The sequence below is a fragment of the Megascapheus bottae genome, chromosome 6, assembly GCF_031878675.1.
Source record: "Megascapheus bottae isolate mThoBot1 chromosome 6, mThoBot2.hap1, whole genome shotgun sequence".
Lineage (NCBI taxonomy): Eukaryota > Metazoa > Chordata > Mammalia > Rodentia > Geomyidae > Megascapheus > Megascapheus bottae.
This window is the reverse complement of record NC_143514.1, coordinates 70,050,695-70,191,792: the sequence shown is the minus strand read 5'-3', so window position 1 is coordinate 70,191,792 and position 141,098 is coordinate 70,050,695. Positions and strand designations below refer to the sequence as shown.

The window sequence follows — 141,098 nt, the reverse complement described above, 5'->3', positions numbered from 1 at the left end:
ACCATGCCGAGCGATAGTATCTTGTCCCCAGGTAGATATCCCAGGAGGAAGGGAGGATCCAGGGTGGTTTAATATCCCCAGCCCATTCTTGGGTGGCATAAAGGAGATGATGTACCCTAAGCCTTAGCACAGGAGCCAGTCTGTGGTTAAGTATTCAATAACTGAGAACTATAATTATTAGTGTTATCAGCGGTTATTAAAGCTAATGAACTGGCTACAGCTAGAAAGGATTTATGCCCATAGTTTCAACTCAAGTCCAAATCACACTCCAATATAAAGATAAAAAGATCACAGAAAAAAAGATAAGCTAAGCACCAATAGCACACATTTGTAATCCCAGCTACTCGGGAGGCTAAGATCTGACAGTTGTGGTTCAAAGCTAGCCTGGGCTGGAAAGTCCAGGAGACTCTTCTCTTCAATAACCATCAGAAAACTAGAAGTAGTGCTATAGCTCAAAGGGGTAGAACAGTAGCCTTGAGAAACAAAAAACAAACAAACAAAAAAAAACCCCACAGAGACAGTGCACAGACCCTGAGTTTAAGCTCCGGAAAAGAAAAAAAAAGTTTAAAAAGGAAAGGTAGTGTTTGGTGCCAGCTAATTCATAAAACAAGCACTCTGGGCAGCTCTTAAGGTGACCTGTGGGGCAGTTTCTGCCAGTTTTTAACTGATGTGCTCAAGTACCCAGATGTGATGTCAGGACAACCTGTGAGGTAATGTGAGTCGCCTGTGCCCCCAGAACCTCAGTTTTCCCTTCTGTTAAGCAAAGGGCAAAGGTCCTCCTTGTGGGCTTGTCCAGGGTTAAATGAGTGCTAGAATCAGAATCCCTGGATCACTGATCAGTGAGTGGATAGATGGATAAGTAAGTGGACGGAGGGATGGACAGATGGATAAATGTGATTTTAGCAAGTCCATTGGGTAGGTCTAATGCTAGGGAACATGGAACTACTTTGGGGAAACATGGATTTGCAGTGTAAATGAGCATGTCCCAGATCTCTGCATCAGGAAGTGCTTTGTAAATAATAGCATTTGCTGTTGTTGAAAGCCTCAGATGCTCATTCACATCAGGGTACATCCACCTAAGTTCATTACAACTCTGCTGTAGCTCTAGTACCTGCTACCTGAATCCCTGAAATTGTCGTTATTTCCTTCTGGTCTTTCCATTGTCTAAATACTGCCCCCCTATCCCCGGCTGTGAGAGTGGTCCTGATTTGTACATGCAAACCCAAATCCCAATCTCTTTCCAAGATCCGCCTCACTCTTATCTTTCCCCCTGTATCCTGACCTCTCTCTCAGCTCCAGCTACACCAGCCTGGGATGGGAACCTGCTAATATCTCAGGGCTTTCACACCTGCCATTGCCTCTGTCTAGATCCAAGTGAGGCTTCCCTATTCTCATTGCACAGGCTTTAGCTCAAATGTCACTTCTTTCAATATGGCCTTCATGATTGCTCTTTCACACATAGCCCTTTACATAGTCACCTCCATGTTTGTGACACTAAAATGATCATTATTATGTGTTTCCTAGTGCAGTGATTTCTGGAAGGAGGAGATCTTGTTTGTTTTGTTTGTGTCTGTATTCTCGGGGCCTAAATATTGGAGGATATCAAAAATATTTTGTCAGTGAGTGAATGAGGTGGTATTCCTGTTGTTGTTAACATTAGGATGTCTACAGCAGGCTCAGAGAAAATGGTGTATTTCAAAACTGAACCATAGTTCACCCTTTCTCATGTTTTGTTTTGAGTGGCATATGCATGGGGTTAAAGGTGTTGTTGCTAAAGATAGAGTGTTTGCAGTGTCCATTTATTGTGTGCCCAGCTCTTGGTCCTATCCACAGCATGCCTTCAAAAGAAGCAATTGGGGGCCAGGAGTTTGGCCTGATGGGAGAGTGCTTGCCAAGCATGCAAGACTCTGGGTTTGATTCCTCCGTACTGCATACACTGAAGAAAAAAAAAGCCGGAAGTGATGCTATGGCTCAAGTGGTAGAGCACTGGACTTGAGGAAGGCCCAAGGGCAGTGCTCAGGCCCTGAGTTCAAGCACCAGGACTGGCAAAAAATAAACAATAAATAAACTTTAAAAAAAGAAGCAATTGCACACATACCACAGATGATGCACATGTATGTAGCTAAAATGTACACATGTTACACATGACCAAATGGACACACAACTATGACAGGATACATTTAAATGTTGAATTTCTTGCTTAAAATCAACATGTACTTTAAAATCAGAAGTAATATATAAATCAACTGCCTTTTTTGTGCTAGTACTGGCAACTTGAACTTAGATGTCTTACTCTCAGCTTTTTTTTTTTCACAGCTGGTGCTCTACCACTTGAGCAAGACCTATAGTTCAACATTTCTACTGATTAGTTGGAGATAGAGTCTCCTTTTTTTTTTTTGAGGGGGACTGGAGTTTGGCCTAGTGGTAGAGTGTTTGCCTAGCATGTACAAAGACCCAGGTTTGATCCCTTGGTACCACATACATAGAGAAAAGCCGGAAGCAGTGCTGTAGCTCAAGTGGTAGAACTCCAGTCTTGAAAAAGCCCAAGGACAGTGCTCAGGCCCTGAGTTCAAGCCCCAGAACTGACAAAAAAAAAGAGTTCCTTATTTTTTAAGGTTATTTAAAAACATAAAATTGTACATATTACTGGGATATCAGGTGATATAGGGTATAGGTGTACATTGTGTAATATTTGAATCAGATTAAACATACCTTTGTCTTCAGTCATTTATCATCTCTTTATGATGAAAGATCTCAAATCTTTTCGCCTATCTTTTTAAATTAATGATACTATACATCATCATTATCTATAGGCACCCTGCAGTGCAATAGTTCACCACAACTGCCTGCTCCTCTCTAACTATAAGCACATATTAATCAACTTTTTCCTGCCCCTCCTCCTTGAAACTATTTTTCTTTAAAAATAAAATCAAAGTTAAAGTGAACATTTTTAATAGGGCAATCAGCAGGACAAGGAGAATGCTCATTGTACCCACAGTCTGGATTTACTCCAATGTCCACCTCATCTCATCTCAAAATCCCTGACAGCAAAGGGAGTCTGGGAGGCCGCCCCCCACCCCACCCCAGTATGCTGGTCAGAGACTCAGTATTTCTGATGTTAGTTCCAGGAGGAGTAGGGCCTGGGAATCTGGAGATAAGGGGGATTGTGCAACGTGGTGAACAATGTCCTGGGCTTTGCCAGAGATACTAACACATTCTCCAGTGGCTCCTGGTCACACCCACATCTATAAAAACCAGGGTATCACATCAAATGCAACTCAGCAAAGATACTTTTACATGTAGCAAAACTAAAGTGCCTTGGGTACATTGCCTAACTCAAGGATGGAATCTTAGGCACTTACATAATATGAATGGCGTGCCAGGCTCTGTCCTTAGCACTTTGCAGGCATCAACTGCTTTTATCCGTTGAACCCTCTGAGATAGGCACTTCCAGCTGCTGTTGTCCTGAGCAAGCCCACTCTGCAGGTGCACAAACATTCAGCCCCCTTGCCTGAAGTCACACAGCTGGACAGTGGTAAGGCTGGGGCAAGCTGGCTCAGGCACCCCCTGTTCTTTATCATTAGGTGACATTGCCTCTGATTACTAGGGGCCTGGGGCGGCTGCACCTCCTCTCAACTTACATGGACTTTGCTTCCACAATACTGGAGGTATTTTGACTCTCAGCTTCTTAGATCAGTCAGGCCAGTCACCCCTTACAACTAATCCATGCAGTAGCCATGCATTTATTTCATTACCTACTCTCAGGGTAGTCCTAGGCATTTGATGCACTCACGGGCACATGCCCCATGTACACCTTCTGTGCTTAATTCATGTTAAGTACCCCTGGTATCAACACTATGCTTCTAGCATAACAATGTTGGTGAGGGGCCCTGGTCGGGCCTCCTCCTTGCTTTCCAGGACAGGTGGCTGAAGCTCTCCAAACCCCAGTTTCCCCATCTGAGAAAGGAATTAATGGAAGCACCTATGTGACAGTGTGCAGATGCTTTAATGTACAACCTGGCTTCAGGCCCTTCGCCCCTGTACTGCCCAGTGCACATAATGAAAGTCCACTTGGTCCTCAGTACCCCTCGCTCTAGGGCACGAGGTGAGTTGAAGATTACTAGACAGAGACCAAAGGACTCTGTTTGATACCAGAATGACACTTTTCCACACCAAATGACCAGCTGCTCCCTAGCAGAAAAGCCACCTTGCAATTCTAGGAATACACCCTAGTGATGCTGGGCTCTGCAACGCCTTTGGGAAGCTGAGGCCCACCCAGCAGCCTGGCAGAGCGTTCAGCCTGTCCTCGTCTGGGTCTCAGAGGATGCTCAGCTCTTGCTGGCTCTTTGATCGGATGTTTTGCCTGGATGGAGAGGGCTCCCTTGTGTGCTGGTCACTGTTGGGAGTGGCAAGTTATTCACCAAGAGCAATCATCCACTTCATAACGGAGACACGAACAGGCTGGACCACTCTGCTCATCTCCAGGGGCAGGTGCTACAGGGCCATTTTAGTCCAGCATAAAAATCTGCTCAAACTTCAAGAAGAGGTGGGGACTTAGAAATCCCTAGAGGTCCTCAAGGTCTGAAGTTTAGTCTTGGCAGCAGCCTTATCAAGTAGGAATTAATTACTGCTACTCTGTAGGAAACAGACTCAGAATAAATGGTGAAGTTTTAGTGAGGACCCCAAAATCAGCTGGAACTAGTCAGATGGTACTAGAAGAAGAGAATGTTGGGAATGAATGAAAGCATGTATGTGTGCTGGGCAAGAAAATGTGGATCTCAGGTATGACCCTGGGAGATAGGTGGTCACTGTGTTTCATAGTAGATGAGAAAGAGGGCCACAAGATGATTAATGTCTTATGATACATGAACTTTACCTTTCCTAAATGTTGATATTGATAACAATGGCTGTAAAGTAGCAGAATCAGAATCTGCTCCTCTGGGTTTTTAGCCTTGAAGCTGGGTTCTTTCCCTTCCATATTACTGTGCTTTGAGTGCTTAGAGTCTGGGGAATGACTTTGGGCTTTTTCTGAGGACAGTGGCTACTGACACTGCTGGGAGAGAGAGGGATGCTGAGGAAAGGGGGAGAAGGAAAAGGCCAGGGGAGATAGGCTCAATGGTGTTATTACTATGCATTGATTGAAGGAGTTTAAAGACCCACTTATTAAATATTCTTTAATTTGTTCAGAAAAAAATAATATACATTAAAAAAAACACCCTAATGAGCATGTATTTTTCAGACTGAATACCATCAATACCTCCATCCAGAAGAAGAACTTTTCCAGAAACCCCACCATCCTCTTGCCTTGCCCTGACCATGAGCCTAGCGTGTCCTCCATCAACTTGTTTTGTTTTTTGGTCAGTCATGAGGCGTGAACTCTGGGCCTGGACACTGTCGCTGAGCTCTTCAGCTCAAGGCTAGCACTCTACCATGTGAGCCCTCATGCCACTTCTGGTTTACTATTGGCTACTTGGAGATAAGAGTCTCATGGACTTTAGTGCCCGAGCTGACTTTGAACGGGGATCCTCAGATCTCAGCCTCTTGAGTAGCTAGGATTACAGGTGTGAGCCACAGGCGCCCAGCTGTTTTGTCCTTTTTGTCTTGCTCAGTGCAGTCATAGATCTTACATTCTTGAGTGCTTTGCTTCTTTCATCTAACATTATGTTTGTGAATCGCAGGTGTTCTCAATATTTTGGTAATGTTGGTAAAGTTTAAGGCACTGCATACCCTCAAGCTTGCCACCTAAATTCTAACAGTATATGCCATTTTACACATAGTTTTCCTTTACCATCCCTTTATCCATTCTTTACAGCATCTATTTTATTGCGCATTTCAAAGCACATTGCAGAATCAAAATATACTTCCTTTAGATTTAAGTGTGCATAGATATATATTTTGGTGTAAAATTTATAGATAAGGAGATCACAAATCTCCATATTTATTTGGTTTTCATAAATGCATACCTCTGTGTGACCACAGATCCTATTAGGTGGAGAACATTCTCATCAGTGCAGACATTCATATACCCCTTTCCACCTTCCACTGGCTGTGATATTTTTCCATGATAGGTTCATTTTGCCTGTCCAGAATGTTGATTTAGGGATCAAACAGTATGCATGCTTACATAAGTTTCCTCTTTCTCAACAATATTTCTGAGATTTGTTTGTGTTGATATTCATGTCAGTAATCTATTCCTCTTTTTGATGGATAGTATTCTTTTGTGGAAATAATTACATTTGTTTATCTTTTCTATTGAGCCTCAGTTTGGGACTATTATGAAAAAGATGTTCTTGATACTCTTATACAAGAATTTTTGTGAGCTAGGCTTTTATCTCTCTTGAGTAAATATTTAAGAGTATAATGACTGAGTCACAGGGCAGGCATACGTTTCATTTTATAAAATATGGGCACACCTTTCCCAAGTACTTGTACCATTTTATTACACCACTAATAATGTATCATTTTACCAACAACAGTTGCTCCATGGCCTGGTCAACATTTGGTGTCTTCAGTCTGTCTTCAAGTAATAGTGTCTCAATGTGGTTTTAATTCCTGTTTCTATGAAAAGGAATCTCTTGGGTTGTATACAAGTAGTACTAAGCAGAATACTTATTCTCTGTGGACAAAGCACAATCTGTTCCATTATACATGGCAACCCTGCTTATTAGTCTACCTCCCCACTGGGCACAATAAATAGAATTCAATCCTCACTGAGACATCTTTACTTCAAGGCAGCCTCTCAGAGATAATTACTGTTGGGATTGGGGCTGTGGTTCAGTGATAGAGTGCTTGCCTAGCAGGCATGACGCCCTGGGTTCAATTCCTTAGTACCACATATACAGAAAAACAGGAAATGGTGTTGTGGCTCAAGTGGTAGAGCACTAGGCTAAGAAAGCTCAAGGACAGTGTCCTGAGTTTAAGCTCTAGGACTGGTCAAAAAAAAAAAAGAAAGAAAAAAGATTAACTACTATTAACACTGCATACATTTTCTAGATAGCAGCCTATCTAGATTTTAAGAAAATCAGAATTAGCATTTATAGTTGCATATTATCTTTCCTATATCAAACTCTACATCTTGCTTTGTTACCCAGCCTGGCTTCAAACTTGTGATCCTTCTGCCTCAGCCTCCCAATATATGCTGCTAGACCCAACTTGAAACTTTTGAAGGATGTATAATGTCCCAGCAACATGTCTCACACATCTGGACTGTGTCAAAACTATGTCAGCTAGTAAGCAGTGGACTCAAGAGAAGTGTTCTAGAAACCAGCGTAGAGCCCCCTTGATCAGCACCTTAGGCCATTGACAAATTCTATTTAATTAGAGTTCCCTGATAATATGTATCTTTTCCACGTTTCCCTGAATATAAAAGTAGTGCATCCTATGAAAAAAACAGAACAGATGGAGAATAGTAAATGACTACGAAAGCTAGAAAGTGAGTAGAAGAGCTCTCCTTGCCTCCTGTCTTCCAAGGATAAAGGACTGTCTGGTGATGGCTCTGCTTCCAGACCGACCCTCTCCCCTTAATATCAATGATAGGAAGACAATGAACCAAGAAGAGACGGGGACTGTGGAGTCTGCCCACACCCAGCTCTAGTCCACACTCTGGGTGTTGTTGTGGCCTTGGGCTTTTGTTTCTGGAGGGGTTTTCCACTTGGCTCCAGCACTCAGCATACTCTGCCCTCAGTAGATGGGGAAGCATGTGCCTAAGTTGGGGAAAGGTCTTTACACAAGTCCCACTGTGCTGCTCCCCATGGTGGGGCTTGCCTGGGGCGCCTGAGGTTTGTACCAGGTAGACATTGACTCACTGGGGTAAATGGGGGGTCGTACAGATTACCTATGCAGATGGGTGGTTCACATCAGGTTACCTAATGCTCAGCAGGAGGGATGTGGTTACCTGGGGACAGGTGGGTGGGTGTCAGGGTCTCACTGCCTGGAGACCTCAGCCCTCATCCTCATGTCCCTGTCAGGAAGTAGGGGAGATGCCACCTAGGGCTTCACTGAAACAGACGCCACCTTCTCCAGTCCAGGAGGGCAAGCTGAGGTCTTTCATCGTGGGACAGGGAACAGCTCACTGGGCTTGGAAATAAACAAGAAACCAGTCTCAGGGAGTGACCCACACCTCCTTCCCCGGGGATTCTACACCTGCCTTCTGTCTCCTTACCTGCGGCCTGATCACATTGGTATCATCATTACCTGTTCAAGTTGTCCTTATTCAGATCCCGTGGAAAGCCAACCATCACAAACTCTACTCCCTGTCCTGCCTCTGAGGCTCCGGACGGCCTGCTCCAGGAGGAGGGAACTGGGCCACGTGCTTGGTTTATTTATTTACCTATCAGCACACATCTGGCCAGCGCTGCCCTGTGATTCATTTCAGGAGAGGTGTATCAGATGGGAGAGCATCCAAAGCAGAGCTAGGAAAAGGGTGTTCAGTCCCAGAATTGCCTGAGAAGCAGGAGTCTTCTCTTTCTGCTCTGTCCTTCATGAAGTTTCCTCCCCAGAAACCCAGGTAACCCGTACTCTTTGGTGACATTTTCTACAGGTCAACAAGACTGATCTTTTAGAGGGATGGGTGACTCAGAGTGAGGCCTCAGGGCACCCCTTGGGCTCAGGGTGCAAATTGGCATCACAGGCAGGTTCACTGACTTCCAGCCCTGGTTTCCTCATCAGCAAGATAAAGAACTTCCTTCTGGGGTGTATGAGGCAGCGGTCAGCGTGGACCAGGCTTCTGTGCCTCTGCACATGCTGTTCCCTCTTTCCGAGACACCATTCCACTCCACCCACAGCAACCCCCGCTCCTCAATCTGGTTGACACCTACAGTCCTTCCAGCATGGCTTAAATGCCATTTTTTTTCAGAGGACACTCCCAGCCTGGTTCAATGCCCAAATAAAAGCGCCCACAGCCCTTTGTACTTTTCCTCCCCAGCTTCCTCACAGCTGTAATTTCAAGAACTCTTCATGTCATGTCCCTGGGGCCAAACCAGGAGCTTCTGAGGGTGGGCTGGGTTTCTGCATGGCAGCTCACATGGGGCTGACACTTGGTGACAATGGTGTCCCTTCTAGGACCAGGCCGTGGCCTGTGGTTCTGAAACTTCACCGCCTGTGTGAAGCCCTGGGGACACAGTGCTGAAACCTTAGAGTTCAACCTCATGGCTCTGGGCTTTTGAACTCCTTTAGAACAACTTGGGTTCAGTCGGTTCCCTGATTCTGTGGTCAGATTAAGGGTGGACAGGCCCAGACAGGCCTGTTCTGAAGCACAGGGTGCTGGAGCAGAGAAACCTGGGCCTCACCCAGGCTGCCTGGACCTCCGTGCACAAGCAGGCTGGTACTCGCCTGGCAAAAGGTGGCAAGCTGCTCCCCACATGGGCACGCCTGGTCTCCATACTAGAGAGGGGGAACCAGGACTGGACAGGAGCCCAGCTTTCTTGATTTCTGGGCTAGGGAGGATGAAACCCTGGGAGGCCAGCCCAGTGGCCCAGGCCCTGGTAGTCCCTGTGCCACAGGGGATCACATTAAAAATCAGAGTTTTGCCAACAGCAGCAGTGGACTGAGCACTTTTTAATGGGAAACTTCCTGTATGCCAGGCACTGTGTTTAGTGCTGTGTGCACAGCCAGTGTTGACTGAAGGCCAACTATGTGCTTAGACCTGTGCTAGGCTCTTGAGATACAGAAGTGAACAAAGGGAAGCTTTGCTATTGGGCAGCTTATGGCTGGAGAGGGATGGGAGGAACGCATGATGTGCAGCGGGTCGGAAGGTGACAAGGGCCAGGATGGGGAGCAGGAGCTATGGAGCACTGGGTCTTATCTGAGAGGGCAGAACCGCAGTCTGTACTCCCTGATATGGAAGCCTAGGAATCTTCTCCAGGCACACAGACTGCCCTTGCCAGCCACAGCCCTCCAGGATCAGGATGTGTTCAGATTCCACCTGTGGCTTTCTGAGGAGCCACAAAAGAGGCAGCTCTGGAGTCATCTCAGAAAGGCCTGGCATTCCTGCTGGACATGTGCCTCCAAGTCAGACCTGTTTGGGCTGGACAGCCCAGCCCCAAAAAGTTCTTTGTGCTTCTCAAAGGGCCTCACAAGAGGGTTAAATGCCCTCACATTAGTGCTAATTTGGGGCTGACTTTTCCTATTCAGCCAGTAACAAAGCCACTGTTTGCACAAGGCCCGAGGAATGGGACCACACGCGCTGCCAGGGAGCAGGCTCTGTGCCCGCCGCCACCTGCCTGTCCTTGCAGGCACCTGTTTCTCTCATACAGAACTGGAACTGTCCTGATTGTGGTGCTAGAGGCTCAGGGCCCTTGGTTCAACGTGAAAGCCCTCTGGGGAAGAAGAGAAGCCACTGGTGGGACCCTGATTCAGTAAATCACCTCCATTGTTACGAGGCAGAAGCATGGGGGCTGGGGGCAGCTCAGGGGCAAACACCTGTCCCCCATGTGTGAAGCCTGGTGCTTAATCCTAGCACTGGAGGGAGAAGAAGGTTTGTAGTAATGCACAGTAGAGGTCAGATGTTGGTGGCGCCCACATGTAGTCCTAGCTACACAGGAGGCTGAGATTTGAGGATCTCGGTTTGAAGTCAGCAGGACAGACTGTGAGACTGTGTGTGGGTGTGCGTGAATGCACGCTCGCACGCACGCACACATGCACTGGTCCTGGGGCTTGAATTCAGGGCTCAGGCACTGTCCCTGAGCTGCTTTTGCTCAAGGCTGACACTCTACCACTTGAGCCACAGCACCACTTCTGGCTTTTTTCTATTTATGTGATGCGAAGGAATCGAACCCAGGGTTTTATGCATGCTAGGTGAGCACTCTACCACTAAGCCACAGCCCTATGAGACTGTTATTAGAAAACCAAAAGTGGCCTTGGGGCTCAAAGTGTTAGAACACTAGTATTAAGCTAGAAAGCTCAAGGACAGTACCCAGGCCCTAAATTCAAGCTCTATATCCAAGAAGGAAAGAAAGAAAGAAAGAAAAAGGAAGGAAGGAAGGAAGGAAGGAAGAAAGAAAGAAAGAAAGAAAGAAAGAAAGAAAGAAAGAAAGAAAGAAAGAGGGGAGGGAGGGAGGGAGGGAGGGGAGGAAGGAAGGAAGGAAGGAAGGAAGGAAGGAAGGAAGGAAGGAAGGAAGGAAGGAAAAACAGACAGAAAGAACCACCCACCATAACCATCAAGAGGCACATTCACATGGAGCAGAGGTTGGCAGAGGTCTGCAGGCACACAGCACAAAAGCAACAACAACCTACTACTAACTTTAAGGTAACTGCAAAATAAACACCTAGTAGGAGCCTATTGAGATTTAGTTGAGAACACCCCTGACTAGGAGCACAGGTTCTCCGAAATGATCAAACATGGATCTGAGTACGACCAAGACTGACTCCTGCACAGGCTTTCTCCACCGTGATCTCCCCAAAGCACGGATCCAAGCCACCACGTGCTGAGCTTCGAAACCAGGAGCCAAAATAAGCCTTTCCTCTCAAAGAAGAAGGAGAAAATGATTGTACTTGGGTCAAAGAAACTTTATGAATGAATGAATGAATATGTTTATTAAAAAAACAGTTTGCAAAAATCCATCACTGTGGCCAGGAGTTTGGCCTAGTGGTAGAGTGCTTGCCTAGCATGCACAAAGACCCGGGTTCGATTCCTAGGTACCACATACACAGAAAAAAGCCGGAAATAGTGCTGAGGCTCAAGTGGTAGAGCTCTAGCCTTGAGAAAGTCCAAGGACAGTGCTCAGGCCCTGAGCTCAAGCCCAGGACTGGAAAAAAAAATCCATCAGTGTTTATATTGTTTTGTTCTGTTTTTGCCAGTCCTGGCTTGAACTACCCCCGGTCCAATCTACCAGTGTTTTATGTTAAAGAGCCAGGATCTGAAGATGGGGATGGGAATGATGAAATGGAACTAGACTTTTGCATCTTCTGAATTGCTTAAAATAAGTATTTCTGCCTGCATGTGTGCATGTGTGTGTGTGTGTGTGTGTGTGTGTGTGTGTGTGCGTGTATTTAAAGTACATTGCTTTTTTTCTGTTATGAGAACAGGGCCCAGAAACTCTATTGAGCCATGCCCTGTCCTGAGAGTGTAACTTCTTATTAGAATTTCCATTTTATTGAAGACAGTGATTCTCTTTCTGATGTGGCTGCTGTCTTTCTGTGCAGTTGCTGTAAATCCTGAGACATTGCTCTTTGGAGAAAGGACAGCAGGCAAAGTGGCTAGCTAGTGGTCATCACCTGTTTGTCAACTGAGCAATCTCTATGTTTTGTTTGTGTTTTTTCTTTAATATAAATCATTGCTGCATGAACGCTAACTCTGCCAAATGTGATGCTGTCATGCGTGCGTGAATGAAACTTGCCTAACACATATCTTCTGGGTATGTCCATTGCTTAGGAACATTAGATAACATTTCACCGTCACACCTGGGAGTGCTACAGAAAGGCTTCTTGTTTGGTGAATGAGGGGAGGAGGGTGCTTTGCTTGACCTCGATGGGCTTTGAGTCTGGGGCACCAAGGCTTTGCTACTCTGCATGTGTTGGAGTTTGGGAAGAGCTGTTGGCACTGAAATCCAGGCTAGCATCATTTTCCTGCCCCCTGTTCCATCCAACCCCTAGCTCTTCAGACAACAATCTGAATATTGAAAATAGGAGACCATAAGATGACTTCATGGGGGGGCCAGGAGTTTGGCCTACTGGTAGAGTGCTTGCCTAGCATGCACAAAGGCCTGGGTTCGATTCCTTGGTACCACATACATAGAAAAAAAAGCCAGAAGTGATTCTGAGGCCCAAGTGGTAGAGCTCTAGCCTTGAGAAAGTCCAAGGGCAGTGCTCAGGCCCTGAGCTCAAGCCCAGGACTAGCAAAAAATAAAATCAAGCAAAGATGACTTCATGGCACCAGGCCAAATCAGGACCTTTTCCCCTTTGAAATAACAGATTTCTGTCACCTCTGGTGAGGCCCTAGCTCTCCAGTTCCCCTTGGGGCTTCCCACAGTCTCCTGGGAGGTGTTGCTAACAGTCAAGGGCCCGGGAGAGCAGCCACCCAAGGCAGGGCTGCACTTGCTGAGCCCAGCACAGAGCCTGGCACGGACCAGCAACCTACATATGGCTGAGTTGGAAAAAAAAATGGAGACCCAGAGTAGTAATATGACTGGGTCCCAACATGAACAGAAAGACAGGAATAGCATGAGTACTCAGGACACATTTGCAGAAGCAGGAAAGGAAAAGGAGGAAGAGGAGCCTGCAGACTCGGTGACAAAGGATTATCCAGCCATTCAGCAAACCCGCTCAGTTCTGTCCTCTGAGCAGCCTGACAACCCTTGCAAAGGGCACCCAGGAAAGGACTTGGCTGGTACATAATAAGTGCTTGTATAAAGGGTGTTTTTGGTTTGTTTGTTTTACCATGTGGCCCTGTTTTGCTCTGTGCGGTTTGAATGTATGTGCTAATTTGATCCTGACATCAAATCCTACAAGACCTGTTACAGATGTGCAAACTGCAGCTTGCCTCACTCCCCGTGCTCCACAGCCTTTTCAGCCCATCTCCTGCTTCCTTCCTGCACCAGGGCTGCACCTTGTCCAGCTCCTCCCTGCTTCCTGGCATACTGACACCATCCTGTCTCTGGGCCTTCCGTGCAGTATTCCTTCCACTCTCTGTCTACTGCAGTCCTCTCAGCTCTCCAAGTCCACTCTGGATGCTGCTTGCCCAGAAGGCCCTTCTAGCTGTGCTTATGTGGAATCACATGCATGCCAGACTGGTTTTCAGTAACCAGCTCTTGACACTTCCACCACCTACATCTTACCGTAAGGGTCCCCATTGCCCAGCTGCATCCTGGTCAGAAAGGCAGGGAGTGGCAGCTGGCTCAAGTCCCTGCCATGAGTAGACTGACAGCAAAGGCATGGCTCGAAGTGGTCTGCTTCAGGAATCCATGTTCTACCTGCGGATGAATCCTACTTTTCAGGACTCCTTAAGCCTCCCTCAAGCTACACCACTTTTCCTCTCACCTCTGTGCCTCTGCTGTGCTATTCCCTCCGCCTGGAATGACCTCCCCCTTCTTGGTTGCTCAGAATCTTCTTTCAACTTTGGGTCTAGGTCCATGTCCCTTTCCCCAGAAAGCCTTTCCCTCCTTTGCCACAGGGCAAGTTGCTTCTTCTGAGCCTTCAGCCTACACACCCCAGGGGGGATGCTGAGCTTACTGCTGTGCTGCAGGGGGGCTCACTTCTGTGTCTGTCCTCTTTCTGAGGCCAGGGCCAGGACCCTGTCATATTACTTCTGTGTCTACAGGACCAGACATGGTGCATTTGAAGCACATGAGGTGGTGGAACGCCCTTCAGAAGTCTGTGCATATCTCAAGATAAAACAGATATGGGGAAAGCAAGTTTTGGATTTTGTTTGCTTTTTATGAGATGATGGATCCCCGAGGTAGCACAGACTGGTATCAGACTTGAGATCCTCACAGCCCCCTCTCAGTGCCGAAACTGCAAGCATGTGCCACCACACCTGGCTTGGAAAGTGGTTCTTCGTAGATGGGAAGTAAGCAGGAGGTTGCCCTCATCTGTAGCTCCCACCCTGCCTGCCTCTCCTGAGACTCAGGCATACAGTGTGAAAACCTCTGACTCAGCTTGATGCTTACAATCAGGCTGGATGTAGCTCGAGAAATACTTTTAAAGTGATTTGAAAACAAATCGCCTTCGGGACCTGACACAAAAGAACAAATTCCTTAGAGTGGATTCAGATGCCTTTTCTGGAAGGCAGGATGACTGAGCTTTCTCTCTGCAGCCAATGGTTATGCCTGAGCCCTACGTTCACTGGCTGGGCAGGGGCCTCTCTTGAGATTTCATTTTTCTCAACTATAGAACAAGAAAAACTCTTGCAAAGGCATCATCATGTGCATTGGGTTGTCTCCTCTCTCTGTTTCACCAACTACTTTTTTTTTTTTTTTTTCATTTTTTCCAGTCCTATGGCTTACTCTTAGGGGCTGGTATTGCCTCTGAGATTCTTTTGTTCAAGGCTAGTACTCTTCCACTAGAGCCACAGCTCTACTTCCTGCTTTTTTGGTAGTTTGTTGGAGGTAAGAGTGTTACATACTTTCCTGTCTTGCCTGGCTTTGACAGTTGATCTTCCATCTCAGCCTCCTGAGTAGCTAGGATTACAGATATGAGCCACTGGCACCTGGCTGTGCATTAGAAGGCAGACTGTCTGCCAGAATAAGGAACAGGGTACAGCACAGGATCCAAGCCTCAGTTTGCCCTGTCTGCTAAGAGGGGATAATAACATCACTTGTCAGAAAAGTCACAGCACAGGGACCACCCATGCAGCCAAGCCCAGAATGCCCTGCTCTGTGCCCCTGCTACCTGCATTTCCTGCCCTATGGCCTTGGGCAGGCCACTTAACTTCTATCTCCCTTTCCCTGTCTGTAAAAAGCTTCTAGTAACAGTAGTCCCCAGGGAGGGCTGGGCAGATCAATCTACAGGAACCCTGGGCACAGAACAACACTCCGAGACACCCAGGAAGCTGCTTGACCATCCATGGGCTTCTAGAAGCCCGAGCCCAATGTGTGGTAAGAGCCCACTGAGAGGAGCTGTTGTTGCATATGAGTTTGGCTCAAATTCAGCATATTACACACAAGCACTGGTGTGGGGGGGGGCAGAAGTGGGAAGGAATCACCACATAAACCTGGGCTACAGTGTCTGGGGCTGTGATCTAACCGTGCAGCTTCCTGGGAAAGAGGTCCTGACATTTGTCCCTGTAGGGGCCCACCGCGTGATTCTGGGTGTGCTCTGTTGTTAGGAACTCAGGCAGTGTCCCCTCCCACTTATGTCTGCCCATCCCTGCCGAGATCTGACCTGACCTCAGACAGTAGCAAGATGCTATCAGTGCCCCAGGGCTGGGCTTGGCAGGAGGGGTTGTAATTACAGGTTTCAACGATTTGTGGAAATGACTAGTACCCGCTTTGTGCTTTATGCGGCTCCTTTAAGGCCCTGCTGAGCCCCTCCCCGACCCTTCCCACCTGGCTGTCCCCTGAAGCTGTCACTCCCAGGCTGTGTCAGCCTGCAGTGACGGATGGCACGCTGCCTGGGCTAAGCCCTTCTGTAAAGTATCTCATTTAATCCTCAGGAATGGTCTCATTTCCCCCCTTTGCAGATGGGACAAGTGAGGCCCAGGGAAGTACAGTGACTCACCCTCCCAGAAGTGGCCAGGACAGGCTCTGAGGCACTCCAGGATTCGTGACCACTCCAGCTGACCTCCAAAGGATGACAGGAGCTGAATGCAGTCACTCGGCTCCAGTGGGCTTGAGTTTGGCCTTGCTTTGACCCAGGACCCTAGGCAGTCATGTTACCTTGCAGACCTGGTTTCCTCCAGAGTTTACTATGACAGCTAGAAGAGAAAAGGATTTTTGTTATATTGTTGCTGTTGAAATTCTAACTTGTTGTTAGCCTCTATTGATGATTTATTGAGGGTTTATTTTGTAGACAGTGGCATTAGGCAGCCCCCAAGGACGCTGGATAACACATTTTCCGATTTCGCCCAGGTCCTGAGTCACAAAATAGTGGCCTGAGTCACAGGGCTTCCATTTTGCCTATGCCAGGCCAGCACTGTGTAAACCACAGTAAGCAACAGGATCTTTAATGGAGAGCCAAAGTGACTGAGGCCACTTCCATTTGCTGTGTGAGTGGCACCAGCCAGTAAGCCTCCCTGTTCCTTATTCTCTGATTGCATGTGCTCAACTTTTGCTGGGGGGCTCAGTACAACAGTAAGAGAGCCTCAAGGTGTGGAAATTCTGGGGAGTGTTGTCCTCATTCCCCTTCCTTTTACTGGTATTGTTTGGGAAAGGAGATGTACCATAGGAGGGGTGCCATTTGCTGGGCTGGGAGCACATCCCAAGACCCAGTGTGTGGTTGTGATCCTGTTCCCTCTGTGGCCCTAAGCAAGTATTGCTCTGAGTTGCGAGTGACTGTGTGACGGTCCCCTCCCTCACCTTACTCACCCCTGCCGCGCCTGGCATTGGGCAATCCTGGGGCCCAGTCAGCCATTAGCCCCAGAAGCGAGTCCTGGGTTCCTGCATGGGCCACCCCTGCCGCATGGGGCTTGGCGGGGTGGTTTATAAGCTTTTGTACTTTGGCTGTGACTTTGGGCCTCTTATTAAGGAGCAGGCCGGCTGTAGGATAGTTCCTCAACAAGGGCTTCCACCTGCCTTGGTGTTGGGCTTTAGGAATTTTACAGCCGGTCTGACGTTGGACCAGGGCCTGGCTTTCCTCACTGGGAGGGGAAGGCCAGGTGGAGAGGAGATGTTGGCTTTTGCTCACTCAAGCCTAGATGGGTCTTACCGTGGCTGAGCTCCTCTTCTGTCCCCACACAGCAACACGATGCTCACAACCAGGAGGAATAGAATAGGTTTTCCTTTCATTGCCAGTCCTAGGGCTTGAACTCAGGGCCTGGCCACTGTCCCTCAGCCTCTGTGCTCAAAGCTACTGCTCTACTACTTGAGCCACAACATTACTTCTGGCTTTTTCTGTATATGTGATACTGAGGGATCGAACCTAGAGCTTTGTGAATGTTGGGCAAGCACTCTAATGTTAGGCCACACTCCCAGCCCCAGAAGAGGTTTCTATCTACAGCTCTGACTGTATGGCTCAAGTGGTTAGAGCAAGCCAGGCTCTGAGTTCAAATCTCACTACCACCAAATTAAAATGAAAAAAAAAAATTAGGAGACCTGGAGATCAATCACCAAATAGAGCAAAATAGTCTCCCTTTCTCCTTCCCTCCCTCTCCCCTACTCCCCCCTTCTTCCTCTCTGCCTCCCCCACCCCACCCCTGCACTGAGAATGGAACCAAGAGCCCTGCCCAGGCAAGCTCTTCACCACTGAGCTGTACCTCTATCCCCAAAGTAGTTCTTTACTTTCAGAACAGACATTTTCTTCTGCCTCCAGGTGAGGTGTGTAAAGGAAGGACTGGCAAGGCTGGTCCTTATTGACAAAAACACGCTCCTTTCCGCTGTGTGGTGGCGTTTGGCATGGTGGCAGGCATGACAGGCAGGTTCAGTGCTGAGTCAGCTTGGCCACGGTCCTTTCATCTTGGGCTTCGGCTGTTTAACAGCCATGGTTTACGAGGGGAGCTGGGGGAGTGATCTCCTTCATAAGCCACCCTGAAGTTGCCATGCTTAATCCTGATCATCTCCCAGGAAGCTAGGGGCGAGATCATTTCTGATTATATTAGTAACTTTATCACGTTGATATGAGCATTAAAACCAATACCAACAGAGAAGTGACTGATACAGGATTTGGGGGGGGGGAAAGCAAGTTAATTCATCATTTCTTGTCTGTGACATCATCTTTGTGAAAAATAATTTACTTACTGACCATAAAACAGTTTGAATGGTAGAGGAATGTAGTCTTTAAATTTTAGTTATGTACTGCCTGTGGTTATTTTGAAAACTGTCTTCAGCTATCATATTTTGAAATAAAAGAAAAATCCATAAAAGTAATATCCCATAATATCCTTAGTGAATTCAACTCAAGATCAGAAATCAGATGTCAACGATGACATCTGCTCTTACTCCTCCCTGGTCACCAGGTCCTCCTCCTCTCAGCCCATGGAGAAGCCTGTGAAAAGAGCCACCATCACTGGTGTTAGCCTATGCAGCATTTGACATTGTAGGCCTGTCTTCTTCACACTGTAAGAGCTATCACAGAAGTACAAGAGAAAGGAGCCGCTGTCTTTCCACAGCCGTAAATTATTTACCTCCCCTTCACTTCCTCTCAGTTCCCAGGGAGTTTATACATACATACACACATACGTACGTACGTACGTACGTACATGCATATATAATGTATGATATATACGCATATATAACATACATATTATATGTGTATGTATATTCACTGTTTGAACCTCAGTTGAGGCGACAGGCTGCATCCTCTCTTCCTAGTCTTCCAGGCCTGCAGCTGCCCCTCAGCTGAAGCCAGGAACAAGCACAGCACAAGGTACACGGACTGAAGCCGCTGCTAAACCTCTGGCTTTCCACACATCCTGATGACTCCTTTTTACCACCTGAGTCCTGTCTGAAAAAGCCTTAGTGTCACCAGGCTTTGAAGAACGGGAGGTGTTTGTGGAAAGATCTAGATCAGCAGAGTGACAATCTGTCCCTTGAGAGGAAAATGCCATGGATGGCTGATGGAGCCTGGAAACTGACTTTTAACCTTTGAGCAAGGAGGCCTGGGTCCTCATCTGGAGTCTGGCTGCTGCTTGAACAGCAGGGACCTGCTGCACACGTCCCTGTGCCTGCCTCACTTGTCTGCCTGCTGCTGCCTGTCTCACCATATCCTGTAGTCTGGGGAGCCCCGAACTGCCTGCTCCCTGTGCCCTTCGGGGTGGGGAGTGAGACTATGTCCACCTCATGGAAAGCCTGTGTGAGAGGAGGGCTGGGTCTTGGAACAGACCTGCTCTTGGCTCCCTGATGACAGAAAAGAGCCTTCAGAGAATTATTCCAGCTCCTGTGGTACAAAGCTGTCAAGCCCGGCTCCTGGAGAGGACCAACAGGAAGGTAGCTGCAAGAGACAGACAGACTGAGCTTTTGTACTCTAAGCAGGGCATCTCTGCGCTCCAGCATTTCAGCATCCGAGCAGAAGCTACAGCCTCCAGAAGGGCAGGGATGGGCTGCTCCTGGGCCAAGGGTGTACCATCAGTATGTGAATGAATGCCATGTCCACTCTTGGCTCTTGTTGAGGGGAGCAGGGACTGGCGCCATCCAGAATGCCTAAGAGTTCTCCCTCCCCATTGTGGAAGGTTGACAATGGTACAGCCCTGCCACCTTGACCTCCCCACCCCCCATGAGGAGGGATATGTGGTACAGCCCAGCCACCTTCGCCCTTCTAGGGAGGGGCAACCTTGACCTTCTCCCCACCCCCATAAGGAGGGATATCCGCTTGGGTGAGGAGGGACCTGGCTTTGTGTGGAGATCTTTCCAATTTGCGCGCCAACTCCAACTAAGGTGATAGGTAAATTCGAACACTGGATTGTGACCCTATTGGCTACCTGTTTGTAGCCGGAGTTGGTAATGGTCCCTCTGTGTATGTGACTATCCCATTGGCCACCTGTGTGACCAGGTTCGATCGCATGGGTTTTGCCCTTAAAAACCCTGCGTGGGCGCTGCTCGGGTCACAGTGTCAGCTCCCGAGTCTGCACTGTGTCCCTGGCCGGTGAGTTCCCCATCTACTTCCCCAAGAAATTCACCTTTTTATAGGAGACTGTCTCTGTGTGGTGGACTCTGGTGGGACGTGGAATCCCCTCCTCCTGACCCCATAACAGCTCTCAGAACAGGAATCAACATTGCAAGGCTGGAGTTCAGAATAAGAACTGGGGACCTGGGGATCTGGGTCCACAAGGGGAACTGGCTCTCACAAGCTAGGGTGGCCGGGCGGGGGGGGGGGGGGGGGGGGGGGGGGGGGGGCAGGGCCGTGAGGAAGCTGTTGGTGGTGCAGAGCAAGGCCTGGAATGTACTAGGTGGTCAAGAAATGAATCTGTCACTGTGCAGCACACGGGAGGGGTGGGGCACGCTTCCGGGTGATGACCGTGTTCTGTATGTTGATCGTTGGTCAAACCCTACAGAATTGTACACCACAAAGAGCGAACTGTACTTCATATGTATTTAAACTACGGTTATATCAGAGATCCCTTCTGGGTTGTTTGTTGTTCTTTTGTTGTTGTTGGCCTGGGGGCTTGAACTCGGGACCTAGGTGCTGTCCCTGAGCTTTTTCATTCAAGGCTAGTGCTATAGTACCACTTCTGGTGATTAATTGGAGCATGGACTTTCCTCCTTGGGCTGGCTTTGAACTGCAGTCCTCAGATCTCAGCCTCCTGAGTAGCTAGGATTACAGGTGTGAGCCACTGGTGCCCGGCTCTTCTGGTTTGGACACTAGGTTTTCTTGCCTCCAGGCTACAATGATATAACTGATGTGGTTCTACACCATAGTGCATAGTTTTGTTCCCTCCACCCAAGGGAGTCCAGAGGGGTATCCATGGTCAGAGCTGGAGGTTGCCAGATTATAGCCGCTGGCCACAGGGGACTATTGCAATGAAGGAATTTAACTCAATAAAATCTTAAGGAGCTCACAATTAAATTTAGAAACAAAAACACTGTAAAATATTTTTGTTAAGTGCAATTTATATGATAGGACTATATTTTATTTTTAGTATTCCTCTCGAGCTATAATTGACATACATCAAATTCTCCATTCTCAAGTGTACCGCACAGTGGCATTAGTATGTGTACAAGATTTTTCACCTGTTGCCACTGCCTCCTACCAAAACACTTCATCAACCTCCAGAGATGCCACATTTGTTAGCATCACACCTGCTCTCTTGCCCCAGCCTTGCAGCCACCCATGCAGCTCCTGTTTCTGTGGACAAGGCTGTGGGGGTGAGCCTCTTTCACTTACCATTTGTTTACAGGTTCATCTTTGCGTGCTCTGCTACTTCTTGTGGCTGAATAATATCTCATCTCCCCTGTTTCTCTACTCAGCATGTGATGGACATTTGGCTTATTTCCATGGTTTGGTGTCTGTCCCTTGAAAATGAAGCATTCTAGTGAGATGTGTTGTAAGTTTAAGATACACAGCAGGTTTCAAAGGCTTGTATAGAAAAAGGTGATCCAATGCCTCATTCATACTCTGAAATCATATTTGTATATGTTGAATTAAATGAAATACCTCATTAGGTAAGACTGAAAACGTGCGGAGGAGGATAGGCTCCAGATTCATGTCCCTCTCTGTTCAGCTTATTTCCCAACCTCAATGTGGACCTTAAGTGAGGGGCCGGGCAGGGGCTGGGAGCAGCAGCCTTACTTAGAGTCATGCTGCCTGGGCACCTAGGGAGCTGCAGAAAGCACAGGTCCAGGCAGGAGCTGGGAGAAGACTTCCCCATGGGAGGGGACCCAGGACTGGAATTATCAGACAAAAGGAGTAATTGGAGTAGCTGATGACATCAAGGCTTTGTCCTGGTTCCTGGCCTGTGTTGGGCTGCAGAGTTGGCTCTTTTTGTTGAAGGGTTTTTAGGCTTCTAGGCAGTTTTTCCCTTCACCCAGGAGCAAGGGCAGGAGAGGCTTCCTTGCCTCTGGGCACTAGGGACTGGTCCCTGAGCTGCCAGAGCCAGAGGCTGGACCCGGTCCTTGTTCAGTCACCGAACTTGTGTGTGCTCCCTGGGCCCTGATGCTCTTGTAAGCCGGGTGAGGGAGCTGGATTAGGTAATCAGTGTTTACCAGCTTCAACATTCTTAGGGTTCAGAAAATCATCCTGAGTCAGGCAGATCAGCTCTTGCCTTTCTCCTTACTAATTCTGGGACTTTCTGCACCTTACTTCCCTACCTTTAAAATGGAGTAAATAATAAACAGGTACCTCCTGAGGTTACTGTAAGCTTTAGGATATCATCGCCCATGCTTGGTACTTCCCTGCATGCATCAGAGTTGTAACCTTTTGCAGTGAGTATATTTAGCCTCCAAGCAGCCCTCTGGGGCTGTCATGATAGCAGGGATTCTGAGCCTGAGCAGGCAGTTCATCCCCTTACCCACCAAGTGGTACCATCTCCAGCACAGACAGTGGCATGATGTGCTGCAGAGAGGGTCCTATTGCTATCTAGAGGAAGAGGAGGAAGAGGAGGAGGAGGAGGAGGAGGAGGAGGAGGACACATCCTGCTTGAGTGAGAGCTAACAACTGCTGAATCACTTTTAGATATTCTTTTCAACCCTGCAACTTATGTTCTCTTGGGGGGAAAAAAAGAGGGTAATGAACTTTTAAATATCATAGATGCTTTTATTCTCATTCTGCAATTGAGGAACTTGAGGTGTAGTTAGCCCACACAGACTTGACCAGGATTGAAGCCTAGCTCTGACAATCTGACCCTAGGCAATCACTTTCCTGCTAGCAGAGGAACAGGAGGGCAGAACAGCAGTGGGTGCTTCTCTTTGCATGGAAACTTATGATTGTTTAGACTTTTTTTTTTTTTACCAGTCCTGGGCTTGAGCTCAGGGCCTGAACACTGTCCTTGGACTTTCTCAAGGCTAGAGCTCTACCACTTGAGCCTCAGCACCACTTCTGGCTTTTTTTTCTATGTAGGTGGTACCAAGAAATCAAACCTGAGTCTTCATGCATGCTAGGCAAGCACTCTACCACTGGGCCAAACTCCTGGCCCTAGACTTTTTCTTAAGTTGATCTGAATTTGCATTTTTTCTTCTCCACAAGTATACAATAAAAATATTTTAAAAGTCACTTTATTTCAAATACCATTGTCTTTTGAGCCCAAGAGGCAAGATCTCTTGAAAGAGGGATTTTTTTCCCCTCCAAAGTCTGCCAAGATATTGCTTGATAGTGAGAGCAGGAGATTCCCCATGTCTGGTTCTCATCCTCCAGCCCCCTCTCAGATGGAAGCTCAGAGAGCAAGGCCCCAACTGGCAGGCTTGTGACTCCCACCTCTGAACCTGTACTTCTTCAGCAACGCAAAGGTGGGTACCTAGGTCTCCGTGGTCTGTTCCTCCAGTCAGAAGCCTCCTGAGTATCTATTTCAGAATGAGTTAGGCAATGAGAAAAAGCCTGCAGCAGGTGGCAGGGACTCTGTAAAAACAAAAGCAAGACTGTTCTCCCAAAGCAGGTAGGGACCCCCACCCCCACCCCCTCCCAAGGAATTAGCTTACAATTTTTTACTGGCAGTGCTGGCATGTTGCTGTGACAACCACTGGTAATAAAACTGGGGGTTGTTCAGGGGTGAGGAAGAGGATAAGTAATTGTAATCCTAGTGAAAACTGCAAGACAATAATGGTAACAAACGCTAATAAACAATTCAGACTAGTTATAGGCTCACACCTGTAATCCTAGCTACTCGTGAGGCTGAGATCTGAGGACTGAGGTTCAAAACCAGCTCAGGCACGGAAGTCTGTGAGACTCTTATATTCAATTAATCATCAGAAAACTGGAAGTGGCTCAAAGGCCACTGAAGAGCTCAGGGACAGCACCCAGGCTCTGAGTTCAAGCCCCATGGCCAGCACAAAACAAAAAACAGTGCGGACTTCCACAGATCAAGAGGAGTTTGTGCATGAGCTCATTGACCCTTTCCCAGAGCCTGTGAGTTAGGCTTTCTTCCAGGTGGGAGGGAGAACACCAGGTTGAGAGGTTGAACAACTTGCCCAAGGTATACAGCTGATTAATGGTGCAATTAGGATCACAAACCCAAGACTCTATCTTGCTAAGTACATCCTTGCTAAATGGGGAGCTCACCAGCCTCTACACCTATCAGATATCCCCCCCTCCCCAAGGATTTCCCATTTTCCTATGCTTTATTCATTTCTAAGAGGGTCAAGTGTGATGCTTTCCCTAAATGTTTGAGCCCCAGAGCCTTTCCTTCCTGGAGCATGGGGACACCATGCGTTTCTCGGGTACACTTATGGGAGTCCCCAGTAGGATCCGAGAGAATTCAGAAGTTCAAGTCCAGGAGGGAGGAACCTTCCAAGAAGGTTGGGTTGGAGCAGGGAAGAGCTTGGAGCTGTGAAGAGGGAGCTACTTCCTCCAGAATCACACAGAAGGGAGGAGTGGGGAGCGAGCAGGGGCCTGAGGAACCCTGAAGAAAGGGAAGTCCTGGTCATTGGCTCTTAGATGAATAGATGGATTGGGAAGCCCACTACCATCTCAACACTAGAGCTGGCCCCTTCCCCACGGTGGAAGCATGAAGGCCACTGTGCCCTGCCCCACTCATTGAGTGGCTAGGACAAGTCAGCTCCTCTCACTGGGCACTGGTTACCCCAGCTGTCAGAATACTAGAAGGTAGCCACATGGGACATCCAATACAGGGTCCCGGGGTGGGGGGGCCTGCCTATCTTTATCATCTGGGCTCCAGTCAGTTTGAGTAGCTGAGATTCTGTTGTGACAGGGAGACTGGCTTCTCCAGAGCCAGTCCCTATACTCTCCTGACCTCAGTCTTCCCATCTGAAAAATGACATCTTCATCCCAGCCTTTTCCTGGTGAAGCCAATCATTTACACATGCCAGGATCCTGGGTGCTAGTGGTGTAGTCCAGTCTGGGCACTGAGGGCATGGCGGAAACACCGCAGGTTTTTAGCAGGCTCCTGTGTCTCTAAAGGGCATTGTATCTGGAAAGGGACGTTTGTAGCATTAAAATGGTTAAGTGACTTTTTTTTTTTTTCCTGTAGGGGTAAAAACTGGTAGAACAAGTTGCTTTTTATTTTCTGTAAATCCCACCGTGTCATCCCCCTGGGGTCAAGTAGGATGAAGAATAACTCAGTGGGGCTCCACAGGGGAGACTGGTAAGGGGGGCCCTTGTTTTCTCAGGATGCCAACACCCCTCAACTATCATTTGTCACCTGCTGGGGTAGCTGCCTTGCTAGCAGGGTCAGTAAGGGGCAGGGGCGGTGTCTGAGGTCACTAAGCGAAAATGTCCTATTTCCCAGGTGAGGCTCTTTTAGGAGTAAGAACACATGCACTAGCCATAAACAAATCCATTCTGGTGAGGTGGAGCTGCCTCTTGCCTGAGGCACCATGGGCAGAGTCCCCTTTTCTGGATGTGTGGGGTTTGGCTGTTTTACTTAGGCCTGCCCCATTTGTATCAAGCCTGTGCTTTCTAGCCTTCATCTCCTCTGAGGCTGGGCTGTGGCTCTGGAAAGCTTCCTGGGGTCTTACTTGGTTGCTCAGAAACTGCTAGAAGCTATGGATTTTGAAGACAATGTATAACCGCTGGAGTTCATGAAATGTGTCCTTGGCAGATAAATATAGTTGGTAGCAATTATTTTTTCCTTTCTCTTCTTTCTCCCTCAGCTCCCTTCAGTGTCTTTTGTTTTCATTTTAAATTTTTTTATAGGGCCAAGAGTGTGGCCTAGTGGTAGAGTGCTTGCTTGCCTAGCATGCATGAAGCTCAGGGTTCGAGTCCTTGGTACCACATACACAGAAAAAGCCAGAAGTGGTGCTGTGGCTCAAGTGGTAGAGTGCTAGCTTTGAGAAAGTTCAAGGATAGTGCCCAGGGCCTGAGTTCAAAAATAATTTTATATATATATATTGTATATATATATATATATAGTATATATATTGGTAGCTCATGTCCATAATTCTAGCTACTCAAGTGGCTGAAATCTGAGGACTGAGGTTTGAAGCCAGCTGGGACAGAAAAGTCCGTGAAATTCTTATCTCCAATTAACCATCAAAATGTAAAAAGTAGGCCTGAAGCTCAAGTGGTAGAGTACTAGCCTTATGCCAAAAAGCTCTGGGACAGGGCCCAGGCCCTGAGTTCAAACTCCAGGATCAGTGCACACACACACACACACACACACACACAATAAGTTATATTTAAACAAATGGGTTTCAATTCAACCTGTCAGTTTATGAGCACAATGAATCTGGATCAAAGTCACCCTTTCTGTCATTCTCCCAGCCCCATCCAGCCCTCTTTTCTTTTTTTTAAGGACCTTCAGAGCCATAGATCTTAGCCAGCTACAAAGTACCTGGGTGACGTAAAATTTAAACTACTCTCGTCACATTTGAAGAAACGAGCTGAGAAGGGAAGTGATTTGCTGAAGGCCAACACCGCAGAGCTGGAAGTCAAACTCTAACCAGGTCCAGTGCCCAAGTCTTAGTCTATGCCCTGCCTCTATTGCAGGGCAGTATTGGAAACAGCTGTAGAGAACCTGCTGCCCACACATTTAACCCTGCAGTTATCCTACAAAGGAAATGTTATTCTCATTCCCAGTTTACAGCTAAAGAGACAGACCCAGAAAAATGAGTTAAGAAATTCAGGGTCACACTACCTAAAATCTGAGCCAGATTTTAAAGATAGGTCTGTCCCTAAGTCTACAGTATATATTCACTAACACTGATTGAAGACAGAAGAAGACAGTTAGAACCTTAATTTCTAACACCCCAAAATTGCCTGCCAGGCTTCAGGGAACCCCCAAGGACTGGTCCCAACCAGATGGGGCTATGTCTGAATTATCGCCTTAGACCAAGAGTGGCCAAATGACATATTGTGACCCTATACTAGATCACTAGCCAGATCAGAGGCCACTGATAATTTTGAAGTATGGCCAAACCACGGAAGTTGGGCAGGGCTAGAGAGTCAAGGCCCTGTCACCACCCACCAAGCCTCTTATCTTCTTAGAGGTGGGTAATACTGGCAGTGGGAGTATATGATAAATCAGGAAGGTTCAGATGACTGAGCTCATTGTGCAAGGGGAGAGGGCTGAGGCTGCAGGCTCTTCTCCACAGGGAGAGCTGTCCCAGCATGATTCAGATTTCTAAGTAACCTGGGCACAGGGCAGCAGTCTCGTTCATGTTGTCTGGGGCAGGGGAGCCTGTGACTAACTCTACCACCAGGGACATCTGGTGTGGGCTGAGTGCCTTGGAGGACAGACACAAAGAAGGAACAAGACAAGGACTCATTGTTCACTGGGGTGGCGAGAAATGCCCATCCCTTAGACAAAAACAGCAATGGACAGTTAGCAGAACGGTACTGAATGTTGGGTGCAAACACCTTACAAGGCAGAGTTAGGTCTGCTTTGCAGCTGAAGAAACTGAGGCTCATGGAGATCAAAGAACTTGCTCAAAGTCACGCAGCAGTAAATCGTAGATCCTGCATTTGAACCCTAGAATGTCACAACTAGCTGTGCTCTACCGTGTGTGTGTGTGTGTGTCTGTGTGTGTGTGTGTGTGTGTGTGTGCACATGCATGTTTGTGTGAGCCTGTGTTAGGTCAGGTGATCAGTTCACAGTAGAGATCTCTCCTACACAGGTTCTGTGACACATGGTGACAAAACGAATACCACACACAAAGGTAAAAGGAAGGCTTTCCAGAGCAGAGAAGCTTCTCAAAGGGGAGCTTGCTGTGGACAGGAGCACACTGCAGTAAGTACAGACACTTGACTCAGCAGGTCTCCCCACGGTTACTGAATGATGTGCACTAAGGTGACATTAGGTGATGGATGGGTTCCAGTCCAAGTGCATTTACTCTAGAGATATCTGACCTGCTCACGTCCATAGTCAGTTCCCACATCTATAAATAAGATGTGGGCAGCTGTAAGGAATGAGGGAAACAGGACAAGTCAAGTGCCCCAAAGCCTGAAATATAGTAAGTGCTGAGAACATGGGAGCTATCCCTATCATCTGAAGATGGGTTAAAATGCTTTCTTCCTGTAGTATGCCTGTTCCATGTGCCATAAATCTCTTTATCTTTCAAAAAAAATTATAAGGTCTAAGTGCCTAGAGTACTAAGCATGCACTCTGCCATTGAACTATGCCCCTACATCCTTATATTGTAGTTTTTGATGATTAAATAAATCTCCAACAAGAAAAAAAATTTAAATCTCCATATTCACCAAATGAAATTAAATAGTGCATCATGCATATAGATTTCAGAGCCCCAGGGAATGGAAAATGTGGGGAATGGAACCAAATGAATGAGCCTGGGCTAGAAGGAGCTGACACAGGCCTGAAACACACCTAGGCAGTGTTGCCTGTCCAGAGTCCAGGCTGGAAGGACAGCAGTAACAAGTAACAGGTGGTGACAATGATGATGACTGAGCAGTTGCCTCCCTGACAGAAAAGTCAAGGGACCCTTGTCTTTGTAGAGGTATGCTCTCTGGGCTAGTTCACAGACCAGAGAAGGACCGAAGGCCATAGTTTCTAAGCTGTCCCCTCCCCATTCCCCACTACCTCAAATTGAAGGCTTTATAAACCTTGTTGGCAAACCAGCCCTGGATTCAGAAAATCTTTCGCCTGAATGTTCAGGCCCAAGGTTGAGCACTTAACCTCTGACTACAGGACCTACATGACTTCTACTGTCCTGGGACCCCAGGTGAGGGTGGAGGGGTGGAGGGTGAGAAGCACTGTAGGACCCAATGGAGAGCACAGTAAAGCCCTCCCTCTCCAGCCAGAAAGATCAGATCACTGGGGCCTGGGGGCGGATGCTTGTAATCCTAGCTACTCAGGAGATCTGAGGATCATGGGTCAAAGCTAGTCTGGGCAGGAAAGCCCTCATGAGACTTTTATCTCCAGTTACCAGCCAGAAAACTAGAAGTGGTGCTGTGGTTCAACAGTGATAGAGTGGGGCTGGGAGTTTAGCCTAGTGGTAGAGTGCTTGCCTCGCATACACAAAGACCCAGGTTCGATTCCTTGGTACCACATACATAGAAAAAAAGTACCATAGAAATGGTACTGTGGCTCAAGTGGTACAGCTCTAGTCTTGAGAAAGCCCAAGGACAGTGCCCAGGCCCTGAGTTCAAGGCCCATGACTGGCAAAAAAAAAAAAAAAAAAAAAAAAGAGTGGTAGAGTGCTAGGCCTGAGTAAAAAGAGTTTAGGCACAGTGCCCAGGCCCTGAGTTTAAGCCCCATGACTGATGAAAGAAAGAGATAAAGAAAGAAGGGAGGGAGGAAGGAAGGAAAGAAGGATCAGATCTACATAAACACCTGTGTGTGGAAACTAATGTAAGAAACAGGGTTGGCTCTTGAGGGGTTAACTTTGTCCATGGGAACCTCTAAGTCCACTGCAGGCCCCACTATGTCTCACCCGGTTGACCCTTCCCATTTGCTCCTCCTAGTCAATCCCATACCTTGTTCGTTTTCCCCCTGCATGGTTCTTCCAGGAGCCCCTCTTCCAGGCCCTCCAGAGCCTGATGCCTGCAGAGGAGAAAGTGCATTCCATGTCTGTGCTGTTGCCATGAGAGGGGGCAATTTTTCTCTGCAATGAACTTTTGTTTACAAATGGGCAGTGTCTTGTTAAATGACCCTTTTAAGACCCAGGGTGGTGATAGATCCAACAGTATCAATAAAACATTTAGGTTAATAGGGCTAGAGGCACCAGTCCCTGGAAATGGTGGACCCCAGGATTTTTCTAGGGCCAAACCAGCTTGGTTCTGCCCTTCCTAGCAGGCCTTCTCTAGCATGGCACCCCCCCCCCTCTGGCTGCCTTCTGTTCTGGCTGATTCCAGAGGAGTGAACCTCTTGTCACAGAGAAAGATCTTTAACCATCACTCGGCTGATTCCTACCCAGCAAAGAGATGTTTTTCCTGACTTGCTTTTTGTAAATAACTGTAAAAATTTTTTCCTACTACAGACAATATCCACAGATAAGCAAAAAGAATAAAATAAAAAGTATACCTGCTGTCATTCTCTCTGGGTGGTCCCTGCATCTTGCCCATTCTTTCTCTAAATGGGAAGCATAGAAATGTTAACAATTATGCTGCAAATGCAGGTGGTGACTTCTGCAGCATCCTTCTTATTGGTTCCCAATTTACACCTGCACTTAGTATCTTCATCTACCTCCCAGGCCCCTGTGGAGCTGAGGGCACTTATATTAATTTTTATTTACCTGATTATTAACAGTGTTCTGGCACATGTCTTGTAGCAAACTCTGCACACAGAAATTATGTACTTAGACTAAGTTCCTGTGAGTGAAATCTCTAGGTAAAGGATGGGCTAAAACTGCAAGCTGAAGCTGGTCCTGGCTCACTTTTTTCCCAGCAAGGACAGCCTGCTTCCCTTTCTTCTTGCCAGTATGGGAGCAGCACTTTCTTTCATCCTTACCAGCTTGATAAATGAGAAATGTAACTGCTTGTTCTTAGGGTACTTGAGAGACTTTCACTTCCTTTTAGGGGAGATTTCACTCCTGAAAGGGGTGAGCTTAGCCCCCACAATACTCCTAATGTTCCAGGAACCATTCATAAAGAATGTAGGCAGTGTCGTTGGCAGAACTGTGATAAGACTTTCAACGTATAAAGTTTAAAAGGGCTCAGCAGCAGCCTGTGCCATATCTTGGTCCAGCAGCACAGCTTCCAGGTCCACCCAAGCCTTCCAAAGAAGGCCCCATCCTCCATCGCTCCACTTCAGTTCAGTGGTGGGAGAGAACACAGTTATAGTGAACAGGACAGCGGCAGGTGCATGCCACACCTGTGGATGGGTCCACACTGAGGTGTACGGTGATGCTCTCTCCCTAAAGCTGAGGTTCCAATTTAAAGTCTTTTCTGTAACCAGAGGTGGGAACATGCTTTGAGATCACATGGAGCCAATATCACCTTCTTGTCCTGTCCTTCCTGGGCGGGTGTGCCTAGACAAACACTGGGAAATGAGCTTTATATGCAGAACAGTTGCTTTAAAGGGAGGTTAGGGCTGTGCACTTACCTGTGTCGAGGCTGGGAGTGGGAAGGTGGCTGAGAACCCCTCTCTCATGCAGGTCTCACCTATGATACCTACGACATGTCTTTTATTGGGCACCTACTTTGGGTAGTGACTTTATATCCAGATCTCAGCTAACTTGGCCCTCAGGGATGACTGGGGAGATCACTGTCAGAAGTGAAATCACAGGGTCTTCCACTGTGCGGAGAAGGGTGACCATCTTGCAGTCTATACTCATAAAAGCATTTTGCCTTTATTGCAAAGTATGTATTGAGCATCTGATACATCGAGCCCTAGCATGGGATTATATGAGGTTTCCTTTTGTAGTTTCTGCCCTCCTAGTACATACAAACCCTACCTGCCTCCTACAGAACTATCAACTAAGCCATCAAGCTTCCTTCTTTCCTGCCCTCCCTCTGCCTGTCAATCCATCCTGGATTTGTTCCACATAAGAACTCAGTAAGTCAAAGGACTGTTTCCATGGCTTTGGAGATGGGCCAGCCTTAATTTGATTCCCTGTTGCTAAGTGGACACCCAGGTAATCTTAGATGTGACATCTAAAAATGTACAACTACAACCAGTTCCCAGTGGCTCACACCTGTAATCCCAACTACTTGGGAGGCTGAGATCCGAGGATCCAAGTTCAAAGCCAGCCCAGGCAGGAAAGTCCATGAGATTCTTGCCATCAATTAAGCACCAAAAAACCTGAACATAGAGCTCCAGCTCAGGTGGTAGAGTGCTAGCCTTGAACAAAAAGCTCGGGAACAGTGCACAGGCCCTGCTTTCAGACTCTCCCTCCCCCTCCCCCCCCCCCCCCCCCCCCCCCCCCGCACACATACACAGAGTAGAACTATGACATAATTATGGCAACTATCTTGTGAACTCTTAAGGGAGTTACATGCCATGCCATAGATCTGGGCACATCTGGGGGACACAGGTAAAGATAATAGAAATAGCTTGTTTCAGGCAATAAAACTGACTGGCCCAGTGTTTCACTTTCAGTAACTCGGACAGTACTGTCAGAATGCAGGCCATCTGGGTGAGGATCACACAGCCCCATCTCACAGGTGAGAATGCGCTCAATCATCTAAAGCAAGCACCAGTGGTAAGTGCTCAAAATGACAGTGGTGTTGTGCTAAGTTGAGATCAGATCTAACACTTGAACTCACTGCTTAGGGCCTGTAAGTCAGCCAGCCTTTCTTCCCTATGCCTGTCTTCCCCTTTCCAGGGAGCTCTAATCAAACACTCTGAGTCTTTCGTCTCTACCTTTGCCCCAGGAAGAAGGGACACATCATTTATGTAGTCAATATTGGCACTCGCTGTCCCCAATAGTGCTGGAGCTTAAACCCAGAGCCTTCTCAATGCTAGACAAGTGCTCTGTCACTAACTACATTCCTAGCCCAGTTTAACGATATTTAAGCCACAGCTTTGAGGCCGATTCCTAATTATGAAAGCAATGCAAAGGTAATGCAGAATTTTTAGAGGGGAGGAAGAAAGGGGAAATATAGTCTTGTTTCAGCATCCACAGAGAAGCTCTGTTGGGAATACGCTATTTCAGTATTTTTGCATAGACCAACTGATTTCCACTAGGAGTTTTAGTTAATCATGAAGTTTTGATGTGGAAGAGGAAGAGGAAGGGCTCTCAGCAGAGAGGGTATAGAAACCCCCTTCACAGGCACATAAAGCAGCTTCAGCCTTTCAAGCTCCCAGCTTCACCCTCTAACATGCAAAGGGGATGGCCCACTCTGAGACCAGATGCCTCACTTCCCAGAAGGAGGGAGAGGAGTAAAGGACTGTACCTTGTCTCTGGAGGAAGAACAGAGGACTCTGAAAAGGGAAAAACTAGGTGATTTGGATATGTAAATCCACCTGTCCAGTGATTCACGAATCTGGTGTCATAGGGAGAGAAACTGGGGCTCTGGGAGGAGACTTGCTCAGTCCCAGAGTAAGAGGTCAGTGGTAAGGCAGAACTTTAAGTCAGATTCTATAAGCCTAGAATGATGGGGCTCAAATCTCAATGCTTTCATTTATCAACTTGATTTGCAACAAATAATCCTCATTTCAACTTGATTTGTAAAATAAAATACCATCTTTCTCAGTGGGTTAAATGAGGATAAATGAAGACAAAATGTTTTCTAACAGTTCAACAGTGTGTGCTTCACTTGCTCATGTGACTTAATATAATAATGCTAGGAAGGACAGGTATTACTTTTATATCCATTTTAGAGATGAAAAAACTGAGACTCAGAGGTAAGTCACTTGCCCAACATCATAGACCTACTAGGTGCATGGGCTAGGATTTGGACCTACAAAGTGGATGGGCTAGAATTTAAACAGAGCCCCATCAAACTCAGAGCAACACTGTCTTCCAACACAAGTAACTCATGGCACAGGGCTTGCAAAATACAAACACTAATTACTGTTATTCCAACATATCAGATCACAAGTCATAGGCTGGTCTCTGTTTTAATCTCCTCAACAGAAAAACCAGAAGGAAAAAAAAAAAGAAAAGAGAAGAGATCTGGGCTGTCCAAGCAGGATAAAGAGGTGCCAGCTTTGCCTGGCCCTGGGCTATTCATGAGTTGGCAGCAAGGCCTGGTTACTGTCTCTTCACAACCTTGGCCTCTCTTGAGTTGTAGAGTCCAAGGACTGGACCAGCCTTGCCTTCTTACTGGGGGGCATGACTACTGACTGGGCAGGGACCTTGCATGCTGGCTCCCATTGTCTCTGTGTGCCCAATCCAGGCCACTGGTCCCTCCAGTTCACCTGGGTCCTTTGGGGTCCTTCCTGTGGACGGGGCCATAGAAACCCTCTCCCCTATGACAGGGGACTCTGCTGATCTATGGAGATGAGTTCAGGTGATTGAAGAGACAGCACCCACAGAGGGAGAGGACCCACTTTTAAAAGCCCAGCGAGCATGGACATGCCACCTAGAATCCCAGCCTCCTCTCCCAGCATGAATCACTCCAAAGCCATTGCGACACAGCTGATGAAACTCCACAGCCTTCCACGAGGTGGGGAGACAGGCACACAGAGAAGTGTGCCATCCTTTGTAGTGATCTCTGCAATTATATTTGGCACCAATAGCTTCCGTGCATGGCTGTTCTCATTAAAACCCCACTCTAGCTCCGCCACAGGCCACACTCCCCCTGACTAGTTTAACTCATCATGTGGAGCCTCAGTTTGTTCATCTATGAAATGGGGGTAACAAGAGTGTCTATCTCACTGGGTTGTTGTAAGATGAGGTAGCGCATGCAGAGGCTTAGCACAATACTTACTTGATGTGTGCAATACTTACATGGCACTGGGGGCTAGACATTGTGCGCAGTGACTGTCTACTTTTAACAATGGTGATTGCAGTGTGTGTCTCTGAGGCGGTGGCATTATTAGTACCTTATCATTTGCTGTTATTTGTTAGGGTTCCGGTGGGTGCCCTATCTAGGGTCTCCTGTGAAAAACCAATGGCTTGATTTCTCCAGCCTAGCACCCCTTCTCCACAGGCCTGACCCACCACAAGAGGGCTCCTCTGAATTTGGAGTTTACCCTGAAAACCTTCATCTACTTGGCAGGAGAAGCTGAAACCGCACCTGCCTTTTGCCGAGAGGGCAAAGCATGCGTCAAGATGAGGTTCCCAGGAAGACGGAGCAAAAACATAATTTGCCAAGGGTGGGGGGAGGGGATGGAAGAGCGAAAGAGGGAAAAGTGAGATCCCAAGATTTGTGGCTCAGAATCCATTTCAAAATGAATCCTGGAGGAAGTTCTTTAAAAAGCACTAGCATTCTTTTCTGTTTGTGGGTATTCTGGGTTTACCAACTTTGTTTTTTTTTTTTTTTTTTAGAGGATGACTTACAGCAGTCATTCCACAATTACTTTGTCTAACAACTCACTTGATTCTCCCAAGTTCCCTATGCAGAAAAGAGAAATGAGAAATGGCCAGCCAGGTGAGGCTGCAGAGGTAGTCAACCTCAACTTTTCCATTCTCTCTGTGCTCAGAGGCATGTGGTTTGCCCACATGCAGATCTGTATCACACCAAATAAAAGGCTACCCCTGCCCTACTCCCCCACCCCATCCATCTCTCCTCCGCCTCCCCAGACACACACACACACACACACACACACACACACACACACACACACACACACCGATCTCCAGACTAGTGACCCAGGATTGTCCTCTGTTTCCCTAGAACACAGCACAGCACCTTGCACATAACAGGTGCTCAGCCAGTGTCTGTTGAATTGAGGCCGCTGGCTTCAGCTCAAGTGATAGCTCAGACTCCAGGGAGACAACTGAAGATTGGGATCTGGGCTTTGACACTCACTAGCTTGTGCCCTTAGGCAAGTCACTAGCCTCACCTGCCTCCATTTCTTCCCTCAATCTGGAAAGGGTGTGCCTGGGGAAGAAGAGGAGGTGATGTGAAGTCCCCCCTGTGAGAAGCAAAAGAAATGACTTGAATAACTATAAAAATACTGCTCATAGATATTAAGGGGGAAAGTCCTGAGGAAAAGCAAGGGAATTGGTACACAGACCCACCTAGGAAGAAGATCTGCTTTCTCCATTGACATTTTCCAGAAGCCAAGGAAGGGGCAGAAGAATTTAGTCCGGTGGGGCTGGGGGGGAGGGGGCATTGTTTTGGGCATCCAGGATGTTAAATAGAAACAGGGGTAGAGACTTGAAGTCTCTGTCCCTGTATTTTTCCTCTAGTGATATTGCTTCTTTCCAACTTATTTTCTCCTCCCTCCTCTCTCATCCCCGCCCTCCACCCCCTCACCAGGGAAGGAATTGGTCAGCTCCACCCAGTCAGCCCCCCCGTGGCTCCGCCTCCATTGGCTGGCCAAGAGTTAACAGCTGCACCTGTTGAGGTATACCTGCAGTCGCCGGCACCTGTACCCGCAGCCAATCAGCGCCAGTGCTGCTGTGAACCCACTGTCAGCGAAATCTCAACACCCAAACCTCAACATAAATCAAACACTTCCCTGGGCAGGGAATGTCTGTGTCAGGCCAGAATTAGAGACCAGCGGTCAGTAGAGCCTCGGTGCCCATTGATTCCTTGGAGCCTGGGAGCAGGAAGATGTCGAATGAACTTGAGTGAGTAAACATCAGTGGATGCCTGGCGCTCCCTGAGCGTGGAGGCTGGATGGGGCTTCCAGGAGGGAGATTGAGTGGGGGGGGGGGGGGGAGAGCAGGGAGACCGGCGCCAGGATTCACAAGGCAATTTGTAAGGGTAAATGAATGGGCTGACAATCCTGCTTTGGCATGTGGAGGCAAGCCCGGGTCTCAAGGTAGAGCTGAGTGTTTCCCTGGGAAAATAGACTTCTCTTTCTCTCCTGAGCAGTTTCGAGCCACGTAGGAAAACACAGGAGTGAAACTGTGAAGGTTTTTGGCACCACTCTTGGATCCTCTAAAGGGGCTTTGGAAAACAGACAACCCCAGCCTCATAGAGGCTCTCTTATCTTCTTGCCAAAAGGAACTTCTTTGCGGTGGTTCTAGGATCTCTCTTAGCCAGTGTTGGGTTTCTTCAAAGGTACTTGTTTTGAACTGGAACAGTCCCAAGTGGGACGGTGACAGTGTGGTGGCTGAACATCTGCAGTAGCTTTGGTCATGAGCTTCCCTTGATTCAAGTTTAGGCTCTGTCTCTCCCAAGCTGTGTGATGTCGGACAAAACTCCTGTCACTTATTTGATGTCCATTTTCCCCATCTGGAAAATGGGAACAGATGTACTTTGTAAGAGTCTTGAGAGAGTTGGGCGTTCTAAAGGATATAAAATGCTTAGCATGGAGCCAAGGTCTGAAGATGCAGTCAGTAAAATGAGGTCAATTCTACTCAGCGGCAGTTCTAAGGCTGGGGAAGCTGAGGAGTGGTTTTCAATGAGGTCATCCCTGTTGCCTGACAGAAGACAGGTGCATTCCTGCCCACATCTGGGCTTCAGAGCCCTGACTGTCTGATGCAGACCTTCATTATGGAGTCCCAGCTTCCGGTCCAAACCTCAGATAAAGACCGTGGAATAAGGCTGCTTTAGACTAAACTCAGGAAGCTGAAAAGAAGCCAGACGTCTTCAATATTCACTCTCCTCTTCCTGCCACTCTTAGAGGTGAGTGGGCAGAGGCATGGACAATTTGTTTCTCAAGCTTTTCCTCACAGTTTGTGTCAAGAACTTAAAGACCTTCAGACAGAACAGTTGTTGGGCCCTGACTACAGACAGGATTCTATGATACTAGATAGTTCTTGAGTTTGTCTGGGTTGACCCACTACGTGGAAAGCATTAAAAAACTGGGATTAGCAGGTATCAAGTTTCTTTTAAATAAATTCCCTGGGGGTGACAACTGCACACTGACTAGAAGAAGGATAGGAATTTTGTGCTGATGTCAGTTCAAATTGCAACTCTGCTACTTATTCTCGGTGTGACTTTGGACAAATCATGTCACCTGAGTCTGTACCCTTGCCTATCAATTATGCCCAGCAGTGATATTTGCCTACCCCATGGAGTTGCCAGGGATTCCAACAGTTTACAATAACTGGTTGCTGTTCTGGTGGGGGACAAGGTACTGACACCATTGCAACTTCATAGAAAAATAAGCCATTGGGCATTTCTGAGTCCTCTTGCTTGTATTTTTCCATACTTTGAACTTACAAGGAAACTGAGGCAAGCTCCTATCCTCCCTAGATCCCTTGGTTAAAACCACACGGGCTTGCAAACAGAATCTACTTTTATTGCTCCCTGGAGGTTGTGTGTGTCCTGAACTTAGGTCCCTTGAACAGAGGGTTTTCAGTTTGCCTCCTCCTTAGCATTTAGGGTACAGTCGGGAGGGAAGCCTGTACCTGCCAATGAATTGCAGACAGATACTAAAGCCACCATTTGAGATTGCGATGGCTGAGTTTGGGGGCTCAGCTGCTTGTACTGGTAAATGGAGAAGGACATCAGTGCTTGGCTTGAATGTTTTGAGCTGCTGTCTTAGCCTTGATCTAGAAGCATTTCCTTTCAGTAAAAATCTCCAGAGGGCTGGTCCAAGCATATAACTAGAGATAAAGTGACCTGAACTGTTTTCAGCCCTGGGGACATCAAGGAAAGTCAGCCTTGTTTCTGACTCAATTCTGCTACTTTCCAGCTGCAAGATCCCTCAGTTTCCTCATCTGTGAAACCGAGCTACCAAACACCTACCTGGCAGGGGAGACAGCAAGTTTGGAACAGGAGGGTCGCAAAGGCCAGGCCTCGGATTACTAGTCCTCGGGTGGGAGGTGGGAGGCAGCACTTGGAAGGCCAGGTGCTGAGGAGCACAGAGGCCAGGTGGTGTAGTCAGAAACCAGCTTGAGGCAGTCGGTGGGTGGCAAGCACCCAGGCCTTTCATGTGGTCAGGCCCAGCGCCGGGTGCCTGCCTCTGCCAGCCAGCCAGCCCCAGGCCTAGGCCCGCCGCTGGGCAACCTCGCTGTGCCCCATGCCAGGGCCTGGCCGCAAGGGACCCTGGGACTGCGGCCTGGCTCTTGTGAAAGCAGCTTGAACCGGAGCGGTGCCCACTGCGCACTGCCTGTCCTGGGCCTCCCTTGAATGGGCTACGTGCTAGAGCCCCCAAAGAAACAATGACTCCCCTCCCTCCCAGGGCTGTCCTGCGCATCCTGAGGCTTTCCCACCCTGCAGAGGGCAGGCGGCTTTGCCTCATTGAGAGCCTGGCACTACTAGGACCACCCAATGGAGGTGGCGCCTAGAACCCTCCCTGCATCCTCTCCCACTGCAGCAGCCTGGCCCCCGCTGGGCCCCTAAGTCCCACCCCACCCCCCAAAACCCAGGAGAGAGGTAAGGAGGGGGCCCTGTCTCAGGCCCGGGGCTTTCATCTGCCTGCCCTCCAAGTCCCGGCTCCAGACTGCCTGGAGCACTGAAAGAGTTAACCAGCAACGCCCTGCTGTGGTTTTGTGGTCGAAACCATGATTGCCAGGAGCAAATTTTTGTCGTGCACAAGGTGTGTTATTAAAAGTCGGAATTAAGCTGCTGGTGAATGAAAAGTTAAAAGCCCTCATTAAGCACGGGCTGTAAAACAGGGAGGCCAGGAGACAACCTTAACCATAACGGCCTACTCTACTCGGCCCAGAGTGCGGATGAGGGAGGCCAAGCTTCCTGGCTCTGCAGCCCCCTGGGCCCTGGCTGCTCTTAGCAGCCCCCCTACCCTCTCGGAACCCTCTGGGATGAACACAGCTAGATCCTGGGGACTTTGTGTGGAGTCAAATAGAAAGTAGAACACATTTATGATTTCCCACCCCACTCAGATACTGTATCCAGCAGCCCTTTTAATCTCTCTGGATAACCCAAAGTGGGATTTTTGCTGGGGTTTACCTAACATCTCAAAGAGCAGGTCTGAGTCTTGACCACTGGCCACATCTCTGTGCTACCCTGATTCTTATGTACTTAGACACTAAGACAAGGAGTGGAAAGTGTAGGTTCCACATTTTATTATACTTGTATTTTAGAAAGCTTTTGGAAAGGGGAGAGAGGGAGTCTTTTTGTAAGAAGAGAATGATTAGTTCACCCAGAAGGGTATTTTCAAAGTGTGCTTCCTAAGTCACCGTCATCATCTGGGAACTTGGAAATGCAAATTTTCAGCCCTACCCTAAACCTACTGAGTCAGACACTTTGGGGGTGGGGCTCAGCATTTTGTGTTTTAACAGGCCCTCCAGGTGATTCTGGTGCCAGTTTACATTTTGGAACCACTGCCCTAGAAGACCAAGCAAAGAGGACCAGGAGACCCAAGGTCTGACTCAGGGTGTGTTTGCTGAGTCAGCAGTCTGGGAGCCCCAGCTACACGGTTTACACCTGTGTTTAAAGCCTAGCTATGGGCTGAATGACTTTATCACAGCTCTTTGTCAGTGACCCTGTGTCTTAAACAATGATAACAACAAAAACATCTCACAGGACAGGCACAAAGGAAAAGGTACAAGACTTGACTGTATTAACTAATTCACTTTGTTGTTGTTGTTGTTGTTGTTTGTTTGTTGGTTGTGGGGCTGGCATTCTAGGCCTGGACATTGTCCCCGAGCTTTTCAGCTCAAGGCTAGCACTCTACCACTTGAGCCACAGTGCCACTTCTGATTTTCTGGTGGTTAATTGGAGATAGGAGTCTTACAGATTTTAGTTTCCCAGACTGGCTTTGAACCATATCCTCAGATCTCAGCCTCCTGAGTAGCTAGGATTACAGGCGTGAGCCACCAGCGCCCGACATCCTCTGTCTTTTAAAGGGGTCAGAACAGCTGACCTAGCAAAAGTCTCCAGAGAAATAATCTCACTGATGTTTGGTGTTATTTCACTGGACCTTTCTAAAGAGTCAGTAATCTTTTACATCTTTCAAGTGGCAGTTACCTTTGCATCCCCATTGCTTAGCACATGTCCTGTTACAGAGTAACCCTCAGTGACCCATCATCAAATGAATCACTGAGCAAATCAGTGAATGAACCAATGAGGGAATGAATGAGCAGATGTGGCACTTGGTTTAGAGGTAGATTTTTTTCAAGTCATGGAGAGGGAAAGATAGAAGCATGTTAGAAGTCCCACACCAGAGTATTTTGCAAAGGATAGAATGTAAGTTTCTACAATAGTTGGAAAATGAACTGACACACAACAAAAGGTGTCTGCTGGAGGCTGGGAGTTTGGCCTAGTGGTAGAGTGCTTGCCTAGCGCGCACGAAGACCCGGGTTCGATTCCTCAGTGCCACATACATAGAAAAAAGCCGGAAGTGGTGCTGAGGCTCAAGTGGTAGAGCTCTAGCCTTGAGAAAGTCCAAGGACAGTGCTCAGGCCCTGAGCTCAAGCCCAGGACTTGCAAAAAAAAAAAAAAGGTGTCTGCTGGAGTCTGGCCATCCTCAACTTGCCCACCCATTTCCAGTGGGGAAGTTGTGGAGCCTGCCATCTTGGCTCAGCATGGCCCAGCAACACATCTGTGTTATCTGCTTGAATGCACTGTATCCTAATGCTTCACAAAGTTCCTGCAGAGATTAAATACAACAGTGACTAGGAATTACTGTGTTGGCATTTGGTCAGCCCTTAACAAGAGGTAGCAAATCTATCGTAATTACCCCGTGAGGTTAGCACTGTCTTTGGCCTACATTTTACAGGCAAGCCACTGAGGCATAGAGATACCAAGTTGTTTGCCTCAAGTCACACAGCTGGTAAGCAGCAGAGCTGGGCTGGAGCACAGAGCCTTGTCCTATGCCACACTGTCTACCCCTCCAAAGAACCTTCAGCCCAGGTGACAAGGTACAGACCTGTGTATCCAGAAAGCCCGATAGGTCACTGGCAGGCACAAGAGCCCTCAGCTGTCCCTCTTGTTTCAGGAAACACCTTGTGTGGGGCTGACTGAAAAAATGATTCTTCTATGAGCAGTTGTGGTGGGGCCACGCAGTGGATGATCGCTGCTGATGAGGCTGGTGGCTCATGGTGGGTTGAGCAAGTCGCTGACTGGGTGTATCTGGGTGTCAACACCCAGCTCAGGTAGCCCCGAAACTCTTCTTCCTTGTGCTGGAGGGAAGGGAGACCCAGCTGGCAAGATCCATCCTTGGGCCAGGCACTTGTACAGGTGGGGCTTGAGGTTACCTCATTTTGGTACTGGGTTTTCTTGCCCTTTTCTAGGTCTGTCCTTATCCATCTCAGGAGTCTAAGATACCTGTGCCATAGGGCAATGAACAAACAAAGCTCTGGATAGCAAGCCTGGGACTTTAGTCCTAATCTTGGTCTGGATGGCAAGTTGTATCTCCTCTCTGGGATTCCAGGTCTATTTCTGATACCTAACTAGCTATGAAATGATCCCAAAGGATCTTAAGGCAATAGTTTCCATTGAAACGTGAAGCAGCCCTTGGAGTGAGACACCTGCTAGGATGAAACTCTGCCTCTCCACTGCCAGTCCCCTCCATGCTGGTCCCCAGGGTGATGCATGCTGGAGTCAGGCTGAAGCTGACTGAACACCCAGCACCACACCCCTTCAGAGCTGTGGGCCCACAGGAAACTGCGAGGGGAAAGGCCCCACCCGACATCCCTTCCAGGACAGTGCCCATGTCCTTCATCAAGCCAGGCCTAGCAGCTAGACCCCAAGTTCTTCCTCTTTGTCTCTCAAACTTATTCCCTACTCTTCCCCCAAATGTAGGGAAGCTCCAAGAAAGCAACTCTGTGTGTGTGTGTGTGTGTGTGTGTGTGTGTGTGTGTGTGTGTGTGTGTATGTGTGTGTGTGTGTTGATACTGGATCTTGAATTCAGGGCCTGGGTGCTATCTCTTAGCTTTTTCCATCTAGGCTGGCACTCTACTACTTTAACCACAACTCCACTCCTATGGCTTTTCCAGTTAATTGGAGATGAGTCTTATGGACTTTCCTGTCTTGGCTGGCTTCAAAGTGTGGTCCATAGATCTCAGCCTCCTGAGTAGCTAGGATAAGTATAAACCACCGCACCCATCAGCTGTGTGGGGGATTTTGATACTAGAAGAGTGGATACCAGCTGGGTAGGGGGCTTTGGCAAGTCAGTATCTCTGTCTGTAGCTATTTTTTCTGTTATCAAATATGAATAGTCTTTCCTCCCTACCTTTCAGGGATGTTGCAGGATCTAGGTATGATAGGTGTGTGGCATATTATATGCTGAAAAATGTAACGCCATGCAAATGCAATGGATTATCAAATCTTGGACTTGAGTTGCCTCCTTAGTGGGCTGACCTTCCTTGAGCAAGGTGTCATATGCAAAGCATCTGGCTCGTATCTGACACACAGTAGGCGGACAGGCTCTGGGAGCTGTCCAACACTATAGACTTTTAATCTTCCCTTCCTCTGTCAAGTCCAGGGTACACCCCACCCATGTCTCTCCCACCTCTTCCTGTCCACCCATCTTCTCAACAAACATCTATCCTAGGACTTAGGCAACTCAGAGGTCCTCTAACTTTTCTTCCACAGCATTCTTCACCTATCTGATACTCCTTGTTTGTTTGGTTTTTTTTTTTTTGCCAGTCCTGGGCTTGAGCTCAGGGCCTAAGCACTGTCCTTGGACTTTCTCAAGGCTAGAGCTCTACCACTTGAGCCTCAGCACCACTTCCGACTTTTTTCTATGTATGTGGTACCGAGGAATCGAACCCGGGTCTTCATGCATGCTAGGCAAGCACTTTAACCACTAGGCCAAACTCCCGGCCCTCCTTGTTTGTTTTTGTGGTCATGTCTCTCCTCCTGTCCACTGAAGCATAGCTCCATGAAAGCCAGGGAAGTCTTGTCTTACCCTCCTGGGACAGTCTGGCTTATAGTAATTACCTGATAAATATTTGTTGAATGATGGATGGGTGCCATGAAAGATTTTTTTTTATTTGGCTTTTCTTTCCTTTTCTCTTTCCTACATTGGTGGTGAAAAAGTGACAGGCCAGATCTCTAGGTCACCTAATGGTGACCTATGTCTCTGTTGTCTGCTTCTGGGTTGCAGAGTAGAATAATAACATACTGTATATTGGGAGGCTCCATGAGAAAATGAATATGAAAGCCAAGTCAGGGGGTTATTATACTGTCTCTTTGTTTTTGATACAGAGCTGGGCTCACAGACAGAAGGCTTGGAGGGTGGGGGTAATTTAAGAACTCAGGCAGAGTCTATCCTTTACTCTCATTCTGAGGTTCTAGAATGTTGGTGGAGATGATGATGGTCATTATTTAGCAAGTGGTTATTTCTGACGGGCTCTAGGCTGAGCGCATTTCTTACTCTAATGTACTTAATTCTCTTAACGACCAAAGACGTGAACTCAGCTCTAAAGTAGCCACTCCTACTGACTGATTACCCATTATATCACTATGTTCTAATTTTCTTCACTTCTTATCATGAGCTAAAATTAACTCATTTACCTACTCATTTATAGTCTGTCTTCTCCAATTAGACTTTGAGTTCCATGGGAGCAAAACCTTATCTTGTTCTTGGCTGATCTCCCAGTATTCCTACCTGAGTAGCACAAAGGAGTCGCTCAACAGACCCATTTCACTGGCAGGGAAATGGCCTTATTCAAAGACATACAATTACCAAATTCACAGGCCGTGACATTGGTGTGACTTTCTCCTGTGGTGCATCAGCCCCCCACACTAGAGTTATGAGGTCAAAAAGGTTGCCCATGGCTAAACTATCTCCTCCCACTGCCCTTTCCCATCCCTCTTTCATCTCCTGATGGCTCAGGAGTTCTGTCTTGGACAACAGTGAAGATTGTGTAGGCCCTAGGGAAGATGACCTCATGAGACAGGAACACCTGGTTTCCCCTTCGATTTCTTTTCCAAACCCTTGTCACATCCAGGCTGGATTAGCTCCTCAGACTTACTCTCAGCCCTCATTCTGATTTTTTCAGAGAGGAAAAGTTCTTGGATTTCAAGATTTGATACACAATTGAAGGCTAACCTTGAAAGTCTTATCCGAGGCTTTCTGGAAGCTGAATGCTTCATCTTAGAACATGAGGTTGACAAGCAGTGCCAGCAGGTCAGGGGACCTGAGCTCTTGGCGCCTGGCCAGAAGTGGCCAGTCATCCTCTCGCCTCCCTTCTCAGTACCTGGTGTGGGTGGGAAATTCCTTTCTGCCTTACAACAGAGAATTGGTTCAGTGTATTCCAGAAGAAGGAAATTTCCAGAATAGGAAAGGTATCTAGACAGGAGTGTAGCACCGGAGAGCTATCTTGAAATCCAGCAGGTCCGAGTTTAAGCTGAGCCTTCATTATTTATGTGGCTGAGTGACCTTCGGCAGATGATATTGCTCCTTTGAACCTCAATTTCTCATTTTCTAAAAGCAGGTGCTCATTCCTGTTTCTCAGGGCTATTGTGTGTGGTAGAAGAGATGCCAGGTAAAAACAGCTGGTATAGTATCTGCCTCTGGTAAAATACAAAAGACATGGTAGCAGCTGTCCATTAAGGAATCAGGTTTTGGGGGTACTAGGAGAGCGTGTTGCAAACCCCGGCAGATCAAGGTAGTGTCCTGGGGTGAACAGTAAACATTCTAGCTGGAAGTGGAGCTGTGACTCAAAGTGGTAGAGCACTAGCCTTGAACAAAAAAAGCTCAAGATCAGCACCTAGGTCCTGAGTTCAAGCCCCACGACTGACAAAAGTAGAGAAAGTGGTAAACTCGGTAGAGAGTGAGGGAATGGGCTGACACTGTCCAAAAAGAAATGTGTGGGCTGAGAGCGTAACCTAGTGGTAGAGTGTTTGCCTAGCATGCATAAAGACCTGGGTTCAATTCCTTGGTACCACATATACAGAAAAGGCTAGAAGTGGCACTGTGGCTCAAGTGGCAGAGCACTAGCCTTGAGGGAAAAAAAAAGTGTCCAAGGACAGTCCCCAGACCTTGAGTCAAGCCTCAGGACTGGCAAAAAAAGAAAGAAAGAAAGAAAGAAAGAAAGAAAGAAAGAAAGAAAGAAAGAAAGAAATGTGTGCTCTGAGCTTGGGCAAAGAAATGTGCTCTTTACCTGACTTATATAATTGTAACTCCTTTTACATCACCTTTATAATAATCATTTTAGGGTATGACTTTACCATAAAATTAAGTTATAAAATTTAGTTTTCTAAAGGTCCCGATTAACTGATAGCCCACTAATAAGACAACTCATTCTACCAGACACCAGGTCTTCCCATGCCCATATCCTTAACATTTTGTAGTCCCTGTATCCAGTGCAGAGAAGTCCTAGCTGGCATGTGGGTACTCAGTACTCTTTGCCAGGCATAGCTCTAAACACCTTTTCCTTCTTTCCTTCTTCCCTCCCTCCCATCCTTTTTTTTTATTCCTCCCCCCACATTCTTGCTTCTCTTTTTTTGGGGTGTGTGTGTGTGTGTGTGTGTGTGTGTGTGTGTGTGCGCGCATTACAGCTTGAACTCTTGAACTTAAGGCCTTGCTCTTTTGATTTTTTTCCCACTCGATGCTGTGTTCTACCTCTTAAGCCACAGCCCTACTTCCAACTTTTTGCTTATTAGTTGAAGCTAAGGGTTTCTCAGATTTGTCTGCCCAGACTGGTTTCAAACCTCAGTCCACAAATCTCAGCCTCCTTAGTAGTTAAGATTATAGGCATGAGCTGCCAGCATCCAGTTTGAACATTCTTCAGGTGTTAACACACTCAGTCTTCATAGTCCTGCCTAATGGATACTTTTATTAGACTTACTTGTAAATGACAGAAATGCTGGGTCCTAGTGGGTCTCGTTGAATTATGGGGGTTTGGGGGACAGGTGGGGTCTGTCAAGCAAACACCTCTTGGTCTGAGTTCCATAGTTTAGGAGTTCCCTTCAACCCAGGGATGGGGGCAGCCACCCTGGGCTTGTTCAGTGAGTTCCTCTAACCCCAGGCCAGGGCAACTAGGAGGGGCCTCTCCTTACCACTTGTCTTGAGGCTCCTTGATTTATAGCAGCAGAAACTTGGGGTGTGCCTCACTCTCTGTGCCCCTAAAGCAGGCAGGTTTCTGTCATGTCTCCTTCCAGAATGACAACTCTTTGCCTCCCTTTCAGAGCTCACAGCCTACACCTGAGACCCAGGGGAAGGAGGGACAGCCGTTCTAGGTGATGCCTCTGGGAGAGTTGCCCTTCCCAGACCCCAGTGTCTGCCTAGGTCTGGCCTGGACACCATTTGCCACTGTGAGTCAGAAAATGGTGGTGAAGCCACTGGGCAGCAGGTGAAAGTCCTGTCCACCCACTGGTCTGTCACCTGAAACATGGCACTCAGGCATTGCCTTCTCTAATGGAGATGCCCTCCTTATGTCAGAACAGAGTGTGACTGAGTAAAAAATGTCTTGCTTGGTGCTGGGAGTTTGGCCTAGTGTAGAGTGCTTGCCTGGCATGCACGAAGACCCAGGCTCAATTCCTCAGTACCACATACATAGAAAACGCCAGAAATAGTGCTGTGGCTCAAGTGGTAGAGCTCTAGCCTTGAGAAAGCCCACGGACAGTGCTCAGGCCCTGAGTTCAAGCCCTAAGACTAGCAAAAAAAAAGTGTCTTGCTTTGATAATTGATAAAGCAAATTTAAATCTCAGTTGGGCAATGAATCAGCTGGATGATCTTGACATTTTCTTAGGCTCTTTACTGTCTCAGCACATGATTTTTACCTTCTCTTGGTCCACCAAGAGCAGAGCTAACAATTGTATATGCCGTGATAAATGGTACCCACAGTGTCCTTGTGTCCCTATCATCAGTGAGTCAGTCAGGCCCATATAGAAAGGGAGGTCATGGTGCTTACTTAGTCCGTATCCCATCCTCTCTCTGCCTCCTCCACACACTCTTGCTTTGCAATGAACACGACTAGAACTTCACTCAGGACTTAGCTGTGATGCCTGGAGTAGTCTCCAGATAACCATCAGTACTAGCAACAGCAACACCAGAGAAGCTACTAGAAATAGAAGTTCTCAGCTGCCTCAGACCAAGGGAACCAGAAACTTTAGGGTCCAATCGTCAGGTTAACAAACCCACTACAGCCTCACACAGCTCCCATCTGTAAACACTCTCAAAGGCTTCCCCAGTCCCCTGCAGGAGCCGGGCTACTCCCTTACGGGGACCTTGAGCTACTCTTCCTATCTTTCTGTGCTTTGGTTTGCTCAGTTGTCAAAGAGAAACAATCAATGTAGCTGCCGTAACAGGATGGCTGAGAATTCAGTGAGAGGACAATTCATGGAAAGTGATTAGTTCAGGAATTACAACATGGTCAACGTTGGAGAAAGATTAGATGCTAGTTTTCTCATTCTCTAGTCTCTGTTATATCCTTGCTCCATCTCCTCCCTCTCCCTCAGTTCTTTCTTTCTTTCTTTTTTTTTTAGCTTTAAATATTTATCTTAGTAATGGAGAAAGATCAAAGTGGACCATATAAGGATAAGTTTTAATCTTACAAATTTAATGAACACATTAATCCAAAGAGAAATAGAAGAATAAAGAAATACAGAATCAATGAATAAAAGCAGAAGTCAGTAATGTGACTAGAAAAATTCCCATAGATGTCACAGAACATGACATGAAGCTTCGTTTCCAGCATGCATAAAGTGTGGATTAGAACACGAGTGCACTTGCCCATGTACTTGCCCATGGGTGGCTGTCCTGCTGCAGCAATAGTAGAGCTGAGTGATTGTAACATAGACTATATGGCCTGAGAAGCCTTTATAAAATGCGTACTGTACAGCCTTTTAATATATATATATATTCTTTTAGTGAAAAAAAAGTGGCTTTCTCCCTTATTTCTGATCAAAATGATTCCCAGCACTGAGTATCCCCAGCTGAGACTCTCTCCCACACAGATTCCTTCTTGGCCCCTCCCCTTGGTCCCTGGTGTTTGTCTCTTAGCTTCCACCTTGCTTTGCCCGGGCTTTCTGGGCATCATGCCCAGCTTCTTCTAGCTTCATGTACTCCACAGCTTTTGCACTACTTCCTGCCAGGTTGGTCTGAGATGTCACTTCTCCAAACCAGATGGACTTGGTCCTGGTGTTGTCTGTCTGACACTGGCCAGTTTTCCCCAATTGTAGCCTTCAGGGCTACATGCTGGGTGGTCTGGAAGTTCAGTTCTTCACAGTGAGAGTCCATTGTCATTTCCCATCTTGTTGCACTAATTCCCCTTGAGTACACATCTCCAGTGGCCGCACTTCATTGACTTTGCCCCACGGGTGACTTCGCAGTCTTATGTTGTCGGTGAGGTCCAGATCCATGGTTTCTGCCTGGCAGCACTGGCACTGATCTTGCTTTACCCTTATGACTGCTCTGTGCCCCCACATAGCCTAATGGTGGCAGAAGAAGCAGCACTGGGAGCTCACTTCCTGGACTCCATTCAGAGACCTTCTTCTGGGACAGCTTACATGGGATCCTCCTTCTTCTCTTCAGTTTCAGGTCTGTGCGGTTGCTAAAGAATGACCCTGTCAACTTGCAGAAGTTTCCCTACACTAACGAGGATGAGGCCTGGAAGACGTACCTGGAAAACCCCTTGACAGCTGCCACCAAGGCCATGATGAGAGTCAATGGAGACGATGACAGCGTGGCGGCCCTGAGCTTCCTCTACGACTACTACATGGTATCCTCACCACCCCAGTTGGGCCCCTTCCAGTGAACGTGGGTCTCAGGCCTCACGCCTGAGAAGCTCACCACCACCATAGCCAGCCCCTCATCTCTGCAACTTCCCACATTCTACTCTCTCCTCTTCATTCCTTCCCTTTCTCCTTTAAGCCCTGCTTCCAGCCCCCCTATCATCTTTTCATAGAAGGACAGAAGGCTTTTTTTTGGGGGGGGGGTTATTCTGTGCCTCTTGCTGGCATTCCTGGCAGCCACCATCTTCCTCCTCATTGCCTCCATCCTTCAAAACTTGCTGTGTGCCCACCGATTTCTCCTTCTCCCCTTGAGAATGACCTTCTGGAGGCAGGAACACCCTGTGATTATTACTAAGTCACAGTAACCCACTCAGCCTGCCACTGGCACAGCAAGCTTTGCTTGAATAGATGTCTGACTTGTTGCTCTAGGCAACCCTCCCCATCAATCTGAATTGACTTGTTCGTCTGCTGGGGAGGGTGGGGGGTCTGAGGCCTTATCAGGCTACAAACCAGGTCTGTGACTCCGCACCATGTAGTACTAGTGGAGGCCAAGGTTGCGTCTTACTGAATACTAGGTCCTCCCTCATCCTTGCCAGAGGTATGTGATTCAGAGTCACTAATCAGGGTTGGAGTCTTGATTGTGACTTTTTTGGCCTTAGGGACAAGCAAATGTTTGAAGACAGGGTAATGTTATCACCACAGAGGCCCATTTCCATAGCCTGCTCTCCACTACTAGATTCTGTTTGGACAATCCTGGGGTTGCTATTCTTACTGTCCCTCCTCACCTTACAGACGAGGGAGCAAGGCACTCAAGAGCCAAGTAGCTGGCCCAAAGCCTCAAAGGCCTAGGAACTGACTTCTAAACACCAGGATAATGAAGCCTCCCTCTCCTCATCCCCGCCTCCATGTAATGATAGAGTTTGTAAATGCCTCAGTGGGCGTATGGGTTGGAGAGAGGACAGACATATGTAGTGCAAGGTCTAGCATATAGGAAGTACTTATTTTTTGAAGCATTATTTTTATTAATACATCTTCATAATCTCCTTGAGTAGGTATTATATTCCCTTACTTGACATTTGAAGAAACTGCATCTCAGATAGATGCACTCATTTGTCTAAAGTCACAGAAGCCTTTGAAACAGTAAAGCTAGGACATTAGCCTGGCTTGTCTCACCCCAAACCCCATGCTCCCTCACTGCTGAGCTTGCATACCTCTTCCCACCCTCCGACTTGGGGGCTCAGATTCTGTGGTGGCGAGAGCAACATGAGGGGCCTGTGAGCTTTCTCCCTGGGCCTGGCTATAGGCACAGATTAGTGGTGGAGGCTCTTCCCAGCCAGGGTGCAGCAGGACCGAAAGTAAATGCTTCCTTCTGTCCACTCAGGGCCCCAAGGAGAAGCGGATACTCTCCTCCAGCCCTGGTAACCGGACTGACCAAGGAAAGAGGTGAGGCATTGCCCCCCTCCCCCCACTCCACCTCATCACTGGCAGACTTAACCGTGGTGCCACCAGGGCTTAAGGAAGTGTTCTAGTTTCTTTTAAAACCAGAAGAAAAGTGTTGTTCTAAGCCAGCCTGATCAATCTATCTTTCTGCTGAGACACATGTATAACGTATTTTTGAAGGGCTACCGGAAGCAGAAGAACCTGGGCCTAGAAGGTCATAGTGAAACTGTGTTTGAACACACACACACACACACACACACACACACACACACACACACACACACACACACACACACACACACTCTCGTAGATACCTGTAGGCCATGTGGGTTTCCTTTACTGAAAACAAACTTCAAAGCCACGGTAGTGGAAAAGCCCTGAAGGCAGATTTTCTGTCCCAGCTCCAAGTCCCCCTCCTGTCCCTGGCAAAGAGACATCTAAGTTCCTGGACTTCTGCCTCTGCCTGGCATCGGTGCTTTAGGGCACCAGTGCACAGCTCAGGCTGTGCACATAGCCAGGTGGGCCTCTAGGAACCTTGTCCCTCTGCCCTCTGCCTTCTTCCTGGCCACCGGAGACTTCTCAGAGATGACCCCTGCTGACCCTTCTGAGCCTCTCTGTGCCTTCCGGACAAGCCAGATTACCAGGCACATTGCTGCTTCTCCTGGGGGCCCAGCGTGACCGTGCAGCTGGCTTAGGCCACTGCCAAGTACTGCTAGAATGGCCGATTGAGGCACACAGGAGCTTCCCTCAAAACTAGTTCTGTAAGTGTTGGTACCTCTTCTGATTACAAAAGCAACACTTATTCAGTTACTTTTTTAAAACCATCTGGACTAAGAACACCTAAAAGTAAGAATGCCCTGCAGTCCTAGGCCCATGTCCCCGAGCCCATCTCCCCCTATAGTTCAGAGTGGACCAGTGCAGACCATTCTTCAACATGCATGAACTGTACCCCAGGTAGTGCAGAGCCTCCATGCACGCCCGGGAGACTGGCTCATTACAGTTGCACTCCAGTGGACAGTTTTGACTCTGGCTAAGAAATAAGTGACTAAACTTTCAGCTTATTTGTTTAACTGAACAAGGCATTTCCCCTTCAGCCCCCAGCCTGTCTGGGATTCTACTTCCTGCACCCCCTCCCCTCACCCCTGGGACCTCCTGTGGCTGGGAGGGCCAAAGGCTTATGTGGGATTGAAAAGGGCTAGTGTATCAGTAATGATCACCTTCTGCCTAGCCCAAGACCCCACTTTCCCCCAAGGGAAGAGGCACCTCACCCGTCTCCCCTTCTTCCAGGCACTATCACGGCATGGAATATGAGATGGACCTCGCCCCCCTCGAAAGCCCCACGCACCTAATGAAGTTCCTCACAGAGAATGTGTCTGGAAACCCAGACTACCCAGACCTGCTCAAGAAGAATACGCTGATGAGCCTGGAGGGGGCGGGGCCCACCCCTGGCAGGCTGGCCCCCGTCCCCGCCGGCCCCAGCAAGCTGGAAGCCAGCTCTGTGGACAGCTACCTCTTGCCCACCAGTGATATGTATGACAGCAACTCGCTCAATTCCTTATTTGAGAGCATTCATGGGGTACCCCCCACACAGCGCTGGCAGCCAGACAGCACCTTCAAAGATGATGCTCAGGAGGTGAGGGCTTACCCAGGATAAATGCATGTGTGCACGGGACAGAAGATAGGGAGAAGGTCCGAGCTTTGCAGAGCTTTGGGAGAAAAGGTTCTTAGAGCTGAGGCAGGGCCGCCATGTACTGTTGTCCTGTTGTGTGCTATACGTTTTGTACAACCATCTACCTGTGCCTCCCTGGACTGAGGCCCCTGCAGCCTAAAAGAATAGTCATTCGGTCGGATGCTAGTAGCCCACACCTGTAATCCTAGCTACGCAGGAAGCTGAGGTGATTCAAAGCCAGTCCAGGCAAGAAAGCCTTTGAGACTCTTATCTCCAATTAAAAAAAAAAAAAAGCTAGACATAGAGCTGTGGCTCAAGTGGCAGAATGCTAGCTTTGGGCTAAAAAAGCTTAAGGACAGCACCAAGGCTCTGAGTTCAAGCAGCAAAATGTGCATGCACGCACACGCGCGCGCACACACACACACACACACACACACACACACACAGAGTCATTCATTCTCTGTGTGTATACATAGTACCGAGGAATTGAACCCAGGGCTTCCTGTGTGCAAGACGAGCACTCTGCCACTAAGCCACACGCCATGCAAGTCATTTATTCTCTCTGGATTGTATTTCTCTGCAGTTGCCACTCTTCCCAGATATCCTGAAAGCATCCCCAGAACCTCCATGTCCAGAGGACTATCCCAGCCTCAAGAGGTAACTGGACCCCTAGTCCCTTGGCCACCTGGGCGAGTAGGCATCAGGCTGCAGACAGTCTCCCAGCAGGCCCCAGGCCTCCCCAGACATGGCCAGTGGGTACAAGGTGGGAGCAAGGGCAGGTGGGTGGAAGGAGAGAAGGACTTGCACATTCCTTCACAGGCGGGGGCAGGAAGCTGAAGCTCCGTAGTCTTTTGTCTCCTGCAGCTTTGCACATCCCTGCACTTCTCCCTGACCTTCACCACTGAAAAGCCCCAAATATATAAACTAAGGCACTTAGAAGGTCATGCAGAAAGCGTGCGACAGAGACTGGGGCCTCCTGTCCCAGTGTCCTTCCCCCGGGCTCCTTCTCCACCCCCCACTTTCCCGACCTCAGCCTGGAACCTGTCTCACAGTCTCCTTTCCCACAGTGACTTTGAGTACAGCCTGGGTTCCCCGAAGGCCATCCACATCAAATCTGGCGAGTCACCCATGGCCTACCTCAACAAGGGCCAGTTCTACCCCGTCACCCTGCGCACACCGGCAGGCGGCAAAGGCCTTGCGCTGTCCTCCAACAAGGTCAAGGTACGTTGCCCTGGAGCAGCCTGGGGACAGGGGTGGGGTGAGATCACCTGTTGGTTGGGCCAGCCAGGGGCCCCAGGGACAGAGACAGCAGGACCAGGCCTCCAGACCAGGCCCTGGGGAGGGTGTGGGAATCAGAGTCCTCAGCTGGATGGTAACATGGCTTCCGGTTTGCAGAGCGTCGTCATGGTCGTATTTGACAATGAGAAGGTCCCAGTGGAGCAGCTACGCTTCTGGAAGCACTGGCACTCCCGACAGCCCACAGCCAAGCAGCGTGTCATCGACGTAGGTGAGCCCAGGGCCTGCCCAGCCACTTCCCCACCCCAGCCTGGCTCCAGGTCAGACCTCGCAGGTGCCGTGGTTGGTGTCGGCTGCCAAGGCAGCAGCTCTTTTCTACTGTGCTTGGGACTAGAACCCCAGGCTCTGTCAGCTGGGGAGAGGGGGTGGGTAGCCCTGTGTGGGCCTGCCCAAATCAGGTGGAAAGCCCAGTGTAGGTTCCAGCTCCATCTCCCTCTTCCTGGCCATGTAGCCTGTGTTGTATCCCTTTTGGAAGCTTGGTTTGGCCAGCCTTCACATAAAGCCCTGCCTCACTGACCACTCATCCCTCAGTGCTGCTTGCTGCTGGAGGCCATGCATGCTGGAGCACATGAGCAGACACACACAGTGTTTAGGAGCATGGATTCTGGAACCAGAGAGACCTGTGCTCCAGCCTTGCTCTGCCTTTTATTAGCTGTGCCATCTGGACAAGTAGCCACACCGCTCTGAGCTTGGTTTCTGATGTGTAAGCTCAATATCCTCAGAAAAGTCCTGAAGGGTAACTGAGGGCTTGCTGTGTCATCTGAGTTCAAGAAATGAGGCTTCTGACCCTGGAGTGGAACTAGGCCTTCAGATAAGTCTACTGTCCAGGCCAGACATCTTCCACTCTACAACTTAAGATACAAGGTTCCCTTTTTAATCCTGGGCCAGAGCGAGGTCCCCAGGGGAGAGGAGGCATACCTCATAAATGCCCCCTCTCTCCATGCCCTGAATCCCTTCCTTCCTGATCCTCCTGGCCTCCCGGTTCTTTCAGCTGACTGCAAAGAGAACTTCAACACTGTACAGCACATTGAGGAGGTGGCCTACAACGCGCTGTCCTTTGTGTGGAACATCACCGAGGAGGCCAAGGTCAGTGAGGACATTGGTGGGATGGGGAAGGACCACAGAGAAACCCCAGGCCCTAGAGAAAGGTTTACTAGCACCCAGGATTGTGGCCTTCACTGTGTGGAGGGCCCTGATGAGGAGGCAGTATCCAGAGTAGTGAGAACCTTGGCACCTGGGCTAGACAGCCAGGCTGAAGCCCAACTATGTGACTTGGTCCCTCTGAGCCTCCGAGTATATGGCTACATATACATATACATATAACATGTATATACACGTACACATACATATAACCACAGCACCAACGTACCAGGTGTGGTGGGGATCAGGTGAGGTAAGGAAATGGAAGGACACAGGCCTGGTGCATACATGGTGGCTGTGAGTATCCATCTAACCCTGCCCATGTACCAACGAGGAAGATGAAGGCTCTGGAGTCTTTGGGCAAGACACTGTTGTGCTTGCTGGGTTGGAACTTGGCGGGTCCTAGGCCCAGCAGGGTAGCCAGGGAGATAAGGCTGATGGCTTCCTTCAAGCCACCAGGATCTTTTTCCAGCCCAGCCCCAGTTCCAGGCTACCTGGTACCATGGTTTCTGCTTGGAGAGCAGATGTGGAAAGGGCACTCGTCTGGGAGTCAAGGGCTGGCTGGCCCTCCCACCACCACACACACCTGGACCAGCCTAGCCTCATTGGCAGGGCTAGGTCTGTGCATGTCAGAGGCCTCTGGGGCCTGGGCAAGCTGGGGGCTGAGAGATGGCCAGGCTGCTGAGAAACAGGGAGGGGAAGGAGCTCAGGAAACAAAGAGAGGCCCCAGGCCAGGTGGTTATTATTCAAACAGAGCCAGGGGCTGCAGGAGGGGCTGGGCAGGTTTCATGAGAAGGAAGAGCTGGTTTCGGTGGGATTTTCTCATAGCCTCAGCCACCCTCTACCTGGGTCTCTCAGGGGCAAGCCGGGTGGAAGCTGCTCTAGGGCTGAGCTGGCTGAGACAGGAATGTCCAGCATGTGCCTGGGGCTGCCTGGAAAAAGGGTCTGCCCAGGCCCACGCCCCAACCCAGCTGTGTAGTTCAGCACCCCTTCCAAGGGAGATGTCCCAAAATCAGTCTGAGATGGGGTCTCACCCTGAGCGCTGTGGAGGAGGAAGCAGGTATCTGGTCACCAGGCAGTCAGCCAGGGCTAGCCAGGAGGAGATTGGCCCTCAGCTCCCTCCAGGAGGCACAGCCTGTGGAACCAACCCATCTCTACTTGCTGTGCACAAGTCAGCACACTCTCACAGCCAGGCAAGGCTGTGAGATTAGGAAACTGAGGCAGGGATTTGCCCAAAACTATAGAACCCAGCTTCTCATACAGATGGGAGTGGCCTGAATCCACCAGTGTTTTCTCGATTCCCCAGGGGATGCCAGCACCGTGTTCTTACTCAGCGCCTCCATGGCAGTGGGATGGAGGTGATCTAATGATCCAGAGCTAGGGTGAGGGTGCAGAAGAGTAGAGGGACCCTCCACTGTAGCCGGCACTGGTTAGAACTGGTGGTTAGCTTGTCAGCTGAGGATGGCGGCCAGGGATCTTAGCCTTTGTGTCTCAGCCAGCAGGAAAATCAGTCACTAACTCAGTCTTCATTGCAAAGTTCTAGCTATGTTGTCTCTAAGGGACTTAGTACCCCTCCCAAGGTGGCCACCCACTGCAAGCCACGGGAGCAGACCGGCCAGGACTTGAGTGCTGCGTAACCTTGGGAAGCTGCCCCAGGCCTCTGGGCATCAGCTGCCCCGTCTGTGAAAGGATGTCTGTGATAAATGGCCCAGAAGGACCCAGGCAGGCCACTGACCCACTCCCCACTGTGTCTCCAGGTGTTCATCGGTGTCAACTGCCTGAGCACAGACTTCTCATCGCAGAAGGGAGTGAAGGGCGTGCCTCTCAACCTGCAGATTGACACCTATGACTGCGGCTCAGGGACAGAGCGCCTGGTGCACCGTGCCGTCTGCCAGATCAAAATCTTCTGCGATAAGGTGGGCAAGGAATGCCAGCCCCGCCCACCCACCCCCACCAGGGTCAGGGGAGGCCCACCTCAGCCCTTCATCCTCCTGGCCTCTCCAGTGCCTGTTCCCCGCTCCCTTCCTCTGAAGTCTGTGTCCCGTGCTTTCCCCTTGTCTGTCCACCTGGATCTCTGTGTTTCTGTCTCATCTCTTTCTGTGTACCTCCTTAGGACTCTCTCTTGCTCTGTGGCAGTGTGGCAGTCTCGCTCACTTCTATGAGCGTCTTGCTGACTGTCCCATTCTCTTCTCCTCGGCCTGCTCCTACCACTTCCAGTTCCCAGCTCCGAGCATCTTCCTTCTCTCTCTTGGCCTGTGCTGTTTCAGGCAGGCGGGCCACACTGGGTCTGGCTGCCCAGGTGTGTTGGTGCCTTCTGATTTCCTGGACTTCCTGCGGGAAAAATGTGGGCCCAAAAGCCTGGTCCCTGTCTAAGTAGCTGGCCTCTCCCTTGGTGATCCTTGGTGACATCCTCCCCTGACACTTGCAGGGTGCTGAGAGGAAGATGCGGGATGATGAGCGGAAGCAGTTCCGGCGGAAGGTCAAGTGCCCGGACTCCAGTAGCAATGGTCAGTGGACATAGCTGGGCTGGACCAGGGTGGGCGGGGCAGGAGGGATGTGGAGAAGACTGGAGAGGGCAGCTGGGGGCCCGAAGGAGGAATCCCAGGACATTGTGGCTTGCTTTTCCCACCAGGCATCAAAGGCTGCCTGCTGTCTGGCTTCAGAGGCAATGAGACCACCTACCTGCGGCCAGAGGCTGACCTGGAGACGCCACCCGTGCTTTTCATCCCCAACGTGCACTTCTCCAGCCTGCAGCGCCCTGGAGGGGTGAGGGCTGCATCTCTGGGGGGTGGGAGCTGGCTGGATGTTCCCAGGTCCTGTCACTCAGGAACTCAAAATCCCACTCCCTGTCCCAAACCCCAGGAGCTAAGAAACATCACTATGGTCCTGTACTTGAATGGCTTGGTCTATTGAAGAGCAGAAAGCTCAGAAGGAAATGAGCTCTGTAGCCACTAAGGTGTGCTTGGGGCAGGGAGCAGATCTTTTGATATCTGAGCCACATTGCGGGTAACTTTTCCCACAACTCTCTATGTGCTCTTTTTTTTTTTTTTTTTTTTTTGCCAGTCCTGGGCTTGAGCTCAGGGCTTGAGCACTGTCCTTGGACTTTCCCAAGGCTAGAGATCTACCACTTGAGCCTCAGCACCACTTCTGGCTTTTTTCTATGTATGTGGTACCAAGGAATCGAACCCGGGTCTTCGTGCATGCTAGGCAAGCACCTTAATCACTAGGCCAAACTCCCAGCCCTCTATGTGCTCTTTTATGCTCCAGGCCCTGGGGTCAGTGCTTCCTGTGAAGTCTGCAGGACAATAGTATTGTAGCTATGGATTCTAGGGCTGGAAATAGACACCCACACAAGAAAAGATAACAACAACAAAAAATCCTCCCTAAATGGCATACCTAGTATGTGGTGCCAGAGCTGGCATTTCAGTCCTCCCTGCAGCCTGGCATCAGGAACCACCCATGCCCTTGACCACGAGGGGCTCCCTCGTCAGGCCAGGGGAGCTGTTACTAAGCACTTGTGGGGTCAGGCACAGGCAGTGGTCCTTTGAAAGAGACTGTATTCATCTCCTTAGCCAGACACAGTCACAAGATCAAGGGCAGAGTCAAGGGCACCAAGCTTATCTCCCATTCACTTTCACAGTCTGGCCACTTCCTTCCTATGGTTCAGGGACAGCATATACAAGCATGGGCCTTGGTACCCAAGTCAGGTTTGGGACATAGTACATGGTGGAGCAGGTGATGGTGTAGCCCCTGGCATACTTGAAAAGCCCTTTCTCCAGGTACTGTCCTCTCTGCAGCCAAGGAAATAGCCTGTGACCTCTGTGGTACATGGGGCAGCGCTGGACCTTGTCTCTGGGTTCCACTTGCCAGCTTGAGGCACCACGTAGAAGGATGCCCACTTGGGTTTAGGGCCCTGCCAGGTGGATGGCTCCTCTGAGGATGAGGGAAGAATCTAGGGGCGTGAGCCCACCTTCTGCCACCGTGTGATCTCGGAAGCTCCTTGCCCTCTCTGGACTTGAGCTAACTTCCCAGGACGATGGCCAACAGAACATCAGCAAGTAGCTGATGCCAGGCCCTGCCTCAGCTCCGACCACTCACTGACCAGCTACTGATGGGCTCTGGTGTGTGGAACAGCCAGGTTCACTGTCCCTCATAACAGTGCTGTGGCCCCATGGCCTGGCCTGTGACAGCACCTCTGTCACCTAGAGATTCATCTGAGCAGAGTGGACCGGAAAAGTTTTGGCAAGCCCTCCCACAAAGCCTTCAGCACGAAGATGCTTCTCATTTCCCATGCGTGACAGGGAATATCTTTTCTTCCTTGTTGTAGGCCATCCCCTCGGCTGGACACATCAGCTCTGACAGGTAAGGAAACAGCTAACGGGCTCCCTCCCACTCTATCCCTCGACTCCCCACAAAGCCAGGGCCTGGGCCAGGGGAAGAGGCCAAGAGACTCTCCTCCACCCCCAAGCTGGATCCATCTCCTTTCTCACTGAAACTGCCTGGGTTTTTATGGGTTTGCTTTATGTGGAAAGTTGGCAAATCTTGGGCGAGACACTGCTTGTAAAACGGCAAAGACAAAGCCTCTGAGATGGAGGTGCAGATTGGTAGAGCACGGAGGGGGGCTGTGCTGGAGGACTTAGGGGAGTAGAGCCTGCCTTCCTCCCTCGTGAGCTTCCTGTGGGAGCATCCTAGCCAGCTGAGGTGGGCAGGCAGGGGAGGGCGGCCAGTGCAGGGTCTACCTGGGAAGATACCTAAGCTGCTGCTGGTGCTACACAAAGCGTATGTGCTACATAAGTGGTGCTGTCAACGGGGCCATGTCTCTTACTGCCACGCAATAGCCCCGGGTGAGGTGGGCAAGCAGGAGTCCTGTGCTGCATCTGAGGAGTGAATTGACTTGCCCATGGTCACAGAGCATAAAGAAGCCTAGGTGGGACTAGAACCCAAAGCTATGTTACTCCAAACCCCATATCCCTACTTGCATGGGTTCTTTGCAAAAGCACAGAGAGGCCAGAAGTGCAGCTGTCTTCAGGGCTGTGGTGCTTTCGCAGTGCTGAGCTCCACTGGATGTGAGGTTTGAATCCAGCCAGCTTCACTCCACACCTACTACCAGCAAAGTCCTGCTGTGGCCTCTGTTCCCCTTGGTCCTCACCAGCCACCTTCTGTCCCCACAGGCCCCTGAAGCGCACCTGCTCACCATTTGCTGAGGAGTTAGAACCTCTGCCTGCCAAGCAGGCCAAGGAAGCCGACCTTCAGAGAGGTAACCTCCTCTTCCCTGTGCACTCAGAACCACCCCCCCAGACTAGTCCGTGGGCCTCCCCTAATTGTCCAGAGGGGAGAAAGGGGGTGTTTTGCTCCTAGGAGTAGATATGGGACAGAACTAGGTGCTTGGAGATTTGATCTCACAGATGGAGGGCTTCTGTCAGCTATTTGGGGGGAGCTGGGCAAGATCTCTGGCTCTTTCTACCCCATCTTACATACCAATAAAGAGAGGCTCAATGATGGTAACAATCAAGTTTTTAAGGCCGCTGCTGGCAGGCAGCAGAGTGGGATCCAAACCCACCCAAGTCAGGACAGTTTAAGATTATTTGTGCTTCCCAGCAAGGCACCACCCCTTGGCAGAAACTGACTCTTCTACTCAAGTGATATCTCTAAAGATCCCCACACCTGGGAGACAGTCTCCAGGCTCCCCGTTCCCCTGCATGCCTAAACCCCCTTCCCCACCACTGGTTTTCAGTTCTGCTGTACGTGCGGAGGGAAACAGAGGAAGTATTTGATGCACTGATGTTGAAGACTCCGGACCTGAAGGGGCTGCGGAATGCGGTAAGGCTTTTAGAGGCCCTGGGCACACTGCCAGAACCCCCCTCCTCCTGGCAGTGCTCATTTTCTACGGGAGGGCTCTGAGAAGTGGCGGGGGGGGGGGGCCCTCTAGTTTCTGGTAACTGACCTGTCCCACCCGGCTGTGGGACCGGGGCCCTCCTGGAGGGGGTGCCTCCCAGCCAGAACCTGGACTCCACCCTCTGAGTCGCACACACCGTAAATCCTCTTTAATCTGATGGCTGCTGTCTGACAGGCCAGAGCTTTTGTTGGCTTTGCAAACCTGTTTCTGTTTTAATAGGAATGAAACCCAAAAAGGCCATGCTGGGTTGATTGGGTTTTGTTTTGTTTTGTTTTTCCTCCCTCAGGGGGCCTCATTCTTCCTGCACATTACTGCTGGCTGCTGTGGTGGCTGAGGGCAGTTTCCTAGGCCAGGAGCCTTTCCCAGCCCCCCAGCCTCCAGAGAGTAGGCAGAGCAGCCTAGCCCTGAGCAAAACCCCCAGCCCACTGGACCTCCACAGACAGTGAACAAACAAGGCCTCCACCAGGTGGCTGCACTTGAGGGTGGAACCCTGGAGATAGTTCCAAGCTCTGTGCCTAGGGAAAGAAAAATCAATGCCATAATTGTTCCATGGAAAGCACAGCATCTACAGGGCCTTCTGCCCAGCCTGTTGCACCTGCCAGCTCCTAGTACTCTCCAGTGAGCTGACCAGTGGGCCCTGTTCGAATTTCCCTGCTTCTGGGAGGAAACAGCCCCTGAGTTCTTGTGACTTTTGACAGAGCCAGGATTCCAGCCCAGGCTCTCTCCTTTCCATGCCATCCTCATTGTACATGCTGCCAGCCTGCTTGGCACCAACCCCAGGAAGTAGGTATCACAAAAGGAACATAAACTCACTGTCTTTGGACTGGGTAACACCTGAAGGGGTCAGTTCCCCATGCAAGGCCTTTTGGAGCCCACGCTACCACCAGGGACCAGAAGCTCATCACCTTCCGTGGAAGCCCATGTTTTGTTGTACAATTTGTTCAACATGTGTTCAGAAAGTTTCTGAGCTCTTCCTTAGGTTGACTTGAGACCTTGGTAGCTTTCAGCAGTATTTGCCATTGAAATAAGCAGTATAAGATGGTTTCTGGCCCAGAAGGGTCTTTGTCAAGAACACCAGGAACTGAACCCAAACCTCTTCCTAAAGTGTCCGCAGAAGTCAGCCTTCTCCTGGCCACTCTGGCCCAAGCTTGGCTGCAGCTTCTAGGTGGCCAACACTATGAAGCATCAGCATTTGGCAGGGCATTCACCATGGGGGCCTGGCTACATCCTTTCTGTGACGGTCCCGGGCCACGTCCACCCAGCCCCTTCCACTTCTCCCATGTTCATCCCATAACAGCACCCATCTTGCAATTGCAAAACCAGACTCAAAAAAGTAGAAACTTCCTCACAGTTCTGTAAGCCTCAGGGGATCTGGGAGCCAGCCAGGATCTGTCTGCTGTAGAGGAAGCTTAGGGAAAGATGGGGTGGCTCTGACTGCCTGAGCTAGAGCCCTTGATTTGCCTCTGAGCCATGGTTTCCTCATTGCAGAACAGACTCTGACTTTATGGGGCAGGATGGCCCACTGACCTGGCCCTCAGGCTTGGCATCCACCATGGCTTCCTCCAGCACATCATGCATTCCCACTGGCTATGGTTAAGACTTCCTGCACACAGTGAGGCAGGGAAAGAGCACCCCATTACTCTACTTTCAGTGTAATTCCATCGGCCACTCCCAAAGACTTTGGTACATGCTAGCCGCGAGCAGTCCTGGCATTCCACGTGGACCGAGCTAGTTTATTCTTTCAGCTGCCCTGGGAGATAAACCCTCTTACTGTCCACCACAAGGAGACTGCCAAGGTCATCCAGCCAGGGAACAGACTTTTCTACTATGTAGAAAAATCCCAAACTAAGCAAGCAGGGAGGCCATCGAGGTATGCCATAGCTACTAAGCTGTTTGCTAGCCGTATGGAAATCAAAATAGCCAAACTCATGGTCAGAAGAGGGGAAGGCCACTGCTTGTTATCTCCAGGAAGCAGGACTTGTGCACGACTGTCATTTTCTTCTTTACTTTTTCAGTGTCGATACAGCTTACATTTATTTTTATGCTTATTTTATAGTGAGAAGAGTCTCACTATGTAGCCCAGGCTGGCCTTGAACTTTCAATCCTCCTGCCTTGGCTTCATGATCACTGGGATTGTAGGCATGTACCCCAATAGATGGGAATAAACCCAGTGTGGACAACAGGCACTGAATCCCTGCTCCTCTCTTCCAGATCTCAGAGAAATACGGGCTCCCCGAAGAGAACATTTACAAAGTCTACAAGAAGTGCAAGCGGGGGTGAGTCCTGGCTTCAGCCTCCCACGGTTGGCTGAGGGCGCTGGAGAGCCAAGAGCATGCTCAGTCTCCTCAGAGAGGCGACTGCTATTGGGAAGGATGTGAGAGTGTGCCAGGTGGAAGATGGGTACTGGGAAAGATGGTTGCAGGGGAGAGGTGGGAGGGTCTTTGTATGTAACCTCCCCGGCTGTGGGGGAAGGGCAGGGCCACTGGATAGCCAACTCATTTGATTATCTTGATAGTGATTCAAATGAACACCATTCACTGGACCACTGTGTGTCTGTTGGATACTGGGTTAGGCACATCTCATTGAACCCTCACAGCCACAAAAAAGAACAGATGCCATTACACACTTTTTTGGCACAGGATAGGGAAAGTACTAGAATTTGGACTTAGGATCTTGCACTCTACCTCTTGAACCATGTCCCCCTCCATCTTTTTGCTTTTGTTATTTTCCGAATAGGGTCTTGCTTCTCGCCTAGGCTGACCTGGACCACAGTCCTGTTTGGAATTTCTGCATAGCTGGGATGAGAGGCACATAGCATTGTCCCCACCGTTTTATTGGTTGGAATAGAGTCTTGTCTTTGACCTGGCTTTCAAATGAGATCCTCCCAATTCCAGTCTCCCAAGTAGTTAGGATGACAGGTGTGAGCCACCACACCTAGATATTTCACATTTTTTAGACATAGGGAAACTGAGGCCCAGAAGTGATAAGCAGTGGTCAGGGCAAGAGCCATGCAGTAAAGTTGCAGTAACAGAAAAACCCAGCAAAGCTGCCATGGGTGAAGTCAGGAGCAGGAAGGGGTGGGGTTTTGTGCCCGGGAGCACGCTGAGGGGCACGGCCAGGGCTGCTCTGCAGGTCCCTCTGCCCACGGGCCAGACCTGGCAGGCCATCCCACACCAGCACCCTTTGCGGGCTGCCCAGGAGACCTCTTGGGTGTAGGGGACAGGGCTGCATGGTGACCACCCTCCAGGCTTCAGCCCCTAAAGCAGAGCCAGAGAGCTGACTGCCGAGGCCTCCCTGGCATATGGGTGCCCCTGCGGATCAATGTTTCTGTCATCGCCATCCCCAGCCTGGAGGACTCCAGATGAGAACCCTGGCAATTCACCCTCTCAGTTTCCTCCTACTGTGCCCTGAATGCCTCCTCCCCACTTTCTGGAGGTCAGGGCCGGCCAGCGTCCATGGACTGAGTTACTCTTCGTAGAACAGTTAGCAAAGTGGGGCCCACCCACCCAGTACCAGAGCCCAGCCCCCCTCCCACCTGGCCTCCCCTAAAGGGCTGGTGTGTTAGACAGGGAGGGAGATCTGAGAAAGGGACCCATTTTATTTGGGTTGAGTGAGAGACTAGAGGTATTTTGTATGTGTATGGGTTTTTTTTTTTCCGAGTTTCAGTTTCAGACAGGGTTCGTACACCTTCAGCGTAGAGTCTGTTTCCTGTCTCTGCTTGTCTAGGCAAGCCCAGCCCACTCCCCCCAGCACCCCACTCTCGGCCTCTGGCGCCAGCGCCACCGGCTCAGGCCTCACCTACAATCTCACTCCAGGCCAGACTGAGGGTCCCATTTGCATGTCTGACCATGGAGGCTGGATGCATAGATGCAGCCAGGAGCTTTCCTTGAGCCCCAGGGAGCTGTGGAAATGGTCATTTTAGGGACTTGGTCTGCAGAGTGCTCCCAGCAGTTCCATAATGCTGTCCCTCAAACAACATAATTACTCAAACCTTCTCATTGGCCCCTGGAGCAGGGTGGAATCATCTCTGTTTCTATGGGAACAAAGTGCAGCCCATAGTCTTCCAGGGTCCTCAGCTAGTGATTGACTGAAGGGATGCCATTGGCTGTCCACAGCCTCCTGTTCTCTCTTGCCACCTGCTCGTGCCTCTAACCACTAAAGCAATGTGCAAATAAAAACTGTAGCCAGGCTGGCCAGTGCCAGAGCCCATGGCATCACTCAGTGGTTTACAGAGGCATCACCCACCTCTGTGTCCCTATAGCTGTAGAAACATCAGTCCTAAGGTGGCTTGAATCCTTCTCCGGTTCCTGCTGGTGAGGGGAGGCCAGGCCTTCTGTCACCTCCTCGGGGTTCACATTGCAGTAAGAGGAAATTCTAACCAGTGGCTGGCTTTATGCTCACAACGCTCTCCTGAAAGTCCTTGGGACAGAGGGAGATACAATCGCTTGCTTTACAAGCACCATGGAGCACTTGAAAGATGAACAAATACACTGTTTGTGCTGGCAGCTGGCCAGAGGTGTAACTCCTTGGGACATAAATCAGCCAGAAGCTGGGCAGTGCGGAGCCTTCTTCTGTGGCAGCAGTTCCCAGACAGGTCATTGGAACCCAGCGCCTCCTGGGGCCTGGGTCTGGTTGGCCTCATAGCATATGAGGAGAAGAAACTTGGCCTTCAAACCACTTGCTTACAAGTCATTGCCAGTGCCTGGCACTCGTAAACAATGGTCAGTGCCACCACGGGAAACAACCCCACCCAGATGTGGACAAAGTGCCCACTGTCTACCAAACCCTTGTATCCTCTGGCTCGTCCCAGCCCCCAGCCCCCAGGCAGCGAGCCTTCTATGCAGGGCCCCAGCCAAGAGGACCCTGCAATAAAGCACAGTGGCCTGTGTTTTCTGCACTGAGCCTCTGGGATCCCAAGCTGGGACCTGCTCCTAGGATAGCTGCCAGAGACAGTAGGCTGCAGGCTGGCCACAGCTGCCTTCCCTCGGCCCCTCGTGAGAACACACATCTACCTGTCCCTCCCGCCCCTTCCCCAGCCCCGTATTTCACCTTCTTCTTATCTGCTGCTTCCTAATTTGTATTTCCAGGGCTTTCACCTTTTAATCTAGCAAGAGATAAAGATCTGCATTCAAACCCCAGATCTGTGGGTCTGTTGATAGTGTCTCTTTGCTTTGCCTCTTTGAACCTCAGGATTGTAAGGATTTGTTCCAGGTATTATGCTGGCTGGGGTCTCCCTGTGGCTTGTCCCTGCACATGAAAGACCCCAGAAAATACTGAGGGCTTTTAGGGGTGAGCACGAAAACTGAGAACAGAATGTGGATAGATAGGAGGCCATGGACCAACTGGGCTATCTTCTCAGAAGCTTCTCAGGAAGGGGCAGAAGTGCTTCTCCTCGGCCCCCTGCTGGTGATCTGTGATCAGGGCATCAGGGCGTAGCTCCTGAAGGGTGTCCTTGGCGTAAACCAGGGCCAGCCATAGATCATCTGCCTCTGTCCGATTGGCCAGGGCCTTGCCTACAGCATGGTGAGAGACACTAAGCCCCTCTCCAGCCTGCTGTGCCAGCCCCTGGGATCCCAGCCCATTGCCGAGCTTCTGGCTCAGCAGGGCCTCCTGGTGAAGCCATGCCTGCTGACGAGTGTGCACAGACCCAGGCCCCCTGACCTACCCGGGCTGCTCAGACATGTTTGTGGCCACAGGCATCGGCTGGCAGGCCGGGGTTTGAGGTAGCCTCAGACCACTGTCCCCCACAAGGGGAACTCTGAGCCTCAACCTTGCAGATTGGTGCTGAGGACCAGGAGGAGGTTGGGGAGGCACCGGCTACCTTGCCCCATCGCTGTCACCAGAGTGAGGGTACAACAGGGACTGTTGCACTCCAGCCATGGCGCCTCCTCTCTTGCAGGATCCTGGTGAACATGGACAACAACATCATCCAGCACTACAGCAACCACGTGGCCTTCCTGCTGGACATGGGTGAGCTGGACGGCAAGATCCAGATCACCCTGAAGGAGCTGTGAGGTCTGCGCCCAGCCTCACCACCGGAGTGGGCTCCCAGCCCCGCGCGACCTCCCCACGGGCCCCAGGGCTGCCACTTGACTGCCTTGCTCGAGTCACAAACCCACCCAGGTCAGATCCAGGAAGGGACTTTGGAGGTCCCCTGATGGGAACTCCATCCACTTCTCACCCCCCCCCACGCCCGGAGCCAGCATCTGGGTCAACACCGAGGCAGCCTACGGGTTCCCGGTCGCAATCCCCCACCGCCAGAGCCACGCTCCCCACAGCCACGCGGCACTGCGGGCCTCCTCCGTCTGTCAGCACACCCACGACTTCCCACGTGGGCAGGTCACTGGAAGACTTGGTTCTCAGCACAAAGGATTTGGTGAAGACCCACTCATGCGTGGAGATGTCTCTCCTGCCCACGGCCTCAGGGCAGGCGGGCTGTAAATAACAGAGCTGACTGGAACAAAGACACCACTGGGTGGTACTGCCTTGCCACTGCTACTGTATACATTTCCTATTTACAGTTTTCATGTATGTTATATATATATAAATATATTGTGTACATATACATATGCAACATTTTATATTTTTCATGGATATGTTTTTATCATTTCAAAGAATGTGTTTCACATTTCTTGGACTATTTTTTTAGTGGCTATTCAATCATGCATTTTGTATACTCCTAATACATGATGTACTTAGTAATAAAAAGCCTTCTGATGTGTCACTTCACATGCTGTGGGTGTCCTCCTCGCCCTACCCCCCTCCCCTCTTTCTCTTGCCCTACACAGGAAGGGTGGAGTCAACCCGACCGAAGTCCAGTAGTGGTCCCCTAAGGCTGACTGCCACAGACCTCAGTGTTGCTGACAAAGGCCTAGAAAGGCTCCAGAACAGCAAGATGAGGACTTCCAAGGTGGAGCCAGAGCAAAGCCCAGGGCTGAGATACATGTGACCTAGGCCTTTTGCCAGCTCTGACAGCCTTCCTCCAGGCAGCCTCCAGGCAGCCTCTTTCTCTGGAGCCAGCCGCCTACAGCTCCCAAGAGCCACAGAGCCTGACTCTTCCCACCTGTGTGGCAGTGGCATCATGCTGGTTTACTGGTGGGATACTAATGACTACTAAAAAGCCCTTTATTCCCCTGAAGGATGAACAAGTCAGGGCGCCCTTCCTTCCTTCCCTCCCTTCTTCCCCCTCCACTGCTACATATAGTGTGTTTTTCTGCCTATAAAATGTAGCGATCACCTCCTGAGCATCAGCTTTACCAGTGCGTGTCAGAGGCCCAAGATGGTGCCCCAGGCTTCCCCAGCTCAGGCCCAGAGCTCTGCTTTTCACACGCAGGGGCCATGCTAATCTACTCTATGGTTCCAATTTTAGTATGTGTACTGCCGAAGCGAGCATGGGATTTCTTGTCTGAACAAAACCTGTTTTGTTTTTAAGTTTGATCCAGACACCAGTGGCTCGTGTCTGTAATCCTAGCTACTCAGAAGGCTCAGATCTGAAGATTTTGGTTTCAAAGCCAGCCTGGACAGGAAATTCCCAGAGACTCTTACCAGAAATGAAGCTGTGGCTCAAATGGTAAGAGTGCTAGCCTTGAGCAAAACAAACAAACAAACAAAAGCCAACTCAGGAAGAGCACCCAAGACCCAAATTCCAGGCCTAGTACTGACACAGACCACTTTGAACTGTAGATGTCTACATCTCACATGGAGAGGTCCAGGCGGTCTGCAGCCCAGGCAGCCATGAGCCACAGTGTGGCTGGCTGCCCCAGTGGACGGCCACACACTCAGCGGCTATGTTTGCATTGTGCATCGCCCGCCCAGGCCCTGGCAGCGTTAGACCTCAGAGGCCCTGAATTCCAGCCTGGCTCTTCCCTTGGAGAAGCTGAGGTCCTGAGCAGACAAGTGGTTTCGTCTTTAGCTCCTGCTGGAGCAACATATAAAAAACACAGCTGAGAGAAGCATGAACTCATTTGAATATGTTATTTGCACCTTGCTCCTCCCTCCCACCCCAAAGGGAGAGCCAATCAGTGGCCAGTTCTGCCCAGGATGTAGCATCCCAGAGAAGGTATAGGAGAGACAGGGAAAATGCAGGCCTGACACTCATGTCCTCCAGGGTGTTGTGGGGCGCCAGGAGCTGGGAGGAGGGGAGCCATAGAAAAGAAATTTCAATTTACAAAAGAGACAACAGCAACACTAGAGGACGGGGTAAGGTGCAGTTAGTTCCACTTCTTGACTCCTTGATCACTTCTTCCTCTGCAAAGGGGGAAAGATCTGGAAGGCCAGAAGAGATCCATTAAAGTCTGTGCCCAACTTGGATACTGGAGCGGAAGATGGGGTGAGGGGTGGGGATCTCAGGACTGGTGGAGGAAGGGTGGGGTTTGGATTTTAGGCTCTGCAGGCATGGAACATGGTGGCCTCCTGGCCCTTTTGAACCAGCTCCCAGAACCAGCTTTGGCAGAGCCCTGCCATGTCTTCTATAGACTGCAGATCTGGGAGAGGAGGAGGGGATTCCATGGCATCAGGGTCTTCTGGAAGGCATAGACCAAGGCTGAGCTGGAGGCAAGGGTCCCAGGCAATACCCAGTGTCTCTGTCACAGTCGCCTCTGGAAACTTGCTGGCTCTTGGAAATCCAAGAATATGGGCATCAGGACAGATGGGCGGGGCACTTTTGGAGCTGCGACCAGGCCTCAGGCTTCTAGACAGGGACTCTGCCACTTGCTGTCTTTGTGATAGATGGGGGCTCTGCTCAGAGTCCCCACCTCTCAAGACTGCAAAGGGGGTTCCCCTAGAGCGCCTGGACAGCTGCGTGAAGAACTAACCAGAGGGCTGCATCCGTGGACAGGGTGGCGCAGGCTCCAGTGGGCTGGTCAGGATGACGATGACCACAATAGCTGGGGTTGGTGGGTGGGCGGTGGCCACACTTTCCTCCTGAAAGTCCTGGGGAGCAGGGGCCAGGGCCTGGGGGGGCTCCATCGCTACACAGCTGGGATCCATTTGTTGTCCTCATTGTAGAGGAAAGACTGCTTCCCTGGGAACTGAGGCTTGTAGGTGGCTGCAAAGAGAAAGAGAGGGGATGAAGGGGGCGGAAGATGAGTGGCCAGACACCATCTCAGGCTGGGCTGCCAGCCCCAAATCATACTTGTGGAGATGGGGCAGGACTGGCTCGTTACATGGCTCATAACTGGCCAAGGATGGATTTGAACTATGGCTTTCCATATTAGCTCTTTTTAACTTTCTTGATTAATTTGCAGAACTGTTTTCTATGCAATTTTATAACATGGAGTTAAGCCATATTCTTTTTTTCTTTTCTTTTCTTTTTCTTTTCTTTCTTTTGCCAGTCCTGGGGCTTATTGCTCAGGGCCTGAGTGCTGTACTTGGACTTTCGCAAGGCTAGAGCTCTACCACTAAAGCCACAGCACCATTTCTGGCTTTTTCTATGTATGTGGTGCCGAGGAATCGAACCCAGGTCTTCATGCTTGCTAGGCAAGCATTCTACCTCTAGGCCAAACTCTCAGCCCTCTTTTTTTTTCTTTTAAGTGCCAGTACTAAAGCTTGAACTTGGGGCCTTGAGCTTTCTCCCTAGCTTTTTCTACTCAAGGCTGCTGCTCTACCACGTGAGCTATACCTCCACTTGCAGCTTTTACTGGTTAACTAATTGGAGATGCGTCTCCCTGACTTTTCCTCCTGAACTGGCTTTGAACCATGATCTTCAGATCTCAGCCTCCTGGGTACCTAGGATGATAGCTGTGAGCCGTCAGCTCCTGGGGAAATTTATGTATTTTTTCAAATGTGAATTTATTGTGGTTTTTAATGTGCTGTACAGAAGGGTTTCACAAGTTGGTAATGAGTACAATTCTGGACAATGTTATCCCTTCCTTCTCTCAGTTTCTCCCCCGTCTCCTTCCCCACCCACAGTTACATAGTTCACGTTCCACACAGAGTCTACTGGATGCCATGACGTCATTTGTTCATCCATCCTCCCTCCATTTCTGTGTCGCCCTGTTTGCCACCCCCCCAAAAAAGACAAAACCTTAACACAAAAACAGACCACAAAAACCAAAACCAATTCCTGTCTCCATTTCCTGGATAAAGCCATATTCTTAAAGAAGCAAGGGGCTGGTTTAGCAGGGTTTGTTCTGATGTGGTTCATTCCAAAGTGGGGGAGGCCATGGAGATTGCAGATGGGGAGTCTCTAGGAAATGAGAACAAGCAAAGCTGGGGAACTTTGTCCGAGGTGACTTCGTGTCGGTGTGAGAATCCAAGGGCAGCCCGGATGGGTCTGTACCCCCTCGAGGCCATGAAGGCCTCTGCTTAGCAGGAAAGCCAGCAGGGCAGGAGGGGATCATGGCAGCAACCCTAGCTGTGCCTATATGCCCTGCCAGGTACCACATACAAAGACACCACTGCCAGAAGAGCCAGCCCCACAGGCCAGACAGCAAGCCCGCCCATCCCCAGGCTCCTCTCCCACCCAATGCACTCAGGTCAAACCCTGCAGTCCTTAAAGGAGGATTCCCTCAGGGTAGGAACCCAAAGGCTGAACTCCTCTGAGTATTTAAAATACTGCTTATCCAAACAAACTCTGGGAATGGAAAGTGGGGGACAGTTGGGTTGGAGGTGGTGGTAGGAGTGGGGTTTTTTTGTTTTGTTTTTTAAGGAGAGCAAGGGGGCACAGGAAAGAAAGGAGAAAGGGTGAACAAACGCAGTCATGGTACTCAGTTGACACTATGTGTAAAAGTAAATGAACCAGGCAGCCTGAGGGCAAAGATGGGAGGGGAAACTGAGGGAAAGCAAAGGAAGGGGTAACATTGTCTAAAAAGAATTGTACCCATTACTTGACTTATGAAATTGTAACCCCTTTGTAAATCACCTTTCTCTCTTGGTCGTGAGGCCTGAACTCTGAGCCTGGGCACTGTCTCTGAGTTCTTCAGCTCAAGGCTAGCACTCCACCACGTTGAGCCACAGCGCCACTTCTAGTTTTCTGGTGGTTAATTGAAGAGTTTCACGGACTCTTATGCTCAGGCTGGCCTTGAACCATGATCCTCAGATCTCAGCCTCCTGAGTAGCTAGGATTACAGGTGGTGAGACACCAGCACTCCATCTACAAGATCAAACCTAGACTGGCCTTCTGTCTCGTCTTCTCTGCATCCTTCTTATCTGGGAGTAGGAGGGGGTCTCATTCACCAGGCTGCCTCTGAGGACAGGCATTCGGTCTGTCAGCTCTCCCCCCTTGGACTAGAACAGTAACTTAATTTTACTTCTTTATTAATTGATGTGATACTGGGTATTGCACTCAGGACCTTGTGCCTTCAGGCAAGCATTCTACTACTGGAGCCATGGCTCCGTCTTTTTACTTTTAGTTTGTTTTTCCAATGAAAACTTGAACTAACTTTTCCCAGGTTGGACTCAAACCATAAACCTCGCTTCTGCCTCCCAGGTAGTTGGAATTACAGGCATAAACTACCACACCCAGCCACATTTTAAAGAATGAGAGTTTTCCTGGGGCAGGGAGTTTGGCTAGTGATAGAGTGCTTGCCTAGCATGCACGAGGTCCTGAGTTCGATTCCTCAGTACCACATATATAGAAAAAAAAAGCTGAAGTGGTGCTGTGGCTCAAGTGATAGAGGTCTAGCCTTGAGAAAAGTCCAAGGACAGTGCTGAGGCCCTGAGTTCAAGCCTCATGACTGGTAAAAAAAAAAAAAAAAAAAAAAAGAATGAGAGTTTTGGCCGGGAGTTTGGCCTAGTGGTTAAACTGCTTGCCTAGCATGCATGAAGACCCGGGTTCGATTCCTCGGTACCACATACATAGAAAAAAGCCAGAAGTGGTGCTGAGGCTCAAGTGGTAGAGCTCTAGCCTTGAGAAAGTCCAAGGACAGTGCTCAGGCCCTGAGCTCAAGCACAGGACTGGCAAAAAAAAAAAAAAAAAAGAATGAGAGTTTTCCTGAGAAACTAACAAAAGCTATGGTCTCCTTCCCTAGAAAATGATGTCTAACCACACCCAATTTGTAGACAAATCAGAATCTCTCTTACAGGTGTCCACGCCAGCCTCTCTTTGACTTTCTTGTACCTTCCTCAGCCTCTCTCGTGGATCCCTGGCCCTGCATCATCTTCAGGAGCCTGCTCACTGTACAAATCCAAAATCCTCTTATACTCAGAATGCAAACTGATGGCTTTCCTATGTGGACCCCACCCCAGCCTCTGTGGCAGACAGCCTCTAAGTCAGTGGGGTCTGGAGACCTAGGAATGACAAAAATTCCCAGAAGATTTAGACTGTGCAATCAGTTAAATGAATTCTCTGACCTGGGCCCGGCATGCCTGACTGAGACCGCAACTCTGTCCACCGCCTGGTGCTGGAAACAAACGATGCACTGGAGATATAGTGTTTGGCAGGGCCTTCGTAGTCCACAATATCATACTGACCAGGGCCTGGGAGAGGTGGCTTCGGGGGCAGAGGCAGAGGCTGCGCTGAGAAGTTCAGGATGGGATTCCGCCTTGGAAAAAGACAAAATAAGAAGACATCATTACTACCGCCTACTGGAAAAACTCTGAACAAGCCAAGGCTTGCTTGGGCTGAGAGGGCTGGTCATTCAAGGACCTGGACAAGGCCCTATTTCCACTGCTTGTGAACCCAGGACCACTGAGCCTCAGTTTTCTCACATGCACAGAGATGATCAAAGCAGTATCTGCTTGGTGGCTTGCTGTCAGGGTAAAATAAGGCAGTGTCCTTGAATGAAAGAGGGCACTGAAGACCAGGTCTGGTCCCCAGTGGGAACTCAGAGCTGTTGAGCTGATCAGAAAGTATTGATCACATCTATCAATTGATTGATTGGTAGTGCCTAGCTGGTGGTCTTGGTGATCAACTTGTAATGTCTGCAATGGCCAGAGAAGGGCAAGAGGCACCCACATGGGCAGGTGGGTTCCTATCCCACAAGCAGTGAATCTCTAGAGACCATTGCAGCATTAGTGATCGGAACCCTGCTAAAATATTTTAGCATGCATGGTCTCTGCGCGATATTAACCATATCAACACTGGAATCTGTACTCCTGTCTAAACCTTCTAATTAATTCATTCTGGGCCTCCATTTTCCTATTAACTGAGCGAGTAGGATAAGATGACCTTTAGGGTCTCTTTCAACTATGACAGTTTATTGGGTCTCGCTGCATGGTTCCCTGGGTCACCAGGCATCCTTGGGGCTCTCAGGGCATCCAGGCCTCTTTACCCCCACACACACACATGGAAGAAGAGTCACCTCACACCTGGAGCTTCTCTCGTCAAGATTTCTTACTGAAAGGAGATAGAAGCTTCTGGGTACACAGTGGCCCAGGGAGCACACCGCACTTGGAAGCACAAGAGACACCAGGGATTCCTCACTTGTCTGCTTTGGCCCATCATGGTCTCAAACCCAGAGAGCCAGGGGCCAAGTTATCTAGTGAAGCTCTCTATTTTGCTGGAGATGTTTGTGATCAGAGAGCAGTGGTGCATGCAGGGCACAGAGCACTCTGGTGGCAGGGGGCGCAGAACGCAAGTCTTGGAGGCCTAACATTTGGAGAAAGCCTCTTGGTCGAGGGACTGAGTCTCTGAGTCCCATAGACTGATGCTTAATCCCATCTGTGCCCCTGACTGGCTGTGAGGCCTGGACTGCCTCCGGGGCTCTGCACCTGGATCCCCATATCTGCAGCAAGGAGCTTTGTAAAGAAAAGGGGTCTGCAGCCTCTCCCACAGCATCAGCACACAGTAGGTGCTCAATAGATGATTGTTGCTGTAAGTCTGAAGCCCCAGCACATGCTGCCTCACTGAAGTGGAACAATCAAGACTCAGGAAACTGGGCTGGGCGCGTGGCCTAGTGGCAGAGTGCTTGCCTAGCATGCATGAAGACCAGATCCGATTCCTTGATACCATATACACAGAAAAAGCTGGAAGTGGTGCTGTGGCTCAAGTGGTAGAGTGCTAGCCTTGAGAAAGCCCAAGGACAGTGCTCAGGCCCTGAGCAAAATAAAATTTTAAAAAAGATTCAGGAAATTCACCCTGACGTGGGGGCACCCCACTACTGGGAAAGCCACAGAAGCCACCCTACCTCTTTGAGCGCAGGACTGCTGGTTTGGAGAGAACTCTCCCTCCTCCCCCCTCCCCCGCCCCCAGTCTCCAGGTAAGAACCAATTACAGAGCCATCAATAGCCTCTCTCCTCAGAGATCAACACTGCCTTCCTCCTGGTGTGGCTCTGGCTCTCCCTCCAAAGCACCCCAGAAATTTCATGGTTGTATGACTGGTTTCACAGACCAGGCTGGACCCATCATATTAAGTCACTGTCAGTCTGAGTCACTCCAAGAAGCCCCCATTTTGTTCTTGACGGGACTCCGGAGGCACCTGCTCTCCTCTAAGCATAGTCAGTCCACAAGCCTGGCCCCTACCAGCACTCTTGGCCAAAATACTCATCACTGAGCTCCATCACTGCACCAAGGGAAGCCCAACACCCTCTAGGGGTCCTGGGAGAACGTTGGCCATATGTATAGCTCCTACCAGGCATTCAGGAGTCCAGGCAGCTGTGCCTTCAGACAGAGCTGGGTCTGGATGTCCCTTCCCGGTTCTTGTGTTCCTGACTTCCCTAAGCCTCAGGTTCTTGTCTGTAAAGTGGTGGGCAATGGTGACTGCCCCCAGGTGGTGAGGGACAGCAACAGCTTGCCCCTCTCTTCACAGGGACTCTGTTGAGACTGTGCTGAAAGTAACACAGAAATTCCCCCTGGGCAGATGTGGGACTCTACCCTGAAAGGGGCATCTCACTGGAAGGGACACTGCAGGGACCCAGCAGGAGAACAGGAGCCCCCAGTAGGGGCTGCAACACCAGGAGACTGAGGCTGCGCCCCTCCACTACCTTCAGCCCTCCAGCCCTCCATGACTGTGATGCTCAACACCCCCCCTTCACCACAGAAAGCTCTGTGTGGCCTCTGTGCAGCCTAACTTGCCCACCCTGCCCCCATCATCACCTAGACACAGACCACAGCACACATCTGTGCCAGGAGCACCCCTTCACTCTTCACACCACTCCTGCAGGGCCCCTCAGTGGAGCGCAGAGTCTGGAGGCAGAGGGACCCAGGTTCTGATCCCAGCTCCAGCACCAAAGCAAGGCTGTACCCAGTGTGGTTGCTGCTGGCCAGATGACAGGAGGGACTGCCCCTGGGAGTGGAATGCTGTATCTGCTCCAGGGGTGGCAGATGACAGATGACTTTGCCTGAAATGTCACTTATGCTTGTAATTGACAATGGGGGGGGGGCCTGTGGTGTGTGACGATGTCATTGCCCGAGTTGGAGCAGGGCCAGGGGCTAGATCCCTGGGCTCCAGCTGTGACAGGACAGCTTGCCTGTGCAAAGCCAGTGGCTTAAACCTCCAGGAAGTGGATGATGGGCTGGGAGTCCTCTCTGGGCTGGGAGTGTAAGTCAGAGGGCTGTGCTGGGAGGGGCTGCCATCTGCAAAGCCCCAAGCAAGACTCGCCCTCTATCACTGAGTCACTGCAGCTGGTCCTGGAGACCAAAGGCCTCGAGAAGTGAAACGTTGTGACACCCACTCCGCTTCTAAAGACACCCTGGAAGCTGGCAAATCCTCTTAGCTCTGAGTCAGCACAGCAGCCAAAGCCCAGCCACGGGTCACAGAGTGGCTGCCCCTGGCATGGCGTCTGCCCTCCTGGAACCCTGGAGAAACCTCCTGAGTCCTCTGAGCAAGGGTGACAGGTGGCACAGCCTCCCTCTGATGCTGGACACCTGGGCACAGGCCCTTGCTGCCCTGCAGAAACATGAAGTCTAGACCCAAACATCCTCAATGCCACAGCCTCCAGCGCCAAATCTCCATCACTTTCTGCATCACTTGGCCTAAAGGGACAGATGCTTTTTGTCCCCTTGTAGTTCTCAGTTTCATCTTCTTGCTTTGTCAATAAAACGATGGGTTTCGCAGCTTCATCTTTTCCACGTATTTTGTTTTGTTTTCCTGAGGCAGGCATCTTGCTTCATAACTGTTTAACTCAAGACTCTCCTGCCTCCGCCTTCCGCTGGCTGCCATCTGTCCCGATGTGCTCTGCCATAAATGGCTCGGGCTCTGTTTTGAGATGTGGGTCCAGGCTGGCTGGGATTACTTCTCTGTGACAAACGCTGGGTTCCTGAGAGCAGCCTGAGTCCACACTGCTGGGGAACACAGCACTCCGCTGGGGAGCGCAGGGTGCCATCCATACGGCAGGAGAACCAGAGCTAGGAGACACTGGGCCTCACGGTGCCCACTCCTTCAGGCCTTGCCAGACCCTTTCATGTGTCAGTTCCCCCAGGGACTGAGAACAGTGCGCCAGGGCCCCCAGCCATATTACCAGGATCGCTCATTCCTGATGGCCCCACCAGGCCATGTCACTGCCCCCCTGGTCCCCAAGGCGTCTGTGTCCAAGACCTGGAGGCCTGTGTGAGCCAGCGTTGTTGCTTGCTTTCCTACCTGGTCCTGAGGTGGTTCCTGGGTGGACGTGGATGAGAAGGTTTAATGCCCCGCTGGCCTGAAGTTCCACAGTATCCAGTATGAACCCAGAGCGCCACAGTCAACACCACGGTAAACTCAAACCACTCCTCCAAGCTTGAGCAAAGGCCCAGAGCCATTTCTCTTGAGAAAACTGTACTAACTTAAGTGTTGTCTACCCTCTTACCCAATTTCATAATTTCCTTGAAGAAGTTTCCAGAGTCGGGGCTTGAGTCACCAACCCAATTCTATTTTTTTAATTAAAAGATTTTATCAACAATGATTTTTTTACATCATATTTCAAATGTCAAGTTTAACAAACAAGTGGAGTCTCTATATGCAATCACTGGCACATAAATTTAAGAACAAAATTAAGATTAAGCTGAGACACTGATCTATATATCAATGTCTATAGAACATATATATCCCATCACAGATGTATATGTCTATATAGTTATATTTACATCTCCAAGGTCATGTCAGTGACCTTGAGTACCAGAGTACTGAGTCATCGCTCTTGTACTATTTGGATCTAATATCCCCATATCAAGGAGACCATGTTCCTTTGATCTTGGCTTATCTCACACCACATGATTTGTTCTAGTCTCATCCACTTCCCAGGGAATGCCATTATTTTATCTTGCCTGGTGGCTATGTAGATTTCTATTGTATATATCTACCACATTTTTTGTACCCATTCATCTATAGTGGGGCATCTGGGTTATTTCTATCTCATGGCTATTGTGAATAGTGCAATAATGAACATGGCTATGCAAGTGTCTTTATCATATCCTGGGTTATGATGCTCAGGATAGATGCATAGGAGTGATATGGCTGGGTCGTAGGGAAGGTCTATTTTCAGTTTTTCCAGGAACCTCCAAACAGCCTTCCAGAGTGGTTATACTAGTTTACATTCCCACCAGCTGTGCAGTAGGATTCTTCTTTCTCCACAGCCCTGCCAGCATTTGTTGATGTCTGAGTTTAGAATCTTGGCCATTCTGATTGGAGTAAGGTGATATCTTAGGGTTGTTTTAATTTGCATTTCTTTTATGACCATGGATGATAAGCACTTTCTCATATGTTTCTTTGCCATTTTTACCTCTGCCTCTGATAAGTCTCTCTTTGGTTCCCTTGCCCATTTAGCGAGTGGTTTGTTGGGTTTGTGGGGATTAGCTTCTTGAGTTCCCCATAGATGCTGGATATTAAGCATTTGTCTGATGTATTATTGGTAAATATGTTTTCCCAGTTGGTTGTCTTTCTACTTTAGTAGCTATGTCTTTGTCTGTGCAGAAATTTTTACTTTTAGGTAGTCCCATTTGTCAAGTCTCTCTCCAATCTGTTGTGACCCCACCAGTCTAATTCTTAATGGAATAATGTCAGCTATACTAAGAATAATGACTAGAAGTCAAGAGGGGGGAGGGGAATTCCTCTGAGCATTATGTAATCCGAACACATAGTGAAACATCACAAAACCTCCAAAATGGATTTTTCTGTATTCTTTTTCTAAGCTGGATCTGCTGTCACTTGCACAGGAGCCGAGGCCCATAAACCCTGAAGTCCACCTCCATATGGCTCAGCGAGGGTGGAGCTCTGTTTGGGCTAGCGCTGGGAGTCCTGTTGGGATGCCCTGTATTCATGGCCGGTCCTCATCTTCAGTTCACTTCACTGGCAGAGCAGGAGAAAGTGCCAGGTAGAGGAGACCCAAGCTAGCCTGGGCACCCCTGACATTTGGAGGGAGCCTACTGGAGGCTGGGTGCCCAGCCCTAGCCCTGGGGCCTGGGAAGGGTCCACCTGTGGAAAACTCGGAAAGGAAATGCAGAAAGGCCTTCCTGCCAGCCATCAGCTAGGCCTGAGTCCCTCCTTCCCCAGATGCTCATCGGTCATGGGAGCTTCAAGGTGGCGGCAGTGGCCACTCATCAACAAGAAGAGGATGGAGCAGAAGGATGGTGAGCAAGGGGCCAGCCTGGACTTGCTGCTGCCACACAATGCTCCCAGGTTGCCAGGACTTTCCCCACTGTGGCCGTAGACCCTAACCCTTGACTGAACCCTCTGCACAGGCTCAGGTCCCAATCCTGCCAGTCAGCTGCCCACAGCAGCTCAGCCTGAGGAGGTACAGGGGGCGAGGACAATGGTTCAAGACTGGCTTAATGGGAACTAGTTCTAGACGTTCTGTGGCCATGTGAGGTTGTAGAACTGTATAAACCATATGTGTTTTTAATCTGTGAGATGAAAATAACATTAAGGACTAGAAACAGTGGCACAAATGTCTGTCTATACTGTGTGTGTGTGTGTGTGTGTGTGTGTGTGTGTGTGTGTGTGTGTGTGTGTGCCAATCCTGGGGCTTGAACTCAGGGCACTGACCCTTAGCTTTTTTGCTCAAGGCTGGCCCTCTACCACTTGAGCCACTGCTCCACTTTGTGCCTTTTGGGTGGTTAATTAGAGATCAAGAGTCTCATAGACTTTCTTTCTCAGGCTGCCTTTGAACCATGATGCTCAGACCTCAGTTTCATGAGTAGCTTTGATTACAGATGTGAGCCACCAGCCCCTGGCTTATCCCCAAAATTTTAAACACCTAAGTTAATATTAAATCACCATTTGGAACTATGGTGCACCTCACATCATTTTAATTCTAAAAGCAACCTTATGAGGAATGAGTCATTCATACTTTTACTTTACAGATAATGTGTAGGGGGCTTCGAAAGGTTTGCCCATGACCCACTATCACACGGCGTATAAACAGCAGGGCTGATAGAACTCTAGCCATTCACACACAGTGAGATCCAAGGACATCCTTAGGGGAGGAACATGAAGACTCAATTCCTACATGCCACTGATCATATAAAGTAATATTTATCAAAATGAATTCCAGGAAATGAGAACAAGAGGTCTGTTGTTTTTGTTTCTTTTTTATCCCATTTGGTAGTTTATCTGTCTTTGGGAGGGCAAAGGGAGGCACAGAAATGAAGGGACAGAGTAAACAAATGCAGCAGTAGTACTAACTAGATACTTGTTGAAAATGAGCTATACAACTTGTGGATGGGCCTGGAGGGAAAAACTAAGAGAAAGCTAGAGAAAGAGTGACATTGTCCAAAAAGAAATGTACTCACTACCTGACTTATGTAACTGTCATATCACCTTTATCATGTCCCTCCCCAGTCTGTCAGTGTGAAGCCCCTCCTCCTTTCCCGGCACTAATTGGCCAACCACCAGACAAACAAAGAAGAGGAGGAAGGGAAATCAGGACTCACGGAATCTGAGTTTTTTTCAGAACTTTGATGTGCTCATTTGGGCTATAATAGCCAGGTCCTGGGCCTGAGGAGACCGTCTTTAATCCACGATCCGTTTTTGATTTGAAACAAGACATTAAAATCTTTGGTGACTGCTTCACGAGGGACTCGTTAACATTGTAGTGCCCTAAACAGACAGAAACAAGAGCAGAGTGAGGAGCTCTTCCCAGTGTCTCCCCCGACTCCCCGACTCCCAGGGCAGCCATGGCTAGGAGTCTGAGGAGGCCCAAGGTGGGCAGAAGGCTAGATCGAGGGATGGTGGGACAGAAGGCCGGGGGAGACTCAGAGTCCCATTCTTATGAATTGCTTTGCATGTAAAATGACACAAATCAGACCAAGAATATGAAATGTTCCAGCCCAGGAAGTGCTTTTAATTGTACACCAAGTGCCAGCTGCTAGGGATTTCCCCTGGTCATGGCCATTCACCACATAAGAGTGCTCAATTTGAAACCACCTGATTTCTAGGAAGATAATACTCATTCCCTAATTTATGTAATTACCACACAGAAGAATACTATGCAGCCACCAAAAATGATGTTTTGGAAAGATTTTAACATGGTGACAATTTATGTTTAAATTTTTTTTTTTGTCAGTCATGAAACTTGAACTCTGGGCCTGGACCTTGTCCCTGAGCTCTTCACTCAAGGCTACTGCCCTACCCCTTGAGCCACAGTGCCACTTCTGGTTTTCTGGTGGTTAATTGGATTAGTCCCTGAGCTGGCTTTGAACCATGATCTTCAGATCTCAGCCTCCTGAGTAGCCAGGATTACAGGTGTGAGCCACTGCACCTGACTACATTTAAATTTTTAATAGCAGATGTCTACATCACTTACAATATTGGTCTATTACCTCTCATAAAATCAATACATTTCAAAAAACCTATTTTATATGTGCCAGAAAGAGTGTGGAGCTATGGGCCTAGATTAAACTCTAGCTGTGGGACCCTGGGCTCTGACCTGCTTCCTGTGAAGTGCTTTGCATGTAAAATGGGCACAAAATCATACCAAGAGCATGGGACGCTCCATGGGCAGGGTGGACCGGGGGATTGAGGCACCTTAAACCAACAACAACTACACAACTGTGGCACAGAGCAGGCTCCAGGAAGTCCCCTGGGGTTGGGGACCAAGCCCCTGTGGTGGCTGCAGGGTGCACAAATCTCAGGGCTCCTGGCAGGGCTTTTGGCCAGAACTAGACACTCCAGCTCTGCTTTCCGTGTGAGCAAATAAGGTGGGGCTATGGCCTGAGTGATGGGCGCTGAGCCTCTCAATTAGCCACTGTTTTTGTTTCTCAGTCTCAGATTGATCCTCTCTACTTTAATCTGGATTTGCTGAAATCTGAGGTGCAGTACAGCACTCTCCACACCCCTGTGACAGGCCAGGAGCAGCAGGGAAGCCAAGCCTTAGGTCCCTGAGGCTCTGGGGTAGGGCAGGGGTGAGGTGGACAGGTCTTCAGGGCCTCTCTAGGCCACCGAACAGGCTATGTGCTTCAGCGCTGGGGGCTGCATGGCCCAGGCGGCACACATCCTCTCCCCAGCCCAGATGCCCGCCAGCACTGTGGGCTCTGGCCCGAGGTCCCGGCCACAGTGCCATGCTGGCAGGTCATGGGCCGCATGGCAGCCCCCACCTCCCCATTGGAAAATCAGGGCGGAGGGCGTGGGCCTGAAGAGGGCAGGGTGGGGGACTGGGTGGGGATCCCCTGCGTGGGGAGACAGGGCTGGTCCCCATCCAAGGACCTGGTGATGTTGTCATCCCATCTATTGTACACACAGGCACACCACGCACACACATACAAGCACATGCACTCTCTTCAGTAGTAGGAGCGGGATGTAGAATTTGCACTCCAGACCTGCTAGGGGGGGTCTCCCCTTACCTGGCTGAGGTTCCCCTGGTGGGGGATCCTTCAACTGCTCCTCTTCCTCCTCCTCCTCTTCACCCACCTCCCCCTTCCTCTGACCCGGGTTGGCACCAGGCAGCTTACCTGGGGCAGGTGCTCGTCTAGCAACAGGGAAAAATTCTCTTGGTGTTTTTGACATAAACCCTGCTCGGGCAGAGACATTGTTTTTCTGCCTGCAGCAAGCGATGGAGGCCTACGGGGGGAGAGTGGAAGAGAAAACACGCAGGTAGACGTGGATGCGCTCTTGTGTGTGTCACCTACTTGGGTGAGCAGCAGATGAGGGCCAGAAAGGAAAACATGGAATTTTTACCTCTGCCCTCCCCCAGCGAAGGCCTAAGGACCCCCATGTGGCCAGAGGACAGCGCCCAGAAAAGAAACCAGAACCCCAGGCCTCCAGACTCCCTTCTGCTGAGGTCAGGCTGTGTGGCAGAAAGCCAGGATTTTAGCCTCTCTGGACCTGAGTTTTCTCATCTGTAAAAAGGAGTCCAGTGGTCACCGGGCTACAGAGCTCAGACAGGTGGGGGTTTCACAGGAAAGTGGGCTTTGCACATAGGTAAGGCTATGCATGGGAATTCTTCTCATTACATTTTCTTTTCTTTCGGTGTACTGAGGATTGAACTTAGGACCTCGTGCTTGCTAAGCTGGCACTCTATTTGAACCACACCTCCAACCCCCTTTTGCTCTTTGCTTTGGGTTATTATCAAGGTAAGGTCCTTGCTTTATGCCCATGGTCAGCCTGAGCTGTGATCCTCCTATTCGTGCTTCCCTGTGTCACCGGAAAGATGGGTGTGTGGCAATGAGTGGCTGGAATGCCAGGCGGGCACCACTGCATCTGGCATTGCTTGCAGTAGAGTCCTGGGAACTTTCATGTCCAAGCTGGCCTCAAACTATGATCCTCCGCTCTCTCCTGCCCAAGTAGCTAGGATTACAGGCTTGAACTATTGCACCTAGCCATTTTATTTTTCTGCTGTTTCTCTTCTTTTTAAGGCGTCAGTCCTTCCTGACCTCCCTGACCCCCACCCCACCCCTGGCCCCTCGGCTTCATGCCTCAACTGTTTAAACAGTCCTATCAACACGGCATCGGGCACACATACACACAGGAGAGCCACCACACTTAAGATCGGGATCAGAGTTACAAGCGCTTCCTCGTCTCCTTTCCTAGACTGGCCAGGAATGGAGAATTTTGGCCAATCCACACACCACACGTTTGAGAAAACATTCATCCCCTGTGCTCAGAACTCTAAAAATAGTAATGGGAAAAACAATTAAAAACCACCCTGGATCATTCTTCTGTGCCACATGAATCATAAATATTTCAAATGCCAGCCTGCAGGCGGTCTCCTGTCCTCATTAGATAACAGATGTAATAAAATGTGTGCTGAATCCCTGGGGAATATTTACTGAACAAGTGAAACTATTTGACAGAACCGGGAGGGCTTTTTTTTTTTTTCTGTGATACTCTTTGGTTAAAAAAAAAAAAGTTTCTTGAGAAATGCAGATGGTATTTTGATTCTGTATTGACAAAGGTGGAGGAATTTCGTTTTTCCCAGGGTCCTAGGAGACAGATGAGGCTGCACGCAGCGAGGGCAAATAAAGAGGCCGGATGGACAGGCTAATTACTAGACTGGAGCCAGGTCGCAGGTAATCATAACATGGGGGAGAGAGAGGGGGCTCAGGCAGAGCAGGGGCGGCACAGAGCCCAGAACAGCAGTGGCAGCGTGGCTAACAGGATTAGGGCCTTTCTTCTCCTCACTGGCTGACTCTTATGCTGGGGGCATAGGGTGTGGCCTGCAGACAAAACAGAGCCTGGGCTTTATTCTTCACCCCTGGGAAAGGGGGGCCGGACCGTGATTATGTGTACACTAAAGTCCCAGGGAGATCTGGGGGTTTTCCTTTTTTCATGGCTGGGGGTGGGGGGAAGGGGAAGGCATAGATAACAGCACACATGGGTGTGGGGCAGAGGATCCCCAAACTGGCTGGAGGGGTGGGCTGGCAGACTCTGAAAGAAGTCACACCTGGCTCTGGAAGCAAATCTATATTAGCAAATCTATGGAAGCAAATCTTCTGTTATCTACCCTGTGGGTTCATATTAAAATAATAATGAATTTTAAAAACCCCAAGCACTAAAATTGATTTACTGGCAGAAGTGCACAATTCTTTTTTTTTCTTTCTCTTTCTCTCCTTCCTTCCCTTCTTTCTTCCTTTCTCTTTCTTTCTTTTTCTCTCTCTTTCTCTCTTTCCTTCTTTCCTTCTGTACTGGGTTTAAACTCAGAGCCCCAAGCTTACTTAGTTTTGTTTGGCTGGTGCTCTACTACTTGAGCCATGCCTCCAGAATGGTTTTTTGCTGGTTAATTAGAGATGGGAGTCTCACTGATTTTTCTGCCCAGGTTAGCCTTGAACCATGATCCTCCTGATCTCAGCCTTCAGAGTTGGTAGGATTACGAGAGCCATACTCTAGCCATATCTTCTTCAGAGCTAAGCTCTTTGTTGTCCCAGGACCTGTACACATGCAAGTCCTTCAGCTCTTTCCTCAATCACTGAGTCTTAGCCTATGAGGCTTCTGTGCCCACCAAGGACGTGGCACCCCTACATAAGGCTTCTCAGGCTTTAGAAATTTTTCTCCTTCAGCACTGACCACTGTTTGTTCACTGGTTTTTGCCAAGTTCCCCACTGGGAAACCTAATCTGTATCACCAATGGTATTTCCCAGAAAGGAAAGCCAGGGGCCAGCAGATCAGTGTGACCACTGGAGCACAAACCGCACCCAGCAGCTGCTCTCCCCTGACAGCGGGAATCTGATGGCTTTGTGTGGGTGCTGAATACACTAGCACCTAACTCCAGAAAGCATATCACTATTGTCATAGTCACCGTCATCATCATTATACCTCATCACTATCACCATCATATCACCACCATCGCTATCGTTGTCTCCAGGCTCTTGTTGCCCGGGGGCGGCCTTGTGGACCCACCCTGCCAGTGTGTGTGACACAGACTGCCTGTGCCTATCAGCCCTGGAAACATTAAGAGGTGCGATGAGCATGAAACACATACTGGAATCTTCCTAAAATGTCTCATCAACATTGTCTTCATGCAATGACGAGATTTTAGATCTACTGAACCAAATATACAATGAACATTAATTTCATCCACTCCTTTTCATTTTATTGTTGTTGTTTTATTTTGAACTTTGAGCCTGGATCTCAGTCCTGGCTGGCCTCAGGTTCTAAACAATCCTCTGTCTCAAACTCCATGGTACCTGGATTACACAGATGTGCAACATGCCTGGCTCTCATTTCTGCTTTTAAATGTGACTCTTAGAAAAAAATTTAAATTACATAGCTGGCTCCAATTATGCTTCCACTGAAGCACTGGTCTGGCTGGCTCTTACATAGCTTTAAGCACATGATAGTTGATTTAGTCAATCAGAGAAAGTGAGCAGTCTTTGTTGTCAGAAATATTATAAAACAAAGGAAAATAGTTGGGTTCCAGTAGCTCCTGCCTGAATCCTAACTACACAGCAGGCTGAGACCTGAGTATCTAGATTCAAAGCCAGCCGGAACAGGAAATAAATCTGTGAGACTCTTATCTCCAATTAGCTGCCAAAAACCTTGAAGTAGAGCTGTGGCTGAAGTTGTACAGCACTAGCCATGAGTAAAAAGGCTCAGAGACAGCATCCAGACCCTGCGTTCAAGCCCAAGGACTGGCATAAAAATACAAAAAGAAGAAAAGAAATTTAAAACTGAGTTTTAAACATCCCCTCATCTTCAGCCAATTCACCTTTTATGTATTTCAGAGTTCTATGACATTTTTCCTATCTCATTATAAAAACCCTCTAGGTTGAGCCAGGAACATGGCCTAGTGGTAGAGTGCTTGCCTAGCATACACCAAGACCTGGGTTCAATTCCTCTGTACACAGAAAAAGCCAGAAGTGGTGCTGTGGCATAAGTGGCAGAGCACTAGTCTTTAAAAAGCCCAAGGACAGTACCCAGGCCTGAATTCAAGCCCCAGGACTGGGCAGGGTGGGGCGGGGAGGGGGGAAGCATCTAATTCATTTCATCTTTGTGGTCCTGAGGTAACGTGTCTTGCCCAAAGACAGCCCCACTAATCTCCAATAGAGTGGAATCCTGTGTCCAGGTACTGTGCCAAGTATCTAAACCCGGGCCAGCTTGTTTACTATTTACATCAATACAACGAGGTGCACATATATCCTCATTGTACAGATTAATAAACTAAGTCTTGAACATGTTAATATAGTGTAACAAGTGCCACGCAATTAAAGCATGAACCAAACCTTTGTGAAGCCATCACCCAGCCCTTCTCAGTGATTACAAAACCATCATAATTGTTTAAAAACAAAACAAAACAAACTTTTTCTGATGCAGAAAAATAGAACCCATAAGAACCTAAAAATGTTGGCACTGGGTGAATCATGCTAGTAAACCTAGCTACTTGGGAAGCTGAGATCTAAGGATCAAGGTTCAAAGCCAGCCTGGGCAGGAAAGGCAGAGAGCCTCATAGCTCCAATTAACTACCAGAGAAGTGGAAGTGGCGCTGTGACTCAAAGTGATAGAGTGCTAGCCTTGAAAAAAAGAACGCAGGGACTGCACCAAGGCCCTGGGTTCAAACCCTAGGAAGGATGCACACACATACAAACATACACACACACACACACACACACACACACACACACACACATATACACACAAAGCTAAAAAGGAGCTCTGTCTTCAGATAAGGTTCTCAGTAATATACCCATTGTTACAGATGAGAAAACTGTATCCGAGAGGGGCTGAGGCAGGAGAGATGGGCCTGAGTGCTGCTCAGAGCACTGAGCTTTCTGTTGCTCTCCTCTAGCTTCTTAAATTCCCTACAAGATTCTCTCTTGGCCTTAGGAATCCATTAAGTAGTCAGTAATTCTCACTGCCTGACCAGCCACATTCAGACGTTGTTTCCCTGCCCTCTATATATTCATTCATTCATTCATTCATTCATTCAGCTGGCATATCTTGTTCTTACATTGTAGTAGTTTGGTGCAGGAGTTTCGAATTTGAGCGCTTTCATGAAACATGGCAGTTGGAACATGCTAGAGTAGGAATTGCTGAAGTCTTTCTTCGACATAAACTCTGACGGAAGGGTGTAAGCATTTGCTGCAGGATACTTAGAAATCATAGTCTTCAGCCTGACACACTGAGAGGAGGAAAGCGAAGAGCACAGCGTTACTGCCAGAGAACGGCAGGGAACAGCCCCTGCTCCAGGTCTAAGGGAAGTGGAGCTCATCATTATGATAGATGGACCTCAGGCTTGCAGGCTTTGCAAGTTCAGGCCTGCTTTAACTTCTGTAAACTACCTCAAATTATTCTTCAGAAACAATTTTGCAATTAATGCATTTCCATCCAATTACACTTGGCCTGGAGGAGGGTGGGTAATTTATTTGAGGGAATTTTTTATTGTTGTTGTTGGTCATGAAGCTTAACTTGGGGCTTGTGCTCAGTCCCTGAGCTCTTTTTTTTGGGGGGGTGGAGGGCAGGGGGTATTGTTGTGGGGCTTAAACTCAGGGCCTGGGAGCTGTCCCTGAGCTTTTTTTTTGCTCAAGGCTAGTGCTCTACCACTTTGAGCCACAGCTCCACTTCTGGTTTTTGAGTGGCTAATTAGAGATAAGAGTCTCACAGGGATTGTCTTGCCCAGGCTGGCTTTGAACCACGATCCTCAGATCTTAGCCTCCTGAATAGCTAGGATTATAGGCATAAGACGACAACACCTAGCTCCTAAAGCTCTTTTGCTCAATGCTCTATCCCTTAAGCCACAGCTCTATTTCCAGTTTTCTGGTGGTTAATTGGAGATGACTCTCATAAGTTTTTCTGCCTGGGCTGGCTTTGAACCATGATCCTCAGCCCCCTAAGTAGCTGGAATTAAAGGCACCAAGGAATATTTTAGACTCTCACCCCCACCCTGAGGGAATCCTGCCACCTGTCTCTCAGAGCAACCTTCAGAACATCCGAAAGGCCTGGGACTGCCCAGCTCAGGGCCACCATCCACCCCCATCAGATGACCATTCCCATGAAACTGTACAATGATTACGATTTCAACACAACCGACATCATGCTAAACTAGGTTCAGGTATAAGACAAACAGAGTCAATGTTTGCCAGATGAATGGGACAAAAGCCATTGAAACTCAGGTGATAACATCACCTCACCCACAGAGAGCATGGCTGGCACCAGGGTCAGGGCGGGTGGGGGGGGACCTCACACACACACAAATTCCCATCGTGTTCTGGAGTTTTAAGCTTGACCCATTGCCTGGGTCAGGGGTTAGGAGCGGAGGGGAGGGGGATCAGAAGAGGACTTTTCGAGTCCCAACAAGGTCTCTTCTTAGGATGCAGATTTGTGCCCAGGGGTAGACTTAGCTCTGGTAGGGGCCTTGCCTTAGCTGTTTTTGGCCAGGTGTTTTTCAAGTGCTTTTGCTGCATTCGATTTTCATGGCCGTCCCATGAGGTAGATGTTATGGTTAACTCCCACTTTGCAGAGGAGGAAACTGAACTTTTAAAAAGTGGTACTGGCAACTTTCTCAGCCGGGCAGCTGCCTCCACCCTGTCATGGTAATGAGGTAGAGACACGGGTCTGGAGCAACAGAAACCTTTTCCATCATGAAACTTTGTGTGTGTGTGTGTGTATGCGTGTGTGTACATGTGCACACACCAGTACTACGGCTTGAGTTCACTTTTACACTCAAGGCTAGTATTCTACCACTTGAGGCATACCTCCATTTCTGTCTTTTTGGGTAGTAAATTAGAGCTTAGAGTCTCATGAACTTTCTGTCCTAGCTGGCTTCAAATCTAAATCCTCAGATCTCAACCTCCTGAGCAGCCAGGACCACAGGTGTGAGCCACAAGTGCCAAGTGCAATTTTTTTTTTTTGCCTTTAAAAATTTATTAATTTAGGGGCTAGGAGTTTGGCCTAGTGGTAGAGTGCTTGCCTAGCATGCACAAAGACCCAGGCTCGATTCCCCAGTACCACATAGATAGAAAAAAGCCGGAAGTGGTGCTGAGGCTCAAGTGGTAGAGCTCTGGCCTTGAGAAAGTCCAAGGACAGTGCCCGGGCCCTGAGCTCAAGCCCAGGACTGGCAAAAAGAAAAGAAAATTATTAATTTAGGGGGAAAATGTTTAACAAAATTCCCCAATCGCAGCAGTTACATAAGATATTGTAATAGGATTTGTTTCAGAGGACAGCTAAAGCCACTCTCACTCACCCACACGCCCCACCCCAGTTTACCTGCCAGCCCGGCCACACACACTGGCATTTACAAACCTCACATCCCCAGACCTACATCTGCCACGACAGACATGGAGGAAGCCCCCCAAGTCCCACCCACCTGCCCCCCTCAGCCTCCTCCTGAGGAGTCCTGTGAAAAATCCCAGAGGAAAGATCTGGGAGTTACATGAATGAGGTTCTTTCTATCCTCTGACCTTAGAGAGATGACAGGTCCTCTCAAGGGTCTGGGTGTAGCTGTACTGGTGGCCATGAGGAAGTTTCAGAGATTTATAGGTCCTACCCTGTACCCATGGCTCTCTGATCATCCTGATCTTTCTCTGGTGCTTTGATTCTCTGAAATGTAGGATCCAGAAGTGGAGAAGGTGCTAAATGTGAAAGTCACTAGGAAAGGTTAGTGAAGGGTATTTTCTTCTGGGTCAGAAAGGAAGTAGGCAAGATGTGGGGAACAGATCTTACCAACCGCTTCAGGCCTCTGGCCAACGATAGAAGAACTTCAGTGTCTAGAAACACACACCCAAAGTTCCAGAGCTATAGGGGGCAGAGGGTAGCTCAGGGGCTCCCTTCTTCTGAAGTTGGTTCTAATATTTTTGGCAGTACTAGAATCTAAACTCAGGGCTTCACACTCGCTAGGTTATTTTGGCAAGGGGTCTCACCTTTGCCAGTATACACCTGGACTGCCAAGCTCCTAGGCTTCCTGAATTGGAATGTCAGGCCTGTACCACCATGCCTAATTCCTTCTCTCAAACTTTTTTTGTCCTAGCTGACTTGGAATCACAATCCTCCGGATCTCAACTTCCTTCAAAGCTGGGATGACAGATACATACCACCACGCCCAGCTACCAGGTGAGAAGAGAGTCTGAAGAACTTTTTCCCAGGGTTGACCTGGAATCCACAACCCTCCCCATCTCAGTGTCCTGAGTAGCTAGGATTACAAGCCTGAGGCACTAGCACCCATCTGGTTCAGAATTTTTCTTTTCCTTTTCGTTTTTGTTTTTGCTAGTCCTGGGCTTGACTCGGGGTCTGGGCACTGTCCCTGAACTTCTTTTGCTCAAGGCAAGTACTCTACCACTTGAGCCACATCACCACTTCTGGCTTTTTCTATGTAGTTTATTGAAAAGTCCCGTGGACTTCCTGCCCAGGCTGGCTTCCAACCATAATCCTCAGGTCTCACTCTCCTGGGTAGCTAGGATGACAGGCATGGAGCTGAGTTTTTCCTTTTTTTTTAAAGACCTAAGAGGCCTGATTAGACTCCATCATGCTCAATCTCCCCCTGAGTACCTTTTGGAAATTTGGAAAGTAGCTGCAGGTAAAACGTGGCAGGGCAAGGACAAGGACAGTGCGCTCCCTCCATGTCATCAAGAAGAGGAGTAGTTCTGCCCATGGGCAAGGCTGACAGAGGCCAACACTTGGTGTGTTTATTGTGTTTTACAGTTTCACAGAGCGTTTGACTCACTGCAATTTGCCGGGTTCCTCCAGGGAGTCTCCTCTTTATGAGGCAACCAGGACAGGGGGACGTGCATAAGGTCACACCAAGACACCACTGCTGACTCAGGGTTGTGGCTTGAGTCTTTTCTCCTGGGCTACACATTGGGTAATGACATCTCTTTTCCCAATTGCTTCTGGGTGTTTTTCTCTAGTGAGGGGTGAGGGGCGAGGGCAGAAGGCCTGGTCCAGGCCTGTCTGTCCTGTGAGCTCGCTGTGGGCATGTGCAATCTCGGGTTAACTGCCAAGCCAATTTGACCTTGAACATCAACTCTGCCCAAGTCAGCTTCCAGTATGGAGGAGCTATATTCAGTGAATCTTAAATAGTTTCTTTGTGTAGTTATTTTATTTTATTATTATTATTTTGCCAGTCCTGGGCTTGAGCTCAGGGCCTGAGCACTGTCCTTGGACTTTCTCAAGGCTAGAGCTCTACCACTTGGGCCTCAGCACCACTTCTGGCTTTTTTCTATGTATGTGGTACCAAGGAATCGAACCTGGGTCTTCATGCATGCTAGGGAAGCACTCTACCATTAGGCCAAACTCCCGGCCCCTCTTTGTGCTGGTGGCTCATTCCTGTAATCCTAGCTAGTCAGGGGCTGAGATATGAAGATCACAGTTTGAAGCCAGCCTAAGCTGACAAATCCAAGAGATTCTTACCTCCACTTAACCAGACGTGGCTCAACTGGGAGCGTACCAGCCTTGAATGGAAATGCCAAGTGAAAGCTTAAGGTCCTGAGTTAAAGCCCCGGTACTGGAACAAATAAGTGCACATGTGTGTGTGCGTGTGTGCGTGTGTGTGTGTGTGTGTGTGTGTGTTTCTATGTCTCACTGTTAATAGTGAGAGTAAAGATACAGCTTTCCTGGGTTTTCACAGAAATGACTCTGTGTAATGTAATAACTCATAATAAATCTATTTGAAAGAATTATTATATTTAAAGAGACAAGGAAGTCCATATGCTTGCCACTGAGTCTGGCTTTGCCTTCTTCCTCTCTTTTTTTTCCTTTCTTAGTTTGGCTTTTCCCCCTGATATGCAATTTGTCAATATTCAAGTAAAGGACTACCAGGCTGAGGATATGGTTTAGAGATACAGTTTTTGTCTAGCATACTGGAGGCCCTGGGTTCTTACACTGAACACACACACATACATGAACACACATTGCACACGCATGCAACACACCTACACCAGAGCCATGGTCACCTCTTCCTGTGGTTATCTGATTACTAGCACCACCCTCAATGAAGATAAAACCCCACAAGGAGCAAAGATCACGACTACAATTCAAATGCAATGCCTACTTTTCATCTCCATCTTCTCAATCACTTGTGCAATTCAATTAGATTAGTATAAAAATCATTTTGGAGCTGGGTATCAGTGGCTCACATCTGTAATCCTAGCTACTCAGGAGGCTGAGATCTCAGGATCACCATTTAAAGCCAACCTTGGCAGGAAAATCCATGAAACTCTTATCTCCAATTAACCACCCAAACAAAGAAAACAAACAACAATAAAAAAAAGAAAGTGAAGCAGTGACTCAAGTGTTAAGAGCACTAGCCTTGAGCAAAAAAGCTCAGGGACAATGCCCAGACCCTGAGTTCAAGTCCCAGGACTGGAAAAACAAATCAGTTGGGGACAACGTGTAGGAGAAGACCATCTTGCTGGCCTAATAAGCTGGGTGGACACAAAGTGGTCACATGGGGGTGGGGTGTTTTGAGGGTGGGATTTGAACATCCCTGAGCTTCTCTTCTTATCTGAGCAACATGGGAGAGGGGGGATTCGGGACAGACAATTACAGTTTAGCAACACAGGGCCCCATTTACCTGCATAAAATCTGAGGTAGAGACTGTGACTTAATCAGAACCACAGGACTTGGGGAGAGAAAAGCCCAGATGGACAAGCTGATTATGGAGGAAACTACCTGCTTACTCAAGAGGAGGGCTCTCACCATGGACGGGAAAGCACATGTGCCTTTCTTGGACAGTGAGACGCTGTTGGAAACTGGAGACTGGTGGATAACGTTGTAGAACCCTGGGCCGGGGATGTCATCCTGGAGGGGAAGAGAGGGTGGCGTCAGGCCTGCGTGCAGTTCCATCATGCTTCACTCACAGGCCGGCACCTGTCATGCCCCTGGCGATGCCAGCGCAGCTTCCCAGGTGATGGGGCGGGACTTCCTCCCCAGGCCAAGGACGGCCCAGGAAAAAGCCCTGACTCTTTCCACTGTGCCATACTGCGTACCAGAATGCTGTTGTTTATTTGTGTCATTAGGAAAATGAGCATAAGAAGTGTGGCTGCTGTGCATGCCAGTGTGGCTGGATTGGGCCAGCGGAGCCCTGGGGAAGGGAAGGGTGACCAATCTAAATTAACCACACCCCACCTGACTCAGCTTCCTTCCCGGCCTCAGAGACAGCAAGGGAGTGTTTCTGTTTATAAAACAAAATGAAATAACAACCTTTATCCAAATGGGGCTGGCCCGTGAAGCCCAGCTCCTACACACGCCAGGACACTACTCAGGGCGGGGGCTGGCTGATCTCTGACCAGCACCTGCTGCTACAATATATTGGGGTTCCCAATCTTCCCTTGCTGGTTTCTAGGAGGACAATGGTGACAGAAGTTGGTCAACAAGTGGCATGAAATAAAGAGATCCTTCACTACCTCCCGAGCTCACTGGGTTCCCCTTAGTGCCTGACTGCGCTTGTCAAAATTTGTCTCACGTGGGCCATCACCCACTGAGGAAGGAATCACCACCCCCAGTTCAGGACTGACCCTGATGGCTTGGAGACAAGGCTGCCCACGGTCCTTCTGCTGTAAGTGGGTGGAACCTGAGTGCAGATGTCCCATCCCTGACACTCACCAAGCCCTGGGCTGTGGGGGTGTTACCACTTAAAGGAAACTGAGTTCCAGAGGTAGAGCCCTCAACTAGGAAGTGTTGAACGTCGGATTTGCACTTAGGAAGCCTGGCTTTAGAGCTGACTGACTCCCATCTGTCACCCTGACATATCTTGCCTCCACTGGCACTACTGGCTTCCTATGGGAAGGAAGCAAGGTTGGGGCATTGCCAGTGCCTTCTAGAACTTTCCATTCTGGCTGGAGCAGTAAGTCTTCTGGCCCTCGACCCTGGCAGGTGGGATCAGAAGAGCTAGGTCCTGTGCTGTGGGTGACCATAGTCCCTAGGGGGCAGATGAGGAGCTGACCTCCAGGGACCATGGGACAGCCAGCTAGAAGGCCCAACAGAGCCAGAGCCCTGGTGTTGTGAATGGGGATCTGAAGAGCCAAAGGGAAATAAGACCTCCCTTGGCGCTGGGAGCGTGGCCTAGTGGTAGTAGAACGCTTGCCTACCATGCAGAAAGCCCTGGGTTTGATTCCTCGGTACCACACACCTCCTCCTTCCCTCCCTTCCATCCTTCCTTCCTTTTTAAATAATGAGGTTTGAACTCAGAGCCTTGTGCTCGCTTAGCTTTTCTGCTCATTGTTGGTGTTCTACCACTTGGACCATGCCTCCAAGTCCTGCTTTTTGTTGGTTAGTTGAAGATATAGGTCTCATGGACTTTTCTGCCAAGACTGGTCTCAAACCATGATCCTTCAGATCTCAGTTTCCTGAGCGGCTAGGATTACAGATGTGAGCCTGCATGGGATGATTTCTGTGGGTCCACAGTTCCCCAGGCTCTGCGCTAGCACAATTACATGCACTCATTCATTCAATTTGCTTTAGAGATGAAAAGATGTGGCCATTCCAATAGTAAATGTCTGCGACAGAATTTGAACCCAGACAGTCTGATTACAGTCTACTATTCATTCATTCATTCATTCATTCAAGTAGTATTGGGGATTGAACTTAGAGCCTTGTGGTTGATAAGTATTCTGCCACTTGAATCACATCCTGATCCTTTTTGTTTTTTGTTTGTTTCTCTCAGAGATAAGGTCTTAAACTATTTGCCTATGCTGGTCTCAGAGCCCTCTCCTCCTACCGAGCTGGAATTATAGGCGTGTACCACCACACCTGGCCCCAGGGCCTACTCCCAACCACACAACCAAACTAACAGATGAGATCATATAGGATGAAAGGGAAAAAATATATCCCACTGGGTTATGAATCAGGAATTCTGGTCACAGTGCTGCTACTAGCTACATACTCTTGAGCAAGGCATCTGTTTAGGCCTCAGTTTCCTTGCCTGTAAACCTAAAGTGTGGGCCCCTGGAATAGCACTGATCTGAGTTTAGAAAAGGTGCATGTGCCTCCTCTGGGTGCAAACTGTGGGCAGTGAAGACCTACATCTCCAGCCCTGGATCTGTCACCACATGCCCAGCCCTGCCATTGGCCCCCAGAAATTTCTGGGCACATAGATGTCTAGGACAAAGCCTGGGACCTTGCCCAGTTGCATTAGAATATCCGATGAACAGCAAACACTTGGTTTAGTATAAGTATATCCCATGATATATTTGGGACATACTTTGGCTAAAATAGTTTAATCTATCTGGAATTGTAATTCCAAGGAGCACTGTGGGTTTTTGTTTGTTTATTGTTTGTTGTTTTTGCTCAACCTGGAAAACCATGCTGGGCAGCCGCTGTATTTTAATGTCACTCTGAGAACTGGCCGGAGCCCTAGGCAAGCAGGCAGAAGGCTGTCACCATGAAGGCTGTGGGAAGGAAGTGCTGCCTGTTGGCTCTTCATGGAGGTCCAAAGGGGGCTCCTTCAGGCTGCAGCAGGCAGCTTGTGAAGGAACGGATAAAAATAAGTTTCGCTGGGCCTGGAGTTTGGCCTAGTGGTAGAGTGCTGGCCTAGCATGCACAAAGCCTTGAGTTTGATTCCTCGGTACCACATACACAGAAAAGCCAGAAGTGGTGCTGTGGCTCAAGAGGTAGAGCTCTAGCCTTGAGAAAGCCCAAGGACAGTGCTCAGGCCCTGAGTTCAAGTCCCAGAACTGGTAAAAACAAAAACAAAAAACAAAACTAAAGTAAATTTTGCCAGTAGTCGATTGACCTTGGCCATTGGCCACAGCTACAGCTGAGAGCTAGAAATGAAATGCCCAAGCGGGTACCTGTGAGGGGAATAGTTAAATCCAGTCTTTAACTTAATCCAGTAGTTAATCCCAGTGCAGAGGATTCAGGTCTGCTCCTGCAGCTGGGAGAAGCTCGGGGTGGCTCTTGGAGCAGCCAGTAGAAATCCAGGTTTTTCATTTGTGTGGTGACAGCTCATGTGACGAATGTCACGTGACAAGCAGCTGGGATGAGTTTAGGCTTCACAAAGACCATCCCAGAGATCAAGGATCTGGGTTGGAACTGGTGTTACTTGGCTGAAATCACCTCCGACAGCAAGGATCAAATAAAACCAAAATGGATGTAGGGTGACCGGCTCCTGTGGGATTCTTGGAATCCCTGGCCTGCCGCCTCCAGCCTGCCTTCTAGCCTCCATTAAATGAACAGATGCATGTAAAGCCTGATGGTCACTGGCACCCTTCTCATACCAATTGCATTGCCCGCAACAACCTCCATGGAGCCCCTCACCTCTCCACGCAAACACTTCCAAAGGAGCCTGAGAAAGGAGTGACTGACCCCTCCCCACCAGGTGTGCACAACCAGGCACCATTTGGATCAAGTACACTCTGAGAGCTCATCAGAAGGATTCTCGTCCTGTGTGGGCAGCCTCTATGTGAGCCCAAGAGTGGAACAATGACTCACAGTCTCCCTTCCTTGGGACAGGATAGACAAAGGAAGAAAGAAGAGGGGAGGGACTTGACCAGGCCAGGCACCGGGGGCTCCCACCTGTAATACTGGCTACTCAGGAGGCTGAGATCTGCGATCAAGATTTGAAACTAGCCCAGACAGGAAAGTCTGAGAAACTCTTATCTCCAGTAACCCACCCCCAAAACTGGAAGTAGGGCTGTGGCTCAAATTATAGAGCGCCAGCCTCGAATGAAAAAGCTAAAGGCCAGCACTGAGACACTGAGTTCAAGCCTAGGAATGGCACAAACATTGGAGGGAAGCTTGACTACCTCACCCCAGTTCCCCACAGGTTAGGGGAGGCTTCACACAGCACAGCCTGGAGCCAGGCTCAGCTTCAGATGCCAATTCAGAAAAGTTGTCATCAGTCCTTTGGGTTTTTTGTTTTGTTTAGTTTTGTTTTTGTGGGGTTTTTTTTTGGTTTGTTTGTTTGTTTTTGCCAGTCCTGGGGCTTGAACTCAAGGCCTGGGCACTGTCCTTGAGCTTTCCCAAGGTTAGTGCTCTACCACTTGAGCCACAGCACCACTTCTGGTTTGTCTGTGTATGTGGTACTGAGGAATCAATCCCAGGGCTTCGTGCATGCTAAACAAGCACTCTACCATTAGGCTACATGCCTGACTGTCCTTTTTTTTTTTTTTCCATTAAATCAAAATGTTCTCTTTCCTATGAACAAGTTCCTCCCTGTGATTTAGTCTCCAAAGAGATGGGAGTTCCAGCCACAAGACAGGAAGCTGGCAAGGTCCCCCAAGGCTCAGGCCCTGCTGTCTTCAGTCTCCCCATCACTCACCACTCACCAGGAGATGAGGCAAGAACCTGGGAGAGAGAAGTCCCTTGGGTTCAGCCATATGAACTGAACCAGAGTCACATGAACTGAACCAGAAGGGGACAGTACTTGTCGGTAGAGGAAAGGAGGGGGAAACAGGAGACTGTGATGCTGGCAGAGGCCAATGGGGACCAGGTCTTTGCCAGCTGTTGGCCTTTCTAGGTCAAAAATAGAATCAGCTCAGTGGACAGAGCAGCAACATGAATTAAAAGCAGGCTTGCCTGCCTGCCTGCCTGGAAAAGCAGCAGTAAGACTATTTCTCAGGGTCCCCCTCTTTCTTTCATCTGGCTGCAGCTTCTCAGCAGCACCATGAGGCTCTCCAAGCTGGACATGGGTGAAGATTCAGTTCCAATGCATCCATGGACCGCCTGCAGTGCGCCAGGACCTGTGCAGGCAGGGGTGAGGGCTCAGCTGCTCAGGAAGGGGATGTGGAGCCATTTTCAAACTTTGGGGACCCCACATGGTCACCCCAATGTCCTGGGCTTTGGAAGGATGGATTACTCCACCAGAGTTGGAGCAAAATACACGGGCTCTTCGCGTTGTCTAGCAAAGGTCTAGCAAGGCTGACACTGCCATTTTGAAGAGGAGGAAAGAAATGCAAAGACACAGTGTCGGCCCTGGGGGCTCTGCCCAGCTTGAGAGACAGTGACCACATTTCAGGATGACATGGGGCAGAAACTGGGAAGTGGAGAGAAAAATGTCCAGCAGGTAGTGGGGCTGTGTCCTGTCCCTCATCATGAAGGCCAAGTAACTGGTAAATAATTATATATATATATGTATATATAATGGTAAATTATAAATATACAACTGGTAAATAATTATATAGAATAAATCACACACACACACACACACACACACACACACACACACACACACACACACACACACACATCTTTAGGAAAATAGATTTTTCCTTCTGGCAGCTCAAATCGCCAGTCTAGGCACTGGGCTCTGGGAAGGCTCCAATGGGGAAGGTGAGTGAGCATTCGGAGACTCAGATTCCCAGGTGCCATGTGGGTTATGGACTGAGAGGAGGGCCAAGGCATGTGAGCTCAGGTTCCAGAAGGGTGGTAAGGCCCGGAGGTCTAGAGGCTGTTGCTAATTTGTGTTATCTTATGAAATCACTGGGTGATGGCTCTAACTTCTTTGAAGCTCATCTCTCTCAGGAAAAATAAGAATAATGAGCATGGAACAAGGCCTGGTTTTCTGCCTTTATGGCTTGAGAAATTTTATATTGCAAATCTGGGGTTTCAGATGAGGAAACCAGAGCCCAGTAAAGTCTCATGGCTGACCTTCATTCTTAAGAAAAATTCTTTTCTTGGTAGAATTCTTTCAATTACTTAGATGAAGGTTTTTCTCATTCTCAAATGAACGCAACCACCTTCAAAAAGTTGGAATCAAGCTTCTAAACAATTTCTCTTCCTCTCTGTTGGATGCTGCCTGTAGATATGACTGGAAGTCACCCTGGTTTCTTTGGGGAAGAGAAAAATGGTCTGGAAAAAGTAGTTTAAATGCCAACTTTCAGTTTCTGGACCTGAGTCTTCAGAATGGAACTCAGCTTGTTTTGCCAAGGCTGGCTTTCATCAACCAAAGGTGTAGCTTTGTGGGTCACAAAAGCAGGTGTGGCATGGTGTGGCTAGAGTACAAGATTTACAGAGCTAAGCCTGGGTTGAGGTCTAATTCTTTGGCTGTTGATTCAGCAGTGATTTATTTAGAGCCTCTTGTGTGGCAAAGCCTGCTGTTAGGTGACAGTGGGTGGACCACTCAGCATCACTAAGCCTCCATTTCCTCTTCGATTAAATGTGCGCAGAGAACCCTTCCTCTCTGCATAGTTCAATCTACAAATGCTAGGTGTGTGTGGAGGGGGGAGGGATTAATCAGTAAGTGGGACTGCTATTCTTTTGATTAGAAGCCCCTGGACTGCAGAGACTGAAGACAGAAAGCAGCTTAACATTAAATTAATAAAGAAATAAAAAAAAGCAAGGAGGAAATGGAGAGGCTGCCAACTAAAATACAGAAGACTAAAGGAAGAAGAGAAAAATGTCTCAACAAATATTTAGCATCCTTGGGAAAATGTACAAATGATTTAAAAGCTCTGTGTGTGTGTGTGTGTGTGTGTTTGTGTTACACTATGTTCGCTAGTGTTTGCACCAGACTGGAAGTAACTAAAGCATCCTCGAGTTGGGATTCTTGCCCACAGGCAGGAGCTAGGCCAAGAGTGGAAGAAACCTGGCAAGCCTCCAACATCAGGTTTCAACTGTGTTCAGAGCCCTCTGCCCCATGGCCAAGGTGGAAGGGTGACAGACATTTGACGAATGCAGCAAAAGGCAAGTGAGGCAGTTACAGCTCCAATGGAGGGCTTGTTCTCCAAGTCTTGCTTAAATGAAGAATGAAAATTTTAGACTCTAAAGACACTGGCAAGTTGCTTCTGCCCCCTGTTGGTGAGAGAGGAGGTCAGACTCCAGAGGCTCCAAATTAAATTAAGACCTGGCCAAGGGCTTTTCCGGAAAGGAAGGGAGCAGCGGCAGAGAGATCTGAGGAAAAATGACGGGAATGGAGAGAATGCAAACAAGAGTAATAAGACATTGCTCAAGGGAGTATTTTCAAGAGTTGGCAGGCCTCATCATAAGGATAAGTCTAAATTTATTAGCTGTCTTTTCCTTTATGTTATTTGAAGAAAATCAGGTAATTTCATCCCGGGTTGCAAGAATTACCTTCTACTTAATACATATAGAATTGGAAGATTTTATATTTTGATTATTACATATATTTATATTTAAAATATATATTGTTATAGATACATTAGAGAGAGAGGGGTTTTGTTTTTGTTTTTTACCTCAGGGCATGACAGTATATGCCTGTAATCTCTGCATTTAAGAAACTGAGGCAGGAAGAAGCTGAACTTGAAGCCAGACTGGGCCACATAGGAAGACCCCATTTTATTCTATAAACAAACATACAGACAGCACACACACACACACACACACACACACACACACACACACACACACACACACACACAGATTATTTCCCTGGTTTTGACCTCTTATGTCTCCTTAGCTGAAATATTTGTCAAGCACCTAGCTAGCAAATGCTGAGCCTGCGCTGTACCCCTGCACTGCCCAGCAGCTCATTGGAGGCAGGCACCGATCCTTTCAGGACAGTGCCCCCTACTGTTCAAAGAGAGACAGAACAGCTTGTCTCACCAAGCCATAATCCAGACCAAAAAAAAAAAAATGGCCTTACCTTTTTGTAATAAAATCTCTTTGCTTGAATATTAAATCCTTTTTTCTCTGTTTCAGGAAGTATTGAAAATTGGACTTTACAGGGAATGGAAGAATGTGTTGGATATGCAGCAGTAAAACCTTAAACAGAAGAGGAAATCTGTGTTTTGACAAGTGATAAACATGACATTCAATTTTTAAAAAAGACACTCCTATTTCTTTTTCTTTTCCTCTTAATGAGTTCTGGGGGTTGTCCCCCACACCCCCACACTCTAGTACAAGTGAACACTCAGGATAGGTGGGGGAGGGCAGCCCAGAGGAGCAGAGAAAGTGCTAAGCCAGTTGTCTCTTTCCTCAGCTGTCAGTCAAGCATCGTGAAGGTGGAAAGGAGCAGGAGGAATCCCACTCCAGTGGTAAAATGCCGGCCTTGAGGGGAAAAACAGAGGAACAGCACCCAGATCCTGAGTTCAAGCCCACTACCTGCACACATGCATACATGTTCCAAGACTGGCATCCACATACATACATACATACATTACACACACACACACACACACACACACACACACACACACACACACACAACTATTCTCGCCAGATACACTGAAATCACACACACAACTATTCTCGCCAGATACACTGAAATCACAAGTCTGCTTTGTTGTTGTTGAAGAGATGCTCCCATTCCCTGCTCAACCACTGTGGGGGCAGGCCTCAGGCAATCTCCCATTCTTGATTGACTCCATTCCCACGGATCCAGGGGCTCTCTCCTTCCACATGGGTTTACACACAACATGCACGTGTGTGATCTGAGTTTTCCAGACCTTTCTGTAAGGAAGGCTTAGAATGTTTGACAGTCTGATCCTCTTTCTGTGTGGAGGTGGTGTCCATATTAGCCAAGGTCACATGACCTTTTTGTTTCCAGAAAACCTCTGTTAAATGTCCTTCTCAGCACCTGAAACGGCAAAACACAGAGAAGCCCAGCACCGTGTCATACTGAGGTCGCTCCCTCTGCAGGTGGGGATGAGCCATCTTGGGGGACTGAGCTTGAGACCCACCTCCATCCACACCTAAACCCACATCTAAGGACCAGGGACCAGGGACCAAGCGCTGCCTGCGTGGGAATAGCGGGGCTTTGCTGGCATGCAGTGTGGTTGCTGCATGCAGTGGGGCTGACACTTCAAACTTTAATTCTACACTATAGATTTAGGGTTTTCTTTTTAAGATTTTATTAACTTTGATTTTTACAAGATATTTCAAATGTCATGTTTAACAAACAACTATTCAAGAAGGGCATCTATATACAATCACTGGCACATAGATTTTAGAACAAAATTAAAATTAAGCTGAGGGTTTATATGTCATAGATACATATTAATCTACGTAATAAAACATTATGTCTATAGAGTATAGAGCCCATCATAGATTTTCATGTCTATGTAGTTATGTTTATATCTCCAAGACCATGTCCATAACCCTGGTTACCCACATATTGAGTCATCACTCTTGTACTGTTTGGATTTAATATCCACATATATTAAGGAGATCATGCGCCTTTTGTTCCTTTGCTCTTGACTTATCTCACTCAACATGATTCGCTCTAATTTCATCCGCTTCCCATCGAATGCCATTATGTTATCTTGTCTGTTGGGTATGTAGAATTCTATTGTATATATGTACCACATTTTTTTGTGTCCATTCATCTGCAGGAGGGCATCTGGGTTGTTTCCATTACTTGGCTATTGTGAATAGTGCAGAGATGAACAGGACTGTGCAGATGTCCGTCTCATATCCTGGGTTATGATGCTCAGGGTAGATGCCCAGGAGTGGTATGGAAGGATCATAGGGAAGGTCTATTTTTAGGGGTTTTTTTTTGCCAGTCCTGGCTTGAACTCAGGGCCTGAGCACTGTCCTTGGGCTTTTTCAAGGCTAGAACTCTACACTTGAGCCTCAGCACTATTTCCGGGTTTTTTCTATGTATGTGGTACCGAGGAATTGAACCCGGGTCTTCACGCATGCTAGGCAAGCACTCTACCACTAGGCCAAACTCCCGGCCTATTTTTAGTTTTTAAAGCAACCTCCAAACTGCCTTCCAGAGTGGTTGCATTATTTTACATTCCCACCAGCAGTGCAGTAAAGTTCCTCTTTCTTCACAATCTCGCCAGCACTTGTCGTTGTCTGCGTTCAAAATGTTGGCTATTCTAATTGGGGTAAGGTGATATCTTAGGATTGCTTATATTTGCATTTCCTTTATGACCATGGATGATGAACAGTTTCTCATATGCTTTTCTGCCATTTTAACCTCTTCTTTTGATAAGTCTCTCTTTAGTTTCCTTGCCCATTTAGTGATTGGTTTGTTGGGTTTGGGAGGGAGGGATTCGTTTTTTGAGTTTCCTGTAGATACTGGATATTAAGCATTTGATGTATTATTGGTAAATATCTTTTCCCAGTTGGTTGGCTAACTTTCTACTTTAGTAGCTATGCTTTTATCTGTGCAGAAAACTTTTATTTTTAGGTAGTCCCATTTCTTGAGTCTCTCTCCAATCTGTTGTGACCCTGGGACTCTGTTCAATAAGTTTTTGCCTGTGCCTATGAGTTCCAGTGTCTCTCCTACTTTATTGTGTAACTGTTTCAAGGTTTTAGGTCTGATATTGAGGTCTTTTATCCATTTTGAGTTAATGCTTATGCATGACTATATTTTTAATTTTCTGCATGTGGTTTCCCAGTTTTGCTGGCACCAATAATTGAATAGGCTCTGTTTGTTCCACTGTATACCTTTCGCTCATTTGATTATAGATATGTTGATTATAGATATGTGGTTTTATTTCTGGATCTTCTATTCTGTTCCATTGATCTTCTGGTATATTTTAGTGTCAATACCATGCTGTTTTTGTTATTATGGTTTTATAGTAGAGTTTGAAGTCTGGCATTATAATACCACCAGCATTGCTCTTTTTGCCTAGAATTGTTTTGGCTATTCTAGGTCTTCTGTTGTTCCACATGAACCTTTGGGTTCCACCTTCTATTTCAGCAAAGAATGTCTTTGGGATTTTGATGGGGATTGCATTGAATTTGTATGTCATTTTTGGCAGTATGGCCATTTTCATATATTGGTTCTCCCTACCCATGAGCATGGGGTGTCTTTCCATTTCCTGGTATCCTTTTTAATTTCTTTTATTAGGCTTTTATAGTTTTCATTAAATAATTCCTTTACCTTTTTGGTTAGGGTAATTCCTAAATATTTTATTCTCTTGGAGGCTATTGCAAATGGGATCGTTTTCTTGATTTCTCCTTCTGTTTGTGTATTGTTGGAGAACAGAAATGGTACTGACTTACCACTTTGCTAAAGTGATTTATTATTTCTAGGAGTTTGGGAGTGGAGTTCTATAGATTTAGTTTTATGGAGATAGATGTAAAGATGGGCTCCCTTATATGACTCACGCCCAGAATCCTAACCACTCAGAAGACTGTGATCTGAGAATTGAGTTTGAAACCAGCCTAGACAAATTTGAGAGACTCTTATGTCCAATTAACCAGAAAAAAAAGAAGCCAGCAGTAGAGGTGTGGCTCAAGCAGTAGAGTATCAGTCTTGAGTGGGAGGTGGGGGGAGCTCTGAGATAGCACCCAGGCCAGGCCCTGAGTTCAGGGCCCTCCCAACACACACACACACACACACACACATTTAAGTCCAATAAAATCCACTTATGTGAAATAGGCAATTGGTAAGTTTTGGCAAATGCTTGCAACTGTGTGAAATACCATCATAAAATTAACATGGTTCCCATGTTCGTTGGCAGTCATTTCCTGCCCCGCCTGGAGTCTGGCAGCCACCAGGGGGCACTAGTCACCATGGTGATTCTGCTGCCCTCCACACACTTGTCATTATCTGTGACCTGCAGCCAGCTTCCAAGACCTTAACTGAAACATTCTAATGGCTGTCCTAAGATATTATTGCCTAAATATATACTCCTGGGTGTTTTTTTTTTACAATTTTGTAGTTTTAAGCTCTTACATTCAGACTAAAATCTGTTTGGAACTATTCCTTAAGGGAATGAGGCAAGAAAGGTTCAAGTTCATTGTCTTTTATAGATTCCCCCACTCCCCCCAGCCAGAGCTGTGAACCAGACTCAGGGTCTTGCATTTAACAGGCAAGTGTTCTTCCACTGAGCTAAATGCCCAACTCTTCAAGTTCATTGTATTACCCTTAGATACTCAATTCTTCTGGCACCATTTGTTGAAAAGAATAACCTGTTATTTCCACAGAACTATCTTAGCACATCAAAACTCTTACATGGGGGTGTCTAATGCTAACTTTTGTACAAAAAGCAGCTGCATCTCTCCTTTTATCAGTATATACATTTTACACAATGTCCCTCTGTCTTGCTAATTTATGAAGTTTCAAACTCTAGTTTAACTTTTTTTTTTTCAAATTTATTTTGACTGCAGGATTCTTACACTAGCACCTTCCTCTTCCCGCCCACCCCTTTCTCTCCTTTACTTTTTTTTTTGGTGTGAGTCCTGGGTTTGAACTCAGGGCCTAGGTGCTGTCCCTAATTTTTTCTCTTTCAAGGTTAGCACTCTACTACTTGAGCCACACTTTCAGGCATGTGAGTGTATGTGTGTGTGTTGGTTCTGAGGGCTTGAATTCAGGGCCTGGGCACTGTCCAGTAAGTTTTTCACTCAAGGCTAGCACTCTACCACTTCCAGCTTTTTGCAGATTAATTGGAGTTAATAATCTCAGGGGCTTTTCTAGCTGGGCTGAGATTTCAGGTGCGAGCCACCTGCAGCTGGCTCACGAGCAGTTTTGACTACAGTGATGCTGGCTGATTTGATTATAGTGTGATCAAGCCTTTCCTGTAACAGTTTGTCCTTTTCAAAGCCTTCCTTTATGTATTTTTCTTAGGCCAAAAGAGTATGACAGAGAAGCTGGGGGGGGAACCAGCTAACCCCCCCAAGGACTCTAAATTCCAGTCTCACGCTTCCCTTTCACAGAGGGGGACGTGGAGGCCCGAGGTGCGTTCGCCGAGGAGGGCCCCGGGTGACTCGGCGGCTCACCCCTGTGCAGCAGGGCGCCCCAAACCTTGCCGCCCTCGCAGATGAGGCCTGGGGCCAGGTGTCCGCCGACAGGGGCTCCGGAGGCCCCCGCCCGTTACCACCACCCTCTAGGCGGGGGACCCCTCCCCGCCTGGACCACCGCCCAGTTGGGCACGGGGGTTCTGCACGCACCCTGCGGTCGGAGATCCCAGCTGGCATCCCCGGGCTGCGCCCGGTCCTCCTCCGTCACCGCCACCTCCGGGACCCGGCCGCCAACCGAAGCGCCGCCCCGTCGCTATGGCAACCGAGGGCCGCCCACCGGACGCCGGTGGCCAATGGAGTCCTCTGTTTCTCTGGCTAGAAAAGTTCTTGACCAATCGTTTGAGGCCTTTCAAACATCCGCAGGAAAGCGGCCAGTTCTCCCGGTTCAGCAGTTCAGGCCGGGACCTGTGGGTTTGACGGAGGGGCTTTCTTAAGAGGTTAGAATTCTGTTCACGCGGAACAACAACAACAACAACAACTCTTACTTCTCCGGGCGCCGGGGACTCACGCCTGTAATCCTAGCTACTCAGGAGGCTGAGATCTGAAGATCCAGAGCCAAAGCCTGGGTATCTGGGAGGCTCTTCAATTAACCAACAAAAAGACAGCGATGGAGCTGTGGCTCAAGTGGTAAAGCACTAGCCTTAAACAACTAGAAAGAAAAGAAAAGCCTTTAGGGACAGCGCGGGGGCGGAGGGGGAGAGAGAGGGGGGAGGGAGAGAAAGGGAGGGAGGGGGAGGGAGGGAGGGAGGGAGAGAGAATAAACCTAGGAGAATTAGCACGCACCTAATCACTGTGTGTGGTCGGAAAAAGACCGAGAAATGCAATTCTACCCCGGCAGCATGGAACACGAAGCACTCTAGAAATCCTCCTGTCGCATGGCCCAGCTGTCCCAGCTTCACGGGGCGCTGGGTCTAGAAGTGGGGAGAGGGAGGGAGAGAGGAGGAGAGGTGGGAGTACCGGTCCTGGGGCTTGAATTTAGGGATTGGGCGCCATCCCTTTTCCACTCAAGGCTGGTGCTCCACCACTTGAGCCACAGCTCCACTCCCAGCTGTTTGCTGGTTAACGGGAGATAAGAGTCCGGTGGACTTTCCTGCTCGGGCAGGCTTCAGAGATCTCAATCCTCAGATCTCAGCCTCCTGAGTCGCCACGGGCGCCCGGCAGCGTTGAGGATCTGAACATCTGACGGGGACGTGGGGTGCTGGAACCGCCAGGAGCAAAGCCGGGGTAGTGGCTGGGGATGACAAGGGAGGCTGCCGCAGGCGGCTCGAGTCCAGCCCACCTGTCAGGTAGGTAGGTGGGGCAGCGCAATCACCCAGGCTGTCAGCGGCTGAGGCCAAAGGAGGGGTGTCCCCAACGTGTTTCCGGAGGCCGCTAGAGGGGACTCGGGCTGAGCGCCAGGCCGGGTTCCCGGGTCGCGCCCCTACGCTCCAAGCAAGCTTAACGGCGCAGCCAAGACCTCGAAGGATGTCCCGCCCACTCTTTCCTAGCAGCCACTCGCCTGCGCGGAATCTCCGTCAGCCTCTGACGAGCAGACATCCGGACCAATCACGTTGCGACCTCTGAAAGCAAAACACTGCAGCATCCTGGCAGTCCCGAGTTGGGCTGGGATCTGGGAGGTCGTTCGTCAGGGTTGACTGCGCCGAGACCCCAAGTCACCTGGGACCGGTGGACCGGAGACGAAGCTCCACCGGTGAGTCCTGGCGACGGCTCGGGGACAAGGAGAGTCTGGAGCCAGTCCCAGGGTGTCAGGACAAGCTGTGCATTTGCAATCGCCCAATGCCCCCCCGCAAGTCAGCGCACCCCCCCCCCCCGCATGGTGCTAGTCTGTGGATGGAGTCCTGTCGTCTTGGGTTGGTTCTGTCTGCTTGTCTTGCTTTGCACTTTTGCATGGAGAGTGACAGGAGGGGCGCCCGGGCTTGCTTAAGGAAGAAAGGTGAGGCTGGGCTGGCTCCAAATCCGGAAGTGAAGCGCGGTGGAAGCCAGAGTGCCTGCTCCGCGGGCAGCTTCCGAGGGGAGCACTGGCTGGTCCGTCCTCGCGGCCGCCGACCCCAGGCCGTGGGCTCCCTGCTCCGTGGGATAACCCATCGCCAGGAGAGCCTGCGCCTTGTGGATTCTCTTTTTCCTGGGTCCGTGACTGTCAACCAACAGTGGGGGGGTGCTTCTTGGACACAGCTGTTAGTCCTGAAAAAAGATGCCCTGACTGTAATCCTAGCTACTGGGATGCTGAGATCTAAGGATCGACATTGAAAGCCAACCTAGACGAGAAAGACCGTGCCAGACTTTTATCTCCAACTAACCAGCAAAAGGCCACAAGTGGTAGGGTGGCTCAAGTGGTAGAGCCCCAGCCTAGAGTAAAAGAAACAAACAAGAGTGTGAGGCCCTGAGTTCAAGCTCTAATAATGGACGCTAAAATAAATACATAAAATACAGTAAAATTCCACGAAATCAAGAAAAGAGTAAGCAGGCCTTCTAAGCTTCCACCAAAAGCAAACTGTCCCTTAGCCCAGAAAATGCCACCGTCTGTCTGAGGCATGGGGGCCATGAGGCCAAGACCAGCTGTTGCTAAAAAGCCAGGCAAACAGAAGCAGAACTGGAAGATCAGCTGGCCTAAAGGTAGAAAGTCTGGATTCCTCCCAGCCCCTGAAGGTTCCCAAGGCCTGTTTGCTTTCTCTAATGTCCTGGGAGTGAGGCCGGCAGATGTTTGTTGTCATTCCAGAGTTGTGGTTGCTTGATAAGAGATTCTCCATTAAGACATTCTTGGTGACCGTGGCTTACAGAGTGCTTAGTTGGAATGATGTGTGTATGTATGTTTTATTTTTGACAGCACTAGGAATTTAACTCAGGCTTCAAACTTGCTAGGGAAATACTCTACCCGTTGGGCTAAGTCTCTAGTTCTATTTTGTTTTTGTTGTGTTGTGATACTGGGGTTTGAATTTAGGGTCTTCCTAGCCGGGTGATGTGCCACTTAAGCCATGTCACCAGTCATGCTTCAAGTTCCTGCTTTTTGCATTGGTTATTTTCAAGATAGGACTTTGCTTTATGCTAGGGCCAACCTGCACTGTGAGTCTTCTCCTTGGGATTCCCCCTGGTCTCCGGGATTGACTGGCACAGCAACCCCATGTAGTCATTGCACTTCCCCCATACCGAGAGTGGCAGGCATGCCACCAGCCATTGAGATGGAGATTTGCCAACTTCTTTCTTCTCTGGGCTGGCCTCAAAACCACAATCTCCTAATCTTTTACCACCCAAATAACTAGGATTATAGGCTTGAGCTACCACACCCAGCCTAACAGGCCTATGTTTAGTGTGGGTGTTTGAGTCACCTTTTTTTTTTTTTAAGGCTGTGACTGCCTTAACCGAAGAGTGAAACAGGGGATTTGGCAAATACCATCCTGGAATTTGCTGTCCAGGGCAGCTTCAGTTCTAGGTTGGAGTCCTCCTTGGGCCTCTCAGAGGTAGAAAGCCCTGAGCCATTTGTTTCTTTTCTCAGACTCTCACTAAATTCAAAATGCCAGAATAAACAACTCTAAAATTTAATATAGGAATGCTTTTGACATGCACATAAAAGTCTAGTAAGAATAATCATGCGTTCCCCATAATCTTGCAAACCTATATTCATCTGAGTTTTACAAGTTAAGAGTGATGGGATGAGAGTTACAGTCACCTGATGAGTATAGCCATGCCTGAATACCATCTCAATGCGAATTTAACTGTGAGGCCCTTTAACAAATGGACACCTGAATCAAATGGCCTTTGTGACAACATCTGATGTCTCCAGTCCTGGATATATTTGCCTTATTTTTAAAACATAGAAACCAGAATCCTGGACAAGATGACAAAGGGCTAGACGTGGCAGAATAAGCAGATTTCTGACACTTGGGTTATGGCAGACTGTTTAATCCTTGCCTATGAGCCCTCAGGATCTCTTGGATTCATGGGAGAGTATGTGAATAAATTACCTGATTAACCTAGAGAGGGAAAAGATAACACTAAGAGCAGCTGGTTTCCCTCAGCCATTTTCTGTGTGAGCACTTTTTATGACTTGTTTCATCAAATATTCACATTGCCCCACCGGAGAGGAAACATGGCTATTCATATTTTACATCTATAGAGGCTGGCTGAATTCAAAGCAAAATGATCTGGGCCATAGGTCACACATGGTAAATCAGAAATAATTTAAAAAGCGGGGTGTCCGCGGCTCATGCTTGTAATCTTAGCTGCTCAGAAGGTTGAGATCTGAGGGTCAAGATTCAAAGCCAGCGTGGGCAGAAAAGTCCATGAGATGCTTGTCTCCAATTAGCCAGCAAAAATCCAGAAGTGGATTTGATTCAAGTGGTAGGCACTAGTCTTGAGGAGAAACACCAAGTGGGAGTGTGAGACACTGAATTTAAGCCCCATTACTGGTTCATACACACACACATATACACAATTTAAAAAAAAACATTTTTATTGAAATAATATTATTCAATAGAATCTAAATTCATGGTTTTTTTTTTGTTGGAGTTTTGAATGGCCTCTGTTTTTCTTATTTTACTTTTGTCTTTAGTGGTAGAGATTGAGTTTTATTTTTATTTTTTGCAAGTATAAGAAGGCTTCAGAGCTTAGTGTCAGTGGCCTGCACCTATAATGCTAGCTGTTCAGGAGAATAAGATCTTGTTCAGAAAAGTCCAAGCGATTCCACCTCCAGTTACCTAGCCAAAAGTTGGCCTGGAGTTGTGGCTCGGGAGGTAGAGTATCAGCTGAGCAAGCTCAAGACTCTGAGATAGGGTTTTGCCCCTGAATACATTTTCTTCTGTACTTGGAAGAAACACTGGAGAAACACTGCCAGTATAGTTTAATAACATGAACAAGGATACATGCTGCTGGTGTTTCGGAGGCCACATTATTGCCCCCATTCTATAGACGAGATGACTGAGTCTGAGAGGCAAAGCAATCTGGTGGCCACTCAGCTGTTCTGGGTAGCAGCACATTTCTTCCATCTGCCATGGAGATCACTTTTCTTTGTGTATGTGGTGGGGGACAGAGGGTGTAGATAGAGTCTCACTATGTAACCCCAACTGACCCCGAACGCTCAATCTTCCTGTCTTGGCCCTTTGAGTGCTAGGATTACAGGAGGGAAGGGTCATGGCTGGCTTTTGATGGTCATATTTTTGTTGTTTGTTTAACAAAAAGCACTATTCTACTTCTTGTTCTCAGGAGCCTGTGGCAAAAGGAGGGTTTAGTTTAGGATAGGATGGGAGGAAGGCTGGGGTGGAGGACAGAGAAGTCTGGTGGCCTGGGAGGAAGCAGTAGTTGAGTGAGTGCCTTCTTAAGGGGCTTAGGGATGATGCAGTGTTAAAGACGGCCCCTCTTGTCCTGAAGCTTCACTCAGGTGTCCAAGCCAGGGCGTGCATTCTTAATCTGCTTCTCTGCCCTTTAGAGCACAAGAAGAAGCAGAAGATACCTTTGCAGGGAAGCTGAGGAAGAAGCTGTCACACAACCAGGAGAGTCTTCCTGCTGGAAGGAGGTGAACCCCAGCAGGAATGGCTGCCAGCGTAATTCCGGTTTAGCAGCAGCTCCAGCCCCAGCTCAGATGAACAGGATGCCGCATTAGACACCATGGATGGAGCTCAAAGTGCAGGCCTGCGGCTGCAGCAGCTCCCACCCACCAGCGGGGCCACCTCGGTGAGCCTGAGCCTCAGCGAGGGCTCTTTCTCCTACAAGGCAAGTGCTCTCCTTTGAGCTAGGGATTTTGTATTTTCCCAACAAGAAAACAGCACAGTGCAGAACTGGCTGACAGGAAGATCCAGGCTCGCAGGAACTTTAGGCAGCACCTCTGTGTGCAACAGGATGGTGGAGAGGTGCTGCTTAGAACCTAGGAAAATAGAGAAACAGAGAAACATCTTAAAAGTAGGATGGGGGAAAAAAAGAAAGGGTCTGGGAGTTTGGCCTAGTGGGAAGAGTGCTTGCCTCAAAGTTTGAAGTCAGGAAAGCCCATGAGATTCTTATTTTCAGTTAACCAGCAAAGAGCCAGAAGTTGAGATGTGACTCCAGTTGTAGGGTGCTAGTCTTGAGCAAAAAAAATCCAAGTGAGAGTGCAAGCCTCTGAGTTCAAGCCCTAAGACTGGCACACACACACATAGATACCCACCTCCTCCCCAACCACACACACACACACACACACACACACACACACACACACACACACACACGGTCTAACTCAGAGATGAGCTCCACTCACATTTTAGTCTTTCTTCTCTGCCCTCTCCTGTTACAGATTTGGGGTCACATTGCACATTAAGTTTGCATTTTGGCTGGATTCCTAGGAAAAGCTAGGGAGGATGGGAATTTCAGTATCAAGTAATTGGAATAAGTCCTGGGGACTTTGAGGTATAGAGGCTGTCCTTCATTGCCTTGGGTTGATTTGAGGCAGGGCAGTGTTGATATTGGGGAGTGAGTTTGCTAAAGGAGATCACTGAACTCTGGATTGGATGGTTTTGCATCTGGAAGCCTCCTTCAGAATCCTGTAGCCCAGGGAGGGGTCCTGGGTCCCCTGCCTGGTGGTCACTAATGCCCAAGTCTCCAGCATGTAGTTAACACCACTGGCCTGTGATGAATGAATGCCAGAAGGGCAAATATAGAAGCTCCTACAGAACACTCTCCATGATGAGATTTCTAATAAGCTTTTATTTGAATCACAAACTCAGTTCATTTGCTTATGATGGACTACCTTTGAGCCAGAACAGAGATAATTAAGCCAGTGTCACAGTGCCAGGGAGCATAAGAATTGAGGAAGGAGACAATCCTGTGAGCTAGTGGTTAGATGCCCATTGAAGTACTGGGTGGGTAAAGAGCAGCAATTGGCTGTGGTTCCCTTCCCTACCCCTGCTCCTTTCTGGCTTAGCTACTTTGGACATTCAACAGAGAAGACCTGATTGGCCTGGGTGGGTCAAGTGTCTATCCAGGTCCGATCAATAATGGAGGGTGGGGCGATAGACAAACTGTCTGGGATGAGCCAGGATTGTAGGCACTTCTCAAAGAGTGGCATGTGAACTGGACAGGCAGACTGCTTCCAAGCCATCTCACTTAGGGGACTAGAGAGACAGTGAGAGGCCTGGAGGCTGGCTTGATATAATAGTTGGATGAAGTCCTTCCCTCTGCCCAACTGGAAGGCGTGGGATTTTCCTGGTAGATGGGTACACTGCTAAGAGAGACTGCATCCCTTAAGATACTAGCTCTTTGTCTCAGCCTGGAAAACTCAGGCCACCATTTCTTCTGATGCTGGGTTAGGCAGGAGCTATGAGAAAAACAGAGATACATCTGTCCTCAAGGAGTCCAAGAAGGAGGCAGGAAAAATGTCTACAACTGCCAACACAGACCTTGGTACTCAATAAGAGATCAGGTGGGGTGCTCAAAGCATGGGCTCCTGGCTTCAAGTCCTGGCCTTGTTGCTTTCTAGCATTACAGCTTGGCGATGGTCATTTAAGCCCTGCTGACAGGCCAGCTTTAGATCTGTCCACTAAGATAGTGACAAAGTTGGCCTGAATTCACAGATGAGGAAATTGAAGCTGCCTGCACCATTCTGTTCTGACCTGGAAACCGCTCCCCAACCTTCCAGCTCCAGCTTCATCAGTCTTCCTGGCAGGAAACTATAGATCCTTTATTCATAACAATCAATCATAATCATAGTAATAGGCGTAACTAACCTTTGTGGGGTGAGTGTGGGGGCAACAGGGATATGCTCACCCTCACAAAAGCCCTATGAGGTAGGTTCTTTTATAACCCCACATGAGGAAACTGGCACAAAGATGTTACCTAGCCTGAGGACACACAGTCAAAGGTAGTCAAGCAAGATTCAGATCCAGTCTCTTCCGTCCAGGTCCTGAGTCTACCACCTGGCCACCCAATCTGCTTTCTACACGGTAGCAGATACTGCAAGGCCCTTTCTGTTCTAGACACTGGTGATTAGTATGGAAATGACAGTCTTGGGGAAGGTTGTGACTCGTCTGCTGGAGGCAGCAAGTGTCTAGAGTGTCAGGAAGATGGCCAGAGGCCAGGTCACAGGTGCAGCAGAGCCTGGAGCCAGTCTGGATACAAGAACTGATCCTGTCTGTGAGCCCAAGGCATTGTGGGAGATGCATGTAATTGGCAAGTGGTGGCTAGTCTTGTCACTGGGGTATTTAAATGGAGGCTGGTATTTAAGTGGTAGCAGACAAGAAGCAGGCCTTGGAGAAGCAGGACCAAGCTTCCATTTGAATACCAATATGGACTCAGGATTTCCTGCTCTGACTTGTGGCTGCCTTCCTTGGAAATTTCTTTCAGAACTGTGGCAGGTCAGGGTTCAGTTCTTCTATCAGGGAAAATCAGAGCCAGAAGGGCACTGAGAGCTGCCACCGGTAACAAGGATAACAATGGATGAGCCATAGCAGCCGCTCAAATTGTTGTGGTATTGACCATGGCGGAGAGCATTTGGACCTATGCCCTACTTGCGATGGGCTGTGCGGCTCAGATGAGGAAACTGGGGCTTAGAGAGTTAAGATATCACATAGGGAGGAAGTGGCAGAGTGGGGCCCTCCCCTCCCCCACTGGCCTGCTGGACTCAGCGTCCACAGTGGAATGCAGCAGCAGCAGCAAGAGGGGTGCCTTTGGGTTCCCCCTTCTCCTTAATATGTATGTCTGTGGAAGCCATCACTGGGGGGTCGATATCTGGTTGCCTGTGCACCCTAAAGCCAGTCTGGATGTAGAGATGTATCCTGTCTGTGTAAGCCTAAGACATGGTGGGAAGGCCCCCCACTTCCCTCTCAGAAGGCAACCCATCCAGAGGCTGTGCTGTGTGGACAGATTCCAAATCCCAGCTGGTGCCACTTGTCCCTGTGCATGACAGGGCCCCCTGTTATTCTCTAGGGGTCCCCACGTGAGCTAGTTGGAAAACCTCACCCCTTCCCAACCATCAAATACAGGGGTCCAAAATGGCCTGAGGGAGCACCAGGCTCAGCCAGTCTGGCCACTGCCTCCCTCTGCCTCTGCCCTGGACTTGAGCCTTCTCAGGTACCAGCAGTCTGCGTGGGGTGCAGCCCTCCCCTCCTTCCTGCCTCGGGATGAGATCTAGCTCTGCCCGGGAAAAGTCAGGCAGGGATAAGGGGTACCCAGCAAACATTTGGGCTTCTGCTATTGAGGACCTCAGCGGATAGAGGTGGCCCAGGGGAAGTCAGCCTGTGCCCCGCTCCACCTGGCACTTCTTGCCACCTGACCCTCACTTCCTCCCATCTGTACCCTTTCTTACAGGATAGCCCTGGTCCCAAGCTGGAGCCTGTGCTGTTAGCTTGCCCCAGGCTGGTCATGTGTCACTCTGAGGACTCCAGGAGTCCCAGTGGCTCTTCTGTGAATGAAGTAAATTAAGGTGGAGGAGGGGTTCCACAGGTGGAAGTCCCACGCCCCAAACTGGACACCCCAGCCCCAGGCTCTTTAGTTGGAGGTGGAGCGTGGGTGGTGGCAGCTTTTCTGCCTGGCTTAAATGCCCATAAACCTGAGCCAAGCACACTTCACAAAGGTCAGGAGGCGTAATTAGTGCTGACAAGGCCCTTGGGTGATGCAGGGATGGAGAGATGATGTCTGTCTGTCTGTAAATGATAATTATGTGTAGAATGCCTTCACAGGCAACCTCAGCTGAGCTGGGCAGTAGTGAGTCACAAGAACATCCCTGAGACTCTTACCTCTACTTAACCATCAAAAAAAAGAAAGAAAGAATGAATGAAAGAAAGCAGAAAGCTCTGCCTTAAGAGGTAGAGCACTAGCCTTGAGTGAAAACGCCAAAGGAGATTGCAAGGCCCTTGAGTTCGAGCCCATTACCAACAAATCCACTCACACACACACACCTGCTTCGGCTGCCTGGCTGGTTAGTAGAACCCCACTGCTCACAAAGTGGAAAGCTTATTTCCTGCCCTGTGAATGACCCTCAGGTCACACAGAGACTGTCTAGTGGTATCACTGGAGCCTGGAAGTCCAACTTTCGGTTTCAAATCCTCCCATCCCACCCTTGTCTGGTTACTTCCTGTCCTTCAGGCGGACTCTGTTCACAACGTGTGGTAGCTACTACCTCAGCTGCTCTGTGGTCCAAAGAAAATGCTAGAAAGGTAGCTGGGTGTGGTGGCTCATGCCTGTAATCTAGCTACTCAGGAGGCTGAGATCTGAGAATCTCAGTTCAAAGCCAGCCCAGGCACTAAAGACCATGAGACTCATCTCCAGTTAACCACTAGAAAACTGGAAGTGGCGCTGTGGCTCCAGGGGTAGGGCTGTATCCTTGAGCTGGAGAGCTCAGGGACAGTGCCCAGGCCCAGAGATCAAGCTCCACAACTGATCCAAAAAATAAAATTGCTAGAAAGGGCCTGGGGCACACCTGACATGTTATGAGCACCCTAAATACCAGCCGTGAAATCATGATAAGCAGTTTTCAGTGCTTACATTGGCTGATCCGTGTGGGGTTTGCAGTTTTCATTTCCAGGCTCCACCTACTCCATACACACTTATAAAAATTGTTTTGGCTCGTCCGTATCCATCAGCCATGTCAGAGGACAACTTGGCCTCTGAATAAACAGAATAGTGTCAAGCAGGCACTGGGTGAGTCATATGAAACTACCCTCCCGTCCCACATTTGTAGTACCAGGGTTTGAACTCAGAACCCTTGTGCTGATGGTGCTAATACTTGAACTACACCTCTAACCCTGAATAGGGTTTGCCTGTTCCAGGCTGGCCTCAAACCACAGTCCTCAAGATCAGCCTCCTGAGTAGCTAGGATTAGAGGCATGAACCATTGGCACTCAGCTCTTTTCCTAGTCTAACTTGCCCCACATAGAGTTTATACTATGGGGTAGACTTTGCTTATTTACAAGTCTATATATGTAGATATATAATTATAAATGCGTTTCTTTTGCACCCATTTAGAGCCACAGAGTTCACTCATTCAATCTAGGTAACAAATTTGAAAAATCATCTAGTTAACAAATCAGCCTTTATTGTCCACACCTCTGTGAAGTCAGACTGTCTGCAGAGCATCCCATCAGGGTCCCTTGTATCCCATCATGACATCATGCCCTAGCAGGACCACAGAGGAGAAGAGAGTCATTCCTTCAGTGGGTGTCCTAAACACCCCAGGGAAACAAACACAACTTTGAAACTCCCCCTCAACCCTTGGGCAAGGTGCCAGAGGAAGATTTATGGGACAAATGTTTCTTGGATAAAGTGGGAGAAAAGCTCTTGTGAAAGGTGAGATATAACCCCAGCAAATGGGAAAGACTGGTGCTGTGCTCCAATCCCCAAAGATAGTGTCAGCAAAGACCTTGCAGGGGGGTCTCGGGTCCCTGTCAGAAGAGGCTGACCCTCATCCTCGGGAGGAGGAGAGGAAGAGAGAGCATCCTGTTGTTTTCAGACATGTCAGAGAAAGGAGAGAAGAGCCTTCTCCATCTGTGTCTTTTTGAGCCTACTCTACCTGCTGTGGTCTCCTTCCATCTGCCCCAGGCCCTGTCTTACTCTTGGGGTCCTCTGGAGCTCATTTTCCTCGGGTCAGTTTCCCCACCCCGGCCTCAGCTTGTTTCTCCTTCAGGTCTCCCTTCAGATTCATCCCTCATTCATAGCATCTTTTGTTATTGTTATTGTTGTTATTGTTATTCCTCGTTATTGTTATTGTTATTGTTGTTCCTCGTGGGACTTGAAGATGGAACTCGGGGCCTGGGCACTGTCACTGAGCTCTTCAGCTTAAGCGAGTGCTCTACAACTTGAGCCGCAGAGCCACTTCTGGTTTTCTGATGATTAATTGGAGATAAGAGTCTCAGACTTGCATGCCTAGGCTGGCTTTGAACCGAGATCCTCAGATCTCAGACTCCCGAGTAGCTAGGATTACAGGCATGAGCCACCTGCATCTGGCTTCATAGCATCTTTGAACCCCCTGTGCATTCCCCAGCCCTACCACCAGATCTGAGGTAAGAGCAGCCTGTGCTCCTGGGTTGCTGACCCCAGTGAGATGAGACAGTTAGTTTACTGTGATTCATGCTGTGGGCATGGGGACAGGGAATGAGGCACTGGATGGAACAGCGCCTGGATGCTGCTCTGCCTTCCTTGCCCTAGCAGGTCTTGGTACTGTGTGTTCTGTACCAGTCTAGGAGTCGCTGGCTCAGAAAGCAGCTGCCCTGCCCCAACATCTCCTGCTGTACAGCACGCATGCCCGGGACCCGCACTGTTGTAGAGTTCTATACAGTCCATAGCTGGACATAACAGTTAAGAGCCTGGCCTCTGGTGTTAGACTGCCTGGGTTCCAGTCCTGCTCAACCTCTGCCCACCTGTGCCTTAGTCTCCTAACTGCAAAAGTAGGCAAGAATAGACTTTGCTTTATGATGACTGAGTTAATACATGTGAAGCATATGGACTTAGCATATATTAAGTGTTCGATAAATATTGCTGCTTTTCATGGTCATCATCCTCATTTCTAATCTTTATGACCAGTCATTTACCCATAGCTGAGCTCTGTGTAATACATCTGACCCTTTCTACTGGCAAATGCCTGGTTGCAGGGCAGGGCTGGTGGGGGAGGGGTATCAGGGAGTTCTATGATACTGAAGGCCCTGTGGTATCCTATAATAAAGAGATCTGTCTCCTTGAACCCAAGACGTGGGCTTATTTTCATGAGTTTAGACAGTAAGTTCTAGAGCTTGAACTCAAGGCCTTGAGCTCTTGTTCTGCTGTATGTGTGTGTGTATGTGTGTACACACACACGTGCATGCCAGTGAACCCGGGTCTGGGCCCTGTCCTGGAGCTTTTGTTCCTCAAAACTGATTACCACTTGAGCCACAGGTCCGGTTCTGCTTTCTGCTGGTTAATTAGGGATAAAAAGTCTCATGATTAAAATCACTAACATGGGGGCCGGGAGTTTGGCCTAGTGGTTAAAGTGCTTGCCTAGCATGCATGAAGACCCGGGTTCGATTCCTCGGCACCACATGCATAGAAAAAAGCCAGAAGTGGTGCTGAGGCTCAAGTGGTAGAGCTCTAGCCTTGAGAAAGTCCAAGGACAGTGCTCAGGCCCTGAGCTCAAGACCAGGACTGGAAAAAATAAATAAATAAATAAAATAAAATCACTAACATGATGACATAAATTGAGTTTACTGGGGTTTGAACTCAAGCTCTCACACACTTGCTTATCTTTTTTGGCTGTCTGCTGGTCAATCGAAAATGGAGTTTCCTGGACTTTTTCTGCCCCAGGCTGGCCTCAAACTATGATCCTTCAGATAGCCTCCTGAGTAGCTAGAATTACTTTTCTGAGCTACCAATGCCCAAATGAATTAATTTTTGATATGTTAAATAATTGACAATCCAAGTAAGTAGGTCACTGCACCCCGCTGGGAACATGAAGACTCCCTTGATGCAAAGTAACCAGCTTGGGTTTCTCTTGTAAGTGCCACTTTTCCATTCAAGATGGTGGCCAGAGCCAGGCACGGTGGCTCACCCCTGTAACCCTAGCTACTCAGGAGACTGAGATCTGAGGATCACAGTTCAAAGCTACCCTGGGCACTAAAGCCCAAGAGACTCTTACCTCCCATTAATCACTAGAAAACAGGAAGTGGAGCTGTGGTTCCAAGGAATAGGGCAGTAGCTTTGAGCTGAAGAGCTCAGGGACAGCACCCAGGCTCAGAGTCCAAGCCCCACAACTAACCAAAAAGAGAAAGAAAAAAGATGGTGGCTAGCCATCCCATGGCAAATAGGATCAGGGCAGAGTCAGCCTTATCAGATCTTTATGACCAAAGTTGGAATAGCGGGGATGCAGCCAAGTCCAGGTGTTTTGTGAACAGGCAGCACAGCAGGATTAGCCTTAGGTATTAAAGTTGCTCTTTGTTAAGGGCCTGGGATGGGGCATGATGGGGCATTGTTCTTCAGGATTATTGGGGGCAGTAAACACTTGGCAGCAAATATGCCCCCAAGTCCCCTTGGCTGAGGCACAACTCACATCTGCCGTGTTAACCTTCCTTCTAGGAAAACTTGATCGGCGCCCTCTTGGCAATTTTTGGGCACCTCGTGGTCAGCATTGCACTTAATCTCCAGGTGAGTCTCGGTTGCCAGCTCTGTCAGGGCACAGATACGACAGGTAAGTGGGTGTCTTGTTCAGATCCAGCTGCCTCCTCTCTGTGGGATGCTGCTGGCACCTGGCCCAGGGTTGTTCCAGAATCTCACTGGGTTTGGTGCCCACTCCCCGCTCCTCCTTGCTCAGGCCTCCTGCTCTCTGACTGTACTGTGGTCGCCTAACTGGCTAGTTCTAGCCTTACCCACTCTGCTCATACTTACTGCTGTAATGGAACCAACACATCCAGTTCAAGTCTGATTCTAACACTGACGGAGCTGTAGCAGCTGCTAGGGGCCCCCACCCCACAGCCCCTGGACCTGTCTACTCATAGCAGCCCAGTATAGAGCCAGGAGCCAGATTGTACCCCTGCCTGCCATGTACATTAGAAAATCTGGGTGTGGTGGTTCACGGCTGTAATATCCCTCCACTCGGGAGCCTGAATATGAGGTTAAGGGCAGTCTGGACTATATAGTGCGGCCCTCTTTAAGGAAAGAAGAGAGGGAGAGAGGTCAGGAAGGAGGGAAGAAGGGAGGAACAAAGGGAAGGAAAGGAAAAAGTTAAAAAAGAAGCCAGCCAGGTGCCATGGCTCACGCCTGTAACCCTAGCTACTCAGGAGGCTGAGATCTGAGGATCATGGTTTGACTCCAGCCGGGGCAGGAAAATCCATGAGACGTTTATCTCCAATTAATCACTCAAAAGCCAGAAGTGGAACTGTGGTTCAAAGTAGTAGGGCACTGGTGTTGGGCAAAAGAGCTAAAGGACAATGTCCCGGCCCTGAGTTCAAGCCCCACAAATGGAAGGAGAAGGAGAAGGAGAAGCACTCTACCACTTGGGCTACAGCTCCATTTCCAGCTTTTTAGGTAGTTTTAGTGTAGGTAAGAATCTCACACTTTCCTGCCCAGGCTGGCTTCTAACCATGATCCTCCGATCTCAGCCTACTGAGTAGCTAGGATTACCGGGTGTAAGTCACTCATACCTGGTCCCCAGAATACTTTTAATTATCATGCATTCATCATGTAAGAGGGGCTTCAATGTGAGTTCCCCCACAGAACCTGTGTATCCTGATCAACCTCCCCACCTCTGTCACTCCACCCCTCCCTCTTCCCGGGTTAGAGCAATGTCAACAGTTTCTACGTGGAAATAAATTATTTTTTAAATGGGGCTGTTGATTTAGGACATAAACATCACATAATTATTTTATCAGGGCATAAGCAAATCAGATTTCTCCTCCAATTTCTAGAAATACTGCCACATCCGCCTGGCAGGCTCCAAGGATCCCCGCGCCTACTTCAAGACCAAAACATGGTGGCTAGGTCTGTTTCTCATGCTGCTGGGCGAGCTCGGTGTGTTCGCTTCCTATGCCTTTGCCCCGCTCTCACTCATTGTGCCCCTCAGTGCCGTCTCTGTGATAGGTAAGTCCTGGCCTTCCTGCCCTTGAACCTCACCTTCAGAACCTTCTCTCACAGAGCAAAATGCTTTTGCTTTGGCAATCATCTAGCCTCATACTAAGGACTTTGTACCCATCCAGACCTGCTCTAATCACCTTGCAGATCTGTATCCTTCTGACCCTTCCAGAAACCTTTTCAGGGAGAGACCAGTACTCCCCCCACTCCCATTTTTCAGATGAAGAAACTAAGACACAAAATGGTGGAGTTACTTTTCCTAGATCACACACAGGCTGGCCATCTGGCTGCAGACTGGGGTGAGAGCCAGAAAACATACAAGAATTACTTTTTGGCTGGGAATATGGCCTAGTGGTAGAGTGCTTGCCTAGCATGCATGAAGACCAGAGTTCAATTCCTTGTTATACATAGAAAAAACGCCGGAAGTGGTGCTGTGGCTCATGTGGTAGAACTCTAGCCTTGAGAAAGCCATAGGACAGTGCTCAGGGTCTGAGTTTAAGGCCCAAGACTGGCAAAGAAAAAAAGGGAAAAAAAGAAAGAATTGCTTTTCCTTTCTCCCACCCTACCTCAAGACGTGATTAAGATAATAATAACCCTTGGCCACTCATTGGCCACCTGTGACCCTGCCATGGACATTCCAGATGTTTCATTTTTTTTTCCAGATCACATCAAGTGCTGGCTGTATGCCAGTAGTTTGCTCCTACTATCCTATGTAATTACTCTTATAACTCAGAGAAGTAATAATTTTTAGTGGTATGCTGGTAAACTGACTGTCAGAAAGAGAAAGAAGAGAGAGAAGAAAAAGAGGAGCCCGAGGTGTATCTTAAGTGGTAGAGTGCTTGTGTAGCCAGGGTAAGTCTAGAGTTCATGCTTACCACTGCCAAAGAGACAAGAGGAGAAAGAACAAGAAGAGGAAGAGGAGGAGGAGGGAGAGGAGGAAGAGGGGAAGGAGGAGGAGGAGGAGGAAGAAGAGGAGGAGGAGGAGGTGAAAGAAAGCTGGGAGAAAAGAAATGGAGAAGTGAGAAAGGAGGAAAGGGTATAGTGTTTATAGTGCAAGCCAGAGCAGCTAGATCCAGCACATTGTCTCATAGACTAGAGAACTGCGGCTCAGAGGAGACAGGACCTGGCTAGTTGTGACCAGGGCTCACAGTCAACCATCCCTTGCAGTATTTGCAGGGAGCTCACTTGTGAGCGAGGAAGAAGTCAGGGAGGGAAAAACATGGCTGGGTGTTTGAGTAGAAGGAGCTAGAGCGCTTGACTTCAACAGCCCTGAGTTCAAGTCTCACCTTTCCAGCCCAGATGAACTGTTGTGAGTAGGTCCTTCACCACTTCCCAGCCCCAGTGTCTCAATTTGTCAAATAGGACTAAATGGAAGCCACTTCCAAGGGTAGATGTTCCTGAAATAATGGCATAACTGCACCTACCTCACTGCTGTTGCTCAACGCACAGTGCTCAGTAGGCAGGAGAGAGGGGTTAGGAAGTATCAGGCCACTTTGTGTTGAGGGGAATCCCAGAAGTGTGGGTGGGTGGGGAAGGTGGCTCAGACAACAACCTCATTTCTCTGCTCTCTGCTTTGTTTCAGCAAGCGCCATCATAGGAATCATATTCATCAAGGAAAAATGGAAGCCTAGGGACTTTCTGAGTAAGTCCAGCCCCGTGAGCCCTGGCTTTCATTTTTCTGCCCCTGCTTCTTTGTTACCAAACCAGCTTATGCCATGTGCCAGCGGCTCACACCTGTAATCCTCGTTACGTAGGAGGCTGAGATCTGAGGATCATGGTTCAAATTCAGCCTGGGCAGAAAAGTCTTAGTGAGACTCTTATTTCCAGTTATCCATTCAAAAACTGGAAATGATGCTGTAGCTCAAAGTGGTAGAGTACTTGCCTTGAGGAAAAGAAATCAGGGACAGCACTTAGGGTTTAAGCTGAGTTTAAGCCCCACAACCAAAATAAATAAAAAATAAACCAGCTCACCCCTAATGAGAGATGCCATACTCTCCATTCCACTAAGGGAAGTGGAAATTGGAAAACTGCCAAACCCAGCCTGCACCGCCCCTCTCCCCACCCCATGGCCCAAGAAACACACTGCCTGGTGACTCTCACAGCCACCTCCCAAGACTGGTGACTCCTCAGATGCCCACCACTGGCGGAGTGTGTAAATTATGTCATAGTCACGCTGAGCCACAGTTAAGCAATAGAGGTGAATAAGCTAGCTTAACATACAACACCAAGAAACCCCCCAAACACACTGACAATGAACACAGATCCCAGAGAATCCATTTAGATAAAGGACAAAACCATCAGAGTGGTCGAAGTCAAGGCTATGTCAGGCTGGGGGCAGGCGCTGAGACTAGAAGGGATGGAAATGAGGACGTCAGGGTCATTGTGTCTCCTCTTTCCTGATATGCTTATTACATAGGTGTGTTGACCTTTTACTTTATGAGAATTCAACCAGCATTTTTTATATGCTTGTCATACTTCTTTAAAGGTTATCAAAGCCAGCTTATGCTGTTGCTGTGATCTTAGCTACTAGGAAGCTGAGATCTGAGGATCACAGTTTGAAGCCAGGCTGGGCAGAAAAGTCTTTGAGACTCTTGTCTCTAATAAACTACAAAAAAAAAAAATGCCAGAGCCATAGCCCAAGTGGTAGAGTGCTAATCTTGAGCAAAAAAAAGCTCAGAGACAGTGCCCAGTCCCTGAGTTTAACTCCCAGGACCAGAAAAAACAAAAACAAAAAAACCCCATAGTATTGGTGTATTGCACAAGTGCCACATCCTTCTTGCCCTGCCAGGTGTGTCACACTTTGCTCTGTATGGTCCCCTGACCAACCCTCCTTCCCTGCAGGACGCTATGTTTTGTCCTTTGTGGGCTGTGGCTTGGCGATTGTGGGCACCTACCTGCTGGTGACATTCGCACCCAACAGCCATGAGAAGATGACAGGCGAGAACGTCACGAGGCACCTCGTGAGCTGGCCTTTCCTCCTGTACATGGTAAGAGGTGTCTCCCGTCTGCCTCCCTGGAGTTGTGCACGGCACAAAGAAAAAAGGCGAAAGGGAGGGGAGGGGAAAGGGAGAAGAAATTGCAACTGATAATAACTAGATGAAATATGTGTTCCCTGGAACAAAGCCCAGGAGAAACAGGGAAATGAAACAGCTGTGTTTTGGTCTGTCATTATGAGGGATTTAAAAACTCTTTCTCCTCAAAATGCCCATTTATGGGACTCAGAGCCCAAAGTCAGCTTTCTACCTCCATACGACTCCATAGAGCACCGCCCAGGGCGGTACTGATAAGCCTTTTAAGTGGTAGAAAGGATGTGTTGTTGGGGGGGGGGCAGGGAGGGTCCTCAAAGCAGCTTGTAATCATCTCATAGTGAATCTCTACAGCATGGCCTGGTGGGAAGGTTTGTGGGGCCTGGAGCCAGACTGTCCATGTTCAAGTCCTGGCTGAATTCTTAGCTAGTATGAGATTGCGGCCACCCCTACATCATTAATGAATTTGGCAGAGCTAAAATGCATAGCATGAGACCTGGTCTACATTAATGCATTCCGTGTAAACAAAGACTACAGCCTTGTAGTCAGAGGAAATAGCTAAGGACTAGACTGGCCCAGGGTCATCCAGCTAGTTTAGAGGCTATCCAGTTCATCCTGGTTCTCCAACCAATTGTACATCATCATCATTATCACCACCACCATCATCATCACCATCATCATTCATCATTATCAGACTCAAGGTTTATCCATACTGCCCTCGAACTCTCAAGCCTCCTGCCTCAGCCTCCACAAAAGGCTAGGCCTGCAAGCATGCACAACCACGCCCAGCAATTGCCTTCTTTTCATGTAAACTGGGTACACGTAGGCTTGGTTGGAAAAAGGCAGTCAGTGTATATTTGACCAATTTGCTCTGTGAGCAAGTGTTGTTGATCCCCCATCTCCTCCATTTTCAGTGGGGTGCCTGGGTAGCAATAAAGGGGGACTGTCCTGGCCATCTGAGTCAGGAATGTGGCCTCTTCCTTATCCCCAGCTCTAAAAATGGTGTACAGGACACATTCTATTGGCTTGTCCTTTCTCTGGCCAGTCTCTGCCATTCACTGGGAAGGGACAGGTACCCCTGTGCAGGAGCAGTCCTGCCACCCCCCCTCAGCAGCCCTGCCTCCCCCCACAACCACCACTCTGCCCCTGCTGTGCGCTCTGTGTCTAGCTGGTGGAGATCATCCTGTTCTGCCTGCTCCTGTACTTCTACAAGGAGAAGAACGCCAACAACATCATCGTGATTCTCCTCCTGGTGGCCTTACTTGGTAAGCAGGGGACTGGCCCGTGGGGTTTGAGGACAGAAGCTAGCTGCTCAAGGCCAGCTCTGGTGGCCACTCAGAGTGGGGGTTCCTCATTGGGGGAGGAGGGAAGCAGCCACTGCAGGTGGGTAAAATAGACACTGAAGCTCCATTCTGAAAGGAGGAGGGGCACATACAGGCCAAGGAAGTGTGGGCCTGGAAACCACAGGGAGGGAAAGGGGGAACGAGGAGGTAAGGTCAGAGGTCATCTCAAAGATGTGAGCAGAGCTGGCAAGCATGCCTCCTGTACAGTCCCATTGTGGAAGGCTTGCAGACTTTACACTCTCTTTCTTCCCTCATCTTTCCTTTATTTGATTAAAATTTTCATGTTATGTATTTATTTATTTTAGGTGCCAGTCCTGGGGCTTGAACTCAGGGCCTAGGCACTGTCCCTGAGCTTTTTTGCTCAAGGCTAGTGCTCTACCACTTGAGCCACAGCACCACTTCTTTTTCTGTGTATGTGATACTGAGGAATTGAACCCAGGGCTTCATCCACGTGAGGCAAGCACTCTACCACTAAGCCACATTCCCAGCCCTTTAATTAATGAGTAAATTAATTATTTTTTGGTGCCAGTCCTGGAGCTTGAGCTCAGGGCCTGAGTGCTATCTCTGAGCTTTGTTGCTCAAGAATAGTACTCTACCACTTGAGCCACTGCTCTATTTCAGCTTTTTCTTTTTTCCTTTTTTTTCCTGGTGTTTAATTGGAGGTAAGAGTCTCATGGACTTTCCTGTCTAGAAAGGCTTTGAACCACAATGCTCAGATCTCAGCCTCCTGAGTAACGAGGATAACAGGTTTTTTCTTTGTTTTTAGGGAAGATATGCCAAATTATCTCCTGCTGACTCCATTCTCCTCCCGGGGCTCTGTCTCTTTAAGTCAGTCAGATGCCTATTACTGCATACAGACTCACACTATTTTAATTTACTTTTAAAAATAGTTTTATGAGGTAAAATGTAGGTGCCACATACAGTTCAGTGAATTTTGGTATATTCACAGAACTATGCAGCTATCATCGCAATCTAATTTGGAACATTTTTTGTCACCCCAGAAATAGTTCCTCCACAGGTCTCCTTCCTTCTAGACCCACTCACTGAGTGCCCCTAGATTTGCCTTTTTGAACATCTTACAAAAAGTGGAATCACATGGCCTTTGGTGATCAGCTTCTCTCACAGAGTATAATGTTCTTAAACCTGAGTTACTTTTTTTTTTTTTTGGCCAGTAGCCTCAACATCACTTCCAGCCTTTTCTGTGTATGTGGTACTGAGGAATTGAACCCAGGACTTCATGCATGCTAGGCAAGCACTCTACCACTAGGCCACACTCCTGGCCCAAACCTGACTGACTCTTATTCAAAGTAGTTGGAAGAGCAGGGACGAAGGCACCCTCTTCTGAGCAGGAAGACTAGCAGGTGCTGGGGCTGTGGGCCCCACCCTTCTACTTACAAGGACAACCTGTGACGTGGGGCTACTGAGGGCTGGAAACTGTAGTGTAATGGCTTCAGGTCCCAGAAGGTGCCGCCTGGGGGCTGCTGGTGGGAGCAGGAATCAAAGTGATGTGACCAGGGAGAGGGGCTTCTCTGTCTTATACTTGGGGTCATTTCTTTTAGCTCCTACTTGGCAGAGCTAAGGTAGAAGCCATTTATACTCCATGATAGAATAATGTCTCCATGGTAAAGTGAGCAAGGCCATCTACTGCATGTGAGGAAAGAAAACCTCAAAATGTATATCCTTTGAAATTCCACATCCCCAGCCATCTTTCTCAAGTCCTGTGTCACATGACCATCCTTTCGAAATAAATAAGCACATGTCAGTATGTGTGCACCCATAGGGATATGCTGCAAAAATGCTGGAGACTTCTTGGGGTTAAGAAATGTTTTCAGAGCCACGTGCTGGTGGCTCACACCAATAATCCTAGCTACTCAGGAGGCTGAGATCTGAGGATTGCAGTGCAAAGCCAGCCCAGGCAGAAAAGTCAGTGAGACTCTTCTTTCCAATTAACCACCAAAAAGCCTAGAAGTGGAGCTGTGGTTCAAGTGGTAGAGTATCAATACTGAGTGGAAAAAGCCAAGTGAGAGCAAAAGGCCCTGAGTTTAAGCTCCCATACAAAACAAACAAAATATGTTCAGAACTGTACGCCTGCAAGCACTACAAAGCACCAGCTCCTGAGTTCTTCATCTTCATTCACCCTGTGGTGTGGCAGTGATTCCCACGAGGCTTGTGCTTCGTAAAGTCCCCCTTGTCCATCCCAAGAATCTTTTGGCCTCCACCAGGGCACACACCTGCAATCCAGTTTACAGGAATGCACTGAGCATCCACTTGCGGTGGCCTTGACAAGTGACCCTTGCTAGCTGTGGGCATTTTGCTTTCCTGCCTGCTTGAACCATCACAGAAGAAGTAAAAATAGTGTTATCTCCCTGTGTAAATCCCCAGGCTGGCTCAGGGAAGGTTTCCTCCCGTCTCTGACACCAGCTTCCTCAGGGAGATAAAGCAACTCTCAGGGTCTGTTTCCTGGCCTTTCCCAGAGGCTGCCCGTACCTTGTTCTCTATCTGCAGGCTCCATGACAGTGGTGACAGTAAAAGCCGTGGCCGGGATGTTGGTCCTATCCATTCAAGGGAACCTGCAGCTCGACTACCCCATCTTCTACGTGATGTTTGTGTGCATGGTGGCCACCGCCGTCTACCAAGCCGCGTGAGTTGCAAATCCTTTCCCTGAGCGGCTTAGCGCTCTGCCATTCTCCGGGCCCGATTCTGGTTGCTTGTGGAGCAGCAGAGAAGACAGAACTGGCTGATCACTGGGGTTCAGCATCCAGGGTGGAGAGAGGAGTGACTAGGGGGTGAGCTGCTTCAAAGTTGCTCGGCCGCGCCCTGGGGCCGAGTTTTTAGCTTAATGGTAGAGTGCTTGCCTAGCATGCACGAAGACCCTTGTTTGATTCCTCGGTATCACATGCATAGAAAAAAAGCCAGAAATGGTGCTGTGGCTCAAGTGGAGATCTCACAGATTTTTCTTGGCTTGCTTTTTCTTTCCTTGGCTTGCTTCAAACCAGAATCCTCCAGCTTTCAGCTCCTGAGTAGCTAGCCTTGAGAAAGCCCAAGGACTTGAACCTAGGCCCTGAGTTCAAGATCCAGGACTAGCCAAAAATGTTGAGGCCCCAATGGATTTTCTCCCCTTGGCTTTGAAATCTGAGCATGGGCCAGGTGCTAGTAGTCCTTGCTGTAATCTCAGCTACTCCAGAGGCTGAGATCTGGAGATTGTGGTTCGAAGCCAGCTTGACCAAGGAAGTCCAAGAAACTCTTATCTCCAATTAACCAGCAAAAAACCAGAAGTTGAGGTGTGGATCAGGTGGGTAGAGCACTAGCATTAAGGCAAAAAGCTAAGGGACTACCCAAACCCTTGTACTTGGGCAAGGAGGGAATAAAAGTAAAAATTGTATGGTCAGGGGCAGCCTTCCTTCCCAGGGCCTCTAGCAGGCATCTGTCCAGCTCAGTCACTTCCACAGCTTTGCCATGTAAGAGGTACTTGCTATGTGCTCATGAAATCTCTCCCAAATCTCCCCAGCCGAGGAGCACAGGCTCATTTCCCTTGCTGAGCATGATGGAAGAATAAAGCAAGCCAATCCGAGGGCAGGAACTGTGTATGCTCACAAGTGAGCCCAGCACCTGGCTGAGGAGCAGGAGGACAGCAGCCCCTCTGGGAATACTGCCGGTGGCAGTCTGCATATGTACAAAGGACTTGAGTGCGGTGTGAGGCCAAGCCAGCCTGGAAGGTCAGGTGTGGCTGTGGGCTCGAGGCTGGGCTCAGCATCCAGCAAGCTTGGGGTGTGGAGGATCTGAGCTGAAGCTCCTGCGAGGGGCTTATCAGGAGCAATGCTCTCTGCTCATCCAGTCCCCATAGCACCCTGTGGTAGAAGAGGACATTTTCCCCATGGGTGTATATGGGGAACTGAGGCAGAGACAGGGGTTGGGAAGTCACAGAGCTGAAAGTTGAACCTAGGTCTGGCTCCTGACCACACCCCTCTCCCTCTGCCTCCTCATGGCTCCTTTCCGTTTCCTGCTCAGTTCTCACGAGAGTCACAAGTGGCTCAGCATATCCCAGCATGGCTTTTGTGATGATGATTCTTATTATTGCTCTGTGGACTGTTTGTTTATTTATTTATTTGTTTTTGTCTCTGAGTGTGCCAGTACTAAGACTTGAACTCAGAGCTTCATACTTTCACTTGGCATTTTCACTCAAGGCTGGTGCTCCACCACTTGGGCCACATCTCCACTTCTAGCTTTTTATTGGTTAATTGGAGATCTCACAGATTTTTCTTCCTGGGCTTGCCTCAAACCAGAAGCTTCCGGCTCTCAGCCTCCTGAGTAGCTAGGATTACAGGTCTGTGCCACCAGCACCAGTCTTCCTGTTGACTATTATTATTTTCAGTACTGGGACAAAAATGCAGAGCTACTTGGAAACCCCTGCCAAGTGCAAAATTCTGTGCAGAGTACGGGGGCTACTCAGGTGACCAGGGGGCTTGCCTTCTCCTAGAAACTCCTCATCTCCCAGTCATCCATCCTTTGAGGCCCTCGGATCATAGAGTCTCTGTCCTCAAGAGACTTGTGGCCCTGCAGCTGGGGACAGGAGGAGAGGGGACAAAGTCAGCAGCTATGTAGCACCAAGTTGAATGCCACCTGGAGAAGGGGCAAGAGTCTGTTCCCAAATTAGCGTGTCTGTCATGCCTGCAGAGATTAGAAATTATTTTCATTTTCTTTTTCCAATTTTTATTACAGCAATCACATTATTGTTTATCTAGGTAGATCAGGTTTTAAGGAAATAATCACAATGGTAGGTGAGATAGGAATAAAAGAATGTCCTCGAAGTCCGCTGACCCCAGCGCTCTGTTGTATGTTGTAGGTTCTTAAGTCAAGCCTCACAGATGTATGACTCCTCCCTGATCGCCAGTGTGGGCTACATCCTGTCCACCACCGTGGCCATCACAGCTGGTAAGGGTGGCAGGTCACTGGATTTCTGTTTTCAGCTTTAGAATAGGGCCTTATTTCCCAGGTGTGGGTTGGGGTCTGCCTCTGTCATATTCTGCCTGTGGTTCAGGAGAAGATGCAGGACTTAGGCCTAAAAGACTTAGACTTCCATCCTAGCTGTGTGGCTCTGGGAAAGTTACTTCACCTCACTGAACCTTGAGTTCACATTCCTTTGAAGGAGTCATAATACTTCCTAGAATTAGTAATATATACAGTCCAAATGTCCTCTGCTTTGTATGGTTTAGGGATCCTAGGCAAAGTTTCTCCAGCAATTTTGGTCATTGCTGGCCAAATTGGCCAAATGACCCCAAGACATTCTACATCATTGTTTTACATGGAATGTAGGTGAAGCATGAGCCGCTCGCACGTGCTCGCACGTGCTCACGGGTGGTCAGTTGGTCCCCAGCATCCTACTCCATCCCGAGAGTGTTAGTTTTTGTATTTTCATTGTTTTTTTTCCATTTCTGAAATGACTTCAGAGGCCGTAACCCCATCATTATGTTTGCTGCATTTGATTATTTATTTATTCCTTTGTTTATAGAAGCTCGCTATGTTGCCCAGGCTGGACTTGAATTTCTGGGCTCCTGCGAGCCTCCTGTCTTAGCCTCCAGAGTAACTGGAGCTGCAGGCACCTGCTACCTTGATTTTTAAATGACAAGGAATGAAAATCTCCTGAGTACAAGTTTGATCAGAACCCAGGCCTCTCAAGAGGCCTGGCTTGTGCAGCCCAGTGCTCAGGTGGTGGTGTCCCTTTCTCGTCCACATGACAAGGAACAGGAAAACTGAGCCACATGGCCCCCCTGGCTTGTGCTAGGAGCAGCTCAGGGGCTCAGGCAGCTGGAAGCTAGACTAAGTCATGGTCAAGATCCCTGACCAAGAAAGAGCCAGGTCTTGGTGCCTCACACCTGTAATCTTAGCTGCTCAGGAGGCTGAAATCTGAGGATCGAGGTTCAAAGCCAGCCTGGGCAAGAGAGTCCATGAGACTCTTATTTCCAATTAACCATCAGAAAACTGGAAGTGGAACTGTGGCTCAAAGTGGTAGAGCACTAGCTTTGAGCAAAGCAACAGTGTGCAGGCCCTTAGTTCAAGCCCATAATTGACCAAAAATAAAAAAAAAAGATGTAGAGAAGAGGGGCCCGTGATGGTGTGTGAGGAGCCTATCTGTCCCTCCAAATGGCTTTCAGTCTACCCTTCTCATGTTCCCTGTCGCAATACTTTTGGTCAGTGGTTCCCTGGGGAGAGCAGAGTTGAGGCCTGGTGAGACTGGTGAGCCAGTGACCCAGAAACCGCACACCCACCTTTTCTATTCCTTGCTGCGCAGGTGCCATCTTTTATCTGGACTTCATCGGAGAGGATGTGCTGCACATCTGCATGTTTGCCCTGGGGTGAGTGACACCCACTGATGCCTGGTCCAGACGTGAGAGCTGGCAAGGGACTGTGCTGAGACAACCCCCACCATTGCCCTCCCTGTATTGCTGCTGCTGGTGGGGGGGGGGGGTTATCCCCTAGAGGCATTCATTGTGATACCACCTCACATCTCTTTTGAGGCTTATCATTTCTACCTGAGATACTACCACCTTGTAAACACTAAGAAGAGTAATTATATCCCACACGGGAGAAGGAGACCCTATTCCAATCTGCAGTGTGGACATACAAGGAACAGTCTCAGCATGAATGAAAATTTTAAATGAGCGCCTTCTTGATCTCCATTAAATTGACTATAATCAGCCCTACTTATAGTCAAACATACGGAGTGCCACAAAGACACATGGATGAGGTTATTTATGAAGCACTAACTCAGTTGTGTATGTTAACAATTGGCATCAACCTTAATAGAACGCAAATGAGAAATGAAGGCCAGCCTGTAGGTAGTGACAGACCATGTCTAGGATATGTTAAATGAGAATAGTTACAAGCATTTGCTAAAGTGTGGCTGATGCTCTGATCCAGGAAACCCACTTCTGCATTCTTACACAAACGAACTAAGTGTGTGTGCTGACAAGAGGACTCAGCCACAAGTATTTATACTAAACTTATGCCCAAATTTGAAGCAGTCTAAGTATCTACCAATAGGACAGTTTTAAAAATAGAGTGTTCAGACAATGAATTCTGTACAACAGTTAGAATTAATCAGCTACTTAGGCTAGCCTGAACTCCGTGTGAAGACCCTGTCTCTGCAACAGGCACTCATGTAAAATTTAGCTCATAAAAATTTGAGACCAGACAAATCTAACCAGTGATAAAGAATTAGGCAGGTCACCCTCCCAGGGTGGCCTGGAATAAATTAGGACACAACACAGACAATCTTCCAGGAGGTGGTAACAAAAGTGGAAACACAAGCAAAATTTACCCAGCTGTGCACTTAAGATTTTACTTTGAAGTCGGGCATGGTGGCTCATGCCTGTAATCCTAGATAGCTACTCAGGAGGCTAAGATCTGAGGATCAAGGTTCAAAGCCAGCCCAGGCACTAATGACCTTGAGACTCCAATTAATCATTACAAAATGGTAAATGTGTCTGCGGCTCCAGGGGAAGGGTGGTAACTTTGAACTGAAGAACTCAGGGAAAGCATCCAGGCACAGAGTTCAAGCCCCATGACCCACAAAAAAAAAAAAAAAAGATTTTTACTTTGTGGGGCCAGGAGTGTGGCCTAGTGGTAGAGTGTTACCTAGCATGCACAAAGACCCAGGTTCGAATCCTCCATAGGATGTACATAGAAAAAGCCAGAAGTGATGCTGTGGCTCAGGTGATAGAGCCCTAGCCTTAAGAGAGTCCAAGGGTAGTACTCAGGCCCTGAGTTCAAGCCCCACGACTGGCAAAAAACAAACAGATTTTTACTGTGTGTGTGTGTGTGTGTGTGGGTGTGTGTGTATATATGTGTGTGTCCTGACCTTTGAACGCAGGTCCTTGGCACTGTCCCTGAGTTGGTTGCTCAAAGCTAAGCTTTATCACTTGAGCCACCCCTCCACTTCTGACTTTTGTTTTTTTGTTTTTGTTGTTGTTTTTATTTGTTTTCTTTTTATGCTTGTTGGAAATAAGAGTCTCCCAGACTTTTCTGCTTGGGTTGGCTTTGAGATGTTGGGGACTGACTGTGGGGTCAGTGACCGTGATTGTGGGGTCAGTGACCTTGGACCCGCACAATTGAGTACACAAGGAAGTAAGCTCTTATCATGATTTTCTAAGATGCAGCAAAGGTTGAGGACCACCTGGTCAACTTACACAAAAATGAATGTAAACTTGGGGAAAGGAGTCATTTACATTTGTGAATTACAATCCAAACAATAGTAATATACTTACTATGCACCAAGTTTCATTCACCAACCATTCTGATAGGATAAAAATTCCCTTCAGATCTTCAGATCTCAGCCTCCTAAGTAGCTAGGATTATAGGCAGGAGCCACTAGCACCTGGAAATTTATTACATTTTTGAAATTTTCTGCCCAGTCTGGCTTCAAACCTCGATCCTTTGGATCTGAGCCTACTGAGCAGCTAGAATTACAGGAGTGAGCCACCATTACCTGACTTAAAAAAAAGAGTAATTTAAATCAAACATTTTCCAAGATGATGTAGAAAACACTGGCGCAGTAGATATGGAAGCACTCTGAGAGCTTCACCTCAGAATCTAACTCATTCTGCTCACAGGTCTGGGCACTGCAGGCAGGTGGGGCTTGCAGTATCTCAGGGCTACCCCAAACCCTATTTTGTTTGTTTACTTGTTCTTTCCCACCTGTGGCTGAAAATCCCCCTCCCGCTTCCTGGACTTCTTTCTTACCCTCTCTATCCCTTTCTGTATCTCAGGTGTCTCATCGCCTTCCTGGGTGTCTTCCTGATCACACGAAACAGGAAGAAGGCCATTCCATTTGAGCCCTATATTTCCATGGACGCCATGCCAGGTAATGTTAAAACCCCCACATGCCCAGTGGCCCAACTACAGTGATGTCCACTTCTGGTTGTCATGGAGACAGGGGGCGGGTCATGGTGTGGGAAAGATGTGCCTCGCTGCTGTGGTGTGATCTGGTCTCTCTCCCTGTCCTTTTCCTTGTTTTTGAATATCATTGTGTAAAAGAGGAGGCAGTGGCCGAGGCACCTCGGTCGGTTTTGAGCACCTCTTGCCAGTTCCCATGTCTGTCTCAGGATCTTTTTTTTTTCTTTCTTTCTTGCCAATCCTGGGGCTTGAACTCAGGGCCTGAGCACTGTCCTTGGGCTTTTTCCTCAAGGCTAGCATTCTGCCACTTGAGCCACACCACCATTTCTGGCTTTTTCTAAGCATGTGGTACCAAGGAATTAAACCCAGGTCTTTGTGCATGCTAGGCAAGCACTCTACCACTAAGCCAAACTCCCGCCCCTTGTCTCAGGATCTTTTAAAGAACATCCTGGTTCACTGGATGTGCTGTAATTTCCCTGAAGGCTAAGTGGCTGCAAATGGAGAGTTCCATTCATCTGGCACAATGCATGAAATTCAAACAAGATAACTTCACTCCCTGATCCCACCAAGGAAATGGGTTGTTCTAATTATCCAGGAAGCCAAGGGTTCGCACTGAAGAGCATCCACTCAAATGTCCTGAAGCCCCAACAGTAACAGTAATAAAGTAAAGCTGCCTGCCCCAGTGAGATGTGGGACCAGAGACTTGTCCCTCTGGAGAATGCCTGGCCAGCCTGAAAGGAACAAAAATTTCCAGGTTCTGGTGGCTCACATCAGTAATTCTAGCTACTCAGGAGGTTGAAATCTGAAGATTGAAGTTTGAAGCCATCCCAGGCAGGAAAGTCCATGAGACGCATCTCCAGTGAACCACCAGAAAACTGGAGGTAGCACTGTGACTCAAAGTGCTAACCTTAAGCTAAAGAATTCAGTGACAGAGCCCAGGCCTTGAGTTCAAATCGCACAACAGACAATCAATCAATAAAATAGGACACTGATCAGGAAAGGCCAGGCCAGTCCTAGGCAGCAGAGTCTGCCAAGCTCAATTCTACAGGTCACTGGTGATCACCACCTTGCCCATTTTAATGCCAAATTTGTTTTATTTTTAACATGTAAGATGGAATTATCTTCACTGATACTATCCAAAGTTCAAAATACAAATACATGGATGATACAGGACCCAAAATTAGACAAGAGTAGGTCCTGGCTTCAATGGCTTGAGACAAATGTGTCCTTGGTGTAGACCGAGGCGCTCGCCTATTAAATGGCCCCCAAAGTAGTAGCTGCTTGTCCCCTTTTTATAGTATTTCCTCTTCATCTTGTGCCAGTAAGCTATTGTCTGTCCTTACTGCGAGCAGCCTGCCTGAAGTAGCAGCTCCTTAATCTTTTTTATTTGGCCCAATTTATTCAAATGCTGGATAAACCCTACACAGATGGGGCTTGGCCTAGGAGTTCATGCATGGACATTGTAAACATCTAATCTGGCTGCTGAGATACCTTTTCTGCTTACTTCCTTGTTTCTCGGCTGTGTTCCGGATAGATGAGGGCGCTGGATAGCTGAATTCCAGATAGGTGAGGTGTCAACTCTGTGTGTGCAAGTATGTGTACATATATGTGCTTTTGTGTGTGTTTATCAACTGTGTGTATGTGTACAAATATCTGTATATATGTCCACATATATACAGACCTGTTTTCTGGCCAATAGAAGGTAACCTCGGTAATCTTAGACACCAACATGCTGTGGCCTGTTTGTGAGTGTGGCTCTTGGTTTTCTCGTTGTACCTTCGGACCAGTGGGAACGGACATGTAGAAATCTAGAGGCCCTGCCCGGTTGTGGTCAGAACACCTCTGAGTCAATAGGTATCCTGTACTGTGGAAGAGCGTGTGTGGACTTGGAGTTCAGATGACCTGGGTTCAAATCCCAGCTCTGCCACCTGCTCACTGTGCGACCTCCCAAGGCCGCTCATCTTCATCCTAAATTGTAATTCCTTCTTTCAGGGTCATATGTAAAGGTCTCTTGCATAGTGTCTGGGACCTGGTAGATGCCTGGCTAAATCTGATTGCATTTCCTTTTTGCTTAAAACAACAACAACAATAACAACCACTCTGAACATGTCAAACATCTGTTTGACCTGGTGCCAGACAGCACATGCAGAAGAAAACTGTTGGGCACTGAGCTTAGAGCACTTTTGTGGCCCTTTGGTTTCCCTGGTCATGCCTGGACTGGTCAGTGTCTGCCTACATTGGTATCATCATGACCAACCAGTGGCTATTTTTCATGAGGTCTTCAGAGTCCCCAAATTCACACAAAACCATTCAGAGGTTTACATGTGAAACCTCCCAGCCTTCTTATACACAAGCAAGAGAAAAGCCACCTGCTCACCCTTATCTATCTCCAGGAGCTGCCTGGCCCTTGCTGGCTCTGCTGTTCTCCACCAGAATGGAACCATTTCACAGAACCCCAACTGCAAGCGAGGCCACTCTGACTGGAATGGCGCGCCCCACACACAGGACCATTCTGCTATCAAGGCTGAACACAGACCAAACATAAACGTGTCTCAGCCACAAGACAGAGCAGCCACCCCCCATCATGGCTTGTGTGGAGGTGGCTGTTGCTGTTCTAGCCGTAGCTGGAACTCTGTTGAATCTTCTAGGAAAAGAGTTAAGGTACCAACCAACAAGGTTCATTGGCTCATGCCTATAATCATAGCTACTCAGGAAGCTGAGATCTGAGAATCAAGGCTCGAAGCTGGTCTGGTCAGACAAACTAGAGAGACTCATATCTCCGATTAACTACCAAAATCTAAACTGGAAGCCTGGCCTAAGTGGTCAAGTGCCAGCTGTGAACCAAATAGCCAGGTAAGAGTGTAAGGTCCTGGGCCAGGAGTTTGGCCTAGTGGTTAAAGTGCTTGCCTAGCATGCACAAAGACCCGGGTTCGATTCCTCGGTACCACATACATAGAAAAAAGCCAGAAATGGTGCTGAGGCTCAAGTGGTAGGGCTCTAGCCTTGAGAAAAGTCCAAGGACAGGGCTCAGGCCCTGAGCTCAAGCCCAGGACTGGCAAAAAAAAAATAAATAAATAAATAAATAAAGGTTTAAAAAAAAAAAAAAAAAAAAAGAGTGTAAGGTCCTGAGTTCAAGCCCCAGTGCTGGCAGAAAAAAAAAAAAAAAAAGATTCAGGAACAGAATAATCCTCACTTTCTAAATCATCAAATCCAAAGTATAGCCTCACCTCATTGAACCCTCTCCCACATCACAGACCAAGCCCAGATCCTGCCCTGAGTCCTCCTCACACTCGGCATCATGTTCCCTGTGGCTCCAAGGACTTACATTCTTGCAGTGAGTCTGGAACCCTGCTTCTGACAGGCTCTAGAGTATTCTTAGAAATCTTCAGCCAAAGACTTCTGAAAGCAATGACAAAACTTTAGTCATGATCTCTTCCCTCTAGTTTCTTGCATCCACTCCCAAACTCTTGACCACAGACTGTGTGTGTGTGTGTGTGTGTGTGTGTGTGTGTGTGTGAGTGTGTGAGTGTGTTACTAGGGTTTGACCGTGTGTGTATATGTGTGTGTATTACTGGGGTTTCACCGTGTGTGTGTGTGTGTGTGTTACTGGGGTTTGACCTCAGGGCCGCCCCACCCTTTTTAGGCAGGCCTTTTACCACTTAGGCCACACCCCAGTCCAACTATACACTTTTGAACTCAGAAGCCTGGACTATGTCCCTGAGCTTTTTTGATTTGGTTTGGTTTGGTTCTGGTCATAGGATTTGAACTCTGGGCCTGGGCACTGACCCTGAGCTCTTCAGTTCAAGGCTACTGCCCTACCCCTTGAGCCACAGCCCCACTTCCCATTTTCTAGTGATTAATTGGAGATAAGAGTCTCATGTTCTTTAGTGCCCAGGCTGGCTTTGAACCTCAGATCTCAGCCTCCTGAGTAGCAAGGATTACAGGAGTGTGCCACCAGTGATTCGCTCCACAGACACCTACCCTGTGACCTTCAAATGACCACCAGCTTTTTGTGCCACATGGAGGCAAGGGGCCTTCCCCAAATGAATCTTCCAACCCCTTTGCAGCAGGCATGTGATCACAGACTCTGGCATTGGGTCCCAGCTGTTTCTACTGTGTGACCTTGACCGTCTCTGAATCTCTAAGGAGTTTCATTTGGTTGGTTGGTATGGAGTAGGCTTCGTTTTGTTAGTGTTAGTGTTGATGGGGATGGAACCCGGGGCCAGGTACATGTAGGCAAGTGCTCTGCCACTGGGCTACATTCCCAGCCCTTTTGAATCTATTTTATTTCATTTTCATTTCAATCCTGGGGCTTGAACTTAGGGCATAGGCCCTATCCCTGACTTTTACTCAAGGCTTTGGTATCTACCACTTGAGCCACAGTTCCACTTGCAACTTTTTGGTAGTTAATTGGGGGTGAGAGTGTCACAGACTTTTGTGGCTTTGAGTTATAATCCTCAGATCTCAGCCTTCGGAGTAGTTAGGATTTTCCAGGAATGAGCCACTAGCTCCTAGTTCTGAATCTGTTTTCTTAACCAGGAAACAGGGCTGGTAGTGAAAGGTTTAGCTTGGGGATTGAGGGCAAGTATGTAAAGAGGCATTCTAGTTAAGTCTAGGGGCTACAGAGTCCAAGCTTCCAGAAGCAGATCCCTGGCACAGTCAGTGCTGGGGGATATCAGCTATGTTACCCTCCAGCTGCCTTAATTTCCTCCAGTGATCGCATGAGCAAGATCACACCTCACCCAAGGGTGGACCAGGGATGTTGTTGATATAGATCAAGCCCTCCTGCTAAACATCTTGCAAAAGTTAGCCTCCTCCTTCCACAGCACAAGTCTTCCAGATCCTGAGTTACTCCACAGTAAAGCGTTGGCATCTACCACATCCCAAAGCACAGTGCCCCTTCCATTCTACCCAGGGGTCCAACCATATATTCCCATTTCATTCTGGCTGGTCTGCGTGCCTATCTCCTAGAGATGTACCCCTGTTGCTTAGCAACTGTAAAATGTCTAGGAAATAGTTATCAATGTTCTCTTTTCAATCTGAAGCATCCAGGAAATTTGACAGTGCACGTGATCAGCCCCCGAGCTCTGACTGGTGCGTGACAAAACAGAGGAAAGTGTAGCCTCTTGGCTCCCTTAGCAGGTAATGACCCGTTGGGAAATGGATTTCATTTCAGGTATGCAAAGCATGCACGACAAAGGGATGACCGTCCAGCCTGAACTCAAAGCTTCTTTTTCCTATGGGGCCCTGGAAAACAACGACAGCATTTCTGAGATCTATGCTCCTGCCACCCTGCCAGTCATGCAAGAAGAACATGGCTCCAGAAGCACCCCCGTTCCTTACCGGGTCCTGGAGCACACCAAGAAGGAGTGAACCACCACCACCCCAGCTCACCTTCTCTTGGTTTCTAACTGGGTGGGCCAGCCCAGCAGTGGGTCTCCCCTTTATTCTTGACCTTTAAAAACTCGCCTTTCAAGTCTTAGGTTTTTAAACCAAGAACTCTGCGGAAGGAGGGCTTAGGAAATCTTTGTCCCTGGCAAAAGATGTGTTCAGTTGGTCTTAGAAATTTCAAATGGGGAGGCGAAAGGCAGTCTGAAAGTGGCAGCCTCAGCCTGGTTCCAGACCCGATGGGATTTGAAGCTGTGTGCTTGCTGAGATTGCTGAGCCTCCCCAGGCAGTGACCAAAGCCTTGAGAGCTGAGGCCAGGTGGAGAGCCTTCCACTCCAGAGGAAGGCTACAAGCCTCCACCACTGTCTTCCTCCGCCTCACGTGCATGCCTATCTCTACCCTTGTCAACTACGATCCCATGTTCACGGTGTCTTTACTGCCCCCTTCGCGTGGCACAGTGGAACAACCCTGAGTGGGACCGGCAATCTTTGCCGCTTGGCAGTGAGCATCTGCCTCCTAAGGAAGACATGTGCAGTGTGCTTATATGGGTTCTACCTTGAAAACTAACTTGGCTCCAGCCCTGTGAGAATCACTTGATTGCTCCCCTCGCCCAAGGGAAGTTAGGAAAAGAGAAGAATAAAAGAGGGAGGAGCAAGGAGCCAAGGCCTTTTCCCTCTTGTCCATTTTTCTATGAGGGTCTCCCTCATGCTGACCTGGACCTCTCTATGTAGCCTAAGTCGGCCTCAAACTTACAAATCCTCCTGTCTCAACCTCCTGAGTGCTGGCATTACAGGTGGGGGCCACCACGTCTGACTTTTCTGTCCATTCCCAGCTGTGTAATGAGTCACATGTTGGGGTGCTTGTTTGAGAGACAGCCCACTCACTTCCCACCCCTCCTCGAGTGTCTCCTTCGTAGACCTACTCAAACCAAACGAGCCATCGCTCATTTCACTGGAGTCAGTGGAGACGGAGACCTCCTCAGCCTCTGCAGTGAACACAGGGGCCCCACTGGCTTTTCATGGCTGAGCACAGGACTGCTTCCCCGAGCCTGACTCTGCATTTTCAGGGATGGCAGGGGAAGGTTTGAAAACTTTATATATACAGTTCTCCCCCACCACCACCTGGGAGTTTATTGAGAATGCAGATTTC

The 141,098-nt window shown here is 48.7% G+C and overlaps 3 protein-coding genes and 1 long non-coding RNA gene across 8 annotated transcripts; 2 read left to right on the top strand and 2 right to left on the bottom strand.

The window, feature by feature from the left end:
* Nucleotides 1-23,309: 23,309 nt before the first annotated feature.
* Nucleotides 23,310-30,159, bottom strand: LOC150062321 (uncharacterized). Its single transcript, XR_016535874.1, has 3 exons — nucleotides 30,110-30,159; nucleotides 29,563-29,629; nucleotides 23,310-23,519 (listed from the first exon to the last, which is right to left on the bottom strand). It is a non-coding gene; the product is annotated as an uncharacterized LOC150062321 (long non-coding RNA).
* Nucleotides 30,160-35,949: 5,790 nt separating this feature from the next.
* On the top strand, nucleotides 35,950-67,025 carry Grhl3 (grainyhead like transcription factor 3). Its single transcript, XM_090333862.1, has 16 exons — nucleotides 35,950-36,212; nucleotides 48,926-49,112; nucleotides 50,507-50,568; nucleotides 51,853-52,198; nucleotides 52,818-52,891; nucleotides 53,302-53,455; nucleotides 53,630-53,741; nucleotides 54,522-54,616; nucleotides 56,428-56,586; nucleotides 57,099-57,177; nucleotides 57,303-57,436; nucleotides 58,998-59,032; nucleotides 59,842-59,927; nucleotides 60,405-60,490; nucleotides 62,778-62,842; nucleotides 66,466-67,025. The coding sequence occupies exons 1-16, from the start codon at nucleotides 36,196-36,198 to the stop codon at nucleotides 66,578-66,580; spliced, it is 1,806 nt and encodes a 601-aa protein (XP_090189988.1). The 5' UTR covers nucleotides 35,950-36,195; the 3' UTR covers nucleotides 66,581-67,025.
* A 1,512-nt stretch (nucleotides 67,026-68,537) lies between these two features.
* Stpg1 (sperm tail PG-rich repeat containing 1) lies at nucleotides 68,538-105,996 on the bottom strand. 3 transcript variants are annotated; one of them, XR_016536005.1, is made up of 10 exons: nucleotides 105,965-105,996; nucleotides 101,563-101,693; nucleotides 100,761-100,879; nucleotides 92,891-93,019; nucleotides 87,237-87,407; nucleotides 82,306-82,414; nucleotides 80,290-80,455; nucleotides 72,858-73,048; nucleotides 69,380-69,612; nucleotides 68,538-68,831 (listed from the first exon to the last, which is right to left on the bottom strand). XR_016536005.1 is itself a non-coding variant. In XM_090335555.1 (9 exons), the coding sequence occupies exons 2-9, from the start codon at nucleotides 101,627-101,629 to the stop codon at nucleotides 69,536-69,538; spliced, it is 1,029 nt and encodes a 342-aa protein (XP_090191681.1). In that variant the 5' UTR covers nucleotides 101,630-101,693; nucleotides 105,965-105,996; the 3' UTR covers nucleotides 68,538-69,535. The 3 variants fall into 3 exon arrangements, 2 of the variants coding, with proteins under 2 accessions (XP_090191681.1, XP_090191683.1); XM_090335555.1 differs by having other exon boundaries at nucleotides 68,538-69,612; XM_090335557.1 differs by having other exon boundaries at nucleotides 68,538-69,612; nucleotides 92,918-93,019.
* A 1,013-nt stretch (nucleotides 105,997-107,009) lies between these two features.
* Nucleotides 107,010-140,424, top strand: Nipal3 (NIPA like domain containing 3). 3 transcript variants are annotated; one of them, XM_090335553.1, is made up of 14 exons: nucleotides 107,010-107,100; nucleotides 107,305-107,504; nucleotides 111,234-111,517; nucleotides 119,810-119,878; nucleotides 121,138-121,309; nucleotides 122,883-122,942; nucleotides 124,142-124,287; nucleotides 125,495-125,591; nucleotides 128,175-128,310; nucleotides 130,513-130,601; nucleotides 131,959-132,022; nucleotides 134,435-134,529; nucleotides 136,096-136,127; nucleotides 139,738-139,808. In XM_090335553.1, the coding sequence occupies exons 3-13, from the start codon at nucleotides 111,413-111,415 to the stop codon at nucleotides 136,110-136,112; spliced, it is 1,050 nt and encodes a 349-aa protein (XP_090191679.1). In that variant the 5' UTR covers nucleotides 107,010-107,100; nucleotides 107,305-107,504; nucleotides 111,234-111,412; the 3' UTR covers nucleotides 136,113-136,127; nucleotides 139,738-139,808. The 3 variants fall into 3 exon arrangements, with proteins under 3 accessions (XP_090191679.1, XP_090191678.1, XP_090191680.1); XM_090335552.1 differs by lacking the exon at nucleotides 136,096-136,127 and having other exon boundaries at nucleotides 139,738-140,424; XM_090335554.1 differs by lacking the exons at nucleotides 107,010-107,100; nucleotides 107,305-107,504; nucleotides 111,234-111,517; ... (1 more) ...; nucleotides 121,138-121,309; nucleotides 136,096-136,127 and adding an exon at nucleotides 122,141-122,152 and having other exon boundaries at nucleotides 139,738-140,424.
* The last annotated feature ends 674 nt before the right edge of the window (nucleotides 140,425-141,098 follow it).

Excerpts from the sequence above, each read along its gene's own strand:
- Grhl3 (XM_090333862.1), top strand. Across the intron at positions 52,199-52,817 it reads TCAAAGATGATGCTCAGGAG|TTGCCACTCTTCCCAGATAT; the intron begins GTGAGGGCTTAC and ends ATTTCTCTGCAG. Across the intron at positions 53,742-54,521 it reads GCAGCGTGTCATCGACGTAG|CTGACTGCAAAGAGAACTTC; the intron begins GTGAGCCCAGGG and ends CGGTTCTTTCAG.
- Nipal3 (XM_090335552.1), top strand. The coding sequence starts at position 111,413 with ATGGATGGAGCTCAAAGTGCAGGCCTGCGGCTGCAGCAGCTCCCACCC. Across the intron at positions 128,311-130,512 it reads ACCGCCGTCTACCAAGCCGC|GTTCTTAAGTCAAGCCTCAC; the intron begins GTGAGTTGCAAA and ends TGTATGTTGTAG. Across the intron at positions 132,023-134,434 it reads ATCTGCATGTTTGCCCTGGG|GTGTCTCATCGCCTTCCTGG; the intron begins GTGAGTGACACC and ends TCTGTATCTCAG.
- Stpg1 (XM_090335555.1), bottom strand. The coding sequence starts at position 101,629 with ATGGACACCACCTCCACACAGAAAGAGGATCAGACTGTCAAACATTCT. Across the intron at positions 87,408-92,890 it reads CCCTCCTCTTGAGTAAGCAG|TGTGTCAGGCTGAAGACTAT; the intron begins GTAGTTTCCTCC and ends TCCTCCTCTCAG. Across the intron at positions 80,456-82,305 it reads TAGACGAGCACCTGCCCCAG|GGCACTACAATGTTAACGAG; the intron begins GTAAGCTGCCTG and ends CTGTCTGTTTAG.